The following is a 121896-nucleotide window of genomic DNA, read 5'->3' as shown; positions in this document are numbered from 1 at the left end:
ATGGGGACATTGATGGGGACCCCCCCGGCCCCCCGCTGCCTCCGCAGGACCCCCCATGGCAGAAAGCGACGGCCCCGCCCGCCAGGACCCCGCTCCCTCTGGGCTCCGCACCCAGGTGGGCAAAGGGGCTGGGGGCACGAGGGGGAACTGGGGAACCACGGCGGGGTGTGGGGGCTTAGGGGGGAGATTTTGGGGAACCATGGGCACTCAGAGGGGCATGTGGAGCATTGGGGTGCACGGGGGAGCCCAGGAATCCATAGGGACTTGTGGGGCACAAAGGGGGAGCTCTGGGCAGCTGGGGGAGCATTGTGGGCTAGAAAGATAAATTGGGGTGGGAGAGCTGGGGGGCCGTGGGGGTGCTGGGGGGCCCTTCCTCGGCCCCCCGCCATTGGTGACCCCCCTGCCCTGCCCAGCCCTGCCGGCCCGTGCCGAGGGTCCACGCCTTTGGGAAGGGGGAGCAGGCGCTGCGGAGGGACCCCCGCACCCCCCCCGCCATGCAGGGCTGGCTGCACAAGCAGGTGAGGAGGGGGGCGTGGGGAGGGGGCTCAGGGGCTGTGTGGAGGTTGAGGTGCGGGATTCTGGGGGGTTTGTGGGTTTTTTGGGGGATCTGGGGCAGTGGGGAGGGTGGGTCTGGTGTGTCAGGGGGGCCATGGGGGTGGATGTGGGGCTGGGGGGGAATCAGAGGGAGTTGGGGGGGGGGTCAGAGGGTGGTGAGGGAGGGTTATGGGGTTTGGGGGCTTTGGGGAGATCAAAGACACACGGTCAGACCGGGCAGTGTGGGGCAGTTATGGGGTCTGGGATGGAAGAGGGTGCCAGGGATTGTGGGGTTTGGGGGCTTTAGGGAGATCAGAGACACACGGTCAGACCGGGCAGTGTGGGGCAGTTATGGGGTGTGGGAGGGAAGAGGATGCCGGGGGTTATAGGGTTTGTGGGCCTGGGGGAGTGAGGAGAATGGGGAGATCCGAAGGGGTTGAGGGGTCTGGGGCAGCAGAGGGTCCCAGGGGGATGGGCTGCAGGGGCTTCCCCCCTCCATCCCTTCTCAGGACAGCTCGGGGCTGCGGCTCTGGAAGCGCCGCTGGTTTGTGCTGGTGGATCTCTGCCTCTACTACTACCGGGGTGAGGGGCACGGGGGGCTGGGACACCCGGGGGGCTTGGGTGACCTGGTGAGCCTGGGGGGCAGCGATCCCGGGGTGTTCCTTGGTCGCTGGGGGGCTCAGGGGTCCCTGGGGTGTTGGGCATTCCTTGGAGGACCAGGAATCCTGGGGGATTGGGGGTCCCTGGGGTGTTGGAGGTCCCTGGGGCAGTCAGGGAACCCAGTGGGATCAAGGATCCCTGGGGTATTTGGGGGTCTCTGGGGGAGTCAGGGGTCCCCCGGGGATTGGGGGTCTCTGGAGCATTGGGAATTCCTGGGGATTGGGGGCCTTTGGATGGATCAGGGATTCCCCAGGATCGGGGCTCCCTGGGGGCTTGAAGAGGTCCTTGGTGGGGTTCTAAGGTCTGGTCTAACCCCGGGAGGTTTGGGGGCATCAGAGGAGGTCCCCGGCATCCCCCTGATGGTGCTGGAGATCTCGGGGTGCAGATGGGGGCTCTGGCGCCCCCCATGGTGACCTTCCTGTGCCCCCAGACAGCAGCGAGCAGCAGGTGCGGGGCGGCCTCCCCCTGCCGGGCTACGAGATCCGCGTCCTGCCCGCCGCCCTCCGCGCCCCCCGCGCCCCCCAGTTCCTCTTCACGGTCAGCCCCGGCTCCCCGGGACCCCGAATCAGGAGTGAGAACGGGACCCCGACAGCTGAGCCCGGTCTAGCAAGGATTCCCCCATTGCCAGGCTGAACATGCCGGGATGCGAACGTACTGCCTGGGGACCGAGAGCGCCGAGGAGCTGCACGCCTGGGTCTGTGCCCTGCGCCGGGGGGCATCGGCCCTGCCCGGGTGAGTGGGGCACGGGGGGCACGGGGGGGCATCAGCCCTGCCCGGGTGAGTGGGGCACGGGGGGCACTGGGAGCACGGGGGGCACTGAGAGGTATTGGCCCCACCCGGGGAAGCGGGACACGGGGGCACCGGGGGGCACTGGGGGGCACGGGGGGTATTAGCTCTGCCCACGGGATTGGGGCACGGGGGACGTGGGAGGCACGGGGGCCGGGGGGAGGATCGGCCCTGCCCGGGGAAGTGGGGCATGGGGGGCACCGGGGGGCATGGGGAGCACCAGGAGGCACCGGCCTTGCCTGAGTGAGTGGGGCACAGGGGACACCGGAGGCACCGGGGGGCATTTGCCCTGCCCAGGTGAGTGGGGCACGGGGGGACACCGGAGGCCCTGGGTCCATGGGGGGGGGCACAGAGAAGGGCTGGGTTTGGAAAGGTTTGGGGGGTCCCAGGCAGCAGGAGAAGGTTGGAGAATTTGAGGGTTTGAGGAATCTCGGGAGGGTTTGTGGGGGTCACAGAGCGTTTGGCGGGGTTTTGGGGGCAGTTAACCCTTTAACTCCTGTTTCCCCCCCCTTTCACAGCTCGGCCCGCTCCCTCTCCCAGCAGGCGCCCCAGGAACCGCAGGGTTCGGATCCTCCCTCGCCCCCATTGCCCATGCACGCCCCGGGGGAAGGGCTCGGGGGCCCACCCGTGTCCCCTCCGTGCTGCCCCCCAGTCCCTCCACTGCCCCACAGCGAGGTGAGGTCTGGGCTGGGGGAGAATCGAAATGGGGGGAAATATGAGGGGAGTGAGTACTGGGGTGATTGTGGTGCAGATCCGTGTGGGGAGGGGGGGTTATGGGACAGAGCGGGGGGACTGAGAGGTGGGACGGGGTTATGGGGCAAAATGGGGGGCTGTGGGGCAGAGGGGGGGCTATCGGCCTGGCGGGGGATGGGGGGCAGAGAGAAGGGGCAATGGGGCAGGGCGGGGCTGGGGGCAGAGGGGCTCTGGGGCAGGAGCAGCGCTCCCTGTGCCCTCCCGCAGGTGCCCCAAGCCCAGGAGGAGCCCTCGGCGCGGGGATGTCCCCCCAGGGCCGGGGACACGCCGGGGGCACCGCGGGGACACCCCGAGAACGCGCCCGCAGGTGAGACCCGGCCACACCCCCAGCCACGCCCCGGCCACATCCATTGGTCCAGCGGCCCCGCTCATTCTGGCCCCGCCTCCCCAGAGCGGAGCGCGAGGAAGCCCCGCCCCCTTGGAGAGGCGCCCGAGCCCCCGTCGGAGCGAGACCTCGAGACCAATCAGCCACCGGCCTCTCCAACCGCCTCTTCTGATTGGTTGCCGAGCGCCGCCGAGTCTGCGGGCACCGTTCCCGCTCCGGCATCCAATGAGGCGTCGCGGCGGCGGCGGGAGGGGCCTGGGGGGCGTGGCCGGGCGCGCGAAGGTGTGGCCGGGCGGCCAATCAGGATCACGCTGCTGCAGGCCAGCTTCTGAGGGGGCGTGGCCGGGCCGAGGGGGCGGGGCCCGGTGTGCACGCGCGGCGCGCGGCCCCGCCGCGGTGCGGAAGATGGCGGCGGGAGCGCGCGGCGGGAGCGCGGCGCTGCGGCGGCTGCGGGGCGGGGGCGCGGGCGCGGCCCCGCGGGGCGCGCGGTGAGTGCGGGCCCCCCCCCGGGCGGGGACCCCTGGAACCCCCGCCCTGAGAGCCCCCGCGGCATCCCCGGGTCCCTCATCCTTCCATCCCCCTCCCCGCATCTCCCCCGGCAGGGACGCCCCCGCATCCTCCCCCCCGCACCCTGCAGCTCTCCCGGACCCCGCATCCCTCCTGTCCCCCGCCGCATCCCCCCGGGTGGAGACCCCACCTCTGAGCCCTTGCGGCCCAGATCTTCCCCGCTCTTCGCATCACCCGCATCCCTCTTCCCCTGAGCCCTCCCATTCCCCCCGGACCCCGCATCCCCCCGGGCCGGGACACCCGTATCCCCCCTTCCGAGACCCCTGAGCCCCACCCCTGGCCCCGCATCGCCCCGGGTGGGGACCCCCGCACCCCGCTCCCCTGGGCTTCCTGATCCCCCCCTGAACCCCGCATCCCCCCCGCTCCCCGCATCCCCCCGGGCGGGGACCCCGCACCCCCCCCGAGCCCCCTGAGCCCTCCCCGGACCCCGCTGCCCTCCCCGAGCCGGCGGGCGGCCCCCGGAGTGGCCCCACGGTCGTTGCCTCGCTGGGGACAAAGGTCTGGCCGCAGCTCGGACCCGGGGCCGAGGGGCCCCGTCCCCCCCCCGCCAGTGCCCGACCTTCTCCGGGCACCGGAGCCACCGCTGGGGCTGCTGGGGAGCCCCGGGGGACAGGCTGGGGGCTGCTCCCATCGCCCCACGTCCCCTTGTCCCCTTGCCCGTGGAGGGGTCACCAGCTCTGCAGCAGCCCCTGGGTACAGGGGATCCCATGGGGGGTGTCCCCATGTCCCCTTGCCCGTGGAGGGCTCACTGTCACTGCAGTGGCCAGTGGGGCTCCTATGGAGGTGCCCCCCTTGTCCCACACCCCCACAGCAGTGTCCTTGCTCTGCTGGGCAGCATGGCCAACCCCTCTGGATGCAGGGGACAGACTGGAATTGGGGACAGACCCAGCCCAGACCTGGGACAGGGCTCCCCGTACGAACTGAGCAGGAGCCCGTGGAGTCCCGGGGCTCCCTGGAGGCTGAACAGCAGGGGCAGCTGCCCACAGGACTGGCAGTGAGGCCTCGGGCTCCTGCTTTGCCGGCCATTCCCGGTGATTCCCGGCCATTCCCGGTGATTCCTGGCCAATCCCGGTGTCTCCCTGCCCCGCTGTCCCCGCTGCAGGGGGTACTCCAGGGATGTGGAGGGCAGCTGGTTCCGCTCCCTGTTCGTGCACAAGGTGGATCCCCGCAAGGACGCACATTCCAACCTCCTCTCCAAGAAGGAGACCAGCAACCTCTACAAGATCCAGTGTGAGTGCTGCTGCCTGGAGGAAGGCAGGCACAGCTGGGTGCACCCCTCACCCAATCCTGGGACCCCATTCCCAGATCCCTCCCCCGTTCCCAGCCCCTTTCTCCTGTCCCTGCAGTTCACAATGTGAAGCCGGAGTGCCTGGAAGCCTACAACAAGCTGACGTGAGCACACTGAGGGCCCTTCCCAGCCTCCCAGCGGGGGTTTGGGGTGCTGTTCTGGACTGGCAGGGGTGGGAGGGCTCCTGGAGCTCCTGGGTGGATCTGTGTCCCCTGTTCTGTGCCTCAGTTTCCCTCCCTGTGCAATGGATGCATCCCCCAGGCTGTGCCAGATCCTGTTTGGGAGGGCAAAGAGGGGCACTGGGGGGGTTTGCGCTGCTGCCCCCCACCCCACTGTGCCCCTCTGTGCCCCCACAGAGAGGAGGTGCTGCCCAAGCTCCATTCGGACCCCGACTACCCCTGTGACCTGGTGGGCAACTGGAACACGTGGTACGGCGAGCAAGACCAGGCAGGTGAGGCCAGGCAGCTCCTGCTGCCACAGGCACAGATCTTGGTGGGATTTTGGGGCGCTGCTCCCCTTCTGTTGTAGTGTGTTTTTATACTTTGTAATACTTTGTAACAGTTTTGTTTTTATATCCCCATATTTTTCCCAAATGCTTTACCCCAGATTGTACCCCCCTCCCTGTACCTGTGCAATCCCTTTCCTTTGCTGAGATCACCCCCAAATCCCCACCCTGGCTCTCTGTCAGTCACTCACCATCCCATCCCCTCCATCCAGAACTTTCGGTCCAGGACATCGAGTGATCAGCCAGAGGCCAGGGGTCAGCCCCACAAGTGTTACCCCAGATCCTGTCCTAAATGTCCATTCTCAGTACCCATCCCTCAGGGTCACTCATTGGTCAGTAAATGTTCTCTACTTTAGGTTTCCACCTCCCTTTAAATGCAACCTTGGCACCTCTCCCGGGGCTTTCAGCAGGAACCCCCTGAGGTTTGTGGGGCTCCCTGGAGCTCCTGAAATAAACCTTGGATTAACCAATGCTGAGAGTCCACCCCTTCATCTTCCACCGTTGTTCCAGCATCTCCTCTGCTGCAGGCGATCAGCCTGGCTGTCCTTCTGTCCTTCTGTACCCCAGGGATCAGCCTGGCTGTCCTTCTGTACCCCAGGGATCAGCCTGGCTGTCCTTCTGTCCTTCTGTACCCCCAGGGATCAGCCCAGGGCACAGGAGAGTGCCCCCCCCTCACTGTTCACCATGTTGGGGCTGGCTGGGGTTCCCTCAATGGCACTCAGAGGGACTCAGTGGCACTCAGAGGGACTCAGTGGGACTCAGAGGGACTCAGTGGGACCAGAACCCCCTTGCCCACCCCCTCCCCTCTTTGCAGTGCACCTGTGGCGCTTCTCGGGCGGGTACCCAGCGCTCATGGACTGCATGAACAAGCTCAGGCAGAACAAGGTAATGCCGGGGTGGGGACCCCCCCTGTGCCCCACAGCCCTGGTCCCTGTCACCCCTGTCACCCCAAACCCCCGGCTGGGGCTGTCCCCAGGAGTACCTGGAGTTCCGCAAGGAGAGGAGCCGGATGCTGCTGTCCCGCAGGAACCAGCTGCTCCTGGAGTTCAGCTTCTGGAATGAGCCCCAGCCCCGCCAGGGACCAAACATCTATGAGCTCAGGACCTACAAGCTGAAGGTGGGGATCAGCCTGTGCCTCAGGAGGGGTCTTCAGGCTGGTGTACTCCAGTTTTGGGGGGCAGCCCCCCAAAGAGACCCCATCCCATGCTCCCCTCAAGCTCATGGATACATCCAGCACCAACAGAGACCCCATCCAGTGCCCCCCCCCAAGCTCCTGGATCCCCCAGCACCACTGGGCACCCCAAGGCAAGGCCCAGCCCAGCCCATGGATAACCCCCAGGGCCATTGGGGGCCTCATCCCAAGCCCCTGAAACCCCCCAGTGCTAAAGTGGGCACCATCCCATGACCCTCCAAGCCTATGGATGCTCCCAGTGCCACTGGGGACCTCTTCTCATGCCATTCTGAGCCCAAGGATCCCCCCAGTGCCATTGGGGACCCCATCCCCAGCCTCCCCCAAGCCCATGGATCCTCCCACTACCACCAATGACTCCATCCTGTGCCCCTCCCAATCCCCTGTGTGCCCCTCACCCCACTGGGGATCCCATCCCAAGCCCATGGGTACCCCCAGTGCCATCAGGGACCCCATCCCAAGCCCCCCAACCAATGGGTACCCCCAGTGCCACTGGGGTCTCCCAGGCTGGGTGAGCAGGGAGGTTCTGACTGGTTTTCCTCCCCCGTTTCCAGCCAGGCACCATGATCGAGTGGGGCAACAACTGGTAAGGCACTGATTTCCCAGCATGGAGGGACCCAAGGTGGGAGAAGTTCCCTCTGGAGAAGGGGGGACCCCTGGGGCAGCCCCCCACGTGTCCCCTGCTCCGTGCAGGGCTCGGGCCATCAAGTACCGCCAGGAGAACCAGGAGGCAGTCGGGGGGTTCTTCTCCCAGATCGGGGAGCTCTACGTGGTGCACCACCTCTGGGGTAAGGGGGGGTCACCCTGAGGGACCCCCGGCCTGGGGGCTGTGCTGGGGGGCTCAGGGTGCCCCCCCTGCTCTCCCCACAGCCTACAGGGATCTGCAGTCCCGGGAGGAGACCAGGAATGCGGCCTGGAGGAAGAGGGGCTGGGATGAGAACGTTTATTACACCGGTGAGTGGGACCCCCACCCGCTTTGGGGAGCCCCTGGGGGTGCTGGGGACCCCCTGGCCTCACCTCTGTGTCCTTTGCTCCCCCAGTGCCGCTGATCCGGACCATGGAATCCCGGATAATGATTCCCCTGAAGATCTCCCCCCTGCAGTGATTGGAGGCCGGGCCAGGGGGGTCTCCCTGCACCCCCAGGGGCTCCCTGGCCCTGCCCTGGCCCTGCTGGGGAAGGATGGGGGGGTTCTGCTCCTCCCGGCTCCCAGCTCTCTCCCCCAGCCCGTTTTGGGGGGTTGAGAGCAGGGGGGGGGAGGTGGGAGCCCCCCCATCCTGTGGGGGTCCCCAGGATGGTGCTGCTGGGGGGGCTGTAGAGGTGGGGGGGGGGGCTTAATTGCTCCTGATGAGCCCAGCGGGTGCCTTTGCTGCCAATTAAATATTTAATATGCTAAAGCCTCTCTTGGGGTGGGGAGAGCAGGACTGGGGGTGCTTGGTGTGACCCCCCCTCCAGGCTGGTGTCACCCAGGGGCTGTCCTGCCCCACGTCGTGGGTGATTCCTGCACCAAAGGACCTCCACCTTGGGTGCTGGGATACACTGAGGGACCCCCCAAAACCCCAGTGCCACAGGGGATCCCTTGCCAAGCCCATGGATACCCCCAGGTGCCATCAGGGACCCCATCCCATGCTCCCCTCAAGCTCATGGATACATCCAGCACCAACAGAGACCCCATGCAGTGCCCCCCCCCCAAGCTCCTGGATCCCCCAGCACCACTGGGCACCCCAAGACAAGGCCCAGCCCAGCCCATGGATAATCCCCAGGGCCATTGGGGGCCTCATCCCAAGCCCCTGAAACCCCCCAGTGCTAAAGTGGACACCATCCCATGACCCTCCAAGCCTATGGATGCTCCCAGTGCCACTGGGGACCTCTTCTCATACCATTCTGAGCCCAAGGATCCCCCCAGTGCCATTGGGGACCCCATCTCCAGCCTCCCCCAAGCCCATGGATCCTCCCACCACCACCAATGACTCCATCCTGTGCCCCTCCCAATCCCCTGTGTGCCCCCGACCCCACTGGGGATCCCATCCCAGGCCCATGGGTACCCCCAGTGCCATCAGGGACCCCATTCCATGTCCCCCATCCAATGGGTATCCCCAGTGCCACTGGGGACCCCATCCCAGGTCTGTGGGTACCCCCAGAGCCATCAGGGACCCCATTCCATGTCCCCCAACCAATGGGTACCCCCAGTGCCATCAGGGACCACATCCCCAGCCCATGGACACCCATCAGTGCTTCTGGGCCCCCTCTCCAAGCTCCCCCTATTCCTGTGGGTGCCATTCTGCACCAGGAACCCTCCCAGTCCCACCGGTGCCCCCAGTGCGGAGGTCTCACATGTGGCCGCGCCCCTTCGTTAAACCACGCCCATTTTACCACACGAAGCCACGCCCCCGGAGCGCCCTGCGGGTCCTCCAGGGTGCCGTGGCCGCTAGGGGGCGCCTGGAGCAGCGGCCGCCGCGCCGCACTCTGTGCTCCGCGCTCCGTGACGTCACTTCCGGAGGCGCGGAGGCGAGGCCGCGGTGAGTGCCGGGGTGAGCCGGGACCCCGGCAGGGGATGGGGGAGCGGCCCCGGCCCTGGGGCTCAGGAGGGGCGGGTGGTCCGTGTCCCGCTGTGGCACGGGCTCGGTGGAACTGGAGGGTCCTGGTCTGGAGGGGCGAAGGCCCTGTGCTGGGGGAGTTTTGAGGGCTCGGGCCCGGTGTGCGAGGCTCTGGGGGCTCTGGATGGGCGGAAAGTCCCCGGTGTCAGCGTCAGGGGCGGCTCTGAGGGAGTGACGGGCTCTGGGCTCGGTGTGCGAGGCTCTGGGAGCTCAGGAGGGCGGAGAGACCCCGGCGTGAGGGTCTGAGGAGGCTCTGAGGGAGTGACGGGCTCTGGGCTCGGTGTGCTGGGCTCTGGAGAGGTGGAGTGTCCCGGGTCTGGGGGTGCTCGCAGGACAGTTCGCCCTGTGATGGATGTGCGGGGCTCTGGGATGCTCTGGAGGAGCGAAGGGTCCCGGGTCTGTGAAGGCTCTGGGGGCTCTGGTGAGGCAGAAGCCGCAGTCTGGGGGCTCAGGGAGGGGCTGAGCGCTCGGGCCCGGGGTCCCAAGGGAGCTCAGGGGCACTGAGGGGGCTGGGGGGCTGTGGTGGAGCAGACCCCGGGCCCGCCGTGCTGGAGGGGGCTGGGAAGGGATGGGAGGTGCACGATGGAGGGAGGCACAGGGTGCACTGCAGAGCCCAGGCGGGGCTGGCGGGGGGACCCCGGGAGAGCCCCGGTCCGGGCAGGTTTGGCCCCCACGGACTCGGCCCGTGCTCCCTCCCCAGCCCTGCCGGCAGCACCATGTCCTCCGAGTCCAGCAAGAAGAGGAAGCCCAAGGTGATCCGCACAGACGGGGTCCCAGCCGAGGGCAAGCGGGGCAAGGGCGACACGGACCAGGTACAGACGTGCCCAGGGCCCCGCCCACACCCCTCTGTGCTGGCCTGGCTTTCCCTACTGGAAAACAATCCCAGAGAAGCTGTGGCTGCCCCATCCTGGCAGCATCCCAGGCCAGGTTGGATGAGCCTTGGAGAAAATTGGGATAGTGGAAGGTGTCCCTGCCTATGGGACTGGATGGGCTTTAAAGTCCTCCCTTCCCACCCAAACCATTCTGGAATTCCATGAATTGTGAGATCCAGTTCCCCCAGCTTCCAATGCCTCCTAAACTCCCACTGTGAATTCCTAAACCTGCTTCCATCTCTTTCAGGAGACACAAACACTCCTCTGGAGAGTGAGCACAAAGCTGGAAGATCCCTCAGGGATTTGCATGGTGCCTTCAAACCCTCCCGTGAGCAGCAGGATAGTGTAGGATCAGCCAGAGTGGGAGCGGGGTGGAAGAGGAGGAGGAATCACCTTTCTGGATTGTTCTCTGTGGTCATGGAGATCATGGAATATCCTGAGTTGGAAGGGATCCACAAGGATCCTCCAGTCCAACTCCTGGCCCTGCACAGACACCCCGATGGTGTCAGTTCAAATTTATAACAGTTAAAGACAGCTTGACCTTGCCAGGTGTTTTAGTGACTGGTGGGTTTGGGATTGTTGGAACTGAGTCCTCTCCCTGTGTAAAGCCATGGGATTCATGGGCACAAGTGGCAGCTCATCCCCCAGAGCCCTTTCCAGAGGGAGGGATGAGCCACAGGAGGTGTTCTTGCCTTGGCAGGATGCCAGGTACTACAGCGAGGAGAGCGAGGTGGATCTGCGGGACCCCATCAAGGACTACGAGCTTTACAGAGAGACCTGCCAGGAGCTCCAGAGGCTCATGGCAGAGATCCAGGAGCTGAAGAGCCGGGGCATCAAGGAAAATGTGAGGAGAGGCCTCCACGTGTGGTGTAACATGTCTGTCTTTGGTGTTTCCCCATTAATCCCAGGGGAAAAGCAGCAGGAGCTGTGATGCCTTGGACATCACAGGGAAATGGAGCAGCCTCCCTTTCCCAGGCTGCTGGGGCAGGAATTGAGCTCTGGAAATGGAACAACTTCCCTTGTCTTGGGCTCCTGAGGCAAAGATTTAGCTCTGGAAATGGAACAACCTCCCTTTGCCAGAACCCTTTGCCAGGCTGCTGGGGCAGGAATTGAGCCCCCGGAAATGGAGCAGTTTCCCTTGTATTGGGCTCCAGGGGCAGGGATGTAGCTCTGAAAATTGAATAACCTCCCTTTCCTAGGCTGCTGGGGCAGGAATTGAGTCCCTGGAAATGGAACAGTTTCCCTTGTCTTGGGCTCCAGGGGCAGGAATTGAGCTCTGGAAATAGAATAGCCTCCCTTGTCCCAGGCTGCTGGGACACATCAGGTGCCTCAGGCTGAGCCACCTCTGTTCCTGCCCCTGAGGACAATGGCTGCAGTGATTCTTTGAGGAGCCTGGACCCCCTCTCAGTTACTCCCAGCAGAGCCCTCTGCTCTGGCAGCAGGAGGCTCCCTCAGAAGCCTCAGGGACATAAATGTGGCTCCATAGCAAAGCGTGGAGCCCCTTTTGTGGCAGGAGCTCCCTGCAGAGGTGGTGCCAGCCATCCCTCCTGCTTCCACCCCCTCTCTCCTGCCCCTCAGGCCTCGGAGATCGACGAGCGGCGCGTGCAGAGCTGCGTGCACTTCATGACCCTGAAGAAGCTGAACCGCCTGGCCCACATCCGGCTGAAGAAGGGCAGAGACCAGACCCACGAGGTGCCAGGAGGGGCTGGGAGGGAGGAATGCAGCTTGGGATTTAGGGGGGTCAGAGATGGGGCAGGTCCTGCCTGGTCTGAGTGCGTGGTGTGAGGAGTTACACCTCAGCCAGGTCGTGGGGTTTGAGTTGAGGGTTTGTTGGGAGGCTCTGTCTCAGTTTGAACAGCCAGGTGTCTGCCAAGGAAGGCAGGAGCCTCCCTTGAAATGGAAAATGTAAACCCCCTCCCTCTGAATTATTATAATTTTGAATTTAAGAGGTTCTCAGGCAAAGATATGGGAGTAAGAATAACAGTTCTTTACTAGGAAAATTAAAAATACAAATGCAATAGTACAAACAAAAAGCCAACAGTGACAGGGTCAGACCATGCCCTGTCCCCTGTGTGTCAGGGGGGTGGCACAGCCCCATCCCATGGGGGCTCAGCCCTCCTGCAGTGCCAGCTGTGGCTCTGCTGGAGCAGGGATCCTGCACAAGGGGGGAGTTTTCCTCTGCAGCTCCAGGGCTGCTGCAGATGGGCCTGGGCTCCCTCTGGCCATGCAGGGCAGCAGAAGCTGCTCCTCTGGCAATGCACTGGGCAAAGGCTGCTGGGCTGTGCCAGGCTCCCATTGGATCCAGGTAGGAATGCTTGGCTCCTGCCCTGGGCAATGCAGCATCTCCCCATGGGATGCTGGAATTGGATCAGCCCTGCAGGGACACTCAGTGGCCATGGACAGCAGAGATCTCCTGCAGGGAGGATTGGCTGTGGGAGAGATAAAGGAAAAACTGCCCCATGGACAGCAGAGAACTGCCCCAGCTCTGACAGATGGGGGTAGAACACACACCCACAGCTAAGTCTTTCAACCTCATACAGGTTCTGATCCTGATAAACTCCTGCTGGGTGCAGGGCAACTCTAATTAGATCAATAATGAAGGAGCAGTATCTGCCTTTGTCTCAGTGTAGCAGGAGGTCAGAAACTCTGTTTCAAGGGTCTGGTCTTGTGCAAGTGTATCAATGAGTGGATGGTTGGCTGGAAGCTCCATACCCAGAGTTCTCAGAGAGGGGACTCTGTGCCCCAGCAAATGAGCCCTGTCCTGTGCCTTGGCTTTGAAATGTGCAGGAAGGAGCTGGATCAGTCTGTCACAATCCTTTGCTCCTCCAGCCTTTAAAAATGTCATTCTTCTCCCCAAAAACTGTTGCATACCCTAAAACCTGCTGTCCCAAGCTGCTGTAGTGACAGGGTCTTGGTGACTTTCTCTTGGTGATTGTTTTTCCTGCTCCATCCCTGCTCTGGCTGTGTCTGTGTTTCAGGCAAAGCAGAAGGTTGATGCCTATCACCTGCAGCTCCAGAACCTGCTCTATGAGGTGATGCACCTGCAGAAAGAGATCACCAAGTGCCTGGAATTCAAGTGAGCATGGCCAGGGAGCAGAGGGAGCATTGGTGTGTCTGGGATGGGTGGGGGATTCCTGAGTTTGGGAGTTCTTCCCATGTTCACTGTGGGAGCAGAGTAGGTGCTCCAGGTGTTTGTTATCATGGAATGGTTTGGGTTGGAAGGGACATTAAAGCTCATCCAGTGCCACCCCTGCCATGGCAGGGACACCTCCCACTGTCCCAGGCTGCTCCCAGCCCCAGTGTCCAGCCTGGCCTTGGGCACCTGTGCCAGGGATCCAGGGCCAGGGCCTGCCCACCCTGCCAGGGAACAATTCCTAATTCCCAATATCCCATCCATCCCTGCCCTCTGGCAGTGGGAGCCATTCCCTGTGTCCTGTCCCTCCATCCCTTGTCCCCAGTCCCTCCCCAGCTCTCCTGGAGCCCCTTTAGGCACAGACAATGGTGGCTCAGCAGCAGGGCAGGAAGCACCAGTGGGACACTCTCCTGTGGGACACATTGAGCACCTCCCACTTTTCCCTGGTCTGATCCATGTGTCCTGGCAGATCCAAACACGAGGAGATCGAGCTGGTGAGCCTGGAGGAGTTCTACAAAGAGGCCCCCCCTGAAATCAGCCGCCCTGCCATCACCCTGACCGAGCCCCACCAGCAGACCCTGGCCCGCCTGGACTGGGAGCTGGAGCAGCGCAAGAGGTGGGTTGGTGGTGTTCCCATTCCGTGCTCCAGGGATCTGGGCACACACCTGGAGTTCAGGGGGTCCCCTCTCCATGTCCCAGCTCCAGGGATCTGGGCAGACACCCAGAGCTGCTAGGAGAGCAGATGTAGGGATGAAGTTTTTCACACCTTCTTGTGTGGCTGGGAGATTCCTTCTGTGCTTGCTGGGATCCTTGCTCCATAGGTCAGGGAGTCCTCTGGCACTACCTGATGATCCAAGGAGCAAAGGGAGCCCATCCTGGCTGGAGCTGCTGCCATTCCATGCCATGGTGTGGAGCTGCCAACCACACCAGGCTGGGACAGCCCCGTGTCCTGCTGCTGGCGTCACCGCTGTCCCAGGGCTCAGCTGCTCCCTGACTCTTGCCCCCTGGGAAAAGGAAACATGACACAGCATTCCTGTGTTTGGAAAACAGTCAGGCAGTGTCCAGGAACACCTTCTGGAAAGATCAGTTGGAACATGCTGGTGGGTGCAGCCTGAGGGCAGCTCAGCAGAGCAGATGAGGTGCTGGGTGCCTCCAACCCTTCATGCTTCCCTTTTCCCAGATCCTTTCCCTAAAACCTGGCTGCTTTTGCCTGGTGGAAGGCAGAGCCAGGATCCTCCAGCTGGCTCGCAGAGGGGTGTTCAGCTGCAGATCTCTGATCATTGCAAACATCATGGAGACCCTCAGCTGCACATTAAATTGCTGGGAAGCCTTGGAATTCCCAGTCCTCACTCTGTGGTGTCTAAGGAATGCCCCTGTCCATCTCCCACCACTGCTGAGGTGGAGCATGGCCTGTTTAGCTGCTCACAAGCAGATGCCAGTGGTGCTCTGGGCATTTTCTGATGTAGTTGGGGTTGTTGACATCCATCCATCATTTATGTTGGTGTTTTTAGCTGTGCAACCCCATTGGATTGGCTTTGGATTCTTCTCCACCTTGTGTGAGGTGCCTCTGGAGTAGAGTGCAGGGGTTTCATAGCTCTATTTTGGGAAGGTGTGTGAACACTGGAGCTTGTGCAGGAGCCTCTTGAGATGTGCATTGACCCCCACAAATACAGTTTTGCTTGGAAACAGAATCCAAGTTCTGCAAGGTCAGATCTGTTCCCCCTTGGAGAACCCTTGTCCTGGGCAGGCCACTTCCATACCCAGTTCCCTGCTCCTGCTGGGAAAGGGCTCACAGGCAGCAGCAGTGAGGGGATTTGGTGTATTCTCCCTGAACACGAGGTATCCAGGGCTCAGAGCATCATGGTGCTTGCATTTGCCTGGGTTTTCTCTGTTGAACCTTGGCTATGTGACATGAAGTGGCTCTGGGGATATGAAGGGACAAAGCCTCTTAGGGAGCTCAGAGGGGTTGTGGCTGCTGGCAGCAGAGCCTGGTGTGGGAGCAGATCTCCTGAGGGAAGAGCCAGTTGCTGCCCCTTTTGGAGCACAGCATGAGGCTGAGCTCCCTCTTTTCCTTGTTTGTTTTCCATCTCTAATCAGTTCCTTCCTGCCTCCACTTGCCCTTGGTGTTAGGAGCTCTGTGTTTGCCCCATGTCTGAGCTCTCCTGGTTCCTTAGGGCAGGGCAGGAATGCTGGGGCTCATCATCCAGGTGGACCCCAGCAGATTTAGAGCTGTGGTGGGTGGCAGTGACAGAATTCCCACCCCTAGGCTGGCAGAGAAATACAAGGAGTGCCTGACCAGCAAGGAGAAGATTCTGAAGGAGATTGAGGTGAAGAAGGAATATCTGAGCAGCCTCCAGCCTCGACTCAACAGCATCATGCAGGTACCTGAGCCCTGCTGGAGGTCACACTCCGAGGGGCAGCTCCTGGGCTGGTTTGGGTTTGGAGATGTTTCATTCCCACTCAGGGTGGGCAAGGGGCAGATCCGAGAGCCCTCCAGAGTCTCCTTTTTTATTTATGCAGCAATTCCTGCAGAACTGCAGCTGCAGGAGCTGCTAAATGGGCCTTTCCCTGGAGAGCCCCACGCAGTTCCAGTCCCCTGTGAGTGCCTTGGGAGGGAAGAACAGGAGGAGGAACTGGGTTATTTCCAGATCCAAAACTTTCCTAGCAGAGGCAGCTGCCAGCCCTTTCCTGGGGCTCTCCGTGTTTAACCCTGCACCACTGCTGCTGTGCCAGCTTCATCTCCTGCTCTCTCAGGGCGAGGAGGATGAGCTGTTCCCTTCCCAGTGATGAAGTCTCTCCCTGTCATTCCCAGGCCTCCCTTCCTGTGCAGGAGTACCTGTTCATGCCCTTCGACCAGGCTCACAAGCAGTACGAGACTGCCCGGCACCTCCCGCCGCCTCTCTACGTCCTCTTCGTCCAAGCCAGCGCCTATGGACAGGCCTGTGGTGAGCAGCGAGGGGCCAGCGCCCCCCACGGGCCAGATTTCACTCCTGGCTGCAGCAATCACCACTTTTTGGGGGTGTTTCCCCACGGTCTGCTCTGCTCTCAGATTCTGCTGAGCGCAGAGAGCGGGGTGGCCCCACGGTGCAGTGAGGCAGCAGCATTTGAAACCTTGTTTGCTCAGCTGCCTCGCTGGAAGAAGTGCTTGGGAAGCTCCCTTCCCACCCCTTCCCCCATTCCCAAGGTCAGCAGGGATGTCCTTGCAGCCTGTGGGCAGCCTGTGAGCTGGCTCAGTGCTGTCACAGCTTCCCCAGAGCTGTCACCCCCTGCCTTGTGCCACCTGGGGACCCCAGGCCTTGTTGAGGCCATTCCCACAGCTCACCTGGAAACCTTCATCCCTTTATTTTGGGGGGATTTCTGGAGCCTCCCTGAGCTGGGAGGGATTTCCTGGAAGAGGTCAGGAATCCCACTGGGCTGTGCACACCTCCTGTGTGGTGAGGGCTGTGGTTTGACCTGTTTCTCTCAGTGCCAGAGGAGCATGGAAGGACATGGTGGTGCTTGGCCACACCAGGTCCCTGCTTGTCCCAGCCAGATCCCAACCTCTCCTGGCTCTTAATAAAGATTTGGCCCTTATGGTTTCCAGGGAGAATCCCTCAAAACCCATCGTTTTCCATCTTCTGACCCCATCCTGTCCAGGAGATCCAGCCCAGTGGTGGCCTCCCAGAACCTTCCAGACAACATCTCCTCCCACTGGCCTTTTGCTGGAGCTTCCTTCACCAGGAACCAGGAGCTTTAGGGGCAGGGCTGCTCTTCTCACTGCCTTTGCAGCAGGAGTGGCATTCCTAACTCAGTTTTCCTGTCTCCTCTGCAGATAAGAAGCTGGTGGTGGCCATTGAAGGGAGTGTGGAGGAAGCCAAGGCCCTTTATAAGCCACCTGAGGACTCACAGGGTGAGTTATGGTGTTGCCCTGGGGATTTGTTCCTCTGTGCCTGCAGCTCCTGGGACCCTGCTTCTGTTGGGAAAGGGGTGTCAGGGCTTGGGAAAAGCCCTGGTGGTCCTGCTGGTGGTGGGAGAGCTGGGCCCTGGGTGGTCCCTGCTGACACCCCTCTCTCTCTGCACAGATGATGAGAGCGATTCCGACGCAGAGGAGGAGCAAACCACGGTAAGGGACAGCACTGTCCCCCTCTGGGGAGAGCTGGGCCTGGCTGGGGCTGGCAACTGCCCCTGCACACTGTGAGTGTGTGTGGAACTGCAGTAATGGCAAATGCTGACCTTTCCTGGGAGGAGGGAGCTGCCATTTCCAGCTGGTGTCCCAAATGCAGGAGCAGGCAGGGTACAGAGCTGCTCCTCTCGTGTCCCATCCCTGCAGCTCCGGCTGGAGCTGCTCCACTTTGTATAAATAGCCTGAGGGCAGGGAGCTGTGTCCAACAGGGAGGGATCTGTGTCCATCCCGTGCCAAAAGCATTCTCTGCACCAGGGCTTGTTCAGCACTCCTTGGAGGAAGTGTTTCTTCTCAGATAATTCCTGCTGGATGCTGAGGGGAGGCTGGAGATGCTGGTTGCTCCCAGCAGCAAAGCCTGAAGGGGCTCTGGGCCTCCACTCCCACCAGCAGCAGCAGAGCCAGGTGTAAGGAGCTGTTCTGTGGGGAAGGGTAAAGGGAAGGGTCTCATGTCCCGAGAAGGGAATGGAGCTGGAAAGGGGCTGGAGCCCCAGGAGAGGCTGAGGGAGCTGGGAAGGGGCTCAGCCTGGAGAAAAAGAGGCTCAGGGGGGCCCTTGTGGCTCTGCACAGCTCCTGTCAGGAGGGGACAGCTGGGGGGGGTCAGGCTGTGCTCCCAGGGAACAGGGACAGGATGAAAGGAAAGGAAAGTGTGCCAGAGGAGGATATTGGGAATATTCCTTCAGAGAAAGGGCTGTCCAGCCTGGCATAGCTGCCCAGGGCGGTGGGGGAGTCCCCATCCCTGGAGGGATGGAACAGCCATGTAGTTGTGGCACAGGGGGACATGGGGCAGTGGTGGCCTTGACAGTACTGCAGGGATGGTTGGACTTGGTGCTCTCAGAGGGCTTTTCCAACCTAAAGGATTCAGTAATTCCAGGTTCTGCCTCTTGCAGTGGGAAAGCTTTTGGGCCAGCAGGTCCTTGGCTTTGTCTCCCAGGAGTGGAGACATTCCCTGGAGCTGGAGGAGTGACAGGAACTGGAGCTGAGTGAGGGTTTCCTGCTCTTCTCCCTCCCCAGGACAGCTGTGACCATGGTGCTGGGGCATTGTGGAACTGGACTGGAGGGAAAGAGCTGTGTGCTGGGAAGGTCCATGGGTTGGTGAGGAGCAGGAGAAGGCTCTGACAGCTGTTTTGCCCCCCCAGAAGCGGCGCAGGCCCACCCTGGGCGTGCAGCTGGATGACAAACGCAAGGAGATGCTGAAGAGACACCCCTTGTCTGTCACCCTGGACCTGAAGTGCAAAGGTGAGGGGCTCTGGGGTGTGACAGCAGCTCAGGGACTGTCCCCAGCAGCATTCTGGGTGCCTTGGGAGGAGCTGGAAGTGTGGGGGGGTTTCTCTGAGCTGGAACAGGCACCAATGTCCCCCCTTCTGTGTGGGCAGATGAGAACGTGCTTCACCTGACCTTCCACTACCTGATGAACCTCAACGTCATGACAGTGAAAGCCAAGGTGACCACTGCCATGGAGATGACCACGGCCATCAGTGCTGGGTAAGGAGAGCCCTGTGGGCAGCAAGCCTGGAGATCACCAAGCAGTGACTTCATGGGCTTTGGGAGCCCTGCAGAGCCTGGAGATCACCAAGCAGTGACTTCATGGGCTTTGGGAGCCCTGCAGAGCCTGGAGATCACCAAGCAGTGACTTCGTGGGCTTTGGGAGCCCTGCAGAGCCTGGAGGTCATTGGGCAGTGACTCCATGGGGTTTTGGAGCCCTGCAGAGCCTGGAGATCACCAAGCAGTGACTCCATGGGCTTTGGGAGCCCTGCAGAGCCTGGAGATCACCAAGCAGTGACTCCATGGGATTTTGGAGCCCTGCAGAGCCTGGAGATCATTGTGCAGTGACTCCATGGGGTTTTGGAGCCCTGCAGAGCCTGGAGGTCATTGGGAAGTGACTCCATGGGATCCAGGAACCTTACACAGCCCAGAGCTCATCAGGCAGGGACCCCTCTGCCCTGTGGGGTTTGGGAGCCCTGCACAGCCCAAGCACCTTCCTCCCTCTCTCCTCTGCCTTGACAAGCCAGACTCAGGGAGTTTGGGAACCTCTCAGCAGTGCCAGAGCTGTCAGGAACTGAGGGAAAGTCTCTCCTGCTGACACATTCAGCCTCCCTCCCACAGGCAGAGCCTGGCAGCTCCCTCACCTGACTGTTCCTGAGGTCACCTTGTCCTGAGCTCCAGAGATGCAGCTGCCTCTGCCTGTGCTCCCCAGAGCCTGCAGGAGCCTGATTGGTGTGAGGAAAAGCTGAAGTGGCAGCTTTGGGAGCCTGCCCAGGGAGCTCCCAGCAGCTGCCAGCTCTTTGGTGGCTCTCCCTGGGACAGGAGGTGCCTGAGGAGGAGGGAGGTGGGAGAAACTGGTCTGGGCTTGCCTGGGAGCACGTGCTGCCTCCCAGCCTGTCCCATATGCAGCCTCCTCATCCTATTGGGGTTCTCTTCTTGCTGCAGACACCCCAAACCCTCTGTGACAGCAGCTGGAGATCCTGTGCAGGGTGTTCCCTCCCTCCTGCTTCCCTTGGCTGTGTTACCCCAAAGCAGGGAGGCTGTGCCTTGAGCCAGACCCCAAATCCTACAGCCCATTGTGGCTGGTCAGTCCTGTGAGTACAGTCAGACATGAGGAATTTCATGGCACTAGAGGGAGCAGCTTCCTGGAAGAGCAGGAGCTGGTGCCCTGTGGTTTCCATCCTGCTCCAGGCAGGGAGGAGACAGCTCTCCCTTTGGAGTGGAATTTGGGCAAAGTCATTCTGCTCTTGAACTCATGAAACTCATAATCCCCTTCTCTGGGCTTGGAGCCTGTTCATGGAGGGATGAAGAGCCCAGACTGCTGCTGATTGACCTCTCCTCTCTTTCTGCCAGGGACCTGCTCTCCCCAGACTCCCTCCTCAACTGCCTCTATCCAGGGGACCACGGCAGGAAAACGCCCAACCCGGCCAACCAGTTCCAGTTTGATAAAGTGGGGTGAGTGTCACCCATGCCATTGCCATTAGTTCCTTGCTTCAGCACAGCAAATCCTCCCTGCTTGGTGTGACCCTTCCTCATTGTCCCCACAGCATCCTGACCCTGAGTGACTACGTGACAGAGCTGGGACACCCCTATGTGTGGGTGCAGAAGTTGGGTGGCCTGCATTTCCCCAAGGATCAGCCTCAGGCATGGCACAAACCCCTCCCCTCTCCCCCACAACATTGGGCTGAGCTTTGGGGTCCTGTCCTGTCCCCCTGCTGGCATCAGCTGCCCCCAAACCATGGCTGGGGCAGGCTGAGCTGGGCTGGATCTGTGTGTGGGACCACACTGATGTATTTCCTGTCACATATGTGACACAAGCCCTTTTAGTGACTGAATGATGGGTGCCTGTCCCTGTGGGGGTGTGGCTCCTGGCCTGACATCCCTCCTGCCCACAGCACACGGTGGCTGCTGACAATTCCCTGAGTGCCAGCCACATGGAGCTGACAGTGAAGCTGCTCCGGAGCCGTCTGCAGTCCCGCCTGGCCCTGCACAAGCAGTTTGCATCCCTTGGTGAGTGCTGGGCTCCCCACCCTTCCCTGGGGACAGGGGTGCAGTGGCAAGGTCCTGCCCTTTCTGGGGGCCTGGGTGCAGTGGCAGGGTCCTGCCAGGCTCCCCACCCTTCCCTGGGGACAGGGGTGCAGTGGCAGGGTCCTGCCCTTTCTGGGGGCCTGGGTGCAGTGGCAGTGTCCTGCCAGGCTCCCTGCCCTTTCCATGGGGACAGGGGTGCAGTGGCAGTGTCCTGCCAGGCTCCCCACCCTTCCCTGGAGACAGGGATGCAATGACAGGGTCCTCATGCAGGAAAGCATCTCTGCCCTGCTCAGCCAAGCTCGAGGTGGCCATGATCCTGAATCCCAGTTATTCCAAGCTGCTGACTTATCTTCAGCCAGTGCCTGAACTGGGAGGGAGAGTGGGACATCAGCAATCACAGGAGAGGAGGCATCAGCTAGCTGATGTCACATTTGATGGGTGGGAGTGCCACCCTCAGCATTCTCAGTTGTTCCCTCAGCCCTTGGGAGTTGTAGGAATGAAGGAACTGCCCTATTTTGGGTAGCAGAGGAAGGCCCTTTCCAGTGCCCAGCACCTCTTTGGGAATGGCCATCCCAGTGCTGGGAGGTGATTTGAGACATGGTGGGAGGTGAACTGCACAGCATGCATGTTGTGTGCCTGTGAAGCAGCCCAGGGATCCCGTGGAATCACAGCCCAGGGATCCCATGGGATCACAAGCCAGGGATCCAGTGGGATCACAGCCCAGGGATCCCATGGAATCACAGCCTGGGCTCTGCTGGGCACCTGATGGAGCTGCTGAAGGATGACATCATGCCCAGGTCCCACTTTGGGAGTGTCCCCACTGCAGGACAGTGGCAGAGCAGTGTCCCCAGCCCTGTCCTTGCTTTCAGAGCACGGTGTTGTGCCGGTGTCCAGTGAGTGCCAGCAGCTCTTCCCCACCAAAATCGTCTCACGCCTGGTGAAGTGGACTGCCATTCCCTATGAGGATTATGCTGTAAGTGCTGAGCACGAAGCTGAATCCCCCCCCCTTCCAGCTCCCTTCCAGCTCCCACATGGCACTGCAGCCATCATTCCTCCTTCTCCTCTCAGGAGCTGCCCTACACTAAGGATGTGATAGAGGCTGGCTTGGCTGAAGACACTCACCTCTACTACATGGCCCTGATAGAGAGGGGAACAGGTAGGCACCTTTTCTTTCCTTGGGAATTCCCAATCCTCATCCCAGGGCAGCTTCATGGGTAAGCCCCCTGGCTGGAGAACCTGTGAGTGACACCTTTTCCCTGCTCAGCCAAGCTCCAGGCAGCTGTGGTGCTGAACCCTGGTTATTCCACGCTGCCTCCTGTCTTCAGCCTGTGCCTGAACTGGAAGGGAGAGAGGAACAGCAGCAACGACGACAACATTCGGGTACTGTGGGGTGGGGGCTGCATTTTTGGGGTGTCCCCAGCAGTTCTATGTCCATAACAAGGGAATGTTGGGGTGAGCTGGTGGCTGGACACTCCTGTGTGACCATGTTCACAGGGGTGTCAGGTTGAGGGAAGAGATGAGGATCTGACTCCATGTTTCAGAAGGCTTGATTTATTATTTTATGATATATATATTACATTAAAACTATACTAAAAGAAGAAATTATTTCATTAGAAAGCTAGCTAAGAATAAAATAGCAAAGAATGATAGCAAAAGTTTGTAGCTCGAGCTCTCTGTCTGAGCTAGCTAAGCTGTGATTAGCTATTAATTACAAACATCTAACATGAGCTAATTGAAGATCCACCTGTTGCATTCCACAGCAGCAAATAATCAATGTTTACATTTTGTTCCTGAAGCTCTCAGCTTCTTAAGAGGAAAAATCCTAAAAAAAAAGATTTTTCATAAAAGATGTCTGCGACACTCCTGGGAATGCAGGGTAGAGATCCAAGCCTGTACCAACCTCATCCCTGTTTTCCAGGCCATGGAGAGCGAGGTCAATGTCTACTACAAGGAGCTGTGGGGGCCCAAACCTGGCTACCAGCTGCTCACCAACCAGCTGCAGCGCCTGTGCATGGTGCTGGACGTGTACCTGGAGACAGAGCCCCACGATCCCAGCGTGGAGGGGCCCAAGGAATTCCCCCAGGAGAAGATGTGTCTGCGCCTGGTCAGGTGGGAGCTGCCGGGGGGCTGAGGGTGCTGCCAGGGACTCTGGTGCCATTGCTGTTCCTGGAACCCTGTCCTAGAGGGGTCAACCCCCACAGTAACCCCAGAACTGGGCCTTGGCTGTGGGTGCCATGGGATGTTCCTGATCCCTGTGGTCACAGCCTCTCCCTCTTGTCCTCTTCCAGGGGTCCCCTGCGCCTGAAACCCTTCAAGTTCAACTACCCCCAGGGGTTCTTCAGCCATCGCTGAGCAGCCCTGGGCCTCATTCTGGGATGGGACTCGTTCACTCTGTGGCAGGAGTGTTCCCATCCTGACGTTTCTGCTCCTTTTACAATATTTTGGGGTTTGTTTGAAGGTTTTGTAGTCAAAGGGATTAAACTGAGTTAAAGAAAAATTGTGTGGGTGCCTTGTCTGTGCAGAGGAGCTGAGATGAGGGACCTGTGAGGGCTGCAGCAAGCCTTGTGTCCCAGCCCTGGGCTCTGACAGCCTTTCCAGGGATGTTCCCTGCCTCCTGACTTTTCTCCCCGTCACAGGGACTGGGGAGCTGAGATGGCTAAAAACTGAGGTGGCTAAAAATAGCCCTTTCCAGAGCCCGCACTGCAGCCCCAGCCTGTCCTTGCTGGCTGGCTGCCATCCCACTCAGCACAATCCCTGCATCCTGGGGGGCTTCTCTGCTCCCTGGGCTTGGAGGGGGGAGCAGAGCAGGGTCCTGGGATAGGCAGGAGGAGGGGTGGGACATCCTGGCTTGGCTTGTCCTGCTTGGCCTCAGAGAGTTGGGATGTGCCCCCTCCCCTGCAGCGCTCTTTGTGGTGGGCCCTGACTGGCAGAGCTGGGGTTCCATCCCCCCTCCCAAGGTCACTGTCCTTCCTTCATCCCAGCCTCTCTGTGTCTCCCCTGGGAGTGATTTCTCCCCCAGCAGGGCTGAGAGCCCCTCTCCTGCTCCCCCAGCCCTGCCCTGCCCTCGGTGCTGTGCTGCAGTGCTGGGCTGTGCCGCAGCCCTTGGGTTAAACCAGGCTCTCCCAGTCCCTTGGGAGCCAGGCTTTAAAAAAAGAAGGAAGGGAAAAAACACACTGAAATCCTTTGGAAGGCATGGCAGGGCTGGCCCTGTTTCCATGCTCAGGACACAGGGTCCTTGTGGCTGCTGTGGGGTGTGTTTCCCCTCTGGAAAGCCCTGTGTCACCCACCCCAGCCCTTGGTGACAGATCCCAGCCCCACATTCCCACCTTCCTTCCCCGTCTTCTCCCCAGGACAAGCCAGCAGAGCCAGGGTGTCTCTGTAAGCACTTTTATTTGGTAATTGCACAGAAAGCAAAGATCAGTGGGCTGAGGTTCCTGGTGCACTGTGTGTGTCTGTGAGCATTCCAGCAGCTCCCAGCCTCTCCCACCTCTGCCCAGAGGGACTGTCACCCCCCAGGGCAGGGCAGGACCCCGCCAGCCCCCCCAAGCAGCTACAGCTCTGCATTGCACTCATCCATCCATTGCACATACATTAAATAAATGCACTTAGAGGAGAAGGGTGGTGGGGTTCCCCTGGGGGTCCCCCCTCTTCTCCAGGGTTATAATTCAAGTGTTTAAATGTGGCGCTCGGCGAATATCACGTTCTGCGAGGGAAGCAATCGCCCACCCGAGGGGCTCTCACGGGCCTATTGCTAAGGGAAAGCCTGGCCTGGGGGTCCTGGGGGTCCCTGGGCTCCCACCCCGGGCCCAGCCATGGCAGGAGCGGAGCAGCTCCCGTGCCCGGAGGTGCCTGCGGCTCCTGGGACTCCTCCATCACTTCTTCCCCGGCTCTGGGGCTGTGCCCTCCTTGCTGGAGGGAGCCTCGGCTTTGGGGGGTTCCTTACTGGCTTTGGGCTCATCTTTGGGTTTTGCTTTAGCTTTGGGTTCCTCCGCCTTCTCCTTCTTGGGTTCCTCCACCTTCTTAGGCTCCTCTGCCTTCTCCTTCTTGGGCTCTTCCGCCTTCTCTTTCTTGGGCTCCTCCACCTTCTTGGGCTCCTCCACCTTCTCCTTCTTGGGTTCTTCTACTTTCTTCTTAGGCTCCTCAGCCTTTGGCTTTTCAGCCTCCTTGGTGGCTGCTTTGCTGACCTCCTGCTGAGGTTTTGCTGGAGCCTCCTCAGCTTTTCCCTCTTTGGCAGGTTTGGGGCTTGGCTTGCTCTCTTTGGCCTGTGGAGCTGGAGGCTCTGGCACAGCAGCCGCCTTCTCCTTGGGTTTCTCCTCTGCCTTGGCTGGGATGTCCTTCTTGGGAGCTTCCTCCTTCTTACCCTCCTCAGGCTTGGAGGGAGCCTTCACCTCCTTGGGCTGCTCCTCCTTGGCCGGGGCCTTTGGAGCAGGGCTTGGCTCCTTGGCTGGGGCCACCTCCTTCTGTGGAGACTTGGCCTCCTCCTTCATGGGAGATTTGGCTTTTTCTGGGGACTTCACAGCTGGGGGTTTGGCTTCTTCCTTTGAGGGGCTTGGGGGCTTCTCTGGGGACTTCACAGCTGGGGGTTTGGCCTCCTCCTTAGAGGGGCTCGGGGGCTTCTCTGGGGATTTCACAGCTGGGGGTTTGGCCTCCTCCTTAGAAGGGCTTGGGGGCTTCTCTGGGGACTTCACAGCTGGGGGTTTGGCTTCTTCCTTTGAGGGAGTTGCAGGTGGCTCTGGGGATTTCACAGCTGGGGGCTTGGCCTCCTCTTTAGAAGGGGCTGGGGGTTTCTCTGGGGACTTGACAGTCGGGGTCTTGGCCTCCTCTTTTGAGGGAGCTGTGGGTTTCTCTGGGGATTTCACTGTCGGGGTCTTGGCCTCATCCTTTGAGGGAGGTGTGGGTTTCTCTGGGGATTTCACTGTCGGGGTCTTGGCCTCCTCCTTAGGGGGCATTGGTGGCTTTTCAGGGGATTTCACAGCTGGAGTCTTGGCTTCCTCCTTTGAGGGGGTTGGGGGTTTCTCTGGGGACTTCACAGCCGGGCTCTTGGCCTCCTCCTTTGAGGGGGTTGCAGGTTTTTCTGGGGATTTCACAACTGGGGTCTTGGCCCCCTCCTTTGAGGGGGATGGGAGCTTTTCAGGAGACTTTGCTGCTGGGCTCTTGGCCTCCTCCTTTGAGGGGGACTCAGGTTTCTCTGGGGACTTGGCCTCTTCCTTTGCAGGAGACTTGGCCTTTTCTTCTCCCTCTTCTTCAGCTTTCTCCTCTTCTTCTTCTTCCTCCCCCTCTTCCTCCTTCTCTTCAGCTTTTTCCTCTTCAGCCTCTTTCTCAGCCTCCTCCTCCTCTGTGACCTCCTCGGTCACCTGGATTTCCTCTGTCTGCTCCTCCACAATCACTGTCTCCTTCTCTGATTTTTCCACCACCTTGATCTTCTCCTCACTCTTCACCTTGATGCTGGTGGTGATGCTGGGAGGCTTGGGGACCACCTCGGGGTAGGAGAGCATCCCAATGCCAGTCTCTAGCCGATACTCCTCCCCTTCCAGGAGCTTTCTGCCAGGGAGAGACCAGGGCAGGGCATTCAGTGATGGCTTCTCCTCTCCTCCTGTGACCAGGAGCTGCCAGCACTGTCCTGCAGCTCCATCTCCCTCCCTGCCCCATCCTGGATAATCTTCCTGCTCCTGTGGCCTGGGATGAGCAGATTTCCTTGCCCTTCCCTCCACACACCACTGGGTCACCCAACTGGACATTGCCCACCATGGATGGATGATTTGCTCACCAGAAGGAGCTCAGGTGTTAACAAGGGACCTTGAGTAGACCTGGCTGAGACCCCCCACCCCTTCCCCTGCCTCCCCCTGTACCTGTAGGCAGCAATTTCGATGTCCAGGGCCATTTTGACGTTGAGCAGATCCTGGTACTCGCGGAGCTGAGCTGCCATCTCCCACTTGGTGTTCCTCAGCTCATTGTCAAGCTGCTGGATGGTTTCCTGTGGGCAGACAGAAAAATAATGGGGGGGGGGACACACAGCACAGTCCCCAGGAGCAGGGGGACACAAGAGCATCCCTAAACTGTCCCCTGGTCTCCAGCACCAGGGTGTCCTCACAGAGGAGTCTGCAGCCACCTCCTCCTGCAGACACACAGGGAAGGGAACACAGCCAGGGGTGGCCCCAGGGGTGTCCAGTTGCCTTGGGGGACCTGGCAGGAGCCCTGCATGCCCTGAGCAAGGAGCTGCACTCCAGCTGAGTCCTTGGCACGCTCCCAGCACTGCCTCCAGCGTGGGAATGCTTCCAGGACTTGAGTGAGTCCAATGGCAACTGAACTCCAGCTGGAGGCTGGTGGGCACCACCCTGGGGACAGCACTTCATTCCAAGGCCACCAAGGCAGCCCTCACTTCTCAGATCTGGGGGTTAGGATGTGGCCCAAAGCCTGGACACACTTCCATGGCATTTGTGGCCACCCTCACAGACAGTTCAGTGCCAGGCAGAGCCTTGGGGCAGTTCCAGGGGTGCTGAGGGACACAACAGCCTGGACACCACCTCAGGCTCTGGGTTCCTGATCCCTGTGGGCTGGGGGAGGCCAGTTCTGACACAGCCCCGAGCATGTCCCACAACTCTTTTCCATCCCTGAAGCCAAAGTCCCCGCGCTGCCCCTCCCCAGCAGCGGGATGGTCCCTCCCCAGCCTGGGCTGCTGCCCACTGCGCCACAGCACCTGGTAGGACAGGACATCTGCATGATGGCGCTCCTCCGAGTCCTGCCTCTGCCTCTCCAGCGACTCCTGGGTCCCTTTGAGGGCTTCCAGCTCGGTGGTCTTGGCCTGGAGCTGCCGGCGGTACTCGGAGATCTCCTCCTGGGCCAAGCGCATGGCGTCCGTGTTCACCTTGGCCACCTCCGACAGCTTGTCCAGCCTCACTGCCATGGAAAAGGGAAGCTGTGGGGTGGGAGGGAAGGAGGCTGCAGCCTCCCCCCCTTGGGGAAACTCAAACCTGTCCATGCCACACATCCCTGTCCTCTGCAGAGCCACCGTGGGCTCCCTGAGTGCTCTGCCTTCCCCACCCCTCCTTCCATCTCTGCTGGGAAGTGAAGGAGGATGGGCAAGACGAGCTCGGGGCTGTTTCTGCCATGCTGGACTTCAGCCAGTGCAGAGCCTGGCTGCAGCCCCCGCTTCCCCTTCAGCTGTGCCACAGCCCCCTGCCCCACGGCACTGCCCCCCTGCCGCATCCCAGACACGCCAGCCCTGGCCCGGGGCGGGGGGGTTTTGCCGCAGCGCCCTGCGGACACCCCAGGGGACGAGGCGGGGCACAGAATGAGGGGACAGGAATGGGGAGCAGTGATCCTGCGGCTCCCGGGGCAGCCCCCGCCCCGCGGGACGAGCGCCCCGGGTCGGCGCTGCCGCTGCCCGCGGTGCTGAAGCGCCGCTGTCCGCGGTGCTGGACCCGCCCTGCGCGCCGGGGCTCAGCCCGGGGTGCCGAGCGGTTTTTGGGATGCCGACCCCACTCTCCTCACCGTACTGTCCCCCCCGCCCAAAAAAGGCCACTCTCTGTCCTCCCCTCCCGCGTCAGGGATGCGGTACCGCCCCCCCCAGCGCTGCAAGCACCCCTGGCCTCGCCCCGGCTCAGAGGGACCGGCACAATTCCCTGCAGCGTTGGAGAGATCCGGCACCCCAAAAACTTGCGGGGTGCCGGGACAGTGATGCTGGAACCCTCCTCGAAACTCACTGCGGGGCAGAGGGGAGACGGGCAGGGCAGCCGCGGGCACTGGGGCTCTGGTGGCAGGGATGGGGTCACCCTGAAGCCCTCCCAGGCTGCGGGAGGTACGGGAGGTCCCTGCACACCGCTAGGGAGGGGGGCACTGACCCTCCCCGAGCACAATGTAGGGGGGCTCGCTATCCCAACACCCTCCAGGAGCACAGTAGGGGTGGGAGGGGTCCCTGCACCTCCCGGCTGGGGGCATCTAACACGATACAGAGAGCGGGGAATCCCCGCATCCCTCGGGCCTCCCTCGCTCCCTTTGCTCCAAGCCCACCCCGGAGCGCGGCAGCCCAGGGTGTCCCGGGGGAGGTACCGGGACGCTGCCGGCGGGTTCGGCGGCCCCACCCTCGCACTCACCGCGGAACCACTCCTCGGCCTGCAGGGTGCTGCGGGCCGCCGTGCCCTCCAGCTGTGCGCGCAGGTCGCGGAGCGCGGCGGTGACTCCGGGGCGCAGGGAGGCGGGCGGCTCTGCGGGCAGCTCGGGCCGCGCCCCGCGCAGCAGCGCTCCCACCTCGGCGCGGTGCTGCCTCCGCAGCTGCTCCGCCTCCTCCCGCAGCGCCCGGGCTCGCTCCTCCAGCGGCGCCCGCGCCCGCTCCTCCTGCGCCGAGCGCTGCGCCAGCCCGCGGGCCGCCGCCTCCAGCTCCGAGCGCTGCCGAGCCTCGTCCTCCAGCCTTCCCCGCAGCGCCGCCACGTCCTCGGCCAGGCGCGCCCGCTCCAGCCGCAGCTGGCCCTTCTCGGCGCCCAGGCGCAGCACGGTGCCCCGCATGTCCCGCAGCTCCCGCGCGTACAGCTCGCCCATGGCCGAGCGCCCCGCCTGCTGCTGCCGCAGCGCCGCCGCCTCGGCCGCCAGCGCCCGGTTCTGCTGCTCCAGCGCCCGCACCCGCTCGATGTAGCCGGCGAAGCGGTCGTTCAGCACCTGCAGCAGCTCCTTCTCGTTGCGCGCCCGCGGTTCGCCGTTCAGCGAGTCCAGGCTCTCGGTGGAGGACGCGGCCGCGCTGCCGCCGCCGCCCCCTGCGCCCCGCGCCCGTCCCACCACCGGGGCCGGCCACGAGTAGAAGCCGCTGGAGGCGGCGGAGCGCGGGGCGGCGCGGCCCGGCTCCTTGCGGAACCCCCCCGGGGGGCCCAGCAGCGTCTCCAGCATCAAGCTCATGGCGAACCCCACCCTCGCTGCGGCACCGGAGCGGCCGCCCGCTTTATACAGCTCGGGGCGGCCGCTCCGCCCCGCCACCGGCAGCGGGGGTGGGCACCGGCACCGGCAGTGGCACCGCCCCGCGCCGCCGCCGCAGCCCCGCGGGTGCGGGGGGACCCCGCTGCCACGCCCAGGTGGGAGCGGGAGCCGCACCAGAAAGGAGCGGATTGTCCCCCGGCAGGAGAACGGGGACCCCGGAGCACAGCGGGATCCCGGGAGCAGCAAACAGGACCACCGGGAAGGGAGTGGAGAGATCCCGCAAGGACCCGCGGGATCAGAGAGTGGGACCCCGGGAAGGGATAAGGGAACTCCTTGAGGGAGAACACATCCCCGGGCAGGGAGCAGAACCACTGGGAATAGAGAATGGGAGCCCCGAGAAAGGAGCAGGGACACCCCAGGACAGAGTGAGGACCCCGTGGGAAGTGGAGAGCCCCTGAAGCGAGAAGGGACCATCAGAGCAGAGAGGGGGAAAAGAAGAATAGAGGGTGGGACCTTCAGAGAGGGAGGTGGGACCCCCGAGGACAGGGCGAGGACCCCGTGGAAAGGGAGTGGGGAGCCCCCTGATGTGACCGTGGACCCCCTGGGCAGAGAGAGAAACTCTGGGAATAGAGTGGGGTCCCCAGGAATAGAGAGTGAGACCCTCGGAAGGGAGCTGGGACCACCCAGTACAGAGCAGGACCCCACCCCGGTGTGAAGGAGAAAGGAGGGACCCCCGGGTGGCACAGACACCCCCTCCAAGGGTGCGGCAGCGACCCTGGGGTGGGGCCCCCACTCGGTGTCCCCCTGGGGCCAGGCACTGACTGGGGGTTCCTGCTGGCAGGGGGGTGGTGCCGGGAGGGTTCCCTGGGGGGACAGGGGACAGCTCTGCGGGACGCTGGGGAGCTCCCGGCAGGCAGGGATGGGAGGGCCAGGTCTGCCATCCCTGCTGGGGTGGGGATAGAGACAGGGATGGGGTGGGGGGATTTGACCCCCAAAACCTGCCCTTGGGACGGGGGCAGCCACGGGCCACTCAGCCAATCAGCACTCGGGTACCACCCGGCCAATCAGCACTCAGGTACCACCCAGCCAATCAGCACTCAGGTACCACCCGGCCAATCAGCACTCGGGTACCACCCGGCCAATCAGCACTCAAGTACCATAGAGCCAATCAGCACTCGGGTACCACCCAGCCAATCAGCACTCACAGACAGCCCTGCCAGTCCACCCATATGGACCAATGGCCAATCAGCAGCCCCAGACCACCCAGCCAATCAGGACAGTTGCTACCCAGCCAATCAGCACACACAGAGCTCAAGATGTGGGCAGGCACTAACAGCTCAGCCAATCAGCAGCCTGGCCTGGAGATCCCAGCCAATCAGCAACCAGATTGATAGACATTGTACCAGCCAATCAGCAGACAGGAGTACAGATCCCAGCTAATCAGCAGGCAAGTGCATAGGCATCCCCCAGCCAATCAGCAGGCAGCTCCATAGATCCCAGCCAATCAGCAGGCAGGTCCATAGATCCCAGCCAATCAGAAGGCAGGCTCACAGATCCCAGCCAATCAGCAGGCAGGTCCATGGTTCCCAGGAGCAGCCCTGGTGTCCCTGCTGTCCCCACAGCTGTCCCCTGTGTGAGCAGGGTCCCCCCCTGTCCCTTCTCCCACAGATCCACGGAAGCAGGGCCGGGAGCAGCCGGGATGCGCCGGGAGGAGCGGGAGGCTGAGCACCCTCAGCCAGTGACACATCCCTGGGAGTGCTGGGGACACGGGGACAGCAGGCACGGGCCACCCCCGAGCAGCTCTGCCTGCCCAGCTCCTGCTGCCAGCCCCCTGACCCGCTCCCGGCCACCTGCCACCAGCCTGGGGCCGTGGGGACCCGCGGGTGGGGACAGGTGGGGCCCTGAGGGTCCTTCCCACCCTGGGGACACGCGGCTGAGCAAGGGGACATGGCCTGTGGAGGGGTGACCCTGTCCCCACACCCTGTGTGACCCCCTCTCCCAAGCCCTGCCTCCAAACCCTTTCCCTGTTTCCATCCCAACCCCTGGGCTGTCCCCTGTCCCCACAACTCTCTGCTCCATCCCATGTTCCCATCCCGTGTCTCCATCCCCTGTCCCTATCCCTGTCCCCATCCATGTCCTCATCCATGTCCCCATCCTCTATCCCCATCCCTGTCCCTATACCATGCCCCTATCTCCTGTCCCCATCTCTTTCTCTATCCGTGTCCCCATCCCATGCTCCCATCTCCAATTCCCTGTTCCCATACTCTATCCCTATCCCCTGTTTTCATCCCACGTCCCTATCCCCTGTCCCCATCCCATGTCTCTATCCCTTATCCCCATTCCCTGTCCCCATGCCCTGTCCCCATTCCTACCCCCTGTTCCCATTCCTTGTCCCCGTTCCCAGTTCCCCCATTCCCTCTCCCCTATCCTTATCCCATGCCGGTTCCCCCATTCCCTCTCCCCTGTCCCATCCCCATCCCATCCCATCCCTATTTCCCCATTCCCTCTCCCCTCTCCCCTATCCCATCCGCATCCCCATCCCCAACCCTGTTCCCCCATTCCCTCTCCCATCCCCATCCCTGTCCCTCATTCCCTCTCCCCTATCCCATCCCTGTTCCCCCATTCCCTCTCCCCTATCCCATCCCTGTTCCCCCATTCCCTCTCCCCTATCCCATCCCTGTTCCCCCATTCCCTCTCCCCTATCCCATCCCTGTTCCCCCATTCCCTCTCCCCTATCCCATCCCTATCCCTGCCCCATTCCCTCTCCCGTTCTCGCGCCCGTTCCCAGCCCCGCCCCTCCCGTCGTAGCCCCGCCCTATCCCCCGCCCACCCGCGGAGGCCCCGCCCCGCCCCGGAAGCGCTCCCCGCTCCTCAGTTCCGGTGGCGGCGGCGGCGGCAGCAGGTACGGACCGGGCCGGGCCGGGATGGGCCGGGATGGGATGGACGGACCGGGCTGGGGCAGAGCCAGAGCCGGGCTCCGCAGCCGCTCCTGCCCCGGCCGCCTCCCCCGCGCTCCGCCCGTGCGCACCCGGGACGGGCCCCCCGCCGGGGCTCGGGCCGCGCCGCGTCCTTCTGGGCCCGGGCCCCTGCCGCCCCCCGCCCTGAGCCGTGCCCTCTGTGCCCCTCAGGGACCGGCGGTGTCCCCGCTCTGACCCCTGACCTGGCCTCCGCCTCGCCCCGGGCCGTGTCCCCGGGCTGGGTCCCTGTTCTGACCCCGTGTCCCGGGCCGTGTCCCCATGCTCCCCTCCTCAGTCCGAGCTGTGTCCCCATGTTCTCCTCCTCAGTCCGAGCTGTGTCCCCATGTTCCCCTCCTCAGTCCGATCTCTGTCCCCATGTTCCCCTCCTCAGTCCGATCTCTGTCCCCATGTTCCCCTTCTCAGTCCGGGCCGTGTCCCCATGTTCCCCCTTCAGTCCGGGCTGTGTCCCCATGCTCCCCTCCTCAGTCCGGTCTCTGTCCCCATGCTCCCCTCCTCAGTCCGGGCTGTGTCCCCATGCTCCCCTCCTCAGTCCGGTCTCTGTCTCCATGCTCCGCTCCTCAGTCCGGGCTGTGTCCCCATGCTCCGCTCCTCAGTCCGGGCTGTGTCCCCCTCCTTTGCCCGGCTGGGGCCCACGGGTGTCCCCGCTCCCCGCAGCCTCCCCCGGGCCGTGTCCCGTGTCCCGCCTGTCCCCGCGTGTCCCCCGGCAGCTCCGTGTGGCAGCGCTGCCCTCCCGGCTCCATCCCGCAGGGATCGCCCGGGATCCGCTCCCCTCCCCGGGCACCGTGTCCTGGCCCGACGGGCCCCGTGCTGGGGACAGGACCCCCGGGAAGGGCTGGGGGACACGGAGTGAGCCCTTCACCCCCCCGGGACATGGCACATCTGTAGGGAAAGGTCTTGGCTCTGCATGGAATAAGCTGGGAGCTGGGCATGGAGCAGACAGGGAGGCTGATATCCTGTGCTTGCTGCCTCCTTCAGGGAGATTTGGGGGGAAAAAGCCCCAAAGTGGATAAAAAGGAGCTGTGAGACAGCTCCAGGCTGAGGGGGCCGTGTTGGAGGTGTTGCTGTTGTTGCTGCAGGTGTTTTGTGGAGCTCTGACACCTGTCAGGGTCCCATCCCTGGCAGCAGTGGGGGCTCAGTGGGGTTTTGTGTCTGCTCTCTCCTGGGGTGACAGGAAATGGGATAGGCCTTGGATGAGCAGTGGGACTGATGTGCTTTGTGCTTCCCACACCCATTTGTGGGGTCAGACTGCCAGGCTGAACAGCCTTTGGCACCCCAAGGGGCTTTCCAGGGGTGTTGGGCCTTGCTTGGGAATTCCATGGCAGGTGTCCACCCTGCAGAACCTGGCTGTCCCAGGAGGAGAGCATCCCCTGTGCCATGGGAGCCTGGTGCTGTGGCCAGGACAGGGTCCTTGGTGTCCCTGAGGATGCTCAGCTGCAGTTTGGGGGGTCCATCCCAGTTCAAGGTGATGAAAGTCCCCCCAGCTCTCAGAGCACGGGGCTCTGGGCTCTGTGGCAGTGGGAATCCTGGCAGTGTGTGCTGCAGGGGACACCTCAGCATTGTCCTTTTTGCTTTTTCCTTGAGTTTATTCCCCAGTTATTGGTTGATGGGATGTATTGCTTGCAGTTCATTTGCTGCTGCCACTGCTTTGGATCTGCCAAAGAGTTTTTGGGTTTGCTTTGAGCACCTTGCTGATGATGGCACAGTGAGTTGGGCTCCTACCCCTGAGTTATCCAAGTTACCCCTTGTTTAGTGGGGATGGAGCCTTTTGGAATGCCCATGGGTTGGTCAGTGACAAGTTGGAGAGAGAATGGGGATGGTGCTGGTGGGATCCAGCAGAATCACAGCCCTGAGCTGCTGCAGGGCCAAGCTGGAGCAAAAACTGGCTCCAGTTAGGCCAGACAGGGGAAAATTATCCTGCTGGGAAGGTGTGTGGGGCTGCTGGGAGGGTTTGTGGTGGTCTGGCAGAGGTGGGATGGGAGCTGTGGGATGTGGGATGAGCCCAGGGATGGGAGCTGGGGGATGAGCCCAGGGATGGGAGCTGGGGGATGTGGGATGAGCCCAGGGATGGGAGCTGTGGGATGTGGGATGAGCCCAGGGATGGGAGCTGTGGGATGAGCCCAGGGATGGGAGCTGTGGGATGAGCTGTGGGATGGGAGCTGTGGGATGAGCCCAGGGATGGGAGCTGTGGGATGAGCCCAGGGATGGGAGCTGTGGGATGAGCCCAGGGATGGGAGCTGTGGGATGAGCCCAGGGATGGGAGCTGTGGGATGAGCTGTGGGATGGGAGCTGTGGGATGAGCACAGGGATGGGAGCTGTGGGATGAGCACAGGGATGGGAGCTGGGGGATGTGGGATGAGCACAGGGATGGGAGCTGTGAGATGTGGGATGAGCACAGGGATGGGAGCTGTGGAATGAGCACAGGGATGGAAGCTGTGGGATGAGCTGTGGGATGGGAGCTGTGGGATGTGGGATGAGCCCAGGGATGGGAGCTGGGGGATGAGCACAGGGATGGGAGCTGGGGGATGAGCTGTGGGATGGGAGCTGGGGGATGAGCACTGGGATGGGAGCTGTGGGATGTGGGATGAGCACTGGGATGGGAGCTGTGGGATGAGCACAGGGATGGGAGCTGTGGGATGGGAGCTGTGGGATGAGCACAGGGATGGGAGCTCTGGGATGTGGGATGAGGACAGGGATGGGAGCTGTGGGATGAGGACAGGGATGGGAGCTGTGGGATGAGCACTGGGATGGGAGCTGGGGGATGTGGGATGAGCCCAGGGATGGGAGCTGGGAGCTGTGGGATGAGCTGTGGGATGAGCTGTGGGATGAGCCCAGGGATGGGAGCTGTGCCCGTGGCTGTAGGATGGGAAGCGCTGCTGTGAGTAAGGAGGGAAAGAGCCGGGGTCAGCACGAGGCTCTGGAGCTGTTGGGTTGGGTGTCCTCCGCCCCTGGCTCTCTCCTTGCACCCTGGGGTGTTTCTCTCCCTTGGCTGGTGCCTGTGGCAGCTCCTGGGGTTTGTCCATGGGGCAGGGATATGCTCAGAGCTGTGTTGGTGTGGTAAAAAAAATAAAAATTTTATTTTTATTTTTCATTCATGAACGGGATGGGACTCTTGGGTGCATTTCTTGAGTTTTATTTGTTGTATTGCCTTTATTACATGGTTGAGACAATGGGAAGATGGTAAAGTTTATGTACAGCTGGTAGCAGCTAAAGGTTTCTTTGTTACAGAATACTTTAAAAGCTTTTAGCCAATAGCATATTGCTGAAGTTTATAGATAATTGTTCTAGCTAATTACTAAAAGCACATGTATACTTGTTTCACACAATGTTTGTCTTTTTTCTATGGATAATACACAGTCCATTATTAGTAAGTTCAAACCTTCTACTGTCTTGCTAAGCAAATTTATTTTCTTGTAGTCTTAAGGTCTGTCTTAGCCAAGCTTAAGACTTAAGCTATTGTTTCATGTCCTTGCTGTACTATTATAACTTTTCTACTTTCAGACTTTCTAACTACAACTTGGCTCGAAGTTTTTCGTTCTTTCTGTTTCTGGGCCTGCTTTTAGAGCTTTCTGGAAACCTTCTTACCTTTACTAATTCCCACAGGGAGCCATCACCACCTCACCCCTGCCTGGCCTCTGCAGTGCCCTGCAGCAGGGAGCAGTTATGTGATTCCCCACGGCTCCAGTTACCCATTAATTTTTTAGTTTTCCTTAATTTCCCTAATTATGCCACCTTGGCCCTCAGGTGCTGCATTTCCAGCTGAGGTGTTTGCCTGTGGGAGTTGCCTTTCCCCACTAACCTCCAGCTGCCCCTCTGGTTTCCAGGGGAGCCCTTTCCTAGGAGCTTGTCCTTGGAATTCCCTTCCCTTCCCTTCCCTTCCCTTCCCTTCCCTTCCCTTCCCTTCCCTTCCCTTCCCTTCCCTTCCCTTCCCTTCCCTTCCCTTCCCTTCCCTTCCCTTCCCTTCCCTTCCCTTCCCTTCCCTTCCCTTCCCTTCCCTTCCCTTCCCTTCCCTTCCCTTCCCTTCCCTTCCCTTCCCTTCCCTTCCCTTCCCTTCCCCTGGGTTTAGGAGGACCTGGGGGGGTTTGCTGGGCTGGGATAAGCAGGGATTTGGGATGTCTTGGGCACAGGTTTAGGGCTGCATCCCAGCCCTGGCAGTGGCTCTGTGCTGGTGGAAGCTGAAAGTGAGCCCAGAGGAGGCACCAGAGATGCTCCAAGGGCTGGAGCCAGGCTGGGAGAGCTGGGGGTGCTCACCTGGAGAGGAGAAGGCTCCAGGGACACCTCAGAGCCCCTGGCAGGGCCTAAAGGGGCTCCAGGAGAGCTGGAGAGGGACTGGGGACAAGGGATGGAGGGACAGGACACAGGGAATGGCTCCCACTGCAGAGGGCAGGGCTGGATGGGATATTGGGAATTAGGAATTGTTCCCTGGCAGGGTAGGGAAGGCCTGGGATGGAATTCCCAGAGGAGCTGGGGCTGCCCCTGGATCCCTGGAAGTGTTCCAGGACAGGGCTTGGAGCCTTGTCCCCTCTGGGACAGTGGGAGGTGTCCGTGCCATGGCAGGGGTGGGATCAGATGATCCTTAAGGTCCCTTCCCACCCAAACCATTCCATGGTGAAAGTCTCTGGTCAGCAGCATCTCAGCCTTCAAGAATGGAGGAATTTTCCTAAAACAGGGTGGTGAAAGTAGCAGAAGAAATGAGTTTTCCTGCACTCTCCATAAGAGGAAGTGAGCAGCACCAGCAATGGCTCATTTGGCATTGGTGGCATTCCCAGGACCCCCCTGGCAGCAGCCACCTCAGTGGGAAACCCAGTGATGTGTTTGCTGTTGTATTTTGGGTTTAGGAGCCTCCTGTTTTCCCAAGGTAGCTGAAGTTGGGAGGTGCTGGCATGGCATTGGGAAAATGGGCTGGCTGAGCTCTGCCATGTGCCTGACCTGGGGGCTGAGAGGCTCAGGAGAGCAGCAGTGCTCTGGTTTGTGTGGAGCTGTGGAATTGAGTCCCCTGGAGTGAATCAAATCAGGGATAAAAGGGTTTGGGTTTTTGCCACTGCCAAAACCTGTCCCAAAACCAGTCCTGAGGAGGCCAAACTGGCTGGGGGGAGGCTCTGGGTGCTCCTCTCCAGCAGCTTCCAGATCCTTATGGACATTTAACTCCTTCAATCCTGTGGATTGTTGCCAGACCAGCTTAAAATAAGTGAAGATGGGGTAAAATCTGAGCCACCACAAGGTCAGGGGTGGTCTGTGTCCTTTGCTTTGCTGCTGGCATCCTGCTTTTTGTGAGTGAGGGGCTGCTCCCCTCAGCCTCTCACTGGGAAAGGAGCTGGGTGGGGATTGCTCAGTGGGGAGAGGAGCTGGGTGGGAATTGCTCAGTGGGGAAAGGAGCTGGGTGGGGATTGCTCAGTGGGGAAAGGAGCTGGGTGGGGATTGCTCAGCATGGAAAGGAGCTGGGTGGGGATTGCTCAGCATGGAAAGGAGCTGGGTGGGGATTGCTCAGTGGGGAAAGGAGCTGGGTAGGAATTGCTCAGTGGGGAAGGGAGCTGGGTGGGGATTGCTGGAGCTGAGGGAGCAAACCCCTTCCCTCTGCATCCTTCAGAGCAGAGCCAGGCAGCAGTGCTGGCCCCTGCCCAAGGGCTGAGCTGTGGGGATTCACCTGCAGCTGGCAGCCAGCCCTGCCTTGTCACCCTGGCACAGCCTGGGGGACACACAGGGTGCAGGGTGCTGAGCACTGGGGTTTGGCAGCTCTTTGGTCCCCTCCTCACCCTGCTGCAGGCCCTGGGGGGCTTCCTGCCCTGGGGAGGGTTGGGTTGTGTTGTGTGAGGAGCGAGGGCTGTGCCTTCATACCCGAGCTGGAGGAGCCACTTTCCTTCTTGGGGCTGCTGCAGGGCTTAAAGGGGTGGGGGAGAGGGTGGTTGTCTCAGCCTCTGGAATCAGTGGGGTGTTTCAGTGGGGCTGTGGATGGGAAGAGCACAGGCTGTGCTTTCCCTGGCTCTGGGAGAGCGGGGAGCTGCAGGGAAGCGGCCGGTGTGATTCATGTCTGCGAGCTGCCTGCACAAATTCCCTGCTCAGCTTCAAGTTTGCTTTCCAGGCACTTCTGCAGAGCAGGGCTGAGTGTGAGCCAGGTGCTGGAGTCAGAGGGACTGCAGTGAATCCTCTTTCTTCCCTTCCTTCCTTCCTCCCAGTCTGGCAGGACAGGATCTGCAGTGAGGTGCAGAGAGCTGCGGCGCAGCCCGGAGCTCCCGCTGTTCCCTGGAGAGCCATCGACTTAGTGGGATAAAAAAGGCTCTGAATCAATCCCAGGTAACTGAGGCAGCGAGGAGTGTCCTGTGTCACCAGGGGCAGGGCTGTGGGACTGTGGTGCCAGGCTTCCCCCTCTGGAATAGCACCAGGATGGTGCTGCCAGCCCCCAGAGCAGCCCCAAACCCACGCAAACTCCTTCCCTCTCCCTCCCTGCCGAGCTGTGTGCTCTGCCCAGCCTGCTCAACCCCCAGATTTCATCCAGATTTTCTTTTTATCCCTGCTGGGGATCCCTCTCCAGCTTGGACAGGGAACAGAGGACACAGTTTCTCTGTGCTCCTGCTGCGTTTGGCTTTCAAGATGCTCATTTGCATTTTAAACCCATCCGCAAGCTCTTTTTTTTAATCTCTTTTTTTTTCACTTGGCTTTGCTTCCTGTATTCCTGCCCCTCCAAAACAGCAAGGCCACTGCAGGCTTTCAAGGACGAGCCTCTGGTTCCTTCCCTGTTGAAGCAAAGATGGGAAAACCAGCCATAAAAGCCAAATCCCCAGTGACCTTTCTGAAGGGCTGCACATCTCCTTCCTCAGCCTGCCAAGCCCTAAATCTGCCCTAAACTGCCTGAATTATATAATGGAGCCTCAAGTGCTGGGCTGAAACCTCACACCCTTGGAATTTAAAGCAACCCTGCTGGAGCAGGGCTGGTTTGTGGGAGAGGCTCCCTTTCATCTGGCAGATCTGTGCCCCTTGGCTGTGCTGTCCCACGGAGCTGAGCCTCGGGTTTGGCTCAGTTCCTGCCCCCAGCCCTGAGCTGTTCCCTGGGTAGGTGAGAGGGAGGGCTGGCTGTGAGTTTTCCTTAAGAAAGCATTTTTTGGATGAGGAGAGAGCAATCCAGGGAGGATCACTGAGCCCCTGCTGCCTGGCTCTGTGCAGGATGGGATGAGCAAAGTCAGGGCTGCAGCCCTGGAATCTTCAATGGTTCCTTTCCTCCTCCACATCCTCTTTGGAGAGCCCTGATTCCCCATCAGGGAACAGCTGATTCTCCATCATCACAGTGCTGTGAGGTGCTCACACTCCCTTGGGGATTGTGCTCCTCCTTGTGACTCTTCCCATGAGATCCCAAACTCTTTCCCTCCCCTGGTGTTTTTCCTTCCTGGAGCTCTCCTTAACAATCCCTGCAAGGAAATTATCAGCCCTGACCCTCTGTGCTCTGCCTCTCCTCCAGGGCCGTGCTGCTGGCTGGAGACCACCATGACAGACTCCAAGTACTTCACCACCACCAAGAAAGGTAAGGGAAGGAGCAGGAATATCACAATTCATCCCCAAATCCCCAGCAGGTTCTTACTCCTGTATAAACCAGGTGGGGAGGGCTGGGAAGCTCCTGTGGGAATGCCCTGAGTCCCCCTGGGATGCTGTGGCTGACACCCCACCCTGCTTCTTGCTCTGGAGCAGCTCCTGGGCTGCTGTGGGGTCAGGACACCTTGTCCCCAGCCCCCTGAGCCCAGCCAGGGCTGGTGGCAGCTGCTGATCGGCTTTAGCAGCTCAGGAGCTCCCCTGGGCAGCACTCAGGCCCTTAAGCACTCTCCAGACCAAGGAATTAATGTGGAGAGAAGCCATGTGGCACCTTCCTCCTCAATCTGCCAGCCCAGGAGGGAGTAAGGAGCTCAGCCTGGCTTCAGGAGGGCAGGAGATGCTGCCCCAGGCAGGGAGGGATTTGGGAGCCACCCTTCCTCCTATGGCCTTGAGGAGCAGTGCCCAAAATCCACCTGGCATCATCCCTGGGAAGGGTAGGGCCTCATGGGGCTAGGATCATCACCCCACAGCCAAAAATACCCTCTGGATAACCCCATCCAGTGCCTGTGGGGTGCTCCTGGCTCCTGCAGCATCTCCCATCCCTGTGGGGCTGGAGGAGCCACAAGGATTCAGCAGGAGGTGAATATTCCATTCCCATGGATGAGAGCTGAGCCCCCAGAGCAGCTCCAGCCCTCAGGGGGGTGTTGGGGAAATTAAATCCCTCTTGTCAGGGGTGGCAGAAGAGCCCTGTCACACAGCAGGTGGGAGCTGTGCTCACCCAGCAGAGGGGTGGGGGACCCTTTCCTCTAATCCCTGAGCTGCCACTTTTTCCATCTCTCCAGGGGAGATATTTGAGCTGAAGGCTGAGCTGAACAGTGACAAGAAGGAGAAGAAGAAGGAGGCTGTGAAGAAGGTGATTGCCTCCATGACTGTGGGCAAGGATGTCAGGTGTGTGCTGGGGCTGCAGCCTGGAATATCCTGAGCTGGAAAGGACCCCCAGGGTCCTGCTTTGCCCAGACCCCCAACAATCCCACCCTGTCCATCCCTGGCAGTGCTGCCCAAAGGCTCCTGGAGCTCTGGCAGCCTCGGGGCCGTGCCCATTCCCTGGGCAGTGCCAGCACCCTCTGGGGGAAGAACCTTGCCCTTAAATTTACCCCAAACCTCTCCTTCATGCTGTTCTCCCATGTTCCCAAGCCAAACCCAGCTGGTTTTTGGGTTCCCTTTTCCCCCTGTTGCTTCCAGGGGGTTTCCTTGCTGCTTTTCCCCTCAGGATTCACCCAGGTACACCCTGGCTGCAGCTCTGCCTCCTGGAGTGCAGTTTGTGTCCACGTGGCCACCTGGCAGCTGGGGGCTCTCCTGGCTTTTGTTGTAATCTGGCTAAAAGAGGATTGGTCTGGCTGCCAGATCAGTTTGTTGGGATTATTCCCACTTCCTTTGTGTGTTACTAAAAACAAGCAGGACCCCCTTGGAGGCTTGGTGGCAGTGCCTGGATGCTGATAAACCCTTTACAGCCTCTCCAGTCCAAAAGGTCAGGCAGCTGCTGCTGTTTCTGCTTCCTTTTCCATCTGGTTGAGCTGCACGTGGCTCCTTCCATGCCTTGTCCTGCACAGACCTGTCCCAGCACAGGCAGCATCAGCAATTTGATTTTCATGGTGCATTTGAGAGTAAATGGAGGGAAAATACACTCAGGGTTGGGAGAACTGGGGCATCCCTGGCTCCCAGAGCAGCAGCAGCAGGGAGTGTCCATCTTGAGACCACTGTGGAAATCACATGGAAATGGCAGGAGCTTCCAGGGCTTGAAGGGGCTTTAAAAAAGAGGGAGATCAGCTTTTGACATGGACAAATAGTGACAGAACAAAGGAGAATGGCTGTAAACTAAAAGAGATTTAGATGGGAGATTGGGAATTAGGAATTGTTCCCTGGCAGGGTGGGCAGGCCCTGGCACAGGGTGCCCAGAGCAGCTGGGGCTGCCCCTGGATCCCTGGCAGTGCCCAAGGCCAGGCTGGACACTGGGGCTGGGAGCAGCCTGGGACAGTGGGAGGTGTCCCTGCCATGGCAGGGGGTAGAACTTGATAAATTTAGAGATTCCATGGTTCCCAAGCCATTCCATGATCCTGTGGCTGTGTCAGCCCATTTCTTTGGTGTGTGCCTGTTTCAGGCTGCAGGGAAGCTGTCTCCCCAGGAGGTGCCAGCAAAGCCTGGTTTAACCCAGGGTGAGACCAGCCCAGGTGGGCAGCAGCTTTGCAAAACCCAATTCCCCGGATTTAGGGGGGCCTTGGGTTTGATCCTGGCTGGTTTGCGGAGGTGGAGAAGCTTCCAGGAGCCTTGGGACATCTGTCAGGGTGGAATAACCCCTGAGTTAGCCCTGGGATCTTGATTGCCTCCCCTGAGGTGGTTTAATTGTCTAATTGGTCTGTCTTTGGATGAAACAGCATCTCTGGTACCCCACAGCTCCAGGATGTTTGGGCAGCCCCAGCTCTGTGCAGGCAGATCCACTGCATTCCCCTCCATCCCAGCAGAGTCTCTGGTGCTCCAGACTCACCCAGGGGAGGGGGGCTCTTCCTTTGGGCACCATCCTGTGATGATGCATAAAGTCCTGGAATATCCTGAGTTGGAAGGGATCCACAAGAGTCATCCAGTGCAGGTCCTGACCCTGCACAGACACCCCAACAACCCCAGGCTGTGCCTGAGAGAGTTGTGCAGCACCTTCTCCTGGGGCAGTGGATGTGCCCTGGAGTGTGGATGCAGCAGAGCCATGTGGGAAAGCTCAATTTTTGTCCATCAAGGGCTGGTTTAATACAGATCTATTAAAAGATCCACTGGGGATGGGTATTTCAGCCATGTCTGCTGCAGGAAGTCATGGAATCATAGAATCATGGAATGGTTTGGATGGGAAAAGGTCCTTAAAGCCCAGCTCATCCAACCCCCTGCCATGGCAGGGACACCTCCCACTGTCCCAGGCTGCTCCCAGCCCCAATGTCCAGCCTGGCCTTGGGCACTGCCAGGGATCCAGGGGCAGCCCCAGCTGCTCTGGGCACCCTGTGCCAGGGCCTGCCCACCCTGCCAGGGAACAATTCCTAATTCCCAATATCCCATCCATCCCTGCCCTCTGGCAGTGGGAGCCATTCCCTGGGTCCTGTCCCTCCATCCCTTGTCCCCAGTCCCTCTCCAGCTCTCCTGGAGCCCCTTTAGGCCCTGCAAGGGGCTCTGAGCTCTCCCTGGAGCCTTCTCCTCTCCAGGTGAGGAGCCCCAGCATTTCCTCCCAGGAGGGAGCTGGGTTCTGCTGGCTTTGGGAGCAGGTTATCCATGGGAAGGGGATCCATGGGCAGCCTGGCTGTGTCCTGCCTTCACTGAGCTCTCTGTGTTGCAGCGCTCTCTTCCCGGACGTGGTGAACTGCATGCAGACAGACAACCTGGAGCTGAAGAAGTTGGTCTACCTCTACCTGATGAACTATGCCAAGAGCCAGCCAGACATGGCCATCATGGCTGTGAACACCTTTGTGAAGGTGAGGGGACAGGGGACACCAGGTGCCAGCTCACCGTGCCAGGCTGCAAATCAGGGAGCGTGGGCAGCTTTCCAAAGCCTCTCCCTTCTGGAGGAGGGGCTCTGCAAACTCTAGAAAATGGATTGAATTTGTCCAGTAATGCAGAAAATCAGTTTTTGGCAGCTGTCCTGTGCCACTCGCTCTGTCAGGGGTGTGGGCAGAGAGAGCTGTCATGTGAATTTATGGGCTGAGAAATCCCTCGTGATCTTCCCATTGGAGCTGGGAACTGAAGAGTGTCTTAGGAACCAGGATATTGCCAAAGCACTCAGTGAAAAGGCCTGGTGGGCTTTAGAGGGAGTTCAGGCTTTTTAGGGAGGGTAAACCCCTCATAATAATCCCAATATCTGTTTCCAGCATCAGGTTGGTTCAGGTACCTGGTGTAAGTGATGAGGACATGGGATTCCTGAATGGATTGAGGAGTTGTGGGAGTGGGGATTGGTGGTGTTGGAACTCACCAGTGGGTGCAGGACAAGAGAGAAACTTCTCTTGGGTGACTTATTCTCAAGAGCAGAACATGAAAACCTCGGGATTTGAACCCAAATCTCCTGGAGGACCTGAACTCCCTGGAGATAGCTGAGGAGCCCAGGATATCCTGTGGCATTCACATTCTCTGAAAAAATTCCTTCACCCAGGGGTTTTCTCCTGAGAAGGTGAAAGGCAGTGAGAGAGGCCTCAGGGAAAAGGAAAACAATTCTTATCTCATTTGCTTCTCCTGTGTTGTGCTGGTGTGGAATGTGTTTGGAGGTTGTTTACCCACAGGTGATTGTTCCATTGGATTCTGCTGGGAGTTGTTTTCACTCTTTGGCCAAGCAGGGCCAAGCTGTGTCAGGACTCTGGAAAGAGTCACAAGTTTTCATTATTATCTTTTTAGCATTGAGTAAGTGTCCTTTCTGTATTCTGTAGTATAGTTTAGTATTCTTTAATATAATATAGCATAATAAAGTAATAAATGAGCCTTCTGAGAACATGGAGTCAGAAGCATTATTCCTGCCTTCATCAGGGCTCCTTGATTACAATAATAAATTATTGTAAATTATTGTAAAATCATTACAATAATATCCACCTTGCCCTGTCCTCCCTGTGTAGGAGTGTTCTCTCTGTTTACAGAGTGACAAAATTATCTTTTGTCTCTTTAAAAGAAAAGAAGTCTAGAAGTTTCTCTCTTCAGTTAAGTGAAGAGACACCTCATAAGACTTAAAAGACTTCACCTCAAACTTAGGGCTAATTAGATAAAAGCTAAAAACTCTTGCTTAGACAATTAACTAGAAAAAGGAGTGAACAAAGAAACTAATCACTTTTGTAAAGTGTTTTACTAAGAGCAAAAACGTCTGGCACATGGCTCAGTTTTTCTATTTGTTATTTTGCTTTTTATTAAACTTTTTTGTTTCTAACAAAACAGCAACAACAGAAGCCATCCTGCTGATTATTGTGTCTCCAAAAGTAGCTGAGCTATCTTGGGTTATTGGAATAATTACCAATATAGCCAGATGGGACGTGCCTGAGCTTGTCTGGCCCTTGCTGCTGAACCAAATAGCAGCAACTGTGGTGTTTCACCCCACAGACACTTTTGGCTGGCTGGGTGTGTGGTGTTTCACCCCACAGACACTTTTGGCTGCCTGGGTGTGTGGTGTTTCACCCCACAGACACTTTTGGCTGGCTGGATGCTGCAGCTGGGCCCTTGGAGGCAAGTCCAGGCCTGCAGGAGCTCTGGTGGTGCTGGGATGGAGCTTCCCTCCATAACAGGGGCTGCTCCTGGGGTTTCCCTCTGTTGGAGAAGCTTTAAGGGGATGGTGAAGGGAAGGAGTCGGTTCTGATGGAGGGTTTGGATCCAGAGCTTTATTCTGGCCCACAGGCCTCTGAATCCAGCACCAGCTCCAACAGAACTCCCTGAGCCCGTGGTTGCTGCTCCTTTGAACCCCGGGGAGAGGGGCAGGGAAGGGGCAGGGAGCCACCAAGCAGGGACAGGAGGGGAAGGACAAAGGCACAAAGGACACCTGGATGGCCCAGTGCCCCCCAGGGGTAGAGGGCATCCTTTGAATCCGCAAATCATTTCTGGAATTCCGGGAGTGCCAGACAGTGCTGGGAGAGGAAAGGAGAGGTGACTGACACACCTGGCAGGGAATTATCAGGGGAGAGACCCGAGATTCTGAAATCCCAGCGCAGCATTGGGTGTGTTACAGACCTCCTGGAGCTCATTAGCCCTATCTCAAAGTTCCTCTGACACCCCTGCAGGACTGTGAGGACCCGAACCCGCTGATCCGGGCGTTGGCCGTGCGCACCATGGGCTGCATCCGCGTGGACAAGATCACGGAGTACCTGTGCGAGCCCCTGCGCAAGTGCCTCAAGGACGAGGACCCCTACGTGCGCAAGACGGCCGCCGTCTGCGTGGCCAAGCTGCACGACATCAACGCCCAGCTGGTGGAGGACCAGGGCTTCCTGGACACCCTCAAGGATCTCATCTCAGACTCCAACCCCATGGTGATTGGTTTTTGCCTTCTTTGCCTCCTCTTGGTCCAAATGGCAGTCGCTGCTCTCCCATCGTGTTCGCGTCCAACTCCTGTAGCAGTGTGTGGCTACAGTGATGAGATCGTGTCCAGGGAGGTCACAGCCGATGTCAGGAGAAGCAATTGAGAAAATTCTTGCCTCCTTTCTCGCCTTTTTTTTCTCTTGCCTTTCTTCCCGCCTTTTTTCCTGCCTTTTTTCTCTTGCCTTTCTTCTTGCCTTCCTTTCTTCCCTTTTTGCTTGCCTTTCTTCCCTTTTTTCTTGCCTTTCTTGCCTTCTTTCTTGCCTTCTTTCTTGCCTTCTTTCTTGCCTTCTTTCTTGCCTTTCTTCCCTTTTTGCTTGCCTTTCTTCCCTTTTTGCTTGCCTGCTTTGCCTGCTTTCTTGCCTGCTTTCTTGCCTTTCTTCTTGCCTTTTTTCCCTTTTTTCTTGCCTTTCTTTCCTTTTTGCTTGCCTGCTTTGCTTGCTTTCTTGCCTGCTTTCTTGCCTTTCTTCTTCCCTTTTTGCTTGCCTTTCTTCCCTTTTTTCTTGCCTGCTTTCTTGCCTTTTTTTTTTTTAACTCTTAAATTTTTTTTAAATCTCTTTGTTGTTTAGCACGAGAGTCCATTTTATTTCCCCCCTAACCCCGTGCCAGAGGAGGGGGGGCAGGAGGCACAGGCCTGGGAGCCCAGGCAGGGCTCCAGAGAGCCGAGAGCAGAGAGAGAGCAGCCCTGGGGCCGGGGAGTTTTATCAGGTGTCCCATGGGAGGAGTCTTAGGATCAGATTACAGGAAAACTCCACAAACTCCCTTCCTCCCAGATTGTCTTTTTGGTGTTAACAAAGCACTTTTGGGGAGTTTTTGCTTCTCAGGATGGCAGGCTGTGTTCCCTGCCCCATAACCCTGTGTCCTGGACAGAGGGTTTCTCCCATCCGATGGCTGTGTGTGATTCCTCTGTTCCCAGTGGGAAGGAGGCTGCCTCAGGTGGCTCAAGGCAGAGGGAAGCTGCAGCTTGGTTCTGATACCACAGAGCCAGTGGCTTTTGCCTCTGGTTTTCCTGGCACCTGGGCTTTGGCTTCCCTCCCTTTCCCCGGGCATGGGGAACTTTAAAACCACCTTTCCCCAGGGTTTCTCTTCCCACAGCCTTTCCTGCTTTTCCAGTTTTTCCCCGGGTGTAGAGTTGAGCCCAGGAGCTGTGTGGAAAGCTCTGGGGCTCCTCAGAGCTGCCTGGGGAAGGGAACTGGGCACAAAGCCAAGGCTGACTCCATGGAACACGTGGGAGCCCTTGGAGATGCGGCGTGGGCGGTGGGAGCGTGCCGGTGGGGATGGCTCATCCATCCCCCTCAGATCTGCTGTGGGGAGGGAGAAGCTGGAGCCCAGATGTAGGTGGGATGTGAGGGGTTTGTAGTGAGGAGGCAGCTCATCCCCTCACACCACATCTGGTGTCACCAATCCGTGTCCTGTCCCCCCTGGCAGGTGGTGGCCAACGCGGTGGCGGCGCTGTCGGAAATCGCGGAGTCTCATCCCAGCAGCAACCTCCTGGACCTCAACCCCCAGTCCATCAACAAGCTGCTCACAGCCCTCAACGAGTGCACTGAGTGGGGCCAGATCTTCATCCTGGACTGCCTGGCAAACTACATGCCCAAGGATGACCGGGAAGCACAGAGGTGAGGGAACAGGCAGGGCTTGGCACTGCCCCTTCTCCTCTGAGGAGAGTCTTCATCCTCCTGACCCTGCTGCAGGAGGTGGGACAGCAGGCATCTGCTGGACCTGTGCCTTGGGCATGGCCATCTGGAGCCTGCCCTGGTCCTGGCACTGGGATTGTGCTCCTTGAGCTGCTTAAAATGTGGCTGCAGGGGACAATGGGCACTGGGGAGCCCCAAAATGGGGTCACTGCCAGAGGGTTCTGCAGGGCCTGGGGAATAACCTTCACTGGGGCATTCAGGAGCCAGTCCAGCCTCTTTGGGAAGGTCCCAAGTGCCACTCAGCTTTCCTGCAAGTCCTTCCTCCATGCTGGCAGGAGTTTTTCAGCAGGAGGAAGGGCTGGGATCATTTCCTTTCCCTCCTCCTCGCCCCTATCAGCATCTGCGAGCGGGTGACACCGCGGCTGTCCCACGCCAACTCTGCCGTGGTGCTGTCAGCTGTCAAGGTGCTGATGAAGTTCATGGAGATGCTGTCCAAGGACCTGGATTATTATGGCACTCTCCTGAAGAAGCTGGCCCCACCACTGGTCACTCTGCTGTCTGCAGAGCCCGAGCTGCAGTACGTGGCCCTCCGCAACATCAACCTCATCGTGCAGAAGAGGTGGGTGTCCAGGTGTCCCCTCTTAGCCACAGGTGCTTCAATCCCTCTGTCTGCAGCAGTGTCACACACATCCTGTAGGGTGTTTTCTTCTCTGTTACTTAAAATCCAAGAAGAGTCATGGAATCGTGGAATGATTTGGTTGGGAGGGATCTTAAAGCTGCTCATCTCATCCCATCCCCTGCCATGGACACCTTCCACTAGAGCAGGTTGCTCCAAGGCCTGGCCTTGAGTCAGTCCGGTGAGGGAATGAGCAGGGAGCTAAGCTGGGATCTCCAGTTTAATGTATCCTTTAATGTATCCTCTTTATTTGGGGCAGCAAAGGATGGCAAAGCCAAAAGCTGTGAGACTTTGGAGTAGTCCCTCTGTGTCTACAGAGGGATTTTTGTGCTGCCAGCTGCTTTCTCCACAGTTGTCCTCTTTGAACAAGTGCTCAGAGTCCTTTTGTCCCTTTGCTGATCTAAAATCCTGGAGGTGGCTGAGGCCCCACACGTGTGCCTGGAGCAGGAGTGGCAGCTGGAGAGCCCCAGCCCAGTCAGATGATTTGTTCTCCTCCCAGTCAGCGCCGTGGTCGTCTCTTAAAAATAGCAGCAATTTCTGGGAGAAGTGGAAAGCAATTAATGTCCCTGGGAGTGGGAATGTGGAAGGCAGCTTGGAGCTGGACCTGGCCTAGCTCTTTCCCAGCTTAGAGAGAGGGTGAGCTGGTGAGAAAGGTCCAGCCTAGCCCTGGGGTCTGGACTTGTGTCCCTGCTCCCACTAAAATGTCCCTCCAGCCTTGGCAGGACAAACGTCCCCCGTTGCCTCACGTCTGGCCCGTGTTTGTGACAAGGTTGTGCTCTGTCCCCTGTGTGCCAGCAAAGGGGAGCCAAGGGACAGAATCCTGGGGGATAACCACGGTGACTTGGATTCCTTGGCATTGAATAGGCCCCCAAAACCTTGGGATTGGTAGGGTGGGAGTGAGTGCCTGTCCCCCCCTAACGCTGCCTCTCGCTGCCCCAGGCCCGAGATCCTGAAGCACGAGATGAAAGTGTTCTTTGTCAAGTACAACGACCCCATCTACGTCAAACTGGAGAAACTGGACATCATGATCCGCCTGGCCTCCCAGGCCAACATAGCTCAGGTCAGCACCTGGCCTGGGCACCCAGGGCCAGCCCAGTGCCAGCCCCAGCTCTGCTGGGAGCAGCTGTCCCACCCTGCTGCTCGTGCTGGGTCCCTGCCCTGCTGTCCTGGTGGCTGTGCCATGCTGCCAGCCTCTCACTGTGCTGTGTCCCTCTCTCCTGGTGGCTGTGTCCCTCTCTCCTGGTGGCTGTGCCATGCTGCCAGGCTGTCACTGTGCTGTGTCCCTCTCTCCTGGTGGCTGTGCCATGCTGCCAGGCTGTCACTGTGCTGTGTCCCTCTCTCCTGGTGGCTGTGCCGTGCTGCCAGCCTCTCACTGTGCTGTGCCACTCTCTCCTGGTGGCTGTGTTCCTCTCTCCTGGTGGCTGTGCCGTGCTGCCAGGCTCTCACTGTGCTGTGTCCCTCTCTCCTGGTGTCTGTGCCTTGCTGCCAGGCTGTCACTGTGCTGTGTCCCTCTCTCCTGGTGGCTGTGTCCCTCTCTCCTGGTGGCTGTGTCACTCTCTCCTGGTGGCTGTGCCATGCTGCCAGGCTGTCACTGTGCTGTGTCCCTCTCTCCTGGTGGCTGTGTCACTCCTGGTGGCTGTGCCATGCTGCCAGCTTCTCACTGTGCTGTGTCCCTCTCTCCTGGTGGCTGTGTCCCTCTCTCCTGGTGGCTGTGCCTTGCTGCCAGGCTGTCACTGTGCTGTGCCCCTCTCTCCTGGTGGCTGTGCCATGCTGCCAGGCTGTCACTGTGCTGTGTCCCTCTCTCCTGGTGGCTGTGCCTTGCTGCCAGGCTGTCACTGTGCCCTGCTCCCCCTCAGGTGCTGGCAGAGCTGAAGGAATACGCCACGGAGGTGGATGTGGATTTTGTCAGGAAGGCGGTGAGAGCCATCGGCCGCTGTGCCATCAAGGTGGAGGTGAGGGCTGGGACATGGTGGGGCCTTGTGGCACCTGTGGGTGGGCAGGGTGGCACTTCCCAGCACATGGTGGCCATCTCATCCCTGGAATTTGCAAGTTGGAGCCTTCCCAGGCATGGGGATGAGCCATGGTTGTTCCACAGGAATCATTGGGGTGCCAGGGGGTCTTCCATCCTCTTATCCTTTGCAACTGGAGCTGCTTTAGGATCCCTGCCTAGACCAGGGCCAAGAATGCAGTGGGTGATACCAGTGGCTTGTTGGGGACCAGAGTGGGACTGGGAGGGAGCTGATCCCTTCCTGGGGGCTGGGAGGGAGCTGATCCCTCCCTGAGGGGCTGGGGGGAGCTGATCCCTCCCTGAGGGGCTGGGAGGGAGCTGATCCCTTCCCAGAGGGCTGGGAGGGAGCTGATCCCTTCCTGGGGGCTGGGATTGGAGCTGATCCCTTCCTGGGGGCTGGGAGGGAGCTGATCCTTTGCTGGGGGCTGGGAAGGTCCCAGTAATTTTGCAAGAGGCTGGAAGGAGCCAGTCCCTTCCTGAGGAGGCTGGGAGGGAATCCATCCCTTCCTGAGGGGCTGCTCAGAGGGTTTGCTTCCCTGTGGGGTTAATTTTCCAAAGGGGATTGTTAAAAACCTCCCTGGGAAGGTGGCTCTGCTTGGCTGGAACGCTTCCCATGGGGAGAGAGGAGCCTGTGGGGATGTGCAGAGAGGATGAGGAGGAGGCACACCAGGATGTGAAGGGCAGACCCCACTCAGTGTCCCCCGTTCTGCTGTGGGTTGGATTTGGGGGGGGACAAGAGGCAGTGGCAGGTTTGGGATGTGAGGGGGGCTGTCCCTGTGTGACCCAGTCCCTCTGGCAGCAATCGGCCGAGCGCTGTGTCAGCACCCTGCTGGACCTCATCCAGACCAAGGTGAACTACGTGGTGCAGGAGGCCATCGTGGTCATCAAGGACATCTTCCGCAAGTACCCCAACAAGTGCGTGGGGACTCCCTGGGCTGGGGCTTCTCTGGGGTGCTCCTGCTCCAACCTGAGCTCTTCCCTCCTCTCTGTGCTCAAGAGGCCACAAGCTCTTGGTGGGATGAAGCCCCCAGAGCCTCCCCACAGCACAGGTGGCTTTGGGTGGGTTTGTTTTGTCCCCAGCCCCAGGATGGTGGCAGTCCAAAATCCAGGCACTGAAATGGAGAGCAGCTGCCAGGGATGTGCAGGTTCCTTGTGTCAGCAGAAACTGTCCCTGGCTCTCAATCCAGCTCCTGGTGCTGGAACAAGGGCAGCAGGAGGAGAGGAGAGGAGAGGGGAGGGAATGTTCCAGCTGAGCCAGGATGAATAGGCAACTCTGTAATCAGGAAGCTGGGCACTAATAGTGGTAATAAATACTAATGAACTGAATTGGTAACGAGCAGAGCTCTGCTGGAGTAGCCCTTGGCTCCAGGCTCATTCAGGAGCAGGGAATGTGCTCTGGGATCAGCGTGGGCACTGCCCATGGGGTGAGGGGCCAGCCCCAGGCAGGGTGGGACGTGGTTTGGAGTTTGGGTGGATCAGGATTTGTGTCTCCTGCTCTCCTCCCCTCGGGAAGGTACGAGAGCGTGATTGCCACGCTCTGTGAGAACCTGGATTCCCTGGACGAGCCTGAGGCCAGGGCTGCCATGATCTGGATCGTGGGGGAATACGCCGAGCGCATCGACAACGCCGACGAGCTGCTGGAGAGCTTCCTGGAGGGCTTCCATGATGAGAGCACCCAGGTGTGCCAGGGACCTGCTGCCTCGGGGTGGCACTGGGACAGAGCTCCTGGGTGGAGCAGGGCACAGTTTGCTCTGAAGGGATTGTTCGTGCAGGTGCTTGGGGCAGGTTTGGGTGTAGGATGTGGAGTAACCTGGCAGGGTGGAAGGTGTTCCTGCCCATGGCAAGAGGGGGAATGAGATGGGATTTGAGGTCCCTTGCAGCCCAAGCTGTTCCATGGTTCTGTGAAATGCCACCATGGCGTTGTCCCAAGTGTCTTCCCAGTTCCATGGTTGGGAGGCACCAGGCAGGGATTTGGTTATCCCACTGTGCCAGCACAGGATCCCTGTGGGGCTGGAAAATGAGCAGGGGGAGGAGCAGTGTCTCCCAGGGCAACTGAGGCCAATGGGTTTGCCTGTGGAATTTTGGAGGGTTTCCAACTCTGGAAAACTCTGCAAAACACCCTGTAACCAAGTGACAGTGAACAGGGCAAAGTCTACAAATGCTGAGTAGCAAAGGCAGATCCAGGCCCCTGAGAGGCTGGGAGGGGAATTCCTGCTGCTTATCCATGTGGAAGTCAAAAGATGCTCTCACCTGTGCCTTGTGGGGCCATGTAAGCTGCTCCCAACATCCTGCCCATGGTTTTGGGGTCAGCCTGTGTTTGAGGGTGTGCAAATGGACTGGAAAGGGGCTGGAGAGGTGCCCTCACATGTGTCACTGCCATTGACATGGTCACCATCCCTGTGGTCCCTTGAAAGGCAGGTTGGGGTTAAGTCCTGGGGCAAATCCATGTGTTCCTGCACAAACACGGTGTGACCTGTCTGTCTGTCTGTCTGTCCCCCACAGGTCCAGCTGCAGCTGCTGACAGCCATCGTGAAGCTGTTCCTGAAGAAGCCCACAGAGACACAGGAGTTGGTGCAGCAGGTGCTGAGCTTGGCCACACAGGTGGGTGACACCTGGGACAGCTTCCCAGGGCTTCCCATCCCCCAGGGCAGTGGGAATGGCCTGGTCAGGTGACAGCAGGCAGGGAATTGGAGCTTAGTTCAGAATGGTTTGGGTTGGGAGGAACCTTAGGGACCCCCTTGTTCCAGCCTGCAGGGACACATTCCAGTGTCCCAGATTGCCCCATCCAGCCTGGCCTTGGGCACTGCCAGGGATCCAGGGGCAGCCCCAGCTGCTCTGGGCACCTGTGCCAGGGCCTGCCCACCCTGCCAGGGAACAATTCCTAATTCCCAATATCCCATCCATCCCTGCCCTCTGGCAGGGGTTAGATGGGCAGGATCTTCCTCTCCTACCCACACCCTCCCAAACACCAACAAACCACCCAAACTCCACACCAACTTTCCCAAACCAATAACTCCCTCCAAACATTTCAACAACCCCCATAACTCCACCTCTCAACCAATCAATCATTCACCACAAAAATTCCACAAAAATTCCTCAGAGACTTATTAACAGAGCTCAGAACCACAGGGCAGCCATTCCCTGTGTCCTGTCCCTCCATCCCTTGTCCCCAGTCCCTCTGGGAACGCTGACATTTGGAAGCCTGGGGAGTGTGGGTATCCCATGGCTCAGGAGGCACCTTTGGCCTCTGTGATCCCTCTCAGCAACGCTTAGGTGGGGAAAGCAGCTCTGAGTATCTCTGTAGTAGCTGCAACTGCTCTGAGCAGCTCCGTAGTAGCTGCAGCTGCTCCAAATAGCTCCATAGCAGCTGTAGTTGCTCCAGGTATCTCTGTAGTAGCTGCAGTTGCTCCAAACAGCTCCGTAGTAGCTGCACTTGCTCCAGGTATCTCTGTAGTAGCTGCAGTTGCTCCAAACAGCTCCGTAGTAGCTGCACTTGCTCCAAGTATCTCCGTAGTAGCTGCAGTTGCTCCGAGCAGCTCCGTAGTAGCTGCAGCTGCTCCGAGCAGCTCCGTAGTAGCTGCAGTTGCTCCAAGCAGCTCCGTAGTAGCTGCACTTGCTCCGAGTATCTCCGTAGTAGCTGCAGTTGCTCCGAGCAGCTCTGTAGTAGCTGCAGTTCCTCCGAGCAGCTCTGTGGCAACTGCAGTTGCTCCGAGCAGCTCCGTAGTAGCTGCAGTTGCTCCGAGTATCTCTGTAGCAGCTGCAGCTCCCCAATGGCTTCCCAAAGGACTCGGACAACCCCGACCTGCGGGATCGTGGGTACATCTACTGGCGCCTGCTCTCCACGGACCCCGTGGCCGCCAAGGAGGTGGTGCTGGCCGAGAAGCCGCTGATCTCGGAGGAGACGGATCTGATCGAGCCCACGCTGCTGGATGAGCTCATCTGCTACATCGGGACCCTGGCCTCGGTGTACCACAAACCCCCCAGCGCCTTCGTGGAGGGCAGCAGGGGCGTCGTGCACAAGAGTTTGCCCCCGCGCACGGACTCGTGAGTGCTCCCTGTCCCCACCCCGGGCTGGGAGTCCCAGGGCTGTGGGTTATTGGAATAATTACCAATATAGCAGGACAGGACGTGCCTGAGCTCGTCTGGCCCTTGCTGCTGAACCAAACAGCGGCACTGTGGTGTTTCACCCCACAGACACTTTGGGCTGGCTGGGTGTGTGGTGTTTCACCCACAGACACTTTTGGCTGCCTGGGTGTGTGGTGTTTCACCCACAGACACTTTTGGCTGGCTAGGTGCTGCAGTTGGGTGCATGGAGACAAGTCCAGGCCTGCAGGAGCTCTGGTGGTGCTGGGATGGAGCTTCCCCCCATAACAGGGGCTGCTCCTCAGGTTTCCCTCTGTGGAGAAGCTTTAAGGCAATGGTGAAGGGAAGGAGTCGGTTCTGATGGAGGGTTTGGATCCAGAGCTTTATTCTGGCCCCCAGGCCTCTGAATGCAGCACCAGCTCCAACAGAACTCCCTGAGCCCGTGGTTGCTGCTCCTTTGAACCCCGGGGAGAGGGGCAGGGAAGGGGCAGGGAGCCACCAAGCAGGGACAGGAGGGGAGGGACAAAGGGACAAAGGACACCTGGATGGCCCAATGCCCCCCAGGGGTAGAGGGCATCCTTTGAATCTGCCAGTCACTCCACACCCTTCTGGAATGCCAGGATTGACAGACAGTGCTGGGAGGGGTCAGGGAGGGGAAAGGAGGGATGATTGACACACCTGGCAGGGAATTATCAGGGAGGAACCTGGGGTATCCAAGGCAAACCATGACATCACACTGCAACCGTGGATGGAGGGGTTGGATGTGGGGCTGTTGTCAGGCCACTGGGCTCAGAGCCGCCAAGGAGGTGGCGCCAAGGAGGTGGCTTCTCCCAAGGGAGAAGCAGGGCTGTGTGGGTTCAGCCCTGGCCTTGAAAAGCTGAAGGAGTGATCCCAGTGGAAGTGATCTCCACTGGGATTGTAGAGATTCCCAGTGATCTCTGTGGGAATGTGTTGGGAGCCAGCATGGCATAGGGTAGGTCTGGCTTGCCATCGAAGTGTTGGGAGCCAGGATGGGATGGAGGCTTCAACTGGGCCAACCCCTGTCTGCAGTGGGAACTCCTGTCCCAGCTGGAGCTCCTCACCCTCTCCCATCATTCCCTTCAGGGGTGAGAGTCCTGAGAGCCCGGACACAGCCCCATCGGGGGGCCCAGCAGGAGATCAGCCCTCTGTCATCCCCACCCAGGGGGACCTGCTGGGGGACCTGCTCAACCTGGACCTGGGCCCCCCAGTGAGCGGGCCCCCCATGGCCACCTCCGCCGTGCAGATGGGCGCCGTGGACCTCCTCGGGGGTGGCTTGGACAGGCTGGTACGTCCCAGAGCTCCCCTGCTCCTTCCCTGCCTCCAGGCTATCCCATGGGCATCCTGCCTGGCTCTGCTCTGCCACAGGACAGACTTGTCAGCCTGGGGACATCTGGGCTGGTCCTTTCCTGCAGTGGGTGAGGACAGAGGGCCCTGAACCCTCATTTGTCCTGCCATTATCCAGTGGAGGGGAGGGGTCTCACCCACCACTTCCCTGTGCCTTTTCTCTCTGTTGGTGTAGATGTTCCCTCTCCATGTGCTGTGCTGCAGGAGTGGCTGCTCTTGGGGGCCCCTCTCTGACCCCCAAACTGCTGCAGGGCTGGGCCAGGATGTGGCCACTCCCAGCCTGTGGGGAGTGTGCCAGGAGATCCAGAGGTGACAGAGTATCCTCTGGGGAATGCAGGCCAAGCAGTGGTTTGGCCTCGGGGTGAGGCAGGATGGAAAGCTCTCCCTGTCTGGGAACACCTGCCCTGTGGGTGCTGGAGATGGGCCAGGCTCCCTGAAGGAATAGAGTTTGGAGTTTCCTCCATGACTCATGAAATCCAGCCCATTTACCCCAAGGGGAGGCAGCGTTGCTGCCTTTCCTGTTTTGTAACCCTGCAAGTGCTGCCCTGGCACCTTGTGGCTCCCAGGGATTGGTGATGGGCTGGCACTGAGGCTGGGAATGAGGTCTGGCTCTGTCCCCAGGACAACCATGGACAGACAGACAGATGTGTCAGGACTAACCTCTGTCCTTTCCTCCCTTTCTCTTCTCTCTCTCTTTTTGTCTCTTCTCTCCTGGCTTCTCTCTGCATGTGGCTGGCTCTTCTCTCCACCTTGCCTGCTTCTGCTTGGAGATGGGGGACGAGTCGGAAGGGGTATGGATCCTGGATCACCCTGTGCCCACCCCGTGCCCACCCTGGCTGCCCCTGCTCCCCCAGCCCAGGGACACCTCGCTTCCCTCTGGGGACAGCCCTGTGCCCTCACAGCTCCTGGTCGGGGACCACTGGAGCATCCCAACTCCAGGCCCTTGCTACCCCACACTGCTGCTTCCAGGGAGTGTCCAGAGGGGACATTTTGGGGACCCCTGTGCCCTCAGCCCTGCCCCTGCTGATGCCCCTCTCTTCTCTTGCAGCTGCGCAGCGATGTGGGAGGCAGCCCTGCTGTGAGTGCGCCCTCACACCCAAACCCTCTCATTCTCTGCATCCTCCTCCTCTTCCTCTTCTTCCTCCTCCCGTCCCCCTCCCCGTGGTGCCCCCTGTAACCCCTCCCTTGTCCCCACAGATGGGTGGCGGCGGTGGCAGCTTCACAGCAGCTCCCAGCACCACGGCACCCACAAACATGGGGGCACCCCTGGGCAGCGGCCTGGGCGACCTCTTCGACCTCACCGGTGGGGTGGGGACCCTCTCAGGATCCTACGTGGCCCCTAAAACGGTGAGTGGGGCAGCCCAGCCTGGGGTTAAGGGGGGCACAGACCCCCGTGCCCACCCCCCACAGCAGAGCCCCCCTGGAGGAGGTGGGGGAGCAGCAGAGGCTCTGCTGTGGGTGACACCCCGAGGGTTTCTTGTCTCCCTGGCCCAGGTGTGGCTCCCTGCCATGAAAGCCAAGGGGCTGGAGATCTCTGGCACCTTCAGCCGCCAGGTGGGCTCCATCTCCATGGACCTCGTGCTGACCAACAAAGCCCTGCAGGTCATGTCTGACTTTGCCATCCAGTTCAACCGCAACAGGTGAGTCCCACCCGGGCTGGCTCACCTGGGACCCGTGGAGACACTGCCCAAGGCAGAAAAGGGTGTGAGGAAGGAGCTGCAAGGGCTGGGAACAGCCTCTGGTGATGACCCTTCTCTCTCTGATGGCTGTGGTGGTGATGAGCATCAAACCAAAGCCTCTAAGAAGTTGGCTGAAGAGGCTGTTCCTCAGGGTCCTGTTGGTTGTCCTGGGAAATCAATGCTTCCTTTTCCCTCCAAGGCACAGAGGAAATGCTGCAGGAATGCCACAATGGCTGGAGGAGGAAGGGGGGAGATTTGGGGTTGACCCAGGGTGGGCAGGGCAGGAACCAGCCCCATCCTGGATGGTGCAGGGGCAGCGAGGGGATTCCTGGGATGCCCATGGAGGAAGGCAGGGAGTGCCAGGCTTGGATGGACAGCACCTTGTGCCATCCCCTGCTGTCCCCACCCTGACCCCTGCCCTCCCTGGTGTCCCCCAGCTTCGGCCTGGCCCCAGCAGCTCCTCTGCAGGTGCATGCACCTCTGGCTCCCAACCAGTCCGTGGAGATCTCCCTGCCCCTCAACACCGTGGGCTCCGTCATGAAGATGGAGCCCCTCAACAACCTCCAGGTGAGGAACACGGGGCTGTCCCCTCCTGGGGAGCTGGGGACAGGGCAGGGTCCCTTGCAGAGATCCAGAGGGAGGTGTGGCATCAGGAGCCAGGTGCTTGCTGCAGTGACACCTGGCTCCAGGGGGATGGGGATGGGGATGGAGAAGGGGGATGGGACATTTTGGGATGGGGATGGGAATGGGATGGGAATGGGATGGGGATAGGGGTGGGGAATGGGGATGGGATGAGACATTTTGGGATGGGATGGGAATGGGGATTGGGAATGGGGATGGGATGGGACATTTTGGGATGGGGATGGGATGGGATGGGACATTTTGGGAACCTGAGGAGTTGAAATCCCCTTGTCCTTCCACACCAGGTGGCAGTGAAGAACAACATTGACGTCTTCTACTTCAGCACCCTGTACCCCCTGCACATCCTGTTCGTGGAGGACGGCAAGATGGGTGAGTGGGGTGACCATGGCTCCAGCAAGGTGTGCTCTCTCACCTGTCCCTAGGTGCCATCCCAGCCCCTGCAACCTTCTTGATCACATTGGGTGAGCCCCCAAAAGCAGGTGGCTGCCCTGAGGCTGCTGGAGCGGGTGGCAGGGTGACATACCTGGCCTGCCATGTCACCTGTGTGGTGCCACCTTTGGGGTGGCCAGTCTGGCAGCTCCCTCAGCGCTGGTGTCCTCCCTCCCTGCAGAGAGGCAGACATTCCTGGCCACCTGGAAGGACATTCCCAACGAAAACGAGACCCAGTTCCAGATCAAAGATTGTTCCCTCAACGCAGGTGGGTGCCACCCCTCGCAAGGACCTGGCTCAGGTCACACTTAACTCACCCTGTCCCCAGTGCCACATCCACGTGGCTGTTCAATCCCTGCAGGGGTGGGGACTCCAGCACTGCCCTGCACAGCTGTGCCTCCCTTTCCATGAAGAAATTTCCCCTAATTCCCTAAAACCCAATCTAAGCCTCTTCCATGACGAGGATGAGAGGAGGTGGGGCAGGAGCAGGTCCAGGGGGAGCAGGGGCTCAGCCCAGCCCCTCAGCCTCTCTCTCTCCCATCCCAGATGCTGTGAGCAGCAAACTCCAAGGCAGCAACATCTTCACCATTGCCAAGAGGAACGTGGAGGGCCAGGACATGCTCTACCAGTCCCTGAAGCTCACCAACGGCATCTGGGTGCTGGCAGAGCTCCGGATCCAGCCCAGCAACCCCAGCTTCACGGTACATCCCATCCCCTGCCTGCTCCCGCCCCCGGGGCTGAGGGCACATCCCTGCTGTGGCACCTCCCCAGCTACTGGTGGCGCTGGTGCCAGCCCCGCTGTCCCTTTCTCGTGGGAGGGTGGCACTGGTCCTGTGGGGGGACAGCTGAGGGACACAGAGGGCTCCCAACCCACCCAGCTCCACGGAGCCCTGTCCTGGGAGCATTCCCTGAGCAGGGATCTCTCCACACCTCACCCATGAGCCATCCCGGTGTCCTGCTCTCCCTGTCCCCTCCCCACGTCCCTGGCAGCCTTTGGGGTGGGGTGGGGCCAGCTGTGTCACCCTGACTCCTCTCTCTGTGTCTGTCCCCGCCGCCCGCCCTCGCCGGCCTTGCTGCTCTTGCAGGATTTGGAGGTTAGAGATTGGTTTTTCCCTGGCTTTGGGCTCTCCCTGGCTGCTGCTTGGATATTCCTCCCTCCCCCGATGTTTTCCCTGCCCTGCCAGTCTCCTGGTGCCTCCTGCTTCTCCTTCCCAGCAGGGCTGGCACAAGGAGGGTTGGGATGTCCCCATTGCCCTGCTGGTTTCACTGGAGATGAGGATAGCTGAAAATCCTTATCCCAGAGGATTCTCCATGACCTTTCCCTGCTTGAGGAGCTAATTGATTTGGGAATGATGTAATATTTAAGCAAACACCTGAAGGGGCTCATTCCTCTTTGGAAAGGAGGATGTTTTTGGGGAACCCTTCAGCCTGGAGCGCCAGGCACTGAATCCAATCCCAGAAGCTGGAGTGTTCCCCCTGCCTGTTCCCTGCCTGTGCTGCATGTGGATGGCTCTGCCCTGGGAGGGCTTGCAGGGCCTTAATAACCTTTTTCCAGCTGCAGTCAGGAGCTGGAGTGCCCCGTGGGAGGGAGGGAGCTGCAGCATGCAGGGCTCTGCTTTGGGGCTGGGGGCTCTCCAGCGTGGGGTGGGAGGCCATGACCCCGCTCTTCCCTCTCTCCCCACAGTTATCCCTGAAATGCCGGGCACCAGAGGTGTCCCAGTACATCTACCAAGCCTATGAGACCATCCTGAAGAACTGAGGTGCTGCTGCAGCCCCTCCTCCTCCTCCTCCTCCTCCTCTCTCTCCCCTCCCTTTCCCACCCGAGGGAGCAGGGCTGGATCCGTGTGCATCTCCCCTTTCCCCCCTGCCCAGGACCCAGCCCCTGGGGTTCTCCCTCTCTTGGGGGGCTGGGGGGAGCAGAGGGGGCAGGGGGCTGTCCCCAGTCCCTGCATCCCTGCAGCCATCCATGTGTGAGTGATGCCATGTCCTCCTCCTGGTGCTGCTCCCTCCATATCCCAGTTTCACCCTCCACATCCCAAAAAGCCCAGCTCCTGCTCCTGGCTCTCATGGAGTGCTGTCTGGTGGTGGGTTCAGCATTCCAAACCCTGGGAATAGCTGCTGGGGGGCCCAGAGTGCTGTGGGATTGGCTGCAGATCCTCCTGGAGCCCTGGCATTTGGGGCTGGAGCAGGTGGGAAACAGCTTTGGCTCTCCCTGATTTTGTGCCCTGGTTCAGCAGAGCTGTGGGTGAGCCCTTCACAGAGGATCTCCTCCCCATGGGAGCCCTTCCCAAAGCTCCCAGAAGGGCTGAGGATCCCACATTTGAGGCTGTACTTAAGGTGCAGGTTAAAAAGGGCTTTTCCAGCCCCCTCCAGCCCCCCCCACGGGGCCAGGAGGGCTCTGAGTGTCCCTTCTCCCCCAGCCCAGCCCCACGGCTCCCTCTGCTCCCCCCTGGCACCCCTGGGTGCTCCCCTGGGGCTCCCACTGCTCCTTTCCCCCCCAAATCAAGCCATGGGTCCCCCCTCCCTGGAAGCAGGAAATCTCTAATATATGAAAGATAAATATATTGTAATGTTCACTGGTTTGAGGGAATGTTGAATAAAGGTGACACCAGCCCCTGGGGACACTGCTGGGGTGGCCATGGCCCAGTGACCCCGAGGGAATCAGGATCCTGGGAGCTTCCTGCCAGCCCTGCAGGGCCAGATAAGCCCTCCCTGGGGCCAGTGGCCTCTGGCCCAGCAAGGCCTGACACAGCAGATGGGCAGGGCTGGGACAGGGACAGGGACACGGGGCCAGCCCTGGGGCCTTGGGGACAGGAAGGGCCTGGAGAGCTCGTGGCTCTGCTCCTGGAGCCTCTCAGGGATCCACCAAGGTGGCCCTGCACTGTACATGGTGTCCAGTCTGGGTGCCCCGAGCCCCTCCTGGGGCTGGGGACAAGTGTGGGGTCCCCAGGAGGTGCTGCTGGTCCCTGTGGGGTGGGTGATGAGCAGCACCACCCAGTCCTGCTCTGGGACACCCCACAAATCACTGGTGCTGCTCTGGGGCACCCCATGGGCCACCAGCACCGCTCTGGGGCTGGACAGCAGAGCAGGTGTCCAGGGAGCACAGTGGACACCGTGCTTTGGAACCCCCAAAGTCACAGCAGGGATGTCACCACCAGCAGGTCTGGACCCTCCTGGTGACCCACAGCCTGCTGTGTCCCCTGGGCCAGCAGCCCTGGGGTGAAGGTGCCTGGCCCTGGGGCACCTGGGGCTCCAGGGACACCTCTGGAGGGGTTCCAGTGGCTGTAAGGGGTCCAGGACATTGGGACCCTGCTCTTCACTGCTCCCACCCCTGCTGGCACCCCCAGAGCCTCCTTCCCTCGGGCCTGGGGCTCTGAATCCCCCTGGACAGATGAGCAGACATGGTGGGCTCAGCTCCGTTGGTCTTTACTGGCTGGAGAGGACATGCAGGGGTGGGGGCCTTGGTGGCCTGGGCTGGGGACACAGCCCTGTCCCACCCTGGGGACATCAACACGAGCTGGGGGCAGTGCTGTGGCCAGCTGGGGGCTGGAGAGGCAACACTGACCCCTCCTGCCCTGAAACGGGGCTTGGGGTGACAAACTGCATGTCCCCAAGTCATCTCAGGGGTGGAGAGGAGAGGCTGGAGAGGAGAGAGGAGAAAGTGGCCCAGGAGGTGATGATGAGGCCAAGAAGAGAAGAGGGGAAGGTCAAGAGGAGAAGATGATGAGGGAAAAGGATGTGAAGGCCAAGAAGAGAAGAGGAGGAGGCAGCCCAAAAGAAGAGAGAGAAGATGAGAGGAGGAGGAGGATAAGAATAGCAAGAAGAGGAGGAGAAGACAAGAAGAGAAGGTCAAGATAAGGAAAACAAGTGGAGAAGAGTGAGGAGATAGAGACCAGGAAGGGAACTGGGTGCTCTCCAGCCCCATTCCCAGCTCTGCTCTGGCCACCCCTGCCCTAACCACACGCCTGCCCGCCCTGGAGCTGCTCCCCAGGGCATGGGGACACCCCTGGCACCCTCAGGGGCTGGGGGCTCCTTGCAGGGCCCCCCCAATGCCAACAGTCACCAAATGCAGAAGTCCTGGCCACCGCAGCTCTGCGGCCATCGCCTGCCCGGGTGCCACCTCCACCCTCCCCAGCAGCCCGGGGATGTCCCCAGGGGCTGCCAGGCGCTGCCACCGACCCCTCAGGGACCCCTCATGGCCACGCGTTCTCCTCCAGCCCCTCGCGCTCCCGCGGGGCCCAGGGGGGCTCCAGGAGGGAGGAGGGGACGCTCTGCGGAGCCCCCCAGGCCCTGGCGCTGCCGTTGGGGGCCCGCTGGGGCCGTTCCCCGTAGCCCCGGGGCGTGGGGATGCGGGAGGGCGCCCTGTGGGGCTGCGTGTCCAGCCGGGGCTTGGCCCAGGGCCGCGGCGGGGCCGCGGGGACCCCCGGCCCGGGGCTCTCCTCCATCTCCATCAGCTCGTCCTCCCCGGCGGCCCAGTCGGTGTCGGAGCCGGCGTTCCCCGGGGTGTCCCGGTTGTTGTCCCAGGAGGCCGGGAAGCAGCAGCTCTCGTCGGAGGAGCTGGAGAAGGTGGAGCGGCGCCTCGCATCCGCCAGGGAGGGGTTGGACGGCAGCGGGGGGCACCCGCCGTGGTTCCCGTTGTTGTTCCCGTTGTTGTTCCCGTTGTTGTTCCCGTCGCTGCTCCCGCCCCGCCGCCCCTCCTCCGCGGGCAGCCCGTGCTTGGCGAAGACGTTCAGGGAGGAAGACGAGGATGAGGAGGAGCAATAGGCCGAGTCAGCGGCGGCGGCGGGGGGCGCGGGGGGGGCGCTCTCCGTGTCCCCCAGCTGCTCCAGCAGCCGCGTGTTGGCCAGGAATTCCTCCTCCAGCCGCTGGAACAGCCGCTGCTCCTGCCCGGGCTCCAGCCAGCGCGGGGCCCGCAGCCTCCGCGCCAGCTCCTCGGGGTCCCCGGCGCCGGGCCGGGGGTCGCGCCGCCCCCCGGGGCTCCCGGCCGCGGCCGGCTCCGCCCGTGCCCACGAGTGCTGCCCGTCGGGCCGGCGGCGGATGAGCAGCAGCGGCGCCGAGCCGCGCCCGGGGCTGCGGGAGGCGCGGGGGGAGCCCGGGGCGGGGGGGTCCGGGGGGTCCCGGCGGGCCGGGGGGCGGCGGGGGCCGCTCTGCGCCGAGGCGGCCGAGGAGTCGCTGTCACCCGAGCAGCGCCGGGAGCGCGCGGGGGCGCGCGGCCTGGGGGCGGCACGGGACAGGGGGGGAGTGAGAACACTGGGGTCCCCCCCCCCAGGGCACCCCCCGATTGCACAGCCTCCATTAACCCCCCCCGGTACCCCCCTGGCACCCCTCCTCGTGGAACCCCCCCCCCAGTGCCCCCCATTGCACCCAACCCTGCCCATTCTCTCCCATGGCACCCCACATTCCTTCCATTGCACCCCACTTCCCTCCCCACTGCACCCGTTCATTCTTCCCCCTTTAGCCCCATTCCTCCTCACTGCACCCCCATTGCATTCTCCCCCTTAAACCCCATTTCCATCCTCGCTGCACCCCCGCCGAACTCCACATTGCCACTATTGAACCCCATTTCCCTCCCCTTGCCCCCCCATTAAACCCCCCCGTTCTCCCCCTTCACTGCCCATTCCTCTTCCCTGCATATCCCAGAACCCCATTTCCCTCCCCACTGTCCCCCATTTCCCCCCTCCATTAAACCCCCACTGAATCCTCCCATTCCACTCTCCTTCTCCCCCCTCAGCCCCTGCCCATGGCACCCCATATTCCCTCCATTGCACCCCACTTCCCCCCACTTCCCCCCACTGCCTCCCTTCTCTGAACTCCCCTATGGCCCCCCACATTCCCCTCCCTGCCAATCCCATCCCCCTCCATTTCACACCCCACTGGACCCCCATTTCCCCTACTGCCCTTTCATTCCACCCCCTTGTTCCCCCACTGCACCCCAGTGAACCCCTATTGCCCCCCACTGCCCCCCCTGCATTGAACCCCACGAAATCCCACAGCCCCCCAATGCACCCCCCATTTCCCCCTTGTAGCCCCCCTTCCCCTCCTACTCCCCACTATTGCCTCCATTGATCCCCCAATGCTTTCCCCATTTCCCCCCTCCCACTGCTCCCACAGACCCCCACTGCCCCCCATCACCTCCCAGTGCCCCATTGCTTGTCCCCATAGCCCCCCACCGAACCCCCATTGTCATCCTCCATTTCCCCTCCCCTGCCTTCCCTAACTGCACCCCCATTCCCCCATTCTTTCCTACTGCACCCCCATTTCACCCCAAATTCACCCCACTGCCCCCTCAGTACCACTCACTGCCCCCCATTTTCCCCATGATTTCCCCATTGCATCCCCCAGCGCACCCCCAATTCACCCTCTCGTACCTCCCACTGCCCCCAATGATCCCCCCATTTGCTCCTCATTTCCCCCCCGACGGTCCCCAGTGATTCCATTTCCCCCTCACTGTCCCCCAGGATCCCCCCAGTGTTCCCCATTGCATCCCCCAGTTCAGCCCAGTTACCCCATTCCACCCCAGCACCTCCCACTGTCCCCCCTCACTGCACCCCCACCGCCCCCAACGCTTTCCCCATTACCGCCCCCGTTCCCCCATCCCCTCGGGGGGGCTCAGCCCTTCCGCGGGGTCTCGGTGCAGTTTTGGGGTCCCCCCCAGCCCCGGGGGGGCCGTACCTGAGCGTCCCCGCTGCCCGCGGCTCGGCGGGGCTCCGGGAGGGGCTGCCGGAGCAGGGGGCGGCTCCCCCTCGGGGGGGCAAACCCTCCTGCCGGGGGGGCTTCGGGGGGTCCCCCCGGGGCTGGGGGGGCCCGGCGGGCCGGGGGCGCCGGGGGACGCTGGGGCTGGAGGTGCGGGACGAGGAGGAGGGGCCGGGAGCCGCTTTTTGGGGGGACATGCCCGGGGTGCGGGGCTGGGGCAGGCGGTGAGCTGGAAGGGACAGGGGGAGGGAGGTCAGCGACCCTTCCCCTCCCAGCATCCCGATTTTCCAGCCGGGATATTCCCAGAGGTGGTGACGCCTTGGGAATTTGGGGAAAAACCCCACTTTAGTCACTCCCCTTTTTCCCCCTTCCAGCAGGATCAGTGCCCTGAGGAGCCCAGCCCCAGGGAAGGGAACCCACAGAAAATCAGGGAGACCCATGGAAAACCAAGGAAGGGAACCCATGGGGAAACAGGGAATAGAACCCCACAGAAAATCAGGGAGACCCATGGAGAACCAAGGAAGGGAACCCATGGGGAAACAGGGAATAGAACCCCACAGAAAATCAGGGAGAACCATGGAGAACCAAGGAAGGGAACCCATGGGGAAACAGGGAACAGAACCCCACAGAAAATCAGGGAATGGAGCCCCATGGAAAATCAGCAACAGCGTCCCAAGGAGAGCCAGGGAATGGAACCCCACAGAGGATTAGGGAACAAAACCCCACAGAGAACCAGAGAATGGAGCCTCAGGGAGAATGGAATGGAATGGAACGGAACCTCATAGGGAATGGAACCTCACAGAAAATCAGGGAACAAAACCCCACAGAGAATCAGGGAGAAGAGCCCCACAGACTCCCACAAAACCCCACAGAGAATGGAGCCCCAGCAAGAATCTGGGAACAGAATCTATGGAGAACCAGGGAATGGAACCTCACAGAAAATCAGGTAACAAAACCCCACAGAGAACCAGGGAGAAGAGTCCCACAGAGAATGGAGCCCCAGGGAAAATCTGGAAATGGAACCCATGGAGAGTGGAGAACCAGGGAATGAGAACTCCACAGATCAGGGAACAAAACCCCAGAGAGAACCAGGGAAAGGGGCCCCAGGGAGAATCTGGGAATGGATCCCATGGAGAGCCAGGGAATGGAACCCCATAGGAAATCAGGGAACAAAATTCTATAGAGAACCAGGGAAAGGGGCCACAGGGAAAGCCAGGGACTGGAAGCCCATAGAAAAGCAGGGAACAAAACCCCAGAGAGAACCAGGGAAAGGGGCCCCATGGAGAATCCAGGAACGGATCCCATGGAGAGCCAGGGACTCTGACTGGGAGCCCCCAGAAGCCAGGATGGTGCCAGGGGATGGCAGTGGCTGCGGGGTGACACTCACAGAGGGCAGCACAGCGACACGGGTCGTGCTTGTCCAGGTAATGCTCCAGGGTGTCCCAGCCGCCGCCCACGCGCACCATGACGTGGCTCCGCAGCACCTGCGGGCAGCGCTGTCACCTGCCGGGCCCCAAAAGCCACCAAAGGCACCCCAGGACCCCGGCGTGGGCGGGAAACCCAGCTCGGGACCCCGCACACCCTGCCCGGGAGCGGGGGAAGAGAGGGCAGAGGGGCACGGTGTAAGGGGGGGACAATGGGGTCAGGGGGACAATGGGGTGAGGGGGAGACAATGGGGTGAGAGGAGGACAATGGGGTGAGAGGGGACAATGGGGTGAGGAGGGGGACAATGGGGTGAGGGGGACAATGGGGTGAGAGGAGGACAATGGGGTGAGAGGGGACAATGGGGTGAGGAGGGGGACAATGGGGTGAGAGGAGGACAATGGGGTGAGAGGGGACAATGGGGTGAGGAGGGGGACAATGGGGTGAGGGGGAACAATAGGGAGAGGGGGGGACAATGGGGTGAGAGGGGGACAATGGGGTGATGGGGACAATGGGGTGAGGGGGGACAATGGGGTGATGGGGACAATGGGGTGATGGGGACAATGGGGTGAGGGGGGACAATGGAGTTGAAGGGGGACAATGGGGTGATGGGGACAATGGGGTCAGGGGGACAATGGGGTCAGGGGGACAATGGGGTCGGGGCGGCTCTCACTCGGACGAAGATGAGCGTGTTGGAGTCGCCCACTTTGTACTTCCCCTCCGAGACCTTGACCATGGGGAATTGCGAGGGGCAGGAGCAGCAGCCCAGGATCTCCCGCACCTGCGGGCACACAGGGGAGGGGTCAGCGGGGCGTGGACGCCCCTCTGTAGGGTCGGCGGGGTCCAGAACCCCTTATAGGGCTGCTGGGACACAGACCCCCGACACAGAGCTGCTGGGGCACCCCCCCTCCCATTATGGGGCAAGCAGGGCATTGACCCCCCCATTATAGGGCTGATGGGCATAGGAACCCCCCTATAGGGTCAGTGGGGCACAGACCCCCTGTTATGGGATCAGTAGGTACAGACCCACTGCTATAGGGCTGGTGGGCATAGAACCCCCTTATAGGGCCGGTGGGGCACAGACCCGCCATTATAGGGCAGATGGGCACAGATGTCCCCCTATAGGGTCAGGGAGCACAAACCCCGGTACAGGGCTAGTGAGGCATGGACCCTCCACTATAGGGCCGGTGGGCACAGGAACCCCTGCTATAGGGTCGGTGGGGCACAAACCCCCCTGTTATAGGGCTGGTGGGTCATGGACCCTCCACTGTAGGGTCGGTGGGGCACAGACCCCGCTGTAGGGTCGGTGTGGATCCCCACTATAGGGGCAGCCCCTCAGACGGGCACACATGGAGGGCTCTGTGTGCCCCCCACGCTCCGTGGGGAGCGGCTGGGGCTGGGCTCTCCTCCCATGGCCGGGCACCCCAGCAGGCTGAGAACGGGCACAGCTCTCCTCGTTTGGGGTCCACACACACAACATCCCCCACCCCAGTGATGCTGAACCACGGGGGAGTCACCCCCAGACCCCCCCCATGGGGCAGGACCAGCATCCACCCACAGAAATGGGGTCAATCCCGGGGGGTTTTGCCTCCCTCTGAACTTGCAGGTGTGGCACGGGGAGAAGCGGAGCGGGAGGGTTTGGGGGGCCGGGCAGGGCACCCCGGGGCTGTGGGGTGGCCGGGCAGTGCCAGCTGCCGCCTCTATCCCCGGGCTGACGTCAGGGATTAACCGGGAGCCACGGGGGGACGCGGGGACGCGGCCGATCCTGCCCCGGCCCGGGGCTGCGGGGGGGACACGGCGCCGCCTCGCCCCCAAATTTGGGGTTGCTTTAATAATTCCGTGATTTTGGGGGGTGGGGGATCTTCCCGCGGCTGTGCCCATGGCAGCGGTGAGAGGACGGAAGGATGTGGCCGCCCCGGTTCCCATCCGGGTGACACGGATGGGAAACTGGGGAAACTGAGTCACGGAGTGCCGGGGGGCGGGGGCTCTGCAGTGAGGAGGGGTCGTGACCCTGCTGCCACCCCGGGGGGGCACCTGGGGACGCGGCGAGCCGGGTCCTGCTCCGCCAGGCTCCTCCCCGGCGCTGGCGCTGCCCATAAAAGCCGATGGCGAGGAATTACGCAGCCCGGAAAAATGCAGCGCCCGGCCAGGGGGGCTTGGGGGGGCGACAGCCACGGGGGAGCCCCCCCGAAACGGCCCTGGGCGGAGGGGGGGGGGTCAGGATGCTCTTTAATGAGGGACTTAATGAGGAATTGGGGTTTCAATTAAAAAAAGGCTTAGGGAGGCAGGGGAGGGCAGAGCCCCCCGTGTCCCCCCCGGGCAGGGTTAATCCGCTGCCTCACCCGCGGGACGGATCCCGCACCCGCCTTTAATCCATCCTGAGCTCCCGGCCCGGCGGGGTCCCCGCACCCCCCTCCGGACACCCCAAACTGTGGCTGGGATGTCCCCATGTCCTCCCTGGGGACAGCAGCCCCGAGGAGGGAGGAGCAGCCCCGGGTGGGGACCGCTGTGGGTCACCCCTGATGGGGAGCAGGGCACAGGTGACACCTGTGTCCCTGCTGTGATTCTGGTCACAGCCACCAAAACAGAGTCAGGAGGCTCCACGGGAGCCTGGGTGGGTGGGGAGGAGCTGCCGTAGCCATGGAGAGCTGGGATGGGTGGGTGGAGCATGGACCACAGCGGTGGGCAGAAGATCCTATGGACCACAGGGGTCACAGTGACACGTGGGACCTCCCCTGGACCACTGAGTGCCCTTTGGATGGGCAGGAGGGACTTCCTGGGGGTCACAGGGACACGTGGGACCTGCCAGGGACCAGAGGATGCCCCAATGGGGGGGACAGGTGGGAGCTCCCATGGATCATGGAGCACCTCACGGGGCACACAGACAGGACCTCCCAGGGGCCACAGAGACAGAGAGGACTCCAGGGGAGCAGGGAGATGGGTGGGACCCTCCATGGACCCTGCTGGGTGGACAGAGACAGGTGGGACCTCGTAGTGACCACAGAGTGACCATTGGGTGGACTGAGAGGTTCTCCCATGGGCCATAGAAAGGTGGGACCTCCTGGTGACCACAGAATGACCATTGGGTGGACAGAGAGGTTCTCCCACAGGTGATAAACAGGTGGGACCTCCTAGTGACCACAGAGTGACCATTGGGTGGACTGAGAGGTTCTCCCATGGGCCATAGAGAGGTGGGATCTCCTAATGACCACACCATTGGGTGGACAGAGAGGTTCTCCCATGGGCCATACACAGGTGGCACCTCGTAGTGACCACTGTGTGGGCAGGCAGGACCCCCCAGGAGGCAGAGGGCACCCTGTTGGGCGCACAGAGAGGAGCTCCCATGAAGCACAGAGCTGCCCGCTGGGTGGCTGGGCAGGGGCTCCCCTGGAGCACCGGGCGAGGCCCGGCCTGGGCGGCCGCAGGGCCCTCACCCAGGCGCAGGGCTCCGCGGGCAGCGCGTGTCTCACCAGCTCGTCCAGGTTCCTGAGGTCGCACAGGGCCATGGGCCGGGCCCGGCTGGGGAAGGCGCCCGCCCGGGGCTCCCGGCTCTCCCGGCGCGCGCCCAGCGCGCCCTCGGCCATTTGGTCCCTCATCTCCTCCTCGATCTCCTCCTCCATTTGGATCAGCATGGGGGCCAGCATGCCGAACTTGGAGCCCCTCCTGGCCACCTCCAGCAGGCAGAGGACAAAGTTCTTCTCGTTCTTCTTCAGCACCAAGTCGTTGGTCTCGAACATGAGCACGTCCTGGATGCCCAGGTCCTGCCGGCACCACTGGATGAAGTTGGAGACGTTGTCCCTGGCGATGAAGGAGCCGGGCACCACGTTCTTGGCCTGGAACACCACCTCGTTCTGGGGCACTCGCATGCGGGCGGCCGCCTCGGGGTGCCGCTCCTGGAAGTCCAGGGCGGTGCGGTTGACGTTGTTGGCGTGGCGGCAGAGGTGACAGCCGGTCTCCAGGCTCTCCAGGAAGGTGTCCACCTGGATGTCCAGGTCGTAGAGGGTGTTGAACCACTCGGCCAGGTCCTCCTTCATGGCCTCCAGGTACTCCTCACTGGAGCGGAAGGGGCGGATGCTCTTGGAGGCGGCCGACTGGATGTGGCTGGGGTCAGCCATGGCCAGGTGCCTGCAAGGGGACAGTGGGGGCTGTCATGGGCAGGAAAGCCCCAAAGCCCCCCCCAAACCACCCACCAACCTCAGTGACCCCTCTGTGCCTCAGTTTCCCCCACATGTTACCACCATCACTGCCACCCCAACCCCTCTGGGACCTGGCTGATCCCGGCCAGGACCTGCAGCCCCCCCACTCCTGTCCCTCCACCCCATGTGTCCCCCCCACAGCCCATGTCCCCTCCCCTCATGTCCCCCCACCATGTTTGTCCCCATTCTCCACGTCCCCTCATCCTGTGACCCCCCCCCCCCCCCCAGGTTAATGAGTCCCTTGTCACCCATGCCCACCCCTCGGCACAGAGGGCACATCCCTCCCCAACCCCACCCTAGAAGCTGCCCAGTCATGGTGGGTGTCCCCACCCTGGAGCAGGTGACACCACGAGGGATGGCAGTGCCAAGGGCAGGGAGCCCCCCCTTTACCCTGGGGGGGTTCAACCCCGAGGGGCTGCAGGGGGTGGGGGGATTGGGGTCCCAGCACTCAGCAATGGGGTGGGGGCTGCACCTCGGGGAGACCCCCGGCTGTCCCTGCCCTGGGGTGGGGGTACAAGAGCCAGGGATGGCTCAGCAGGGGGGGTCACCCTGACCTCCACTGCCACCCCCAGCCCAGCCCCACACCCTGGTAGGGGGGTCCTGCCCCTGGGGTGTCTCTGCTGCCGAGGGGGTGTCCCCTACCCTCGGAGGGGTGTCCCTGTTGGGGAGGGTCCTCTCACCTGGGGGGGAGGTGGCACTGCCACCCTCGGGGATGGGGGACCCTGTTGGGGGGTGGTCACCATCCCTGCAGAGTGGGGGATCCTGTCGGGGGGTGTCCCTTTCCCTCGGGGAGGGGGTGTCCCTGTCGCGGGGTGTCCCTTTCCCCCGGGGGGGGCTGTCTCTGCCGGGGGGGGTCCCTACCCTCGGAGGGGGGGGTGTCCGTGCTCGGGGGTGTCCGTATCGGGGGTCCCCCTGTCCCTTGGGGGGCGTCTGTCCATCCCTGGGGTGTCTCTGTCTCGGGGTGGGGGGGTCCCTTTCGGCGCTGGGCTCCCTATTCCGGGCCGATCCAGCGGGGGCGGCGGGAGGGGATCGGCACCTGCGGGGACACTGGGGAGGGGACACAGGGCCCGGGGCCACCCGCCGACCCCCCCGGCCGCACTCACCGCCGCCGCTCCGCGCTCCGCTACGGCCGGGCCGGGCCCGCTCCCCGCTCCGGGCCGGGCCGCGGCTCCCAGCGCCGGGGGGGCCCCGCCGCGGCCCCCGCCGCCATCGGCCGCCCGCAGCGGCCCGGGGGGAGCCGGGGGGGCCCGGGGGGCGCCCAACGAGGCTCGGCCGCCGCAGCCCCGCGGAGCCGCCGCCGCCGCCGCGCCCCGGCCGGGAAGTTGGAGGCGGCCCAGAAAGGGCCGGGACGGGGGCGGCGGCGGCGGCGGGCGGGGACGGGAGCGGGGGGGACACGGACATGGGGGGGGGAACAGGGACATGGCCCGGAGGGGGGGGACACAGACACGGACACGGGCGGGGGCGCAGCACAGACAGACAGACACGGGGGGGGGGAGGGGGCACGGACGTGATTTGGGGGGGCGGCACGGACACGGGAGGGGCACGGGGGTGACACATAGCGACACTCGGTGACATTCCCCCACCCCCGCCCGGGTGTGGCTCCCCGCTTCCATTGATCTGCATCCTCCTCCTCCCCCCCCCACACTCCCGCCCTTCCCCGGAACTCACACCCGCTGGGGAAACTGAGGCACATCGGATGCACCGGGCGGCTCCGTCCCTCCCCTCCATCCCCTCCTACCCCGGCCCGGGCCCGGGGGCCGCATTCCCCCGGGTGGTCTCAAGAAAGGCCAGCAATGGTGCGGTTACAAACAGCGGGAATTTTATTTAAAAAAACAACCGTCACAACCGTTCACAGCGTTACAGGCGGGGAGGGGGGCGGGGGCGCGTTAAACAACCGGTTTTATTTTGGGGGGGGGGGGGAGGGGAAGAAAGAATTCATCACGCTACCGTTGAACTTGGTTTTAATGTTTCTCCACAAACGGTGAAAAATACTAAAGTACAGACAAGGAGGACTCATAATGTTGTGGCCAACATTATAAATATGGAATTATAAATTTAAAACATTTTTTTTCTGTTTTAAAAAATAAATCTGGTAGTAAATGCGGCTCTGGGGGGGCGGCGTTAGTAGGGCCGGTCTCGGCGATCCTGGCGGTGTTCGCCCCTGTGGGCCGGGGGGGGGGAAGGGTCAGTCGTGGGGTCCAGGAGCCCTCCCCGGGTCGGGGAGGCTCCTTAACCCCTCACCCAGAGACCCCGCACCCATTCCCCCACCCCATCCCACCCCCACCATTCACCCCTTGCCCCCCCCCACCCATTTGTCCCACCCCAGCCCCTCCCACCTTGTCCCCATCAGGGTCTCCCCCTCCCCAGGGTCCCCTCCCATCACTCCCTGTCCCGCCCTCCATCCGTACTTGTCCATCTTTCCCGGCCCTCCGCGCCGTCCTCTGCCTCCTCCTCCCATCTGCTCCATGAGGGGTCCGGGGGGTCCCCCGGGGCCGCCTCCTCCTCCTCCTCTCCGGCCGCCTCCTCCGTAGCCGCCTCGGTCCATGCCCCGGCCACCTCGGAATCCGCCTCGGTCTCCGCCGCGGCCGCCTCGGAACATCCCCCCGGGTCCCCCTCGGTCCATGAGGCCCCCGCCGCGCCCGCCCCGCATCCCCCCGGGGCCGCCTCGGCCGCGGTCACCGCCTGCGGGAGGAGCAGAGAGCCGGGAGTGAGCCCCAGGGAGCACAGCCCGAGCCCTGCTCCCCACCCCGGCATCCCAGCACGCCCAGCTCTGCCAGGAGAAGGGCTGCGAGCTGCTGGGTGCCCGAGAGGATTCGGGGTTCATTAAGGATGAAGCAGTGCCCTGGGGAGTTGGGGTGCTGCTGAGAGCCCCCCCAAATCCAGTTAGCACAGGAGAAATCCCAGTCTCCATGTCATGGCTCACCGAGGGATGAAGGCCCTGGCAGCTCCTGGAGCTGGCCCAGCCATTCCCCAAGGAGCCTGAGGCCAGGCCTGGGGTGTCCTGCTGGGAAGTGGGGCTGGGAACCCCCAAACGTACCTGGAGGAGGGAAGGGGGGTGGGAGGAACCCCTCCGGTTTGGGCGCCTTGCACTGGTTGCACTCTGTTCTCCAGGCAAAGTTCTGGTTTCCACAGCCCCTGGGTACAAATTCCAGTTAGGCCAGAGTGGGACAGCATTCCAGCTGGGGTGACATTGGGAAGCAGGAGAGCACGTGGAGAGGGGACACAAGGGCAGGACGTGGGGCACAGCTCCCACAGTGGGTGGGGGCCTGGCTGCCCACAGGAGCCGTAGCTCACCCACAGCCCCCAGGAGTGACCCCGTCCCTCCCTCTGTGCCAGCTGGAAGCTGCTTCCTGGGAAGGCCCAGCCAGTGATTCTGGGATGATTGGGATGATTCTGCCCTGGCCAGCTGCAGGATGGCCCAGGGCTGTGGGGTACTCAGGGGTTGGGGCACTGCCCACAGGGGTTGGGGCACTGCCCACAAGGTTTGGGGCACTGCCCACAGGGCTGTGGGGTACTCAGGGGTTGGGGCACTGCCCACAGGGCTGTGGGGTACTCACGGGTTGGGGCACTGCCAGTCCCCGGCGCGGTGCTGGACGCTCCCTCCGGACGGGTTCCCCCGGGATCCCCGTGGTCCTCTCGAGGAGAAGCCACCCCTGTCTCCACCTCTGCCCCCCATCCTGCCCATGGGGCCGCTGGGCCCGCTGGGACCCCCTGGGCCACCGGGGCCCCCTGGACCTGCGGGAAGGAGCCCTGTTAGTGCTGGGAGCCCTGGGAAGGACGGGCAGAGCTCGGGGGGGGCTGCACGGTACCTCCACGGAGGGGTGGGGGCATCCCCCGCTGCTCCCGGGGGGGCATCCCGCCCCTCAGGCTGTTCATCGGGCCCTTCTTCCGGGCCAGGGTCACCTTCAGCTTGCTGCCCTGGAAATCCTTCCCTGGGAGGGACACAATGGCAGCAGCATCGGTGAATCCTGATTCACACGCCTGCACCCAGGTGCTCCCCACACTTGGGGGAGTTTTTGGAATTCCACCCCCAGCACTCACCATCGAACCATTCCACGGCAGTTTTGGCAGTGGACGGGTCATCGTAGGACACGGTGGCATCGCCCTTGGGCTTGCCCGTTTCCTTGTCGATGTACAGGTTTATCATGGGCTGCCCCGTCCTCTTGTTCATCTAAGGGACAGTGCAATGTCACCCCAGTCCTGTCTCCCCAGAGCCCAGCTGGGATTTACTGTTCTGCTTTCCAGCAGCTCACTGCAGGGACTCCAGGAGAGAAGAAAGGGGCCAGGCCTACCATGGATGACAGCAACTGCCCAGACACCCCAGAAATGAAGGGACAGGCCCTAAACAGCCCTGCCAGGCCTCTCCCAGAGCCTGGACATGAGGGGCCAGAAGGATGTGAGCAATAGGCAGGGAGGAGGAGGAGGAAGAGGAGGAGGTTGGGTGACCCTTTTCCCTCTGCCAGCACGGGGTCACAATGTCCCCTCACCTTGACAACACCACACTGTTTGAAGAAATCTGCCAGATCCTCCAGGGTCACATTATCATTGAGTCCCTGCACATAGACTGCAGTGCTGTCTGAGTCCTCCTCCGGGTCCATAGGGGGGCCTAGGAGACAATTCCCAGGGTCAGAGGAAGGGCAGGGATACCCCAGGGCCGAGTTCTTTCCATCCTCTCATCCCCTCCATGGCTGCAGCTTTGCTGTCCCCACCTCACCTCCCGAGTGCCATGGCCAGACAGAGCCCACACCCACCCACGTGGGAAGAAGCCCCAGGTTATTTCAGGACACATCCCAGAGGAGAGATGAGGAAGACCTTGGTGCCCCCTGGGCTCCCACACAAGGACATCCACCCCCCTTTTCCGATGCTGGAAGGCTGACGCAGAACTTCCAGCCACGCCTGTGTGACAGGAAGGGACAAGCCAGGGACGAGGCTTGGGGGTGCTGCAGGCTCCCTGGAAGAGCTCCAGAGCAGCCCCCAACCCCCTGCATTCCTGCAGAGAAGGGGGAGCAGCTCCCAACCACGGGTGGTGGTTTTCCAGCTGTTTGGGAATGAAGAAATGATGGAACAGCCAGAAAGGCTGGAAGTGGCAGTGGGGTGACGCCACGGTGGCCACAGCCCTTGGAACAAGGACACAAACGTCGGTTTCACAACCTGGGGAGGGAGTTTGGTGGGAATTACCTAAATCCAGGTCGGGTCCTTCCTCCATGTGTCCTGCCAGGCGGGAGAGAAGCATAGGGAAGGGTGTTAGTGGGGGCCCTGCGGGCTGGAGAACCGACACACACAACTCTAGCTACGACCTGCGCCGCACAAGCAGCAGCACTGCACCTTACTGGGCCATCAGGTGGCTCTTTTAGCACTTCTTCCAACCAAAAACCACTATTACACTGGTTTTAAGCATTTTTTCCAACCAAAAACCACTATTACACTGGTTTTAAGCATTTTTTCCAACCAATAACCACTATTACACTGATTTCTTTTTTTTTTTAGCAGGTTTCAAACCGTTAACCACTATTAACGCTGATTTTTTTAAAAGGTTTTACCAAGCCAATCAGTTTTTAAGTTCATTAATAAAAGTTACTTAATATATCTATATATATTAAAAAAAAATTATTACATCCAAACCATTTCTTTTCCCCAAAATTACAGGAGTGGTTGCTCAACTCTTCCACTGTGTCCGCATACCCCTGGGCATCGCCGGCAGTACCCATTACAGTCTGGTTGCATATTGTCATTTTTAAACCACTTAAACGAATAAAAAATTACACTTCGTGCTAAAAAAAAAAAAACTGACTGCAAATTTTTTTTTTTTTTTTTTTTTTTAACACTATCCATTGTAATGCTCAAAAACTTACCACCAGGCTTATTGAAGCCACCTCGCTCTCCAGCGCTGCTGGGGGGATAAACGAAGAAATGAAGGCCTTTCCCTTTACAAAGCCAGCACCGCTCTGAGCCTCTGCGGCTCACAGGGGAGAAGGGCACTGGCTAAACATCTCCAAACATCTCTCTGTCTCTCTCTCATCTCGGCACTAGGCCTTTCTTCAGGGCAGCTCGCTCAAATTTTCTTTACATATAAAGCAACCTTGGTGTGGTTTGAGGCACCGCTTTGCTGTCGGTGCCCTGGCGTTATTACTCGGGTATCATCAGTGCAATACTTGGCTGAGAAATGGGGGTTGTTTGTAATCAAAGTCGGGTTTTATTTTGTTGTTGTTGAAGAGCAATTTGGGGGTGTTTCAGTGGTCAACTCCCTCCCCTCGGTGTGTCCACCAAGGTGCACCCTCAGCCTGTGGCAGCGCGGGCCCGCGGGTCCCTGACATTTAACAGCGTAAAAGGAGACAAACCACACGCGAGACCTACAACACAGTTCAGCTGACATCGCCCCTAAAACCCTCAGAATAAAGCCATACATTCAGGTCACTACTGAATTTAACAACTCTCTGGAGGGAGAACTTACAGAGTACAGCGGGGGCTCCAAGGCCTGGGGTGCAGCTTTGTGGACACACTCACACTTTTGGGCAGGTGCCAATGCAAACAGGGCCGCAGCTTTCACCAAAAGCTTTGGCTGAAGCATTCACAGCTAAAACTGCTTTGGAGCGTGGTGGTGAAGTAGGAAAATGCCACCTTGAGAAAGGATTTGGGCTGCTTCTTGCTCTTTTTTTGGGTGAGCCAGCAAGCAGTTTGGAAGGAGCCGAGCGGAGGAGGGAGAGCACCGTGAATTTTTCTAGCAAGTATTGCACCTCTAATACTGGGAAAAAAAAAGTCAATACAGAATTTCGAGCTGTTGCATGCAGCTTTGCCTCCTCTCGTTAAAGTACACACCATTTACGTAATGTCTCTCTTTTTAAACATAAGATTTTTACACTTTTTTTTTTTTTCTTTAACGTTACACAATTCTAAAGTAGTAGTATACCCTCCTCTGGTTTTATTACCAAACAACAAGTATGCAGTTACCAAAGTTACAGAAGGATTCCGTTTATACAATCAATACATTGGGTTAAAAATATTCTATGTATATTTTTCCTCTCCATATGGACACCGTGTCTAGTCCCACTTTTCATTATGCTGCCGGCTGAGTACTGAGTACGGGTACTTTTTAAGTATTGAGGTGTTTACAAGGCTCTCACTTTGTAACCTGTAGCATATAAATGCGACAAAGCATGTTAAAAAGTTTTCCATTTTCATAAAAATATCAAATCATCGAGGCAATGAAAAAGGGCATGTTAATAACATCGAGCTCCTTACCTGCTGGAGACACTGAAATCCATCACCACAGCATGCTAAGGTGGGCCGAGTTCCCCTACCTGCCCTGGGTGTCCCCTGAAGCCACCTGTTCTATGGACATCACAAACTCTACGTCCATAAGGCTGGGGCAGGGGGGGACCCTTTGTAAGGGTCTGGCCAGGTGGGAAATCGCTCGGGAGGCAAATTTGAGCTGGGATTAAGGTGTGAGATCAGAGACAGGTGACAAATCTTTGGCAACGAGAAGCTCGGAAGGGGCTAGAAATTTGAAGATGTGATGATAGACATTTCAGGTGTCTACATCTACTTTCATCGTTAAGAGATCAATACAGCACGGCTGAAATCTTTATGCAGATCCCTGGAACTCTGTTCCACCCGTGCCAATTCCAAGCTGGATGTGTTCCCACACAAACCAGCCCTTTCCATTCTTTCTTGGATTTCTCTGATAAAGATTTCATGCCACGTCAATGGGCTGCAACAGAGCTGTGCAGAATGGGGCCACCCACTGCCAAACTGGGGCTGTGCCACACGGGAAGAAGTGGCCTCTGGAGGGCAGCTGCCATCACAGCCCCCCTGCCAGCACCAGGGCGGGCACAGCGTGTCCTGTGCCACACCTGGGGACACTCTGCATGGCTCTGAGCACCGGGGTGAGGGGATGGAACACACACAAAGCTGTGAATTCTCTCTCAGAGGAGCCTTTGGGATTGGTTCTCCTCCCTCGCCTCCATCAGAACGACCTCCACGGATGGGGACACACCTGAAGGCACAGGTGGCACCAAACCAGGTTGTGCCATCAGGTGAAATGGCCAAACTGATTCAGAGCACCTGAATGCTCCGAGGGGGAGCAGGCCTGGGAGCCAAAGCACTTCTTTCTCTCTGTGCTCGGGCTCCTTCTCCACATGGCACTCTGAGCTCGCAGGCTCCGCGGGAGGAGGCTGACACAAGGCTCCTGCCCTGCCAAAATCCCCGCTCCTGAGGCCCAGGGAGCACCCCCTGGAGCTGCTGGGAGGTTTGTGTGTGTTCCACCCAGAGTTACTGTTAAACCCCACAGAGGATTCCACCTCTGGGCGACCGTGAAGGGAGCTGAAAGTGCCAGGGCCAGCATTACCCCCAATTTCCCCCTCCCTGGGGGCCCAACCAGCTGCAGGACAAACCAACCATCCTGCTCCTATTTCCCTTAGGATAATGTTTCCATGGATGACAAGCAATGCTGCTACACACACACACACATGTCCTCCATGGAAACACAGCTGGGAACGTCAACCTTTCAGTCCCTTCTTTTTGAGTTTCAAATCCTATGGGTAAACCAGAATTAGAGAAAAGGAGAAAAGCTTTGCTCTTACCCCATTCCACCGCGTCCTCCTCCCCGCCCACCTCTGCTCATGCCTCCTCCTCGCTCATATCCCCCTCGTCCCCTGCCCCGGCTCTCGGGGCCGCTCAGGTTCCGGCTCTCCCCGGGGCCGGAGAAGCCTCCGGATTCCTGCCCGTACATGTTCATGCTGCTGGGATGGTCCTGGCGGAACGAGCCTGGGCAAGGGGGCAAACAGGTCAGGGAGAGGCAGCCCCTTCACCTGCCCTCAGCTCCAGCCACGCTGGAGTTGTTCAGTTTGGGAAAATCCCTCTGAGGGTGTTGATTTCAGCTGTTCCCCCAGCCAAGGCCACCACTGCACCATGTCCCCAAGTGCCACATCCATGTGGCTGTTAAATCCCTCCAGGGATGGGGATCCACTACTGCCCAGGGCCTGACCAACATGAACAAATGTTCCCAATATCCACCCTGAGGCTGTTCCCTCTCATCCTGTCCCCATTCCCTGGGAGCAGAGCCTGACCCCCACACTCCTGCCCTGAGCAGAGCCACAAGGTCCCCCCCGAGCCTCCTTTTCTCCAGGCTGAGCCCCCTCAACTCCTCCCCACAAACATTTTGTGCCTCTGTGTTCCCTTTCCCCTGAGGTGAGGAACCTTCCCTTTCCCCATCCCAACCCACCAGTGCCTCCAGAGATGCCATTTTTCACCAAGAAAGGCCAAACCCCAGCTCCAACCCCCTTCTCCCTTCAACCCAGCTCAGAGTTTTAGATCCAAACTAAGGCCAGGGCTCCTTCCCAGGGCTCCCACTCACTCTGCTGGCCGTAGCTGCTGCTCTGCTGGCTGTACTGGCTGGGGGCCTGGCTGTAGGATCCAGTGGGAGGTGGGTAACTGGTGGGAGGTGGCTGCTGGCCATAGCTGCTCTGCTGGCCATAACTGGTCTGCTGGCCATAGGAGCTCTGCTGCCCGTAGCTGCTCTGCTGGGAGTAAGTGCTCTGATCGTAACTGCTTGGCTGTGTGGAGGAATAGCTGGAAGAGAAAAACGTTGGGAAAGGTGGGATGGTGAGGCAATTCCCTGGCAGAGTGCGTGGAATGGCTCATGCTGGAACCAAATGCAATTAGAGGCTGTATTTAGTGCTGTAAATCACTTTAAAAGCTGAAGTCATCCTATGGAGGCCAGTCTCGAGGGCTGTGAAAACAAGAACCATGTGGCCAATCCCAGTTTATTCACACCTCTAGGAAAAGGAACAAATGCCAGGGCAAAACTCAGTGGTAATGGAGGTAACAGGCCCTGGATAAAAGAAGCTCCTCTCATGCAACTGGGGCTTTGAGAATTTCAAAGTGTATGCTTTAGAAGTCACATTAAAGGCACCTGAAGGGAGAAGGGAGCTCCTGGGCTAAGCTGTATGTGGAAGGAGGCAGCAAAAGGTCACGCTAGGAAAACTCTTAAAATTATCAAGTATTAAATTTTTTAAAGAAATGTAGAAAATGTCTTAAACCCATTTGTCATCATTCTCCTTCTCAGATGTGCACACACAGAGACACTTCAACACTCAGCCACAGCCTCCCCATGCCCACCACAACAACTACAAGAAGCACAGCTCCTCCTCCCAGGCCACCAAAGCTCCTTTTCCATAAATTCCCCCCAGAAAGGCCCCTAAGCTGAGCAGTGCATTACCTGGTTGGAGGGTAGGAGGGTGGAGCAGTGACAGGCTGCATGGGGTAGCTGGCAGGCACCTGGGGGTAGCTGTAGTTGCTCTGCCCATAGCCCAGGCTGGGCTGGCTGTAGCCTGTCGTGCTGGACTGAGGCTGGCTGGTCTCTGCTGGTTTGCTGCCATCCTGGGGTCTGGGGAGAAATATGGAACAACACTGGTGCCCAGCCCCACAGCTGGCAGCAGCAAAGGGCTCAGATCCCCCAGGACTGAGGGTTGGGAGCTCTTTTTCGGGGTAGCATTAAAGCTGGCCTTGATTGGTGACAGCCACTCTGGCAGCAGCCAATCAATAGGCAATAAACACAATTTTAGCATTCACTGCCTGGTATTTGCACACTCCAGGAAAGGCCCAGGCAGTGTCCTGAACAGAGAGCATGGAACACCACAGCTTCTGCTCCTCCCAAAGCCACTGGGCTGTGGGGCTGAGGGGAGGCTGTGGAATGCCAGCAAGGCTGCTCCTGCAGAGCCCTGGGGAAGCAGGAGCTGAAGCAGGAGCTGAAGCAGGCAGTGAAATGCCCCATTGTTTGGTTCAGAATCCAGCTCAGGCAGATATTGCCTCATACACGTTATCCCCAATGATCCCATAGAGGAGGAAGGATGCTGGGCTTGGACTGGGTGACCTTTAAAGGTCCCCTCCAACTCAAACCACTCACAATTGTGTGTTTAGAATTAAGTCTCAAGGCCTGAAATTTGAGAACCCTTTGCATGTGATTAACACATCCCCTTTTGTTTGCCCCGAAGTTTAAAAGCCATGTGAATGTGGCACTTGGGGAGAGGGCTGGTGGTGGCCTCCATGATCTCAGAGGGCTTTTCTAACTCCAAGGATTCTATGAGTCTTTAATTTCTATTTGTTTCTCAGAGTGGAGTTGCTTTTGCTGTAGAAGCTGGGAAAAATTATACACAGTGTCAGGATTCATCCAGCAAATTTACATTCCTTTAAAGTGTAACCTGTCAGAGCTGTGCCAGGCTCTGCCTTTCCTTCCCACAGTGCTTGCTACACACACCAGGTAAGGGAATAAATCAGCTTTACTCACTCCCAAACAAGTTCCCATTATGTATTCTAAACTTTCCATATCCTCTGAGCAAACAATTGGACTCAATAGCTGACAGGCAGTGCCCAGAGGGGTGAGACCTAAAGAGGAAATGTTTTGCAGCCTGTGCATCCACCCAGCATCCTGCCTGACCCCAGGACTCAGAGCAGGCAGGACTCAGCCTCTGCTGCAGCCTGAGAGCCCAGAGCCTGATGTGGCTGCCTGGGGGCGATGGGGGAGAAACGGGAGGAGGAGGAGGGGGAGGAAGAAGAGAAAGAGAAGAGGAATAATGGGAGATGAAGAAGGAAGAGAAGGAGGAGGAATAGGAGGAACAAGAGGGGGAGAAGAAGGGAAGAAAAAGAGGAGGAGAAAGACAAAAAGGAGGAGAAGGAGGAGAAAGAGAAGGGTGAGGAGGGGGTGGCAGAGAAGAATGAGGAAGAAGAAATGGAAATTGAGAAGGAATAAGAGGAGAAGGAGGAAGAAGAGAAGGAGGAAGAAGAAAAAAGGAGTAGGAGGAAGAGAAGGATGAGGGGAAAAAGGGGTGAAGAAGAAGAGAAGGAAAAGGAGGAGGAACAAGAGGAAGAGAAGAAGGAGGAAGAAGAGAAGGAGGAAGAAGAGAAGGAGGAGGAAGAAAAAAGGAGGAGGAGGAAGAAAAGGTTGAGGAAGGGTGGAGGAGAAGTATGAGGAGAAAAAGGAGTGAAGAACAAGAGAAGGTAAAGGAGGAAGAACAAGAGATGGAGGAGGAGAAGGAAGAAGATACAGAGGAGAAGAAGTTAAAGAAGGAGAAGGAAAAGAAGGAGAAGGATGATGAGGATGGTGACGATGAGGAGGAAGATGAGGAAGGGGTGTAGAAGAAGGATGATGAGAAGAAGGAGGAAGAAGAGAAGGAAAAGGAGAAGGAAGAAAAGACAGAGGAGAAGAAGAAGGAAAAGAAGGAGGAAGAAGGAGCAGGAGGAAGAGGAGGAGGATGATGAGGATGGTGATGCTGAGGAAGAGGAAGATGAGGAAGGGGTGGAGAAGGATGATAAGAACAAGGAAGAGAGAAGGAAAAGGAGAAGGAAGAAAAGACAGAGGAGAGGGAGGAAGAGACAGAGGGAGGAAGAAGAAGGAAAAGAAGGAGCAGGAGGAAGAAGGAGCAGGAGGAAGAAGGAGCAGGAGAATGATGAGTATGGTGACAGTGAGGAGGAGAAAGATGAGGAAGGGGTGGAGAAGGATGATGAGAAGGAGGAGGAAGAAAAGGCGGAGGAGAAGGAGGAAGAGACAGAGAAGAAAGAAAAGAAGGAGAAGGAGGGAGATGAGGGCGGTGCCGATGAGGAGGGGGAGGAAGATGAGGGCGGTGCCATGAGGAGGAGGAGGAGGAGGATGAGGAGGGCGGTACCTGGCGGGGGCGGCCGGGGCCGGCTGCTGCCCGTAGGCGGGGTAGGCGGGCTGGGTGCCGTAGGCGGCCGGGGCTGCGTACGAGCTCTGGCTGCTGGTGACCGTGGCCGTGTTGGTGTCGTAGGCGGCGCTGCCGTAGCCCTGCACGGGCTGGCTGTAGGCAGGGGGGGCGGTCGGGGCGCTGTAACCTGCAACACAGCACAGCTCAGCCCCACGCCTCGGCCACGAACCGGCAATTCCGGCACGGCCTGGCCTGCAGGGCAGCTCAAGGCTCATCTCCTTCCATCCCCCTGCCATGGGACACGTTCCAGCCACAGCTGCTCTGTGTCACCCCCTCAGCTTCCCAGGATCCCATCCAACCCTAAGCCATCCCCCCTTATCCTGTCCCTCCAGACCCTTGTCCCAAGTCCCTCTCCAGCATTCCCAAAATAGCTCAGATTCTGGTCCTTGTGGTGCTCCTGGGACTCATCACAGACAAAACCACCTCAGACAACCCAAAAATCATCAATTACCCCACCCTGCCCCTCTGCTTTCCTCACAGAACCCCCTCTCCCACCTTGGGAAGCCTCAGCCTCCAGCCCCTCCAGATGAGTGTCTGAATGTTTAAAACTATTGAGACAATGTTTAATTCATGTATATTCATGTTTATTTAATGTATGTTTGGGCTGAATATTCAGGAGTTTTAGGAAGCAGATTTTCCTCCCAGTGATTCCTTGGGTGCCGTGTCCTGCACCTTCCCGGCAGGAATATTATAAATATTCTGTAGTTGGAATGAAACACTTCCCAAAGCAAGGGAATTCCAGGACAGACAGACACTGGGATATCAGAGCATCCCAAAATCCCAATCTCAGGAGCTTTCTGGAAGCCACCCCTGGACCAGCACTCAGGATTGTTTACAGCAACCAGAGCTCAGGCAGGGCAAGCTGAGACATGGAGCATCTCCTCAACAAAGGCAGGGTAACAAACCCCCCTGAGCTCCAAAATAAAAGAAATCCAACTGATTTAGCAAGTACAGTCCCATCCTTTTAGCTTTTCTGAAAAATAAAGGCACAAAACCTGGCCTGGGAAGTCTTTCAGAGGCATTTCTGAAGGCTTATTATAAAACAGTAAAGCTGGAAACAAAAGAAAAGAACTTTCCATTTGCTTTCATATGAGAAAAAGGTCAAAAGAGACACATGAGGCAGCTCCTGATGTTTTATGTACCTTCCCTTTTCTCAGAATTTCAGTTCAGTTTAGAGAAAAAGCTGAGAGCTCACAGAGTTCCTTTTCAAGAGTTTTACAATATCCAGGATCCCCAAACAGCTCCTGTATAATTTAGTGGCATTTGCCTTGTCTCAAAGGTGAACTGGCATTAACACACTGGGTTTGTGCTCCTAACAACCTTTCTAGCAAGTTTTCAAATTAACATTATGAGACTTAGATGGAAAAACAGCAATAAAAATGTTGTTAAATATTAAAAAAAGAGCAAAAAGAGCAGCCAAACGCTCTCATGGCTGGGATCAGTGAAAGCAACAGCTTCTCCACCACTTCTGATTTTTAATAAACATGGGAGGCTTGTGACACATTTCCTTTAGGCAAATTGGGCTGCAGCATTTTATTCCAAGTGCCTCATTTGCAAAGCAAAGAGCACTTGCAGCAGCAGAACACGGTGTGCCCTCCCAGGGCACTGCCACAGCTCCACTGCTGCCCCCACACCAGGGCAGCAGCAAACAGGAACAGAGGGAGGGCAGCAACTTTGCACAGCAAATTCATTAAAAACACCCCCAAAGTTCAGCTTTTTGGTGATCCTCAGGAGCCTGGTGAACACACAAGGGCAGCCTGGAGCTTCCTCTTCCTACCCCTGGCCCCCAACCCCATCCCAGGGCATTCCCAAGCTGGGAATGTAAACTGGACTCCCACAGGGAAATAACTTGTAGGAATCACTAGAAAATCAGTTTTTAAGGTTGTTATTCCTGTCTGCTGTTCTCTGGAAAGTGTTGCTGAGAAGGTTGAAGGGGATGATGCCCATTGGGAGGATTTTTAAAGCCTTGGACAAATTTGAGCAGCTCAAACACTTAAATGTGAGGCTAGACAGCAATTCCACAGGGAGCACCAATCCCAGGAGTTAAAGAAACCCTTATTTTAACTGCCCAAAGCCTGACCACACACTAAAAAAGGCTAAGTTCAGCCTGCAGCCCCTGTGCTGCAGCCAGAGCCCTGCCCTGGGCTGTTCCCCTTGGATTTGGAGCCCCAGGTGCTCCTCCCACAGCTGGGCCCCCCTTCCCAGTGCTCTTACTGGGAGCAAAAAGCTTTGCTGGCTCTGCACAGGCAGCAGGATAAAAGGAAAAAAAAAAAAGTTGAATTTTAAAGCTTCAGCTCTAGATGGAGCATTTGCCTCGTGGAACAGTGGAACAGCAGGAAGGGTTTGTCCCAAAGGAAAGGCAGTGATTTCCCATCCCACAGGTCTAAATCACAAAGCAAGCCCAGTTTAGACACTCTGGGAAACCTCAAGAGCTGCTGTTTTGAGGGTGGCATTCCTATTACATCACTTCTCTCTCCTCCCCTCCCAGCCAGGAAGATAAAAGCTGACACAGCAGAGAAGCTGGTGATAGAAAAAGGTGACAGAAGGAATAATAACCTGCTTAAAGTGCCTGAATTCCCCTAAAGAAACCCCTTACTCAAGGCTAGGAATTCTCCAGGTGGTGGAGAAGTTTGCAGGGTTTGACCCACAGAGAATATCAACTGGAAAAGGCTGGACTCAGAGAGATCCCTTCTTTCCAGAGGGATTCCTTCTTTCCAGAGGGATTTCCTCAGGAGGGGAGCTGCCTCCTGCCTGTGTCTATCCCACCAGTGAGGGGCTGGAGAAGGGCTGCAGAGCTGAGTCCCTCTCCAGCCTCTCTTGGGATATTTTGGGGTTTTTATGGCAGCTGTGTGCTCATTCATTCCAAATCCTTTATTTCAATATCTATACCCCAGATTTCCCAGGTAAAGGGAAGCAGGGGCTGGCTGGCTTTAGAGAGCAATTCCCACCTCCAAGAGATCCACACCTGGACACCAAAATGCTCTTTATTTATTTACTCCTGGAATTCCTGCCAACACCCTGCACTGATTGATGAGGCACAGGTCTGAGGGTGCCCAGTGATCCCTAACCTGAGGGAGCTGCTCCCAAATCCTTTTTTCTCTGGAACAAAGCCACTGGGTGGCTCCAGGACACCTTTTCCTACAGCCCCAGGGAGGGAAGGAGGATGGTAACTCTTTCCTGGAGGCAGGGCAAGGAAAAACCCATCCCTGCCATCCTGAGAGGCTGCATCCACACACACCTTGGATTTCCTTGACCTCACCAACACTTCACCCAAACCCCAGGCTGCTCAGGCAACAACAACAACCAAAAACTGCTTTAAGGAACTGCAGGACAAAAAGGTGATTCACAGCAAAACAGGACTGGGATCCAACTGTAAGAAGTGCACGTGTCTCAGGGCATGACAATGTCTGGCCCAGGGGTTTATTGAGCATGAAAGGCAGCGAGGGAGGGAGAGACAGGCTGCAGTCTCCTTGCCACAGCTCTGGCTCCTCAAGGAGAGGCAGGTGGAGGAAGGACAAATCCAGCCTGGCTCCATGCCCAGAGCTGCCACAGCCCTGCTCTGTGGGCTGATAGGATCTTTTGCTTGACCACTTTTTAAGTTGGTGGTTTTCTCATGGATGAAAAGAAAATGAAGCTTTTATTTGTATTTATTTTTTTTGCCTACCAAGAAAACAAAAATGCAGCTGTGCAGAAAAAAAAAAAAAGGCCTGATATTATTATTATTATTGTTATTCCAGCAAATCTCCTCTTAAGGGAGAAGGAAAAATATAAACAGAGCAGTTTCCTGTGACCCCTGTGGGACTGGAGTCCACAGGAGTCACAGGGATGTAAATATTTCTAAGAAAGGAATTTTGGAAGTTCACAAATCCTTTTTTGCTGCCAACTTTTTTCTAGGTAGTCTTAAATGAAAGGAAAAAGCCTTGCAGATAACCCCCAGTGCCACTGGCTAATGGATATGGATCTCAGGAGCAGGAATTTCCCTGATCCATGTAAAGATGGTAAATATTTTCATTTTGGTTAATATTTTCTCTCCAGCTCCTCCCTGTGAAGAATTCCTCAATGGCCTCTACAGGCAGATATCCCAGTGTCTGTCTGTCCTGGAATTCCCTTGCTTTGGGAAGTGTTTCATTCCAACTCCAAAATGTTTATAAAGTCTCTGCCAGGAATGTGCAGGACACAGCACCCAAGGAATCACTGGGAGGAAAATCTGCTTCCTAAAACTCCTGAATATTCAGCCCAAACATACATTAAATAAACATGAATATACATGAATTAAACATTGTCTCAATAGTTTTAAACATTCAGACACTCATCTGGAGGAAATTCCAGCTCCAAGAACACGTTGGGAGAGTTTATGGAGCATGAAAGAACAAGAATCTGCTCTGGAAATCCAAAACCACCACGGGGCATGCAAAGGTGGAGGGCAGGATGCTGTTTATCCTTTAGGAAATGGGGTTGGAGTCACCTAAACTGTCTCAGTGGTCAGGATTTTACCCATGAAGATGGCATTTGGGAGGGTTTGGAGATGGCAAAGAGCACTGCAGCCTTGCCAAGCCCTGCTGTCAGTGCCTGGGTGAGCTCTGACACTCCAGGGTTTGGCACTAAAACCAAGTGACACCTCCAGGCTTCCACCAAAGGGGACCTCAGGTTCTGACAGGATGAGACAGAATTTCCCATGCAAGAGTGAGCAGGATAGTCCAACCCCAACCTGGGCTGGCTCCTTCCACTGTGGGAAGCACAAAATGAGAAGGTACAGGATCAGAACAGGCACATGTCACTGCCAGTGACAGGACTGGCAGGGAAGGGAAGGGCAGAGGAGCAGCCAGGGACACTGCTCCCTTTGCTCTGAGCACAGCATGTCCTGCTGGGTCCCACAGCACCCAAACCCTGCCCTGAAAACTCAACAGTGCATTTATTCCTGTTTATGCATGGCTGCCACAGCCCTGGCAGTGCCCAAGGCCAGGCTGGATGTGGCTTGGAGCAGCCTGGGACAGTGGAAGGTGTCCCTGCCCATGGCAGGGGTGGCACCAGATGAGCTTTGAGGTCTCTCCCAGCCAAAACCATTCCATGAAGGACCTGGAGCTGCTGGAGCCAGTCCAGAGGAGGCCATGGAGGGCTGGAGCCAGGCCGGGAGAGCTGGGGGTGCTCACCTGGAGAGGAGAAGCTCCAGGGACACCTCAGAGCCCCTTGCAGGGCCTAAAGGGGCTCCAGGAGAGCTGCAGAGGGACTGGGGACAAGGGATGGAGGGACAGGACCCAGGGAATGGCTCCCACTGCCAGAGGGCAGGGATGGATGGGATATTGGGAATTGGGAATTCTTCCCTGGGAAGGAATGGCTTCCCCATGCCAGAGGGCAGGGATGGAGGGGATATTGGGCAGGGATGGATGGGATATTGGGAATCAGGAATTGTTCCCTGGGAAGGAATGGCTTCTCCCTACCAGAGAGCAGGGATGGATGGGATATTGGGCAGGGATGGATGGAATATTGGGAATTAGGAATTGTTCCTTCGCAGGTAATGGCTTCACCCTGCCAGAGAGCAGGGCTGGAGGGGATTTGGGCAGTGATGGATGGGATATTGGGAATTAGGAATTGTTCCCTGGCAGGGAATGGCTCCCACTGCCAGAGGGCAGGGCTGGAGGGGATTTGGGCAGGGCTGGATGGGATTTTGGGCAGGGATGTTCCCTGGCAGGGCAGTCATGGGTTACCCACAGCTGTGGCTGCCACATCCCCAGAAGTGCCCGAGTTTGCTCAGCTGTGGAAGCTGTCCCTGCCCATGGCCTAGGTGACATTAAGGCCTGTGCCAGGCCCAGCAGAGCTGCAGGCTGAGCCCAGCCCAGCCCAGCAGGGCTCTCACCTGTGGGGGGCTGCCCGTAGGAGGTGGCGTAGGCCGTCTGTCCGTACGTGGCCGTGGTCTGCGGCTGTGTGTAGCTGACGTCGCTGGGCTGCCCGTAGGTGCCGTAGCTCTGCTGCCCGTAGGTCTGCTCCAAAAGGACACAGATTCAATCCATGAGCACAAGGGAACCCCCAGGGACTGCAGCTGCTGAGCACTCCCAAAGCCAAGGCTGCTGTGAAAGTTTAGGTGCTGCGGGAAATTCCGGGTCAGCTCTGCAAGGAGGTTATGGAGTGGTTTTTCCCTGCCAAGACTGAAGGGACAGGCTCTTGACATTGGCACCACACACCTCAGCTCTGTGGAAAGCAAACAGGAAAGCTCCCAGCTGCTCCCAGCTACCAGCAGCACCCACAGGCACCATCCCAGGCTTAACCTGGAACACGGGAATGGGAGCGCTGTGAGGGCGGAACTGCACCAAGGAAAAGTCACTTCAGTGTCAAACTGCTTTGGTGCTGGCTAAAAGAAACCTGAGGAAGGTTTCAATTAAATTATTTGGAGTATTTTTCATGCCCATCAACCATTAATTTGAAAAATGGGAGTTGCTGCAGGCATGGAAGGATGGGATCCATGGAACACCCACAGCATCCCAGTGTGCTGCTCCCATTCCGGTGCCTGTGTTCAGTGAGGGATCAGCTCTCACCTCACCCATTCTTTGATTTTGTTTCCAAATTCAGCTTGAAAACCACTGAGGAAAGGAGAGGAGCAGCTGTGCCCAGCAGTGCCACCAGCTGCCCAAGCCATGCCCTACCAGCTCATGCTGCAGGCACCAGCAAGCTTCCAACAGCTCCTGGCTTAGGATAAAACTCTGGATACAGCTCGAGGAGTGACATGGAGACAGCTTTAACCTCCAGATTCTGAAAGAATTCAGATTTCTCTGGACTTTTCTTTTGGGATATTCAGCCTTTCTGAACTCAGGGCACAGGTCTGAACCAGGAGCAGGAAAGCTTTGAGCACATGAGCACATCCCTGGCCCTGGAAGTTCCCTCCACCAAGAGGCAGGGAACGCTGCAAACTTCCCATGGACACGTGCCTACAGCTGAGATTAGCTGGTTAGGGGTTTAATTAGCTGGCTAGGTGTTTAATTAGCTGGTTAGGTGTTTAATTAGCTGGTTTTAGTTGCTGAGGCCTCCTGATCCTACCCTTATCCTGCTCCCACCTTTCACCTCACCTACAACTGGGAGCAGCTCTTCCAGTTGTGGTCTCCAAAGACTTTTATTTTAAATAAGTCACCATCACCTTCCTCTCAGCCCACACTGAGCCTGTCTTCCTCCTCTTGGGAAGGAAAATTAAGCCTACAGCACTTTGTGAGGACAAGAATTTACCTTTGGAAACATACTTGGAGTTTGCAGACAAATGTGGTTGTAGTAACTTGGATTCTAAAGGTTAAAAATAAGCATTAAGTTAATCTCTTAAAGACCATCATTATTTTGCAGTCCAGCCAACTGAGAGTATGAACAGTTATAGCAATAAAAACTCCAGGAAAAAGCAGATTCCCTCCTCCTCCTTTGTCCAATTCTGCCATTTCCCAACAGGCAATTCCCCCCCTTTTTTTCCCAGTTTTTTTCTCTCCTACACCTCTGATTACAACACCCACCAATGTGCTGGTGTCAAACACACACCAAGAATTTGGCTTTTCTGGGATCAGGATTGAATAAATTACCAAAAAAAATAGGGGGATTGTTGAAGTTATTTCCACTTTTAAAAAGCACTTTGGGCTGGGGGAGAAGCTCCAAGACAACTTTTAACCACAGACTTTGATGCTGCTGCTTGGAATTTCCAGTTTTCCTGGAAAACAGGTGACTGAGCAGGAATTCCACCCCTTCCCCATGTTTTACCTGGGTGGTCTGTGCATATCCTTGGGCTGGCTGAGGTGCATAGGCGCTGTAGCTGTGGAATGAATGTAAAGACATTTATAATCTTGCCCCAAATCTGCATCACCAGACAAATTTTCATGCAGCCCAACGGTTTCTTGCTGAAATTCTATGGGAATACAAAGCTCCAGGAAAACCCTCAGGATTCCCAAACATACCTGGGTTAAGCCCAAGCCATAATTATGATTTACTTTTATTACAGCTTTTTAAACCAGGGAGGATAAGCTACTTACCCCTGCTGAGCTGCAGCTTGGCTATAGGTACTGTAATCTAAAAGAAAAGGAGAAGAAAAAAAGAATTAAAACGTTGATAAAAGCTTAATAAAATTAAAGAATCCAACAGCACAGCAGCTGGAATTTCCTCCTGCAGCTTGCTATAAACCACTGGAATTCCAGTTTCCCAAGGGTGGAAGGTAAATGCACATTTTCAGTCCTCCTTTTTGAGGGGAACAAAACCTCCCTTCCCCTCATTGTTCCTGCTGTTTGCAGCAGCCACTTTGATCTCAAATGACCCCGGTTCAATTTAACTGCCACCTTGGATGGATCCCAGGGGGCTGCCAGGAGGGGGGATTTGGGTTGGAACAAAGGAAGAGCAGGGATTTGAGCCTTACAAACCCAGCAGCCTGCTTTGAAAGGGCTGGCCTGGAAGGTTTCACCACCTTCACTCCTTCCCTTCCAAGGACACAAATGGGTGGCTGGAAAGCCACTTGTCCCCTGGAAGGGCTGGAGCTGGCAAGATGGGAGTGATTCCCTCCCCAGATCCTCAATCCATGGCAGCCACTGACTGGGAGGAGAAGCAAAACCCTGAAAATCCCAGCAGCAAAGCCTGTGCTGAACTGATTTGCTGGCAGGGATGGAAAATGAATCCACATGGCAATTAGGAGGCTAAATTTGAAAGGACTGCAGCTCCCAGGTCCCTCACAGGCAGCAACAGCTCCAGCTCCCATCCCAGGGTCTGGAGCAGGGATGAATTCACCATTCCCAGCAGACCTGGGATCAGGAAGGAGCCCAGAATTTTCCTCCTGGTGGAGGCCAGAGCCAGGAGCTGGGGCAGTGGAGCTGTTCCCAGCCATCCCTGTGTGGGAAGAGCTCCCACTGCTCCCATCACCATCCCAGCTTGGCCAGAAATCCAAGTTTCTCTCAGAATCATGGAATATCCTGAGGTGGGAAGAGACCCACATGGATCAAGTTCAACTCCTGCACTGGAGAATTTCAGGAAGCAAATTCTGCCTGGCTTTGATGCCATTATCCCACTATTCCCAAGGCCATGGAGCCCCAGGAATCCCTTGGAAAACACAACTTCCATCAGCACAAGCTCTGCTCCTCAGCCTGTGCATCCATCCCTACCAAACCCTTCCTGCCCAGCCTCCAGGTGTGCTCCCAGCTTCTCCTCCTGCTCCCTGGGCAGGAGCACAGCCCCTGGATCCCTGCTGGAGGCAGGAATGGCCCTGCTGTGATCCCAGCAGGAATTCCTGGCACTTTTTCATTCCTCTGACCTTGCCCAGAACACCTCACAGGGAGAAAGAAGACACTTGGAGCTCTCCAAAGCTTTCCCTGCTCCCAGGACACAAGGCACAAGTTGTTAAACTCCTCTGGCAGCGTTCCCACTTCCCTCTCAGGTTGGCACGTGGGATATTGGAACATTTTCCTTGTTCAGTTCAGGGTTCTGGGTTTGTTGGGTTTTTTTTCATTCGCTTTACACGTGGTTCTGCTAAATCCTGAGTGCTAATTAATGCCTGTCCCCCTCATCCAGCTTCCCTCTCCTACCACTCCACTCTTTTCCCTGCTCACCCTCCAGCCACCAAAACCTCATTTAATTCTCCATTTTCAGCCCCATTTTGGCCTCCAGCTCCACACAGGGGTATCAATCAACCCTTCTCCTCACAGCCCTCCCCCAGTCCCACCTAAACCCAACATTTCCCCCTCTGTAGGGTTTAATTCCAGGTGTGGAATCTGCAGTTTGCCTGTGCTGATGCCTCTCTTTTAATTTGCTGGGATTCAGAGGAACATAGAACATTAATAAAAAATAATATTATGGTTCATTTAGTTAAACCCATCTCCTGGCTTTTATTTCCAGGGGGAAATTAATCTTCATCCTTTTATTTCACAAGGCTCAGGAGCACACCAGAGGCTGGAAATAGCAGCTCCCAAGAGGAACAATTCCATGAATTAAGGGAAAACACAGCTGTGGTTTTAACCCCCATCCTGACAATTCCATTGGCAGATGTTCCTTTACTGACTTTTCTTTTTCAAGCTCCCCAAGGTGCTGTTGGTGATATCCCCTCACACTCCATGGCCTGGGAGATTTTCCTTGCTGGAAAAAAAAGGAAAATCCTCCATCTCTAAGGAGAATCAGATGTTGGGCTTTAAAGCACCTTAAAGGTGGACTGAGCTGGGGAATCTCAGTTCCCAACTATTTGTATCCAGCTGGAGCCCTCGTGGAAAAACTTTTCATTCAGATAAATTTGGAGCCATGGAGATGATGGAAGACCTCACTTCCCTATGGGGAAAAGCTGGGAGAGGAGAAGGCTCCAGGCAGAGCTCAAAGCCCCTTTCAGTGCTTAAAGGAACTCCAGGAGAGCTGGAGAGGGACAGGACAGAGGGAATGGCTTGCACTGCCAGAGGGCAGGGATGGATGGGATATTGGAGAGGAATTCCTGGCTGGGAGGCGCTGGAATGGAGATCCCAGAGGATGCTCCATGCCTAGCAGTGCCCAGGGCCGCGCTGGGAGCTCGCTGGGACAGTGGAAGGTGTCCCTGCCATGGGATGAGCGCTCAGCTCCTTCCCACCCAAAGCACTCCAGGATCCCAAATCCGCTCCCAAACCCGCCCGGCAGGGCCGAGGGCGCGGAAGGAGCCCTGGCTCCGGGGACCGCCGAGCTCCGGCAATCCCACGAGGCCGCAGCACCGAGAGGCCGCAATTGATCCCGGGGACGCTGAGGGGAAACACCCGCGGCCCCGGGGCGGCCCCGGCGGGCGGCGCGGGGGGACACGGCCGAGACGGGCCCTGCACGGCCCGACCCCACCGGCCCCCGAGCGCGGCGCTACGGGCCGGCGGCGCCGCGCCAGCGCCCCTCCGGCCACTCCGTGGCGGGGGCGGTGGCGCTGCCGGGGGTCCCGTCCGGTCCCGTCCCGTCTCGGCCCCCGCCCCGGGCCCAGCCCGCCCCGGCCCCGCTCACCCGTCGACGCCATTTTCTCGCCTTCCTCCTCCGCGCTGCCCGCCCGGCCCCGCCCCGCGCCGCGCATGCGCCGCCCGGCCCCGCCGCGCGCACCACCGCGCGGCCGGGGGGGACCGGCGGCAGAACGCGCTCCGGGGGCTCGGCCCGACCCGCTCCGCCGCCCGCCCGCCCGTTCTACCGCCGGCAGAGAACCGGGACGGCCCCGCGGGCACCGGCCGCCGCTCCGGAGCGCGGTTCTGCCGTCTCGCTGGGCGCTTCCCCCCCCGCGGGGCGGCGGGATGGTACGGCCCGCGGCCGTTAGGGACCGTCGCGCAAGAGGCGCTCGGGCCGCGAGGCGGAGTGGGGAGCGCGGCGGGGGCGTGACGTCATGGTCGGAGTAGTGATGTCACTGCGGCGTAACGGGCGGCGCGGGGCCGCTGTGACGTCACGCACCGCGCCCGGCGGCACGCGGTGAGCCCTGGGTGTCACGCGGTCGCCTGACGGCGCCTCTCCACACGCGAGGTCACTCGGCGTCACCTGCCTTGGGTGACCTCACGTGACCTTGGGTGATGCCGTGGGCTGCATGTGACGTCACCAGGTGTCACAGGTGACGTGCCAAGAAGCGGCACCACAGGTGCTGGTTGGGGTCCCCCTGCCTGGCATTGCACGCTGCCCACGTGGTGAAGTGACATCACTGTGTGACGTCACTGTGTGGCATCATCATGTCCCATGAGGGCACGGGAGGGGTGCAGGTACCGCGTGACCTGAGTGGACTTGGGGGTGTCCCAGGGTATGGTGGCACAGCTGGGTGTCCCATGGGTGCTGTGCCACGGGTGGGTGTCCCAGGGTGACATTGATGGATTGGTGTCACATCATGGGTAGGTGTCTCATGGCATAGCCACATGTCCCTTGGGTGTCCCTGAATGTCATCCCATTGCATCCCAACCCATCTCGTCCCATGGATCCCATCCCATGGATCCCAACCCATCCCATCCCATCCCATGGATCCCAACCCATCCCATCCCATGGATCCCAACCCATCCCAACCCATCCTATGGATCTCATCCCATCCCATGAATCACACTCCATCCCAACCCATCCCATCCCATCCCATGGATCCCATTCCATCCCAACCCATCCCATCCCATGGATCCCAACCCATCCCATCCCATCCCATGGATCCCATTCCTTCCCATTCTATCCTATTGCATTGCATCACATCTCATCCCATCCCATAGATCCCATCCCATGGATCCCATCCCTTCCCTTCCCATTCTATCCTACTGCATCCCATCCCTTTTCTTCCTCACCCCATCCCATTACTTCCCATCCATTCTCCTTCCATCCCACTCCACCCCTTCCAATTCTATCCTCCTCATCCTTTCTCCTATGCTTTATCTTTCCATCCCCTCCCATCCCACGGATCCCATCCCATGAATCCCACCCCATCACACCCAATCCCACCCCATCCTATCCCATGGATCCCATCCCAGCCCGTGTCCCCTGGAATGTCCCTGGCACACCAAGCCACCCCACAGGACGTGGATTTGGGGACATTTTAATGCCCTGGCGTGTCCCAAAGCAGCGAAGCGCGCGGCGCAGCGGGGTCCCCACCCGAGGGGTCCCCACCAAGCCCCCCAGTCCCCTCCCCCAGACTGGGGGGGATGGAATGGTATGGGATGGAATGGAATGGGATGGGATGATCCCATCCCCCCGGAGCTGCACCGTGGTGGGAGGGGACAGAGATGGCATTGGGGACACCCCTGTCCCTCCGGGGGGCCCTGGCAGTGGCAATGGGGATGAAGCATGGCGGGGGGGGCGGTGCTGTGCCACCAGTAGCACCAAGAGGGGGGACAGGGATGACCCCGTCCTGCTCCCCAGGGTGGCACAGCGGGGTGGCTGGGGTGACCCCGGTGGGTGACCGGGGTGGCCGCGGTGGCCCTGTCATGGCCCGGGCGGGTTGTGGCGGGGCGCGGTGACGATCCGGTAAGGGGGGTGGCCACTGCCACGCTTGGCACGGGGCACCCCGGGGGTCGCCGTGCCGGGGGCGCCGCTGCCCGAGCCGGGCTCTGGCTCTGCGGGAAGAGAGGAAAAAAGGGGGTGTCAGGGGGTGGGATGTCACCCCCCGCTCCAAACCCCCCAAATCAGCGCTGGGGGCTGTCCTGTGCGTGTTGTGCCCCGCAGAAATGGGGGTCACTGCCCCACGGTGGTGGCTCTGGGTGTCCCCAAGCCCTGGGGACACCCCCCCCCCGAGGACCCCCCCAGCTGGCACCCCTGCCTGGCACCCCCGGTGTAAGCCCTGTGGAAAAGCACGGCTGGAATGGGGAGGGGGAGGCAGGGTGAGGGTGGGGGGCACCCTGGCACGGGGGGTTGGCCCCAGGGGATCCCTGGGGACAGTGGGAGCTCTGGGAGCTGCTTCAGCCCGAGAGGGTCCCTGTGGTCTGCTGGGAGCCCAGGGGGCTCTGTGAGACTCCCTTGGCTTGAGGGGGTCTCCATGGTCTCCCTTCTCCAAGGATTTCCTGGAGCCCGGGGGAGCTCCAGAGTTCCCCTTGGCCCAAGAGGGGCTCCGTGGTTGCCTCTCCCAATCCAAGAGGGGCTCCGTCATCTCCCATGATTCCAGAGGGGCTCTGGAGCTTCCCTTGGCCTTGCGGGACCTCCATGGGTCCTTTTGATCCAAGAGGGGTCTCCATGGGCTCCTTTGGAGTGAGAGAGTCTCTCCATGGGCTCCCTTGAACCCTAAGGAGCTCCAGGGTTCCTCTTGGTCCAAGAGGGGTCTCCATGGGCTCCTTTGGAGTGAGAGGGTCTCTCCATGGGCTCCCTTAAACCTTGGCAAGCTCCAGAGTTTCCTTTGGCCCATGAGGACCTCCAGGGTTGCCTCTCAATCCAAGAGTATTTCCATTTTTGCATCTCCAATCCCAGAGGATCTCCATGGTTGCCCCTCTCAATCCAGGAGAATCTCCATGGTCACCTCTCAATTCAAGAGTATTTCCATGTTTGCCTCTCCAGTCCAGGAGGATCTCCATGGTTGCCCCTCTCAATCCAAGGGTATTTCCATGGTCACCTCTCAATCCAGGAGGTTCTCCATGGTTGCCCTTCTCAATCCAGGAGGATCTCCATGGTCATCTCTCAGTCCAAGAGGACCTCCATTGTCACCTCTCCAAGAGTATTTCCATGATCACCTCTCTCAATCCAGGAGGATCTCCATGTTTGCCCCTCTCAATCCATGAGGATCTCCATGGCTGCCCTTCTCAATTTAGGAGCATCTCCATGGTCACCTCTCAATCCAAATGGATCTCCACGTTTGCTCCTCTCAATCTAATATTATTTCCATGGTTGCCTCTCTCAATCCAGGAGGATCTCCATGGTTGTCCTTCTCAATCTAGAAGGATCTCCATAACCACCTCTCAATCCAGGAGGATCTCCATGGTCACCTCTTTCAATCCAAGAGATCTCCATGGTTGCCCTTCTCAATCCAAATGGATCTCCGTGTTTGCTCCTCTCCATCCAATATTATTTCCATGGTCACCTCTCAATCTGAGGGGATCTCCATGGTCACCTCTCAATCCAAGAGATCTCCATGGTCACCTCTCAATCCAGGAGGTTCTCCATGGTCACCCCTGTCAATCTAAGGGGATCTCCATGGTCACCTCTCAATCTGAGGGGATCTCCATGGTTGCCCCTCTCAATCCAGGAGGTTCTCCATGGTCACCCCTGTCAATCTAAGGGGATCTCCATGGTCACCTCTCAATCCAGGAGGTTCTCCATGGCTGCATGGCTAAATCCAAGAGAACTCCACGGTTGCCCCTCTCAATCCAAGCAGGTCTCTGAGCTCTCCCTTGGCCCCGGAGCTCTTGGGTGCCCGTTCCCGTGGGTGCTGCACCCCCCGTGCTCCGTGCCCGCTCCCGGGGGTGCCGCAGCTCCGGGCTCGGGCAGGGCAGGGCAGGGCGTGGCAGGGCGTGGTTACCTGGCCAGATGATGGCTTCCAGCAAGGTGACCCTTCTAGCCAGGACCTCCAGCCGGGCCTGCTGCCGCAGGAGGGTTTGGAAGCTACTGGCCTGGGGGAGAGGGAGAGAGCAGAGCAGAGCAGAGCAGAGCGCGTTGGCCCCACGGCGGGCACAGCACGGGGACACGGCACGGGGACACGGCACGGGGACACGGCATGGGGACACGGCACAGCAGGGGTGGCACAGCATGGCAGGGGTGCAGCCCCAGCAGGATGGGGGTGCTGGGGCACGAGGAGGGGGTGCCAGGTCTCCTAGGAGGGTCCTCCCAGTCTCAGAGGGTGCCAGGGGCTCCCCCATCCCTGCAGGTCCATGGGGACAGGGGAGGTCCCTTGTGCTGGCTGGATGTCCCTGGCAGTGCCCTGATGGGGACACTGATGTCCCTGACCTGGGGGGGCTCCTTCTGCCCACCCCCAGCACTCTGAGCCCCCCCACATTTGGGGGGACACGTCCACAACGTGTCCAGGGGGACACTGATGTCCCCGGCTGGGGGTGCTCCCTCTGCCACCCCCAGCACACTGAGCTCTCCAAAACATGGGGGGGCACCTCCCCAACCTTCTCAGAGGGCCACCAGCTTGTCCCCAACACTGACACTGCCACAGGTGTCCCTGCCCGAGGGGGGCAGTGCCTGGGGGGGCTCTGGGGTGCCCGGCTGGGGGTGAGGGTGGGGTGACCCTGGTGGCCCTTCCTTTGGGTGGTCCCCAGTGCTGGCCACGATGGCACCATGTGGGTGATGACATCATGCATGCCAAGGGCCACCGTGATGTCATGGGGGCCTGGTGACCTCCTGGCAGGGGTGGGGGTCCCCCCTGGAGGGGGTGTCCCTGCTGTCCCTGTCCCCCATGGCACGAGGAAGGGCTGCCGAGGGTGCCCTCCCTGCAGCTCCATGACAGCAGTGAGCCAAGGGCCACCGTGGTGTCACCTGGTGACCTGCTGGCAGGGGTGGGGGTCACCCCGGGGGTCCCCTGCCCCTACTCACCGTAGAGCCCAATCATTGTTTCCAAGATTAAAACCCTCTCTGCTAAAATCTTCAGCGCCTCGCGGAGCTGGTGCAAACCCTCCCCCTGGGGACAGAGACAGGGCTCAGGGGGGGCTGCACCCCAAAGGGGCCCAGGCCACCCCCGGGGGGGACACGGGGACCCTCAGACTCACCACGACACCAGGGGAGGGAGAGGGGGAACCCCCGGGGATCTGAGCCCACCCTGCGCCCCATCAGCCTGTCCGGGTGACATTGGCACTGGGTGACATTGGCCAGGGAGCCCAGAGCCACCTTTGGGGATGAGGCATGGCACTGGACAGAGCTGGGGATACCCAGGATGTCACTGGGGTGCCATGGATGAGCTGTGGGGCACTGGGGACACCCAGGATGTCACTGGGGTGACATGGATGAGCTGTGGGGCACTGGGGAGAATTGGGGACACCCAGGATGTCACTGGGGTGCCATGGATGAGCTGTGGGACACTGGGCAGAGCTTGGGACACCCAGGATGTCACTGGGGTGCCATGGATGAGCTGTTGGACACTGGGCAGAGCTGGGGACACCCTTGCCAACTCTGGGGACCCAGGGACAAGCTGTGGGGCAGTGGGAACAAGAGGGGACCCTTAAGGACATCCCTGGGACCTAAGGACATCCCAGAGCTGCAGAGAACAGCAGGGAGGGTGTCAGGGTCCTCCCGTGCCCGTCCCCTCTCCCAGCCCAGCCCCCCCATCAGTCCCGTGTATCCCTCCCATCCCCGGTGTCCCCGGTGTCCCCCTGTCAGTCCCGTGTGTCCGTGTGTCCCTCCCATCCCCGGTGTCCCCGGTGTCCCCGGTGTCACTCACCCACGTGCCCCTGTCGCCCGGCTGGCCCCGGGGCCCCGGCTCGCCCTGGAACACAGAGAGGATTGGGGCTGGCAGGGGGGGCCCGGGGGGGCCCCACACCCCCACCCACCCCCGTACCCACCCCCGTACCTGTGCCCCGTCCTGCCCGCGGCTGCCCGGGGGGCCCTGGGGACCCTGCGGGGGGACAGAGCCGTCAGCACCGGGGGCACGGCCGGGCCCCCAGCAGGGGAGGCGCTGGCAGAGCCCGGGGCTGGGAGCCCGCTCCGGACCCCAAATCCCCCATTACCGCATACCAAACCCCAAACCCTCCCCATTACCCCCCTCCAGACCCCAAATCCCCCATTACCGCATACCAAACCCCCCAACTCCCCCATAACCCCACACCAGACCCACAACCCTCCCATAACCCCACACCAGACCCCAAACCCTCCCATTACCGCACACCAAACCCCCTAATCCCCCCATGACCCCACACCAAACCCCCCCATTACTGCACACCAGACCCCCCAACCCCCCATTACCCCACACCAGACCCCAAACCCCGCCCATTACTGCACTCCAGACCCCCCAAATCCTCCTCATTACCCCACACCAAACCCCCCCAAAACCCCTCCATGACCCCACACCAAACCCCAAACCCCGCCATTACTGCACACCAAACCCCCCAAACCCCCCATTACCCCACACCAAACCCCAAACCCACCCATAACCCCACACCAAACCCCAAATCCCCCCAAATACTGCACCCCAAACCCCCAACCCCACCATTACCCCACTCCAAACCCCCCAACCCACACCCCCCAAACCCCCCCATGGTCTTGAACGCCCCCAAATCTCCCCATGGCCACACCCCCGTTCCCCCCATTTCACCCCAAACCCAGCCCCAACCCCCCCCCCCCCCACATCTCCCCCCAGCCCTGAACCCACCCCCAAACCCCCCCCCCCCTGCCCCCAGCTCCATTCTGGGGGTGCCTTTGGAGCTGGGGGGACAATCCTGGGGACACTGCCCACCTCCCCACCCCATGGCGGGGTCCCCCCCCAATGGGGACAATGGCTTGGGGCCACCCAGCAGGGCAGGGGTGTCTGGAGCAGAGGTGTCCCCAAAGCACCCCCTGTGCCCCCCACCCTGACACGGCCACCACGGGGGATGCCAGAGCTGCCCGGGTGGCCCCGGGGACCCTACAGGGGACACTGGGCACGGCCACCCCCCCCAGGCGGTGCCACCGTGTCCCTGTGGCACTCACCCTGTCCCCCTTGTCCCCCGGGGGCCCGGCAGCTCCGGGCGCTCCTGCCCTGCCCTGCGGGGACACGGTGGGGACATCAGCGCTGGGGGGACACGGGGGCTCAGCCCTGCCCTGTCCCCACCCCCCCAGCACTTACATCGGGTCCTGGGGGCCCGGGGGGACCAACGGGACCGGGGGGGCCGGGGGGACCTGCAAGGACAGGGGGGGGACACAGCTCAGTCCCACCCCAAAAACATCGGGGGGTGACAAAGGAGGGGGGACGGGACACCCTCACCCATTGGCCCCGCGGGTCCGGGGGGGCCCACGGGACCCACGATGCTCCTGGTGGCCTCGGTGAAGGTGTTGGACAGGACGGGGTCCCCTGGGGGGACAATGGGGGGGGGTGTTTGGGGCAGGGCCCTCGTGACCCCCGTTTGGGGACATGGGGGCACCACATTCCCCTGCCCCGTGTGTCTCGTCCCTGTCACCCCAATGATGGCAGGGGGTGCCCAGCTCTTGCCAGCGCCCCACACCTCATTGCTGGGACCCCAATGTTGGCAGGGGGTGCCCTGCAGTGCCCGGTGCCCCCCACATCATGCCTGGAATCCTGGGGGTGTCAGGGGTCCCCGGCTGTGCCCAGAGCCCCACGCTTCATCTGTGAACCCCAGAGATGGCAGGGGGGACCCCGGTGCTGCCCAGTGCCCCACAGCTCATCCATGGCACCCCAATGATGTCCTCAAGGTCCCCAGTACTGCCCAGTGCCCCATAGCTCATCCCCAGGACCCCAGTGACCCCCAGGATGTCCCCTCACCACCCCCAGCCCAGGAGCAGCTCAGACCCCCCCAAACCAGCCCTGCCCCAGCCCAGCCCCGTTTTTGGGGTCACTCTGGGGGGGACCCCAGCCCAGCCCCCCTTACTGGGCTCGGCCAGCCGGGGAATCGCCGGCCCCAGCGGGGCAGGGGGGCCCGGGGGGCCGGGGGGCCCGGGGGACCCTTTCTCTCCGGGGAGCCCCCTGGCTCCATCCCGGCCGGGCGGTCCTGGGGGGCCGGGGGGACCTGCAGGGAGGAAGAGGAGGGTGAAGATCGGGGCTGTGCAGCGCTGGAGCCCCTCCGAGCCCCCAGACTGCTGCACGGACCCCCCAAAATCTGGAAAGGGGAAAGGGGGGGCTCGGCTGGGCCAGGCACCAGGCTGGGGTCCCCCCACAGTGTCCCCCCGTACCTGGTGGCCCCGCTGGCCCCTTCACTCCCCGTCCTCCCGCGTCGCCCTTGGGCCCGGGGGGGCCCCTCCAGCCGGGTCTCCCTGCGGCACAGCAGCGCCCTGAGGGGGGGGGACCCCCGGACAGCCCCTCGGGGCGCCCCCCACCCACACCCGGCCCCCAGCCCCTCCCCAGAGCTGGCCTGGCCCCTCACAGCCCCCACGGAGCCAGGGCCGGGCTGGGACCCGCAGTGGGGTCCTGGGGGAGAGGGAGGAGGAGGAGGAGAAGGAGGAGGAGGAGGAGGAGGAGGATGTGGGGACAATGGGGACAAAGACCCCGCTGTCAGGGGGGGCCGGCTCAGTGTCACCCCTGCGGTGGGACAGCTTTGCTTTCCCCCAGTGTGAGGGGTCGTGGTGCCCCCCCAAAATATTGACAGCACCCAGGTGCGTTCCCCGCCCTGCGGGTGCTGCCGGGTGGCGCTGTCGCTGTCACTGTCACTGTCACTGTCACTGTCACTGTCACCCTGCCTTACCGTCATCGCCGGGGCTCCCGCGGGCGGCCGGGGACCCCCAGACCTGCCCGGCCTCGGGTCCCCTGCCCGGGCTGCTGCCCCTGGGGGGCTCGGCCACCGCCAGCCGGGCCACCTGCCAAAGACACGGGGCTGGGTGACAGCACAGGGGGCACAGGGTGACCCCCCCAGGGCTCCTGTGCCCCTCGGGGGGAGCAGGGGGAGGTGGCCAGAGCCCGAATGGGACTTACCTGAGCCTCGAGGGTGGCGAGCCGGGCTGCCAGCTCCCCGACACGGCTGCAGTTCAGGCACCCTGCGGGGGATATTGGGGGGCACGGGCGGTGGGGAGGGGGCAGCCGGCCCTCTGTGCCCCGCCCCAGAGGGGTTGGGGAGGGAGGGACCCACCTGAGAAGGCCGTGGGGTGCAGGGGGGGCCGGCGGGGGGCGGCGCTGGGGTCCCGCAGGGTGAGGGAGGGGCGAGGCTCTGCCGAGGAAAGGGGGGTCAGTACGGGGGGACCCCCCCGGGGCATCGCCTGCTGTGGGAGACCTTCCTGTTGTGCTTCCCTCCCACACGCTGGGGGTGCAGGGCCCCATCCTTGCTCTGGGTGTGCCTCAGAGCCCCCAGTCCCACCCATAATCCTGAGCTGGGATCCCCCAAACCCACCCATGGTCTTGAACGAGACCCCAAAACCCTCCATGGCCACACAGCAGGTGCCCCCAACCCACAACCCCCAAACCCACCCATGGTCTTGAACGAGACCCCAAAACCCTCCATGGCTGCACAGCAGGTGCCCCCAACCCACAACCCCCAAACCCACCCACGGTCCTGAACGAGCCCCCCCAAATCTCCCCATGATCACCCCCCAATCTCAGCCCCAGCCCCCCCAGTTCCCCCTCAGCCCTGAACCCCATCCCCAAACACCCCCGGCCCCCAGTCCCATTCCGGGGGTGGCTCTGGAGGGGGGCACAGTCCTGGGGACACTGCCCACCGCCCGCGGGGGGTCCCAGTCCCCTGTACCCACCGAGGGATGCCGGGGACAGCACCTTGGGGCCACCCAGCACGGCAGCAAAGGGGTGTCTGCGGCAGAGGTGGCCCCCCCACGCTGTCACCCCGCCCCGGCACGGCCACCGCCGTGCTGCAGGGGACAGCCCTAAGTGGGGCCAGATGTGGGGCAGGCGGCCAAGCACGCAGGGAGGAGGAGGAGGAGGAGGAAGAACCCCCCGCCTCCCCCAGCACTGCGCCCACCCAGCTGCCTCCAGACCCCCCCCCAATGCCACCCGCTGCCCTGCAGACCCTCGGTGCCACCCTGGGGTGTCCCCACCCCTGGGTGCCACCCGCTGCCCTCACAGCCCCCACGGAGCCAGGGCTGGGCTGGGACCCACGGTGGGGTCCTGGGGGAGAGGGAGGAGGAGGAGGAGGAGGAGGAGGATGTGGTGACAATGGGGACAAAGACCCCCCTGTCAGAGCTGGCAGCGCCATCCTCCCACACACGGCACAGCCTCGCACCCATTCATCCACTGCCCACCCACACCCGGCCCCTCGCGGCTGGGGGGCTGCACCCCCTCGAGGGCACTGCCATGCTGAGGAATGCCCGTCTGTCCCTCTGTCCCTCTGTCCCTCTGTCCCTCTGTCCATCTGTCCCTCTGTCCCTCTGTCCATCTGTCCATCCACCCACACCCCATCCATCGGCTGTTTCAGTTCCCCACCCCAGGCACATCCCAGTGCCCACCCATCCCTGTCCCCCTGACTGTCCATGCACTGCTCCACCTGGGGATCTCCATCCATTCATCATCCATCCATCCATCATCCATCCATCCATCCATCCATCCATCCATCCATCCATCCATCCATCATCCATCATCCATCCATCCATCCATCCATCCATCCATCCATCCATCATCCATCCATCCATCCATCCATCCATCCATCCATCCATCATCCATCCATCCATCCATCCATCCATCCATCCATCCATCATCCATCCATCATCCATCCATCCATCCATCCATCCATCCATCCATCCATCCATCATCCATCCATCCATCCATCCATCCATCCATCCATCCATCCATCATCCATCCATCCATCCATCCATCCATCCATCCATCCATCCATCCATCCATCCATCTCTCCATCCCTTTCCTCACCCCTCAGTGACACTGAAGGCCGTGTCCCACAGCCCCTGGGTGCCACCTCCCCGCCCTGTCCATGTCCCCATCCCATCCATCTCCCACCTTCCTCGCAGTTCGCTCCGCTGTGTCCGGGGCAGCAGCGCCACTCCAGGGCCGTCAGTGTCCTGTAGGTCACCCTGTAGAGCGGCCTCACCACGGCGCGGTAGCTGTGGCACAGAGGGGCAGCTCACACCCATCCTGGGGACATCCTGGCTGTCCCTGCTGCTGCCAGGGCACCCCGGTGGCCCCGCTCACCTGCCCCCACTGCAGGCCAGGGGCCAGCGGCAGCCCTGGAACACCCTCTGCAGGAAGGTCCCGTTCTGGACGTGGCACGACACCGTCCGTGTCACCGTGTAGGAGCACCAGTTGCTGGAAGGGAAACCACCGATGTCACCAGCCCTTCTGTGGGGACACCACGGGGGTGCTGCCCCCCAAACTGTCGCCCATGCCCGGTTTTTGGGGTGCCCATGGGGAGCCCTGCTGTGACACACGTGGGGTGGCACATTCCTGCTGCATTCCTGGCAGTGCTGGCGCTGCCCGGCCTACAGCGGGCCCGGAGCCCTCCCGTGCCCCCAGCCCACCCCACACAAAGGCTCCTTTCTTCTGCCCCACATGCCAGGCTCTGCCCACCCCCTCCCCGGGCACCCCAGCCTCAGTTTCCCCCTGCAGAGGGGACGCACTGGTGCCGTGACACCGAGCATCCCCATCCCCGCAGCGGGAAGGACTCGCCGTACCCTCGGCAGCTCCAAATTCAAAGGCTGCACAATTTGGGTCAAAAAAGGAGCTTTTCGGGCCCACTGCAGTGCTGCAAGGAGGGAGGCGGTGGCAGCAGGGACAAGCGGGGGGACAATTGTCTGGGAGGTGCCGGAGGCGGGGAGGACAGCGGGGTGGCACAGGGCTTTCCGGCTGGGCAGCGTCCCAGGCGGGCACCGTGCCAGGGCTGGGGAGGCACAGAGCCCGCCGGGGCTGTCGCCACGCTCCTGCTGCCACCCTGCCGTGCCAAGGGGGTCCCGGGTGGCATTGTCCCCTTTGGAGGGTACCCAGCTGCTGGGCGGTGCCAGCTCCAGCTGTGGAAATGCCTGTTGGGATGGGATGGGATGGGATGGGATGGGGACGGGTCCCGGCCCGTTTCCCAGGGGAATGCCCTCCCAGGAGCGGGGCAGGAGCTGGCAGGCTTTGGCATGTGAGCGCCCGCCTGGCCCGGTGTGACCCCGGCCCACCCGGCACTGCGCTGGCACCAAGGGGCTCCAGGCTCTGCTGCCAGGGCTTGTGCCCACCCGGGGCAAAGCCCACACCAGGTTTGGCTCTGAATCCCATTCCCATTCCCCAAATCAGCCACTTGGCTTTGTGCCCCCCGTGTTGGGCATGTGGGATCCCAGTGGTGTGTCAGGCAGGGATGGGGTGGGATGGGGTGGGGGCTCCTGGGTGCTGGGTGCTGGCCTGGAGGTCCCGGGGGGACACGGCAGGGTTGTGCCAAGGCGCCGGGGGCTTCCTGGGCTTGGCCGGGAGGGGAAGGGGAAATGAGGCGGCTTCTGCCCGTCGCCGCTCCGAGCCGAGCGGAACCGGGAGGTCCCGGCAATCCGGTGCCGGAGACACGGCCAGAGCCGAGGGTTTCCTGTAAACAACCACCCCCTCTGCCGGCATCCCCCCACCGCTGCGGCGGGACAGGGACCGCAGCCCCCAGAGCACCACAGACCCCCGGGCTGGGCCAGCTCCAAGGGACGGGCAGGACCCTGGGGCTGGGGACCCTGGGGCTGGGGACCCTGGGACTGGGGACCCTGAGGCTGGGGACATTCACTCTTCACCAACTCCAGCCCTCCCAGCAGCCCCAGCGCCCCCAGGATGCCCAGGGAGCCCCACCATGCCCAGCATTCCCAGTAGTCCCAGCATGCCAAGGCAGCCCCAGGATCCCAATATGCCCAGGCAAACCCAGGAGCCTCAGCATGTCCCTGTATGCCCAGGCAGCCCCAGGAATCCCGGCAGCCCCAGTAGGGCCAGTATGCCCAGAAGCCCCAATAATCCATCCCAGTAGTCCCAGTAATCCCAGCAGCCTCAGCCCCAGTATGCCCAGGCAGTCCCAGGATCCCAAAATGCCCAGGCAGCCCCAGGATCCCAAAATGCCCAGGCAGCCCCAGTAACCCCAGCACCTCCCAGCACCCTGCTAAGCCTGGCAGCTCTGATACCCCCAGCCAAGTCCTGCCGGTCCCAGTAACCCCCAGTATCTCCCAGTGCCCCCAGCCTCCCCCACCCCAGCACCCCCAGCATCACGGCCCACAGAGCCCCTCCCTGGAGTGCCCAGCTGCCGGTGCCCCCTGTCCGTGGTGCCCCCACGCCTGGTACGGAGCCCCCCAGCACACACAGAGCCCCGTGCCTGATGCCCCCATGGCTGATACCCCTGGTACCCACAGATCCCCGGAGTCTCCCGGGTGCCCACATCCCAACGTCCCCGGTGTCCCCCATGCCCGGAGTTCCCTGACGCCCCTGGTGCCAAGTACCGGCAGCTGTCGGTGCCTGGTGCCCCCCGGTACCCGGAACCCACAGCCCCCGGTGCCCCCCGGTACCCACAGCCCCCGGTACCCACAGCCCCTGGTTCTCCCCGGTATCCAGTACCCCCGGTGCCTGCAGCAGGCGATGCCGCCCCGGTGCCCCGATCCCCGTGTTCCCGGTGCCCTGATCCCCGTGTCCCCGGTGCCCCGATCCCCGTGTTCCCGGTGCCCCGATCCCCGTGTCCCCGGTGCCCTGACCGTCGTGTTCCCGGTGCCGGTACCTGCGGGCGGCGGGCGGCAGCAGGGCCGGGCTCCAGGCGGCGGCGGGCGGCGGCAGCAGCAGGCAGAGGGTCAGGCAGAGCCCCAGGGCTGCGGGCAGCGCTGCGGGCAGCCCCGGGCGGCGGCGGCTCCCCCGGGCCCCGGCCATGCCGCTCCGCGGGGCTCGGCGCTGCCCGGCCACCGGCACCGGCACCGGCACCGAGCGGGCGGCGGGGGAGGGGAGGAGGAAGGAGGAGGGAGGGATGGAGGAGGAGGAGGAGGAGGAGGGATGGAGGAGGGACCCCCCGCCTGCCCCCCCGCCTGCTCCCCGCCTTCCGCCCCGCCGGCACCGGGGTCCCGCTGGCGGGGCGGACACGGGGTGCGGGGGGCAAACCGGCCCGGAGGGGGCGGGAACGGGGCCGGGGGAGGTGGGGGCCCGGGGAGGGGGCGCGATGCGGGGCCGGGCCCGGCTGCGGGACCCCGATCCCCGTGGGAGCGATTGAGGACACACGCGTGTGCGGGACCCTGCGTGTGCGGGGCCCTGCGTGTGCGTGGATTTACACACGCGTGTGCGCACAGAATTCGCATTTGTCCGTTGCTTTGCACACTTTCACACGCGCAGAATCCACGCGTGTGCGCTCACGGATTCACACACGCGTGTGCACACCCAGGTGCGTTTGTGCCCGCGTGTGTGTGCACGGCCCGGGCGTGTGCTCATGCACCCTCCTGTCTGTCTGTCTGTCTGCCTGCCTCTTTGTCTGTCCGTCTGTCTGTCTGTCTCCTGCTGTTCTTCCAGCTGCCTCTGCCATGTGTGTGTGCGTGTGTGTGGTCCCCGTGTCGGGGCGTGCAAGGAGACCGCGTGTGTGCGTGTGTGTCTGTGTGTGTGTGGGCGGGCGGTCCCCGCCGGGGGCCCTACAGACTGTCTGTCTGTCTGTCTGTCTGTCTGTCTGGGGACACATCCCTGCTGTGGCAGCACCCCGGGACCCCCCACCCTGTCCTCTGTGGGCTGTGGGTGGGGGTGTCCCCAGCGCGTCCCCCACCCTGCACTCCCCGCTCCCCCCAGGGACCCCCACCCATGGGTGGCCCTTGGTGTCACCCCCACCCTGCGGCCCCCCCGGGTGTCCTTGTGGCTGTTTATCCTCGTGGGTGCCGCGGGAGCCGAAGGTCACCCCCGCTCCTGCTCAGACTAAACACGGCAGCGGCGGCACGGGGCTGGGGTGGCCCTAGGGGGGGACAGGAGCTTGCACCGGGTGTGTCCCCACACGGATGTAGGGCCCAGCCCCGGTGCACAGGGTCTTGTCCCCAGGGCCCTCAATGACACCCACCCGGCCAGGGTTCACGCCCTGTCTTATGGCTTGAGACCCTTCAGGGCTCCTCGGGGTGGCTTCAGGTCCCTGTGCCACGGCCCTGTCCCACCTCTGTGCTCCCATCACAGTTTCATGTCCCCTTATCGAGCCCCAGCTCCGTGTCCCTGCTCTGGCTCCTGCCCTGGATTTGTGTCCCCAGCTCTGTCCCCACGCTGTGTCCCCACGTCAGCTCCAGGTCCCTCTGCCGTGTCCCATTTCCAGATGGCTGTCCCGTCTCCATGTCCCCATGCCATCTCCATGTCCCCGTGCCGTGTCCCTGCCCCGTGCCAGCCCCGAGCTCATTGCCCCGGGTGGCCCTGCCCGTGGGGGCTAGCACGGAGCGAGTCCCCCACCGTGGGGACAGGAACGGGGACGGGTGGGTGTCCCCATGCCCGACCCGGGACCCCCCCGTGCCCGAAGCCACCAGGTGGCACTGCGAGGCCACCGCGGCCACCGCTGCCCGGCCCCAACACAACCCTAACCCAACCCTGTCCCCAAATCTGCTCCTCCATGGGCACAGCCATAGTGACAGCTCTCCTGTCCCCACATCTGTCCCCATATCTGTCCCTCCATGGGCACAGCCACAGTGACAGCTCTCCTGTCCCCAGATCTGTCCCCATATCTGTCCCTCCATGGGCACAGCCATAGTGACAGCTCTCCTGTCCCCACATCTGTCCCCATATCTGTCCCTCCATGGGCACAGCCATAGTGACAGCTCTCCTGTCCCCACATCTGTCACCAGATGTCTCTCCATGGGTACAACCCCAGTGTCAACTCCTCTGTCCCCAAATCTGTCCTGCCACGGGCACAGCCATGACAACTCTCCCGCCTCCAGATGTGTCCCTTCATGGTCTCAGCCAGAGTGACAGCTCCCATCCCCACATCTGTCCCTAGAGCCACGAGGTCTTGGGCTGAAGGTGATAGATATTGGGGTGCCTTTGTGGCTCAGGGCCTCCTGCCACCTCCTGTGCCTCAGTTTCCCCACAAGGCTGTGGGAAACACCTGTCCTAAGGGGGGGACAAAGAGTCCCCTCAAGCAGGGTGGTTCACCTAGGGGACAGCCGCCCATGGGGACATCCAGTGTGTGTCCCCGGGGGGGTGCCTGGCCCCGGTGCAGCTGCCCAGTCCCCAGTGTGTGTCCCTGGTCCCCCATGCCCTGTCATGGTGGGCATCCCTGGTCCTGCTGTGTCCCCGCTGTGGCTGCCCACACCCCGTTCATGTCCCCGGTGCAGACACCTGGTCCCCTACGCGTCCCAAGGGTGTCCCCACAGTGTCCCCTCGTGTCCCCGCTGTGAGTGCCTGGCCCGGGTGGGGGTGCCCGATCCCAGGGCGGGCTCCCGGTGCAGCCCCCCCAACCCCATGCGTGTCCCCGGTGCAGACACCCGGTCCCAGTGCGTGTCCCCGCCGTGTGTCCCGGCTTCCCCGACCGTGACCCCGGTCCCGGTGCCCGGTTTCCCGTGCATATTCCCAATCCCGGTGCCGATGCCCGGTTCCCCGTGCATATTCCCGATCCCGATGCTCGGTCTCTCGTGCATATTCCCGATCCCGATGCCCGGTTTCCCGTGCATATTGCCGATCCTGGTCCCGATGCCCGGTTGCCCGTGCATATTCCCGTTCCCGATGCTCGGTCTCCCGTGCATATTCCCAATCCCGATGCCCGGTTCCCCGTGCATATTCCCGATCCCAATGCCCGGTTCCCCGTGCATATTCCCGATCCCGATGCCCGCTCCCCCGTGCGTGCCCCCGCTCCCCGGCGCGCGTTCCCGCCGCGCGTTCCCGGCTCGTGTGCCCGCGGCCGTGCGCGCCGCCGGTGCCGGTGTCGGTGGCTGCTGCCTGGCGCTGCCTGAGCGCTGCCGCCGCCCGGCCCCGCGCCCGCTCCCGCCGCCGCCGCCGCTGCTCCCGGTGCGGCCGCGGGTCCCGGTGCGGCTGCGGCCGCCGGAGGTAACGGGCGGGGGCCGCGGCCGGGGCGGCGGCGGCCATGGCGGGGCGGGGGGGCGGCTCGGGGGGCGGCGGGACCGGGCACCGGCGGGCTGGGGGCTTCCGTGCATCGCGGGGAACCGGGCACCGGCGTGGGGGGACGGGGCACCGGGGGGGCTGCCGTGCTTGGGGGGCACCGTGCTCCGGAGGGATGGGGGCTGCCGTGCATGGGGGGGACCGTGCGCCGGGGGGGCACACAACAGGCACCGAGCGGGGAGAGCCTGCCGTGCCCGGGGATACCGGGCTCCGGGGGGCCGTGCATCCATCCTGGGGACTGCCGTGCGTGGCGGGGACCGGCCACCGGCGGGGCACCCTGCACCGGGGGGCTGCCGTGCGGCGGGGGGGGGACACCGTGCACGGGGGCCAGGCCTGGTCTTTCCAACCCCCCCTTTCCAGTAAGAGCAGCCGGGGCCCGGTTTGGGGGGGCTGTTGGCCCCCGGGATCGTCCCCACCGCGCGGTCCCGGGGGGGCTCAGGGCTGGGGTGAGGGTCCCCCCCCCCGTGCTCGGTGCTCGGGGTCACGGCGGGCGCACACGCGTGTGGGGTGCGCGGTGCGTGTGAGCACAGCCCAGCCGGAGCCGCGCGTGTGGCCGCGGGGGGGTTGTTGTGCTGCCGTGGCTCCCCCCTGTCGGTCCCGCTGTCTGTCCGTGTCACCGGCTGTGCGTGTGCCAGCGCGTGTGCCCGTGTCTCTCCGTGTCAGTGTGTCTGTGTGCGCCCGGCCGTGGCCGTCCCTCTGTCTGCCGCCTGTTTGTGCGGCGAATCCCCCCGAGCCCGAGCCCCCCGCCCGCCGCCGTGGGGCCGGGGGCTGCCGTGGGTGGGCTCGGGGGGGCCGGGAGCACCCCCAGCCCGATGCCTGCAGTGCAGATCATAAATCAGCGGCGGCTGGAGCGGGATCCAGGGCCCGCGGGTTCCCCGGCACCCAAAGCCCCGGCGCGGGAAGCGATGAGGCTCACCGGGCTCCTGGGACCCCCGGCAGCCCCCCAGGGCCGTCAGCAGGGTGGCCCGTCCCCCCCGTCCCCGTTGTCCCCTCTGTCACGCCGGAGGCCGGCAGCCGGCCGGGGTTGGCAAGCAGCCCGCGCTGCCAGGGCTGCGGGCACCGCGGCCTCGCTGCCCTCGGGCTCGGCGGGGCGGTGGGGACGGTCCCCAGCTGCCACCCGCCTGGCGGTACCCGGGGTGACCCGCGCCGTGGCCCTGTTTTGCAGGTGACACCCCCCTGGCTTGCCACCGGTGACGTGCTGGGCGGCGGGGACAGCCGCGGAGCCACCGAGGACGTGGGGCTGAGCAGCAGGACACGAGGAGGAAGAGGAGGAGTGGGTGTCTCGGGGCCAGCACCGTGGCTGCGCGTCCCCATCGCCGTTCACGAACACCGCCATCCTCGAGCCGACGCAGTCTGCGAGGAGGTCCTGGTGTGGCTTTTTGGAGCCCGAGCCCTGCCAAGCAGCACCGCGGGGAGGAGGAAGAGCCGGGGAGGCTGTGCCGGGTGATGGATGGCCCCAGGGGCAGCGGGACCGGGCGGCTCGGGGCCCTCGGGGAGCCGGCTGGCAGCACCCGCCCCTGCAGAGCCCCGCAGCGCCGGCCCCGCTGAGCTCCGCAGGAGGATCCGGAGGGGCCCCGGGTGACCCCCGCGTCCCCGTGCGGGGACACAGCGCGGGGCTGAGCCGCTGCGGCCCGGGCATGGCGCGGCAGGGCTCGGGGGCCATGCTGGCCTCGGGGGGCCTGGGCTTCCCCCCGCAGAACGTGGCCCGCGTGGTGGTGTGGGAGTGGCTGAACGAGCACGGGCGCTGGCGGCCCTACTCGGCCGCCGTGTGCCACCACATCGAGAACGTGCTGAAGGAGGACGCCCGCGGCAGCGTGGTGCTGGGACAGGTCGATGTCCAGCTGGCGCCCTACGTCATCGACCTCCAGTCCATGCATCAGTTCCGGCAGGACACGGGTAAGGGGTTGGCATCGAGCCAGGGGCATCCAGCCACCCGTCTGTCCTTCCATCTGTCTGTCCGTCCGTGCAGCCATTCATCCACACAGCCTTCGTCCTCCCTCTCTCTCCATCCATTATCCATCCATCCAATCCATCCATCCATCCATCCATCCATCCATCCATCCATCCAGTGGCACATCCCTCCCTCCTCTCTCTGTCCTTCTATCCTGCCATATTTCCATCTGTCCTTCCATCTTTCCTTCCTTCCTTCCATCCCTCCATGCTACCATCCATCCCTTCATCCCTCCCCCTGTCCCTGTGAGTATCTGTCTGTTGTTCCACTCATCTGTGAATCTGTCACTGCATGTCTGTTTGTCTGTCATTCCATCCATCCATCCATCCATCCATCCATCCATCCATCCATCCATCCATCCATCCAATCTTCCCCTCTCTACTTATTCATCCTTATTCATCAATTCCTTCCTTCCTTCCTTCCTTCCTTCCTTCCTTCCTTCCTTCCTTCCTTCCTTCCTTCCTTCCTTCCTTCCTTCCTTCCTTCCTTCCTTCCTTCCTTCCTTCCTTCCTTCCTTCCTTCCTTCCTTCCTTCCTTCCTTCCTTCCCTGTGTATCTCTGCTTGTCTGTCCCTTCATTCCTGGATCCCTCCATCCCTCCCTCCATCTGTCCATCCATCTGTTCCCTCACTCTCCAGGGCTCCAGTGCCCCCATGGGCCCCTCCAGGCTCCTCCATCCCTTTCCTTTCCCATCCACCACAGACCCCCATCCCAGAGGACACGTCCCCATACCCCCCATGCCCTGTCCCCTCTGTGAGTGCTGTGCTGTGTCCCATTATCCCATTGTCCCCTCCTGTTCCCCTCTGAGCTGCTCCATGCCCAGGGCAGTGGGGAGGCCCCAGCTGGGCCCTGGGAGCAGTGCTGGGCACTGGGATGGCTGCAGCTCTGCTGGTTGGTGCTGCTGCAGCGCATCCAGGCCAGGAATCCTGTGGGAAATCAGAGCTGATCCCACACTGGGAGTGAGCCCAGACCCCATTAAACGTGTCCCTGTCACAGTGTGACCCATTAAACCAGCACGTGCTGGCTGTGCTGTGGGGGATGTGCTGTCCTGGGTGCATTCCTGCCCATCCCTGCATCCCTGCCCAGGGCAGGATCCACTCCAGGACAGGCAGAGCAGGCAGGGGACCTGCCACACCTCAGGGGACACCCCCTGCACCCGCCTGGGGACACCCCCAGCAGGACCCCCGTGGCTGTGACCCCTCCCCTGGCCGCTGATGCCACCGCTCCCAGTCCCCAGTGGTGCCAGGTGACCCCGATGTGGGGCTGGGGACTGAGATGGGACCGAAGCAGGGATGTGCCACCTGCCTCTGCCATCCAGCCTGGCTCTGAATCCATCCCCAGCTGGTCACAGACTTGGCAAAGGGCAGCTTGGCACCTGCAGCCCTGAGTCAGCGAGGACACCGGCCCGACCCGGAGGGTCTGTGCTGACTCAGAGCTGCGGGAGCCACCGGGACACCCTGGCTGTCCCCGTGCCACCTCCTGCCAGCTTTGGCCAGGGCCCATCCTCTGACAGCAGCTGGCATCACATCCCATGGCCGCAGTGTGGGTAACCCTTGGGGACTTGTGCCCGTGGTGGGGCCACCAATGGATTTGGGGTGACAAAACAACTCTTGCCAGGATGTCCCTGGGTACCACAGTCCCTGTGCCAGCAGGGCTTGAGGACAGGGATGCTGAGAGAGGGACCTTGATGTCCCCAGGGGTGTCATGGCAGGGGACACAGCCATTGTCCCCAGCATTGTGGTCTCCATCCCTGTGTCCATCTGTATCCATCATCTCTCCCCTGGGTGGGGCCCAGGGTTTGGAAGCTGCCACACGGCTCATGGTGCTCGGGGACAAGAGGGGCCCCTGAGCTGAGGGTGCTCCTGGTGCCTGCTGTGACATGGGGACACAGGGAAGGCTGGCAGGAGGCTGGGGGCTTGGGGGCTTGGCCCATGCAGTGCCTGGGGACAGAGAAACCCTGAGACAAGAGAAACGAGGTGACCCCATTCTGAGAGCGGGGACGTGCAGCCCCTCCCGGTGGCCCTGGGGACACTGGCTTGGCCCTGTGGCTCTGGCATGGCTGGCAGAGGGGGCTGGGGACAGCTGGGGACAGCTGGTGGCCCTTGGGGACTGGGAGCTGTGTGTGCCAAGGGGATTTGGGATGGTCCTTGATCTTCTGGGGGATGTGGGATGTGAGGGGCAGGGGATGTGGGATTTGGGGTGGGGATATGGGATTTGGGATGGGGATGTGAGGGACATTTTGTGGGATTTGGGGTGGGGATGTGAGAGGCAGGGGGATGTGGGGTTTGGGATGGGGATGTGAGGTTTGGGATAGGGATGTGAGGTTTGGGATGGGGATGTGAGGGGCAGGGCATGTGGGGTTTGGGTGTGGGATGTGAGGTGCAGGGGGATGTGGGATGGGGATATGGGGTTTGGGGATGTGAGGTTTGGTGTGGGATGTGAGGTGCAGGGGGATGTGGGATGTATTTGCAAGGACCAGTGGGTCCGGGATGTGTTTATGGGCGGGATGTGGGATTTGGACAAGAGTGAGCAGCAGGATGGGGGACATGGAGGCAAAGAGGCAGGGCTGGGAACTGGGGTGGGATACAGGAAGTGGATGTGGGGGAATGTGGAGGGGAGTGGGGTGTGGGGCTGGAGGGAGGTGGGCAGTGGGGTTTGGAGGGCAGTGGGTGTGGGTGTGGGAGGCCTGGAGCAGCAGTGGGGTTGGAAGGGAGTGAGCAGTGGGGCAGTGGGCAGTGGGGCTGGAGGGCAGAGGGCAGTGGGGCAGTGTGTGTGGGTGGCCTGGAGCAGCAGTGGGATGTGGGATGTGGGATTTGGGATGCGGGCAGGGCGGGCTGCAGGGCCCCCCCGCTCCCCTCCCGGGCCCCGGCGGAGCTGCCTCAGCACTCGGCAGCAGCTGGGGCCTGGCTCTGCCGCCTGATGCGGCCGGTGATTAATGACCGTTAATTAGCGCCGTTAATCGAGCCGGGCAAGCGCTGCCGGCGAGGGGATAGACAGGCCCCGTGCGGGGGGCACTCGAGGAGAGGCTGCGATGCCTCCCCCTGCCCTGCAGAGCTCCGGAGGGGGCTGCGGGATCCAGCTCCATCCCAAGCAAGCGGCGAGGGGCCGGGATGTGGCCGTGTGGGACAATCCCTGGCTGTGTCACTGCCAGAGCCAGCAGCTGTCAGGAAACCTCTCCTGACCGGGAAATGCTTCCCCTGCCCCGGGATGGCCACGGGGATGGGAGGGTGGGGAAGGGCTTGGACCAGAGGGATGGAAAAATGCTGGGAAAAGCACAAGGATTTGTTGGATTATGCCCTTTTCTGACCCAGAGATGGGGTAACTGAGAGGCTTTAAAAAAAACTTTTATTCTATTTTCAGTCTCATGTGAAGGGCGAGAGAATTCTATACAAATTCTGAATTCTCACCTTGGAGAATTCTCCACAAATCCATTTCCCACATTGGCTGAGCAGCATTGCCCTTCCCAGGACATCCAGGAGGATGATCCTGAGGGGTGGCAGTCTGAGCCACTGTCACCCATGGCGGGTTGGGGGTTGGATTCATCCCAAGGGAAGCACTTTTGGGGTGCAATGGGGATTATAGCAAAGGGACAGAGTGGCTGTTGCACCCCAAGGTGCCTCTGTGCCCCAATCCCTGCGGGATGCCGGGCTGGAAGCTGGACACAGGGATGTCTGAAGGTGCCCCTAGTGGCGTCACCCCCCCTGTTTGTGTCCCCAGGGACCATGCGCCCCGTCCGCAGGAACTTCTACGACCCCTCCTCAGCTCCGGGGAAGGGAATCGTGTGGGAGTGGGAGAACGACAACAACTCCTGGACCCCCTACGACATGGACATCTGCATCACCATCCAGAACGCCTACGAGAAGCAGCACCCCTGGCTGGACCTCTCCTCCCTGGGCTTCTGCTACCTCATCTACTTCAGCAGCATGTCCCAAATGAACCGGCAGACGCAGCGCAAGCGGCGGCTGCGGCGCCGCATGGACCTGGCCTACCCGCTCACCATGGGCTCCATCCCCAAATCCCAGTCCTGGCCGGTGGGCGCCAGCACGGGCACCCCGTCCTGCTCGTGCCCCCAGTGCCTGCTGGTCAACAGCACCCGCGCCGCCTCCAACGCCATCCTGGCGTCCCAGCGCCGCAAGCTCTACCCGGGCGCCGTCCGCCAGAGCAGCACCTTCGCCGGGGCAGCGCTGTGGCCGGCGGGGACCGTGACACCGGCGGTGGTGGCGGCCAAGGGGGAAGGGCTGCGGGTGTCCGGAGCGGGGTTCGGCCCCGGGCAGGGCGTGTCCAGCGCGGCGCTGCCCGGTCTCAACAACCTCAACCGGCCCGGGACGCAGCGCGGGGCTGGGCTGGGCGCCAGGGCTGCTGTGCCCCCTGGGTAAGATGGGAGGGGAGGGGACAGGCGGGTGTCACCGAGGCGGGGATGGGCACACAGAGGGACAAAGGGGGTGATGGGGGTGGCTCGGACCCTGCTGTCCCCTTGCAGGCAGCCCCAGCTCTTGTGGCAGTGCGTCACCTCCAGCCCCGGGGTCCCCACCCTGGGTGGTGCTGGTGGTGCTTGGATCCCTGCAGAGGGGATGTGGTGATCTGTGCCGTGCTGTGCCGTGCCATGCTGTGCCAGGCTGTGCCATGCTATCAATAGCAGCTGGAGCTCAGGGAGTGCCTGGTCCCAGGGGAATGCTGTCCCCAAGGCCAGCATGGGATGTGCTGGTCCGTGCCATGCTGTGCCAGGCTGTGCCATGCTATCAATAGCAGCTGGAGCTCAGGGAGTGCCTGGTCCCAGGGGAACGCTGTCCCCAAGGCCAGCATGGGCTGTGTGACCCAGCTCCTGGCCCGATGCCACCAGGCAGATCCCTGGGAGGGCACAGCTGTGGGGAGGGGCCACAGCCCCGGTGTCACTCCCGTGCTGATCCACCAGGGGGTCCAGGTGGGCGAGCAGACCCCTGGAATTGTGTCCCGGTGGGTGTCCCTGTTCCTGTCCTGGCACCCACCTCTCCATGGCTGTGCCCCATGGTGGGTTGGCCTGGTGTCCCCTCGGGGCTGGCAGGGGGGACAGGTGGCTTCTCTGAGCCCCCAGCAGCTCCTGGCACATTTCCTTCCCCTACTGGCGTCCTGCTTTCACTTCTGTGTGCTGGGCTGAGCAGTCCTTGTCCCTGTCCCCATCGCTGTCCCTGTCCTGGCACCCACCTATGGACAGGGAAGAGGGGCTGGGCCTTGGTGTGGGTACAGGAGCTTTGGGAATGAGGGAAACGCCCTCGTGTGGGGCTGAGCACTGCTGAACTCATCCCTGTGATCCTTCCCTTCCCTTCCCTTCCCTTCCCTTCCCTTCCCTTCCCTTCCCTTCCCTTCCCTTCCCTTCCCTTCCCTTCCCTTCCCTTCCCTTCCCTTCCCTTCCCTTCCCCACACGCTGCCCTGAGCACGGTGCCACCGGTGCCACCTGCTGCTGCCACCCAGCAGCGTGGGGGTCCCTGGGGGACACGAGTGGTGGCACATCCCTGCGGGGGGTGGGGGACACGGGTGTCACCATCGGGATGCCCTGACAAGGTCTTCACCCTGGGTCGAGGGGGACCGTGATGCCAGCAGTGACATTGGGTGCCCAGAGATGGGCAGGTGGCACTGGGTGACAATTCCCTGGGATGGGACAGCAGCCCTCCAAGCTGGGGAGGGGACACCTTGCCCTGTGTCCCGTGGGCAGGACACTGCCTGGTGACAGTGCCAGCAGCCCCCAGCGGACACTGCCCCGTGTCCCGTGGGGAGGACACTGTCTGGGCCATGCCGTGCGGGGAGGGGACAGTGCCAGCCCTGCCATCCCTGCTGAGCCCCTTCCTGTCCCGTGTCCGTGCAGGGTCCCAGCGCTGCCGGTGAAGAACCTGAACGGCACCGGCCCCGTCCATCCCGCGCTCGCAGGTAAGCGCCGGGTGTCCCGCGGGGTGACAGCGCGGGCGGGGAGCGGGGCACGCTGCCGGGGGGGTGGGCAGGACGGACAAACGGACAGCCAGGCGCTCTCCCGGCGCAGGGATGACGGGGATCCTCATGTGCGCCGCCGGGCTGCCCGTGTGCCTGACCCGCGCCCCCAAACCCATCCTGCACCCCCCGCCCGTCAGCAAGAGCGACATCAAACCCGTCCCCGGCGTCAACGGCATCTGCAGGAAAACCAAAAAGAAGCAGCTCAAGAAGAGTAAGGAGCCCCCGATGTCCCTGCGGGGTCAGGGGACACGGAGGGGGAAGTGAGGCAGCCCCGGGGTTTGCGGGGGTGATATCGCTGCTTCGTCACGCGTGTCCCCGCCGTGCTGGCGGGGGTGGCAGGGCCAGGTGGCACCGCGGGCAGGCTCTGATGGCATCGCCCTCAGGTAAAACCCCCGAGGACGTGGTGCGCCGCTACATCCAGAAGGTGAAAAACCCCCCGGACGAGGTGAGTGGGGGGCTCGGGCAGGGCCGGGGGTGAGCCCTCATCATCCCCCGGGTGCTGATGCCGCTGCCGGCAGGACTGCACCATCTGCATGGAGCGCCTGGTCACCTCCTCCGGCTACGAGGGCGTGCTGAGCCCCAGGGGCATCAAGCCGGAGCTGGTGGGCAAGCTGGGCAAGTGCGGGCACATGTACCACCTGCTGTGCCTGCTGGCCATGTACAACAACGGCAACAAGGTCAGAGCCCCCCCCCCGGGGCGGGCTGCGCTCGGGGGGCTCGGTGGGTGCTGGGTGGGTGTTGGGTGGAGGCTGGGTGGGTGCTGGGGGCGTGTTGGAGGATGCTGGGTGGGTGTTGGAGGGAGCTGAGGGGCTCCAGGTGGGTGTTGGGTGGGTGCTGGGGAGTGTTGAGTGGGTTCTGGGTGGGTACTGGGTGTTGGGGAGTGCTGGGGGGATCCATGTGGATGCTGGGGTGTCCAGGTGGGTGTTGGGTGGGTGCTGGGTGTGTGCTGGGGGGATCCGCAGGGGTGCTGGAGGGTCCAGGTGGTGCTGGGTAGGTGTTGGGGAGTTCTGGGTGGGTACTGGGTGTTGGGGGAGTGCTGGGTGGGTGCTGGGTGGGTGTTGGGTGAATGCTGGGGGGTCCAGGTGGATGCTGGGTGGGTCCAAGTAGGTGTTGGGTTTGTGCTGGGGGGTCCAGGTGGGTGCTGGGCAGTTCCAGGTGGGTGCTGAGGGGTGCTGGGTGGGTGTTGGGTGAGTGCTGGGTGGGTCTCAGGGGTGCTGGGTGGGTGTTGGAGGGGGCTGGGGGGTTGTTGGGTGGGTACGGGGGAGTGTTGAGTGGGTTCTGGGTGGGTACTGGGTGTTGGGGAGTCCTGGGGGGATCCAGGTGGGTGCTGGGGAGGTCCAGGTGGGTGCTGAGGCCTGCTGGGTGGGTGTTGAGTGGGTGTCAGGGGTGCTGGGTGGGTGTTGGAGGGAGCTGAGGGATTCCAGGTGGGTGTTGGGTGGGTGCTGGGGGGATCCAGGTGGGTGCTGGGTGGGTGTGAGGGCTTCTGGGTGGGTGCTGGGGAGTTCTGGAATGTTCCAGCTAAGTGCTGGCTGGGTGCTGGGTGGGTTTGGGGGGTTGAGTGGGTGCTGGAGTGGGTGTGGGCATTGGGTGGGTGATGGGTGGGTGTTGGGTGAGTGCTGGGGGGTCCAGGTGGGTGTTGGAGGGGGCTGGGGAGTTCCAGGTGGGTGCTGGGGGTGGGTGGGTAATGGGTGTTGGGGAGTGCTGGGGAATCCAGGTGGGTGCTGAGTAGATGTGAGGGCTTCTGAGTGGGTGCTGGGGAGTTCTGGAATGTTCCAGCTAGGTGCTGGCTGGGTGCTGGGTGGGTTTGGGGAGGTTGAGTGGGTGTTGGAGTGAGTGTGGGCATTGGGTGGGTGATCGGTGCGGTCCTGCTGGGGGCAGGGGTGGGTGTTGGGGAGTTCTGGGTGGGTACTGGGTGTTGGGTTGGTGCTGGGGGGTCCAGGTGGGTGCTGGAGGGTCCAGGTGGGTGCTGAGTGGGTGTTAGGGGGTGCTGGGGGGTCCGGGTGCTGCTGGGTGAGTGCTGGGGGGTCCTGGTGAGTGTTGGGTGGGCATTGGCTGAATGCTGGGGGGATCCCAGGTGGGGGGGGTCCAGGTGGGTGCTGGGGGATCCAGGTGGGTGCTGGGTGGTCCAGGTGTTGCTGGGTGGGTGCTGGGTGGG

At 60.8% G+C, this 121896-nt stretch overlaps 8 protein-coding genes and 1 non-coding gene across 27 annotated transcripts in view; 5 read left to right on the top strand and 4 right to left on the bottom strand.

Annotated features, from left to right (window-relative positions):
- The first annotated feature begins 1822 nt into the window (after positions 1-1822).
- On the top strand, positions 1823-8002 carry NIPSNAP1 (nipsnap homolog 1). Its single transcript, XM_054645851.2, has 13 exons — positions 1823-1926; positions 2499-2655; positions 2941-3040; positions 3125-3546; positions 4728-4855; positions 4972-5017; positions 5270-5364; positions 6233-6303; positions 6395-6535; positions 7162-7193; positions 7301-7395; positions 7478-7561; positions 7648-8002. The coding sequence occupies exons 1-13, from the start codon at positions 1830-1832 to the stop codon at positions 7710-7712; spliced, it is 1533 nt and encodes a 510-aa protein (XP_054501826.2). The 5' UTR covers positions 1823-1829; the 3' UTR covers positions 7713-8002.
- Positions 8003-8477: 475 nt separating this feature from the next.
- THOC5 (THO complex subunit 5) lies at positions 8478-23376 on the top strand. Of its 7 annotated transcripts, none has more exons than XM_054645747.2 (21): positions 8478-9124; positions 9903-10014; positions 10322-10402; positions 10775-10918; positions 11653-11766; positions 13053-13150; positions 13677-13823; positions 15474-15588; positions 16020-16152; positions 17019-17096; positions 17269-17309; positions 18506-18605; positions 18743-18851; positions 20205-20306; positions 20399-20495; positions 20747-20861; positions 21749-21852; positions 21948-22035; positions 22144-22259; positions 22798-22988; positions 23168-23376. In XM_054645747.2, exons 1-21 carry the CDS (start codon positions 8550-8552, stop codon positions 23229-23231), a joined length of 2724 nt encoding a protein of 907 aa, XP_054501722.2. In that variant the 5' UTR covers positions 8478-8549; the 3' UTR covers positions 23232-23376. The 7 variants fall into 7 exon arrangements, with proteins under 7 accessions (XP_054501722.2, XP_054501725.2, XP_054501724.2 ...); XM_077188069.1 differs by having other exon boundaries at positions 9113-9136; XM_054645750.2 differs by lacking the exon at positions 10322-10402 and having other exon boundaries at positions 8482-9124; positions 9903-9954.
- An 874-nt stretch (positions 23377-24250) lies between these two features.
- NEFH (neurofilament heavy chain) lies at positions 24251-29805 on the bottom strand. The gene is made up of 4 exons (XM_054645679.2): positions 28973-29805; positions 27577-27776; positions 26729-26853; positions 24251-26420 (listed from the first exon to the last, which is right to left on the bottom strand). The coding sequence occupies exons 1-4, from the start codon at positions 29763-29765 to the stop codon at positions 24752-24754; spliced, it is 2787 nt and encodes a 928-aa protein (XP_054501654.2). The 5' UTR covers positions 29766-29805; the 3' UTR covers positions 24251-24751.
- Positions 29806-32604: 2799 nt separating this feature from the next.
- On the top strand, positions 32605-61440 carry AP1B1 (adaptor related protein complex 1 subunit beta 1). 5 transcript variants are annotated; one of them, XM_054645755.2, is made up of 24 exons: positions 32605-32685; positions 38932-39049; positions 40209-40271; positions 41119-41224; positions 43647-43782; positions 46054-46299; positions 47774-47964; positions 48380-48601; positions 49598-49718; positions 50515-50610; positions 51466-51581; positions 52180-52345; positions 53169-53267; positions 54451-54710; positions 55854-56055; positions 56885-56905; positions 57163-57192; positions 57312-57461; positions 57609-57754; positions 58231-58360; positions 58720-58804; positions 59046-59132; positions 59411-59565; positions 60549-61440. In XM_054645755.2, exons 3-24 carry the CDS (start codon positions 40235-40237, stop codon positions 60621-60623), a joined length of 2877 nt encoding a protein of 958 aa, XP_054501730.1. In that variant the 5' UTR covers positions 32605-32685; positions 38932-39049; positions 40209-40234; the 3' UTR covers positions 60624-61440. The 5 variants fall into 5 exon arrangements, with proteins under 5 accessions (XP_054501730.1, XP_077043920.1, XP_054501731.1 ...); XM_077187805.1 differs by having other exon boundaries at positions 51454-51581; XM_077187806.1 differs by lacking the exons at positions 32605-32685; positions 38932-39049 and adding an exon at positions 39871-40047 and having other exon boundaries at positions 51454-51581.
- Positions 57839-57943, top strand: LOC129128688 (small nucleolar RNA SNORD125). Its single transcript, XR_008535330.1, has one exon. It is a non-coding gene; the product is annotated as a small nucleolar RNA SNORD125 (small nucleolar RNA).
- An 834-nt stretch (positions 61441-62274) lies between the features above and the next one.
- On the bottom strand, positions 62275-72982 carry GAS2L1 (growth arrest specific 2 like 1). Of its 4 annotated transcripts, none has more exons than XM_077187810.1 (6): positions 72914-72982; positions 70414-71104; positions 67653-67760; positions 66945-67041; positions 65537-65786; positions 62275-64078 (listed from the first exon to the last, which is right to left on the bottom strand). In XM_077187810.1, exons 2-6 carry the CDS (start codon positions 71092-71094, stop codon positions 63058-63060), a joined length of 2157 nt encoding a protein of 718 aa, XP_077043925.1. In that variant the 5' UTR covers positions 71095-71104; positions 72914-72982; the 3' UTR covers positions 62275-63057. The 4 variants fall into 4 exon arrangements, with proteins under 4 accessions (XP_077043925.1, XP_077043924.1, XP_077043923.1 ...); XM_077187809.1 differs by lacking the exon at positions 72914-72982 and adding an exon at positions 72279-72481; XM_077187808.1 differs by lacking the exon at positions 72914-72982 and adding an exon at positions 72037-72262.
- Positions 72983-73087: 105 nt separating this feature from the next.
- On the bottom strand, positions 73088-94948 carry EWSR1 (EWS RNA binding protein 1). Of its 5 annotated transcripts, none has more exons than XM_054645527.2 (18): positions 94833-94948; positions 91889-91925; positions 91620-91671; positions 91107-91160; positions 89749-89872; positions 83835-84021; positions 81392-81559; positions 80528-80742; positions 79755-79938; positions 77028-77065; positions 76354-76386; positions 75663-75781; positions 75217-75346; positions 74985-75107; positions 74733-74910; positions 74213-74310; positions 73584-73857; positions 73088-73336 (listed from the first exon to the last, which is right to left on the bottom strand). In XM_054645527.2, exons 1-18 carry the CDS (start codon positions 94897-94899, stop codon positions 73297-73299), a joined length of 2121 nt encoding a protein of 706 aa, XP_054501502.2. In that variant the 5' UTR covers positions 94900-94948; the 3' UTR covers positions 73088-73296. The 5 variants fall into 5 exon arrangements, with proteins under 5 accessions (XP_054501502.2, XP_054501503.2, XP_054501505.2 ...); XM_054645528.2 differs by having other exon boundaries at positions 77028-77062; XM_054645530.2 differs by lacking the exon at positions 91107-91160.
- Positions 94949-96614: 1666 nt separating this feature from the next.
- On the bottom strand, positions 96615-109020 carry EMID1 (EMI domain containing 1). Of its 2 annotated transcripts, XR_013184644.1 has the most exons (16): positions 108497-109020; positions 105985-106098; positions 105793-105896; positions 103964-104041; positions 103810-103871; positions 103583-103694; positions 103074-103154; positions 102773-102910; positions 102151-102237; positions 102013-102065; positions 101877-101930; positions 100762-100806; positions 100633-100677; positions 99792-99876; positions 98776-98866; positions 96829-96886 (listed from the first exon to the last, which is right to left on the bottom strand). XR_013184644.1 is itself a non-coding variant. In XM_077187784.1 (15 exons), the coding sequence occupies exons 1-15, from the start codon at positions 108640-108642 to the stop codon at positions 96756-96758; spliced, it is 1335 nt and encodes a 444-aa protein (XP_077043899.1). In that variant the 5' UTR covers positions 108643-109020; the 3' UTR covers positions 96615-96755. The 2 variants fall into 2 exon arrangements, 1 of the variants encoding a protein (XP_077043899.1); XM_077187784.1 differs by lacking the exon at positions 98776-98866 and having other exon boundaries at positions 96615-96886.
- A 2583-nt stretch (positions 109021-111603) lies between these two features.
- DTX1 (deltex E3 ubiquitin ligase 1) overlaps positions 111604-121896 on the top strand; it is a 12454-nt gene continuing 2161 nt past the window's right edge. The window contains exons 1-7 of the mRNA XM_054645789.2: positions 111604-111759; positions 112997-113727; positions 117498-118152; positions 119620-119681; positions 119791-119952; positions 120125-120186; positions 120260-120418. Coding sequence (XP_054501764.1) covers positions 113469-113727; positions 117498-118152; positions 119620-119681; positions 119791-119952; positions 120125-120186; positions 120260-120418 — 1359 coding nt within the window. The 5' untranslated portion in view covers positions 111604-111759; positions 112997-113468. The remainder of the gene's footprint in view (positions 111760-112996; positions 113728-117497; positions 118153-119619; positions 119682-119790; positions 119953-120124; positions 120187-120259; positions 120419-121896) is intronic.

Source organism: Agelaius phoeniceus, chromosome 18 (genome assembly GCF_051311805.1).
Source record: "Agelaius phoeniceus isolate bAgePho1 chromosome 18, bAgePho1.hap1, whole genome shotgun sequence".
NCBI lineage: Eukaryota > Metazoa > Chordata > Aves > Passeriformes > Icteridae > Agelaius > Agelaius phoeniceus.
The sequence above is the reverse complement of the archived record's forward strand: the minus strand, read 5'-3'. Positions and strand labels throughout refer to the sequence as shown.

What these genes read in the sequence shown, in the direction of transcription:
- NIPSNAP1 (XM_054645851.2), top strand. Translation starts at nt 1,830, where the DNA reads ATGCCGGGATGCGAACGTACTGCCTGGGGACCGAGAGCGCCGAGGAGC. An exon ending in TCAGGACCTACAAGCTGAAG is followed by an intron (nt 6,536 to 7,161) that starts GTGGGGATCAGC and finishes CCCCGTTTCCAG; the next exon opens with CCAGGCACCATGATCGAGTG. An exon ending in CGTGGTGCACCACCTCTGGG is followed by an intron (nt 7,396 to 7,477) that starts GTAAGGGGGGGT and finishes CTCTCCCCACAG; the next exon opens with CCTACAGGGATCTGCAGTCC.
- THOC5 (XM_054645747.2), top strand. Translation starts at nt 8,550, where the DNA reads ATGGATCCTCCCACCACCACCAATGACTCCATCCTGTGCCCCTCCCAA. An exon ending in GACTCAACAGCATCATGCAG is followed by an intron (nt 15,589 to 16,019) that starts GTACCTGAGCCC and finishes TGTCATTCCCAG; the next exon opens with GCCTCCCTTCCTGTGCAGGA. An exon ending in CCTGATAGAGAGGGGAACAG is followed by an intron (nt 22,036 to 22,143) that starts GTAGGCACCTTT and finishes TTCCCTGCTCAG; the next exon opens with CCAAGCTCCAGGCAGCTGTG.
- NEFH (XM_054645679.2), bottom strand. Translation starts at nt 29,765, where the DNA reads ATGAGCTTGATGCTGGAGACGCTGCTGGGCCCCCCGGGGGGGTTCCGC. An exon ending in CAGATGTCCTGTCCTACCAG is followed by an intron (nt 26,854 to 27,576) that starts GTGCTGTGGCGC and finishes GTCTGCCCACAG; the next exon opens with GAAACCATCCAGCAGCTTGA. An exon ending in ATCGAAATTGCTGCCTACAG is followed by an intron (nt 26,421 to 26,728) that starts GTACAGGGGGAG and finishes TCTCCCTGGCAG; the next exon opens with AAAGCTCCTGGAAGGGGAGG.
- AP1B1 (XM_077187805.1), top strand. Translation starts at nt 40,235, where the DNA reads ATGACAGACTCCAAGTACTTCACCACCACCAAGAAAG. An exon ending in TTCCGCAAGTACCCCAACAA is followed by an intron (nt 51,582 to 52,179) that starts GTGCGTGGGGAC and finishes CCCCTCGGGAAG; the next exon opens with GTACGAGAGCGTGATTGCCA. An exon ending in CGTGGAGGACGGCAAGATGG is followed by an intron (nt 58,805 to 59,045) that starts GTGAGTGGGGTG and finishes CCCTCCCTGCAG; the next exon opens with AGAGGCAGACATTCCTGGCC.
- GAS2L1 (XM_077187808.1), bottom strand. Translation starts at nt 72,113, where the DNA reads ATGGACAGACGCCCCCCAAGGGACAGGGGGACCCCCGATACGGACACC. An exon ending in CCGCGGAGCCCTGCGCCTGG is followed by an intron (nt 67,761 to 70,413) that starts GTGAGGGCCCTG and finishes GTGTGCCCGCAG; the next exon opens with GTGCGGGAGATCCTGGGCTG. An exon ending in CGGGCAGCGGGGACGCTCAG is followed by an intron (nt 64,079 to 65,536) that starts GTACGGCCCCCC and finishes TGCCGCCCCCAG; the next exon opens with GCCGCGCGCCCCCGCGCGCT.
- EWSR1 (XM_054645527.2), bottom strand. Translation starts at nt 94,899, where the DNA reads ATGCGCGGCGCGGGGCGGGGCCGGGCGGGCAGCGCGGAGGAGGAAGGC. An exon ending in CGAGAAAATGGCGTCGACGG is followed by an intron (nt 91,926 to 94,832) that starts GTGAGCGGGGCC and finishes CTTTTCTTTTAG; the next exon opens with ATTACAGTACCTATAGCCAA. An exon ending in TGGCTTCAATAAGCCTGGTG is followed by an intron (nt 76,387 to 77,027) that starts GTAAGTTTTTGA and finishes CCCGCCTGGCAG; the next exon opens with GACACATGGAGGAAGGACCC.
- EMID1 (XM_077187784.1), bottom strand. Translation starts at nt 108,642, where the DNA reads ATGGCCGGGGCCCGGGGGAGCCGCCGCCGCCCGGGGCTGCCCGCAGCG. An exon ending in CTGGCCTGCAGTGGGGGCAG is followed by an intron (nt 105,897 to 105,984) that starts GTGAGCGGGGCC and finishes TCTGTGCCACAG; the next exon opens with CTACCGCGCCGTGGTGAGGC. An exon ending in AACAATGATTGGGCTCTACG is followed by an intron (nt 96,887 to 99,791) that starts GTGAGTAGGGGC and finishes CTCTTCCCGCAG; the next exon opens with AGCCAGAGCCCGGCTCGGGC.